We start from the raw sequence: 123,728 nt of genomic DNA on the forward strand, positions 1-123,728 counted from the left end.
GTTTTTTAGATCAAAAGTTGTTATAATTTAGAAATAAAAGGCATATTTCCTAGCCTGATTTTAGCCTCTGATTTGAATGCTTTGTTTGAAGGGGCGTGTCTGCTGTGAGACTTCAGTGTAAACGCCCACTGCTGTGATTGGCTGCTGTGAGACTTCAGTGTAAACGCCCACTGCTGTGATTGGCTGCTGTGAGACTTCAGTGTAAACGCCCACTGCTGTGATTGGAAGCTGTGAGACTTCAGTGTAAACGCCCACTGCTGTGATTGGCTGCTGTGAGACTTCAGTGTAAACGCCCACTGCTGTGATTGGCTGCTGTAAGACTTCAGTGTAAACGCCCACTGCTGTGATTGGCTGCTGTGAGACTTCAGTGTAAACGCCCACTGCTGTGATTGGCTGCTGTGAGACTTCAGTGTAAACGCCCACTCGTGAGCTTAGAATTATAAGGTTCTATCTCCACTTTTGGTCGAAATTGAGTTTTTGACATAATCTGATCCATTAGGTGTTTATTAATGCCTGTGTGGTGTTATTTTTGTAGAAAAATATTTTGTTAGTAGTTATTAATAAAATAAAAAGGTTCCATCTCTCCATTGCCAGCTGGGATGTAAAAACTTTGATGCTCAATATCTCAGAACTACCCTAAACGGAGATAGAACCTTATAATTCTAAGCTCACGCACTGCTGTGATTGGCTGACATGCTTGCATATGAAATAGCTAGCATTACACGTGGAATTCTCTCGAATAATTTTACTATAACAGCTATTATACGTTTTTACTATTACAGCTATCGGGATTAACGAATCGTGAGAAGTTTTTTAAGTATGTAGATCTATTCCCATCACATAAAAGGTTGCAGTGATGAGCATTGAGCAGATGACAGCCTGTTGATCGCGTGAATGAAGATCTTATCATTGCAACGCAGTTTCTGCACTCTCACTAATGATTTCACCAATGCAAACATAAGGTAAGTACAGTAAGAGCTTCGTTGTGCAGCGTAACAGCATCAATGATTTCATAACGAGTTTTGGCAAGTGTCCAGATAAACTCGTGCTGTGTGATTGACAGATTGTTCTTTGATTGCTTTCTGTATTAATCACAGTTTAAGTAAGATTATAGAGAAACGACGTGAAGTTGATCGTTTAGTCACTGGCTTGATTTACTGATGCATAAACAGTATTGAACGACTTTGAGAGAAAGATTATCTGTCTGAACTTGAACAATTACACATCAGAAATTCAAATAACCCACTGGTTCTTCAGAGGCTCGGATGAAGGAACTAAAAAAATACTTTTGTGTTCATTTGTACATCCAAACACTGAGCAACTGCCATGCTTCGCTCGTTTGCAAGCCATGATGTCTCTCCAGGGAAAAAACAATATCCTTTGAAACTGAACCCAGCTCATATTCTCATTGGCGGGCCAAATTCTCTTTGCGGGCAAAGAAGAGAAAGGGGAGGTGACCTTTCCCCTTATGATGACATAAGGGGAAGATTTCTAGATTCGCCCGTCTGAGCTTTCATTTTCTCAAAAATATCCAGGGCTTGGTTTACACCATAGACTGTAAAAAAATATGGACGTAGTGTCCGTGACGTCACCCGTAGGTTTCTGAAGAGCATTTTTGAAGCCTAAAGTAGGCGGAGCCGGCCGTCGCCATCTTGGCCTTGCGTCACTCCCGGATAACAGAAAATAGGCAAACAGGCGAGTGGAGCTGAGGAGCCTGGCCATAGATATTAGCCTGGCTATCTGAAATCACCTAGCTCGACGTGATCGAGTTAGCTGATGATGTAAAGCCAATTAAAAGTTCCTATTTTTGCCCTTCGAAATATTATAATAGTTAAAAGACATGGCTACAAGTGAGACTGTGTATTGTGATTCTCTACTATTCTGCTAGTTGAAAATGTATTATGCAGTAACTATTATTATTCTTTAGTGTGAGATATTACTCTGAGAGTGTGTGTGTGACAGTGATTTATGTGCATACATGTCAGTCACTCTTTCTTATGGTCCGTCAGTGCGGCATCGCTCGTCAAGTTCGTAGAGAGCTTTTTAAGTCCATTTTAAATTCTGATTTTGGTCGCCTCTCAAATGGGTTAAACCATAGATATATTGCCTATGAAGTTCAAGTAAATGCGCTAGAAAATCCGCGCTCATTCATGGATGTGCATTTATTGCATGGACGGAGGAAGCGCCGACGCCTGCAGGATTTCATCTGACGGCAACTTACATAAGCATATAATCTATCTGTTCCGTGAGAGCAGAACGAACGAGCCTTTATTGACGTTTTTAAATCTGAAAACTCCAAAAAGCAACGAAATTGTCAGACATCCATTAGTGCATGTTCACAGAGGAAAACAACTGAAATACAGCGCTGGTTGTTCTCTCGAACGATACTCGACGACAACGACGGAATCCTAAGACATGGGCGAAGTAATGGGTGTATTAAATTGTATGAAATAATCCCGGAAAAAAGCACAAAACACTGCAGAGGTGGCAAGTTCAGCAGCAACATTTGCTGAGGTGAAGTGACGGCTAACACCAGACAAACGGCTAGCATTGACATCAGCGACAACCCACCTGTCACTCAAGTGGCCACACCCTTAATTTTGCAGAACTTTAAATATTAATCAACTAAGTTATAAAAAAACTTTTGAGTTATAAAAAAATTCACCCCCCTCACAGTTGTTATGAAGGGCAAAATTAGCTGTATAGACCAAAGCCACAGAGAGAACCAGGCTGTAAACATGTTTTTTTCTGCTGTAAAGTTGGTAATTTTAACATGGGGGAGATACAGATTTGACTCACTTCTGCAGCCAGCCCAAGCGGCCAGTCAATGAATTGCAGTTTAACTCACTTCCGTGTTAGTTTCAAGAGAGAGACGAGGAGGTTGCCGCTTGGTTTACACCATAGCCAGTATAAGAAGTGGACAGAGCCATCTCATTGGATCTCAATTGAGACAAGTGAAGCCCATTTTTAGCGATTTCTTAGCACTTCCTTTCCTGACGCGCAGACTCAAACCGAGCAAAGCGTTACACGGACCACGTGAGCAACCCGTCTGTCTTCTAGTAGCTGGGCCAAGAGAAATCTGAATCATTCCCTTCCGAATCTTGCAGAGACGGAGAGTGTGAGTAGGAGGTGTCCATGAGCTAGGAGCAGGAGCAACTTTTGCTAGGTATTCTGATTAATTATTTTGTCATTTTGCCTCCACGTCTCCCCGATTGCGCGCAAGCTTCTCCTCCCGTCCATACGGTAATCTCTCTACTGTGCGACAGAGAGTCGCGTGGTTATGACGCAATCGTTAGCCTACTTTTACAAAAACTGCTTCTACTGGGCCATAACATAAGCTACAAGGTAATGGAGCATTTTATACATTGTCGTGTTTCTTTAGAAATAAATAATGGACAAATGGAGTCTTCAAACGCCTCAGATGTAAAGTAATTCGCTGTCAAAGTGACGCCAAAATGAATGGGAGTCAATGGGATGCTAACAGCATGTGAAGTTCTGCTACAAGATGGTGGCACGCGGCCGGCTTCAACTTCCGGTCGACTTCCTTCCCGCTTGGTTTACACCCATCAAATCGTCTAGCCACTGGGGGACCATAGGCAGGCTAGGGAAACTCATATTAAGGTTAAAAAACCTCATAAAGTGAAATTTTCATGCAATGGGACCTTTAACATTGTACTTCATTAGAATTAGTATAATCGAACATGAATAGCAGTTCTCCTCTGTCTATACCATGTGAACATAGTGTCACTGTCACTAGTTAGCTGAGTTTATTTGGTAAGCATTGAATAAAACTGATGATTATTAATCAAACTGTATTATTCATTTAATGTTTATAAGGTCCGCCACACATTTTCTGAGGTGCAAGTAGAGAATGAGGAAGGACTATTGTGTTTTCCAGGGACCCACAAAGTTATAAGTTACTGTCCTTATATTGTCCTTATTAATTTATACTACTATACTACAACTGTGTATTTTGTACAGTTTGTACAGTCTGTGTAGTTGGAGCAAACTCAAGTTTTGAACGTTTAGATTGAACCAAATGAATCTGTAATGACTAGAGTGGTTATTTGTCAGTTGAAAAACGTTCAGTTATAAACGTAACATAAATACAACTGACTTCTTTCAACTGCTTTGTCAGAGAACGCTTTTATTCTTTCAGTCATCCACCAAAATGCATACAAAAGATTATGAGATATCATCTACACATCTACTCTGCCTTCAGGAATCAACCAGATGGAGGAATCTTTGTAGACAGGTTAATGTGAATATTGTATTGAGGCACATCTTTATCTTTCTACTCTACAAAATAAAAGGTTTTACTGCCTGATGTCATGGAAGAACCTTTTTAGGAGAATATTTTTAACGTTTAAGAATCAGACTATGGTTCTTTAGAAAAGATTAATGCAGTGATGCTTTAAACAAAAAAGGAATATGTGGCTTTTTCTCAGTCTGACAAAAGATCTGAAGGACTGCTCGACCAAATGGTTGAGCACATTTTGAGTCAGTATATTTTATTGAGAGGAGTACCTAACTTAACTCAAGCTGATTGAGCCATCTCTACCATCTGGTTGAGGTATGTTACGCCAAAAAAAATCCACTAGATGTCACAGTGTCAATCAACAGCACTTGTCACAACACTTCCTCAAACATGGATTTCAGAAACAAAAAAAATCACTCCTGCCATGTGAGCTGGTTTTGGTGAAATTTTGAGAATGAAAATTTTCCCTTTTTGAGAATGGACATTAAAATGCACTAATTAAACTTGGTTCTAATTCAAGAATGCTTTGGAATATAGACCTGAGTTTGGTCTTTTTTTAAAGAAAACACTCAGCAGATTATTTATATAAGTTTAAATTTACAGTAAATCAAATATACTGTACTTAATTTTTTTCTTTTATATAAAATATATATTTTACAAAATATTTTTTACTATAAAATTACTATAAAATCAAAGCCATATATCTAACCAAGTTGAGTTCCAAATGTGAAGTTGATATCACAAAAAATGAAGTTCCCATGAGATTTTGTTTAGGCGTATTACCAAAAATAGCCACCGGGTGACATACATTCCATTGAATTGAATTGTATGCATTCTGCCATATCAAATTAATAAATTTCTGTCCAAATATCACTTCTGTCACAAAATATGGAACCTTGAGACTCAGACCTTTCTGACAATATGTGTTTTGTCAAGATTAGATCATAAATTATGATGGGCAAAGAAAAATAAAATCCTACCACACTTGACGGCGTGTTTCTTGAAACATAAAAGCCTAAAATGCCATTATATTACTATCTTTTATTTATTTTTATTTTTTTGAATGCAGAAAGAATGTAATGTCTTTGGTTTTGTTACTTTTAGTTATTTGTGTTATTTATTTTAAGATGTTAAGAAAACATATCATTTCCTGTGTTAATATTTAATGGCATACTTCAATAAATAAAGAAGATTCAATATACAAAAATATTTTATTTTGATTATGTTTTTAAATAAATTTGTATTATATTTCATATTTTCAAAGTTCATATGAAAATGTGTATACAATTTATTTTACCTTTAAGTGCCATCTCAACCATTTGGTAGAGGCCGATATTTTTTAAATTATGGGATGTGTTGAAAAAAAAGACAATGATTGTGGTTACTAGCGACATAAGTAGATAAGAAATGCAATTTTTTAAATGCCTTTTTCTTGGTGGGCAGTTAAAAGGTTAATATCATGTACCTTTTTAATTCCCAAACATCTCATGCAACTCAAGAACGCTGTGCCATGAAAAAAATAATACTTGATAATAAGAGGGTTCATTCCTGAATAAGCGGGTCTGTCTTTTCCTGGTCCTAAAAAGTGCAAGAATATGTGATTCGGAGCAACACCATCTCTTTGTCCAAGTCGAGGAAAGTGTTTTGGAAAATGGTCATTAGTTTGCTTATTGGTGATCAATATATTTAAAGATAACATCCTAGAGGAAGATATTACCTTTGTTCTTCATGGCGAATCCTCAAGTCAACTGTTTCCTTTTTTATTATTTATCACATCACTCATTGATGCATCAGCTGATTAATGTATGCTATCCTGTGAATAAGCTTATTTAAAAAATGAAGACATTGCATGGCTCAGTTTAATGTTCAATAAACGCTCAAACTGGCCTATCTCATCTTTAGCAAATGAATCACTCAAACAGGCAGTTAGATCTGTGAGTGTGAATCTTTCATCCAGTTTTAGGCAATTAACCCAGTTTCTTCAGTCTTGTGTAAAAGCCTCAAATCATTATTCACTCAAAATCTTGCCTTCTGCCTAGCTCTCAACACTTGTTAATGCTTCCATATAGCTATTCAAACATTAACATAACCTGCCTCCTCCTATATGGTCAGTTCTCTTTCAGGTCAACTACACATGACAGACGAGTTAAAAGTCGAAATGCTTATGGTTAGACAGTAAAAAAAATCTGTTAAATTTACCGTAAAAAATACGGTAGCAACATTTTAGATTTTACAGACTTTACTTAAATTTACAGTAATAAACTGTATTTAATTATCTGATAATGTTAATTTACTGACCTATTGAAGTATCGATATCTGTTTTGTACCATAGTTATACACTGACAACATCACAGTGGTGATGAAAAATCACATGATGAATTAAAGCTCATCACAAGCAGCTCTTTCACAAGAAAGTTAATATATAGAAGCTGCACAGTGTCATTCACACAAACACTAAACACCATCATGGTAACACACATGAAATAAAAAAAATGCAATAAACATTAATTTAACAACATTAAATGTAACATAAAACACTCATGTCATAACTGATTAGAAAAAACTAAGAAAACTATGAAGAAACATAGTTATTTCAACAAAAATACATTAAGGGCCCTATTTTAACGATCTGAAACGCAAGTATCAAACGCGGAATGCAAGTAACTTTGTGGGCGGATCTCGGGCGCTGTTGCTGATTCTGATTCTTAAACGCCCGACGCAAATCTAAAATGGGTTGGTCTGAAGTCGCTTCATTACTCATTGGTGTGGTTTGGGCGTAACGTGAAATAAACCAATCAGAGCATCATCTCACATTCCCTTTAAGAGCAGGCGCGCTTGTTCCATGGCGGATTGCTATTATAACGGCGGATTTGCCAGACGCACGCCAGGAGCGGTTCACAGCCGAGGAGACCGACGTTCTCCTCAGGGAACAGAGAAGTGACACAGAGAAGTGACAGAGAGAAGTGACATTGGGGATGGAGAAACCCACCCAAATTAGCTTCGGTTAAACAGGCGTATAATAATTTGGGTAAATGTGTAAGCTAGATTTATGCCTATTTTTTCACATCTTCATGGACACTACAATGATTTCCCTCGTGTGTTAATATGTTTCCTTGTAATAATGTAGCCTATGATTTGCAAAAATGAAAACTGCTGCGTCTGTGTAGATGAGAGAAGCAAAGTGTATGTGCGTTGTGCACACGCTACATTATGGCAAAGCATGCGCCCTTAAAATAGCATCTGAATAACACGCCACTGACTTTAGACGAGGTTTCTCCTGGTCTGTGGCTGAATTGTTTTCTGAAACTGCAAAATAGCACCAGGGAACGTTTCCGCCGGAACACGCCTCCTCTTTTCGCTGAACCGCCCCCACAGTTCAAGTTCATTCCCTAATTTACCAACGTGCGTCTGTGGAGGGAAAAGTCCGCTGTGCGCGGGTGCAAAATAGGAATGATACATGCGTCGGTGTACAAAGTCAATTGCGCTGGGTGCAAGATAGGGCCCTTTATGTGAAGTGTCACACAGGGAATTGTGGGAACCTTACGTTTACGTTTTTTCACTGTAAATTATACAATGACTTGTTCTTTTTCACTTCCAAAAACTGTACATTTAACGGTATTTTACAGTAAAATTACATTAAATGTACCGTTAGATTACCGTATAGTAAGGAAACTTTCTGTTAACCAATTAACAGTTTTTCACTGTAGCATTTTTACAGTCTTTGACCGTTAAAATCACAATCATTTTTTACAGTGTGTCCAAAAACATTACATTCAGTTTGCACTTTAGTACATCTTAGGTATCTTTTTTTAAAGTATATAAATTCCATAAGTACTGCTAAAGTGTACTTGATTTTTAGCAAGGTCTTTTAGTGTTCAACATGAACCACAAGCTTGCAATGCTTTAGTCAAGCATTCACTTTTGTGTTTATTTTGCATATATTTCCGACCTAACTCTTCTTTACAGGGTAAAATCAAATGTAAAATCAAAACTGAAATGCCCGTCTCGTTTAAAAAATCTCACTCACAGTTTTACTAGCATGAAATAAATAAGCCTTGTGATGGCTGAAATTTTGGCTGTTTGTGCCAAATTAGCTGTGGATAAATGAGATTGCCCGTCACCATCACAAACAGCACTTGTTCAACAATCTCCGTCATTACCGACAACAAAATCTGTTAATAGGTCACAGTCTTAAACTCTCCAAAAATCTTTCACTCTTTTCTCCCCTTACTCTTCTAAATACGAGTCAGGGTCAGACATTTGAAGAGATCAAATTAAACTAAATGTTTGGTAGTGCTGAATAAAAAGTTCTGCTGTAAAGGTTTGTTTATTCAGTGGGGGGGAAATGATGGTTCTGCTCAAGGACTTTAACACACACCTGCTGTACTTGTAAAGTATAATTTATTATTTTTTTAACAGGTTGTTTGAAGGTCAGCCATCCAAGTACACCTTTCATCAGCATCTGGTTCTGTCTGAAACTGTCTAAAGAATGTGGCCTAATTAATCAGCTCAGAAATGACTATGTGCTGATCCCAAACCAATCGTTCAAAGGAAAGTTCACTCAGACATAAATTCTGTCATTACTGACTCACTTTTGTGTCGTTCCTAAGCGGTTAACTGATATTCCCCTGAGATGAAGACTCATATCGGTAGTCTACTAAAAAAGCGGTTTTATTTTACCTGGAGTACGCCTCATAGGACGAGATCATATGACCCGTCGAATACTAGGCTACTCCCTTTATCCCTGTAACGCCCTGTTACCAGACACTTAAATAGTCAAGTCTAACTGCAATGACTGAATTGTATAATCTCTTTAGTGGAATCAGTAAAGGACAATGTTGGTATATCGGCCAGCACAACATAAACAAAAAATATGTTATTCAACAAATGATATTGTTAAAAAATAATAATAATACACTTAAATAATACACAAATTCAAACTCAAATTCATATTCAAACTTCAAATTCCAATTCAGACACATGTCGGTCTGGCAGGTTTTACATCAAACGCAAGTCCATACACAACATGCCAAGATTGAATATGTGGTAGTGTGAATGGATTTTGAGAGCTGTGGCAGAGAGAAAGATTATGGGGAATTCATTTGGGTCTGTTCCTCACACAAAGCTAACATAAGACTTCAGAGGAATTGTGTCACTGTACGCTTTAGTTGCATGGGCCAGAACATTCTTCATGACTTTTATTTTTGTATTCCATGGAAAAAAGTCACATGGGTTTAAAACAGAATGTAATTGATGACAGATTTTTGGGTGAACTAATATTGTATGCACTGTGGATCTTCTTTTGATAAGTAAAAATACATTTATAAAACGGATAGTTCCGGTCCTTGATTCTGATTGGTTGAGCCGCGTTCGAAGCCATTGTAAATTACTCAACAAACACACACCTGTGACCGCATTACATTAGTATTACTGTTGCTAGGCAACCTCTTTGGAACTACATTGCTTGGCGGAGGAATAAATGTGTTATAACGTTATATTTTTTTGTTGCTGGTGTTATTTTATGAATAAAATAAATAGTAAAATAAATATTTTTATGGAGTAACCATTTTAAAAAAGCAATAAGCCCCTTGAAGCCGTGTTTTAGGCTAACAACGTCCCTTAGTTGTTCTAAAATCACTGTAAAACACGGCTTCGCTCGCGAGGCTTATTGCTTTAACAGACAACCATGTCTGGCAGAGATGCCAAATACTCTTCATCTTAACGCTGCATTCACACGGGGCGTTGGCGTCGACGCTTGACGGAGGGAGTGTCTGAAGTTTGATAACAGTGACAACAGCCAATCACGTTACTTTTCCGGTGTTGCATGAACGCAAATACGCAATTGACTGGCGTCTGCGCTAGGGTATTTGCATAGGCGATCTAATTTTTCAACTTCTGCCGCAAGCAACGCTAGTGACACGATGCAACGAAACCCACAATTCAGTTCAGCAACGCATGACGTCACCCATTCAAAGTAAATGAGAAGTGTTGACCCCGATGCACCATGTGAATGCAGCGTAACGCTGTAAAGCATGCATCATTTTTGTTGAAAAACACAATCTACAACATTCTTTCTGTGGTCTAATTAATGGTTTAGACCTTTTTTAGCAAGTTAAAGGCCTTAAGTATAATTCATGCCTCTTTTTGCTCTGAAATCTATTGATTTTTATAAAGTAAATGTAAGAATAACTTTTATATTGTTATCAAATATTTCAAAATGAACACTGACTGCACTTTAGCAACTTTACTTGATTATCTGTAGGCCTACATAATTGTTTAGAAAAATCATGTGAGACACAAATATGATCAGTCAGGCTTTTGAGGAAGGTTTATTTGTTCATCTCTCAGTGATCATTGTATTGCACTGAATAATATGTTTTAAAACTACAGAGCTTTGATCTTAAAACTAAGCATTCAGATATCATCCCACTAAGAAATATTATTGGAAGATATGAAAAGACAACTGATATTGTGCAATTTTAGTAGTAATCTCATTGATTTTACAAGCTATCAGAATTTCATCTTACTTTTGGGCCATATAAATATCAGCAACTGCATCAAATTGCTCAATTTGAGCCTCTGAATAAAATTGAGGTGTTTTTTCCCTCCTCAATATCCTTTATATTGTCACTATTATAAGACTATATGAGCCATAAAAGCCTGATATGATACTTAATAAAAAAGCAAATTAAATTATTCATACTTTGTCTTAAGTGTCAATAAATTGTTCCATTTCAAAGATTTTTCTGACTATTATTTCATATGTCAGGCGTTATGCCTGCAACAGATCCAATAAGATCATTTCAAATCACATTGTACGACATGGATCTAATAAACTTGGGTACGACATGTATGTAGACTGTACGATGACACCTATTGAATCGTATGGCACCAATCACATCGGGTTATCTGATATAGGCGGGCCAGAGGCGAGCTAAACAGAAGACGACAGCGCTGTGACGTCGAAGTCATTAGTAAACATTGCAAGATGGCTATGGATGAACACCAGCTGTTTGAAACGGCTTTGGAGTTAGACTTGGCTTTTTATCTAAAAGAGGAACAGAAGACGCCGCTCGAATCGTTCCTTTGCAAGAAGGGTGTTTTTGCTGTTTTGCCGACCGGACACGGCAAGAGTCTAATCTTCCAGTTAGCTCCGCTGGTAGCTAAGCGTATGGGGCTTGTTGTGATTGGTCGTAGTGTTATCCAATTGCGTGCAGTGAGATTTTCAAATGCATGCTTGGTGCTGCCCCTCGAGCTGGCCGATTTTCATTAGTCGATGCCAGACCATTAATCTTTCAGATTTAGGTCTGGATTTCCAGGTTAGCAAGTTAGTATAGATTAATAAAGAGGAGGAAATGAAAGAGGAGAATATGGACGAAGGGAAGAGACCAACTTGGCATGCCAATTTTGCAAATGGCACCTGAGGTAATTAGATTTAAGTTTTAGCGCCATGTCGCGTTGATCAATATACCATTTCATGTTGCATTTATATTGGCTAGTCAGTACGTACTGTAGGTCGTAGCAGCAAACACACACTGAGATGATCATCATACATTTCTGACACTTTCAAAAAATTATCGCAGGCTATCTTTGGTTGCAAGAGCGTGACAACAGCCGTCTTTGAACCTCTCTCACTGTATGACGTAGAACCACCGTTTCGGAGCCGCGACCAGAGAAATCGCCACGATGGGTCATCTTTCGTCTGGGACAGCCCAAAATCAAACAATATGTACCAGGTATTAAAGGGTTAAAGAGTGAACTGCTTCAGGACTGCTTTCTTGGGCTCAATGCAAGGTGTAAACGTCAAAATGGATGAACCACAGATTTCGGCTTGGCACTTGGTTTTTTGAGCTCCAACTTGAACTTGAGCCACAACTAGAACCATCTCACAGCGTGATCAAGACATTTATGCCCAGGCAAAGTGTAAGTTACGAACCTGCAGCACAGATGCTTGCAACAAAGACAGCAAGTTCCTGTCAGTGGTACAGCACGACGCTCACAACGCCAAGGTCACAAGTTTGATGCTTAGGAAATTAATATACTGTCTTGAATGCACTGTAAGTTGCATTTACAGTAAAAATGGATAAATGTAAATATTGTGTTGCAACAAAAAAGGTTCATTTAAATACAGCGAGAGACATTTATTGGTCAATGTGAGGTAGATTCTGTGGAGCCAGATTTGGCTCAATCTCAGTCACCACAGGGAGAGATCCAGTTTCAGTCTGACTGAAGAGGCTTTCAAAGGGTAAACCTCCACTTCTGTACACACACACACACACACACACACACACAAATGGCCCGTCTTCAGACACACTAACAAAATAAAGCATTGGAAGAGATTGCACACTGACACACACAGCTTATCAGCTTTCACACACACACCTCTACAGATACACAGAAACCTTCTCTCTATCGTTCTCTTCGCTCATCTTTCCTACCCACTTCATATTGTCTGCTTCTGTCAACTGACGAACAGGCGCCTGCTTCCGTTGCCAAGGGAACAGGCTTAAATCAAATGAAGCCAACAGGAACTGAGTGACATTCACATGCATCTGTGGCCACAGATGAGCCAACACACACTCACACATTTATACACAAACAAAAAAACTGTAAAAGAGCACACATGCTGAAGAAACATAGCATACACACAGATGTACGCTGGCACAATACATATCTCACCCACAATGCAACTCAATGAAACAGGAACATAATGTACAACAAACTTTACCAGAAAACGGGGAATAACACAAAGTTATAAAATTGCTGAATAAGGATGGGACTCACTGAGTGACACGAGGACACTGACAAGATTCAGGAACAAAAAAAGCACAGTGACAATAACTGTGTGAACTGAACGTATTGTTTTCGGACACTTAATTCCATGTTATTTACAACTAAATGAAAATGTATAATAGTTTAAATTTATATTAAATACAATCAGTTAAACTTAAGAGTGCTTTTTGACCAGGACTTAATTATATCTTTATATGTATGTCATCTCATCTCTAATGAAACTTGTGTCATGTATTTAAATAACAGGCATTATTTAATTACATGACACAAGTTTCATTAGAAATGGCATATACTGTATATAATGGCACCTTTCAAACATTTTACATTTGTAATGATGTTGCACATTTAAAATATGTAACTTTAAATGTTATATCAAATAACACGTATTTAAAGCATGAAACAAAATGATTTAAAAATTATTACTTTAAAGGAAAACTTTTTATTTGACATTATTGCAATGTGCACTTTTTAAAAGTGTGTAAAGAAACAGTCGTGAAAGTTTACTCTCTTTGAGTACACTTAAATGGCGTTTATTTCATTAATATTATATTATCAACAAGTACAGTTTTTTTTTAAACGTAGGCTATTTTTAAGATTTGAAGTACAGTAGCTATACCACTGTATATGTCAATTGTTTATTGTTTATTGTAGACATGCATGGAAGTTTTATGGAACTAAAAGTGCACTGTGACCATCCCTTAAAGGGACAGTTCACCCAAAAATCATAATTTATTCATCCTCAAGACAAGTTGTTCCAAACATTTATGAATTTTTTTCTTCTGCTGAACACAAAAGAAGATATGTTGAAGAATGTCGGTATATGACATATGACATCCATAGTATTTTTTTTCTATACTACGGAAGTCAGTGAGGCCCATCATCTGTTTGGTGACCCATATTATTAAAAAAAATCTTCTTTTGTGCTCAGCAGAAGAAAAAAATTCATACATGCTTGGAACAACGTGTCTTGAGGATGAATAAATTATGATTTTTGGGTCAAAAACGAAATTCATACAGGTTTGGAACAACTTGAGGGTGAGTAAATGATGACAGAATTTTCAGAACTATACGTTTAATTAAGAAAATCAAAGAAATAGTGATTAAAAAAAACACTGGGTTAAGTTGTTCATTTAAGTAAGAGAATGTTAGTAATTAAGACACCTTCAAGAGGGAATAATCAGCATATGCAGTTAGTACACTTGCTAGGTGCTAAGTGCTTTGAATTAGCCGTTTTGCTACAGTGTAAATGATTTAATTGTAAGCATAATAAACAAAGCTAATTGTATTCTGTGCTTCATACAGACTTAATGCTCATTAAAATGTATACTGGTTATGAATATGAACCATTCAATTAAATATTAATACTAGATGTGTGAAAGGCTACGGTTGAGGCAAGAACATCATTTTGGTGTCCAGAATCTATTTTGAGACTAATGTGAATCCGGAGTAAACTTTCTGGACATCCTAAAATCTAATGCAGTCGTTTGTTATAATCATGGCCCAGAAATCAGTAAAGTCTCATTTAGAGTTGTAGAAAATATCTCAACAATGTCTCAAACTGTCCTCAGATTTGCAACGAAGATTTATGAACTCTTCCCAGACCAAATTATCTAAGCTCTACATTTGTTTTATAGCTGCATGTGTACAGCTGTATATCTTTACTTGATGTCAAATGACTCTTTTGGCGATAACTATAAAGACAACAATAACTATATTAGCGTCTGGCGTTCTGTTTATTATAAGTTTTGTCGTCTTGCTCAAGTTCTTTAAAGCAGGATGGATTCTGATTGGCTTTCAATGTTTTAATTGTTCATAAGCTGGAAAAATGGTTCTGAAAAAGATTCCAACGATATTGTTTCTCTGTGTCGTTATGATAATAAGCCGTGGTGTGAACGATGCTATTCTTTTACTTCAGAGCGATTTCTAGAACTATATATTTATTGTTATCGTTATAAGTTATAGTTATTATCATCCTATGTGTGAACGGGCCTTAAATTGACCCCCCCCCCCCACACACACACACACACACTTTATTTCTCCATATAATACAAAGTTTCCCGACATTTCAAAATAAAGTACTACATTTTACCTTATTTTAGTTGACTATGTAGAAAGAAAGGGAAAAATAGAAAGCTAAAATTAAACAAGAAAAAGCATTTATGCCCTATAAGGCACTAGTTTGACATAAAACGAAACATACCATAAGCCTCACAGAATTGGAGTCCTTACTGAAATCACTATACGGTGTTTAATAGCGGCACATCCAAAGACCAGTGCACCATTTCCATCTCAACCCACACAAAAGCAGGCACTGCGCTAATTTCTCTCTTCAACTCTCTCTCTCTCTCCATACCTTTCTGACTCACTCATACAGTAGGTCTGTTGGGACTGAGGTCATATAGTGTTTAGGAGGAGCATGCAAGGTGGGAGTCCATCTGAAGACAATGAGAGAGAGAGAGAAAAGTGATAGAACAGACTCCAGCTCGGGAGAGAAAAGCACCAGCCAACGTTACATAAAGCATTGGAAGTGTTCTGCCAGGAACACGACATGGGCAAACAGGCACATGCCGTCAGGAGCAGTGGGATGTGTCTCAACTCATACACTGACTGCAGTTAGATGACAAATCACATGTGAGCATTTATTAATGAAAGCTTTCCTTCTCGTTCTCCGGCTCCCACACATTTATATGTCCTTCCCTCTCTATAATTTAACGGATCGCTCTCACTTTATTCTCTCGTTTCCTTTTCTTGTCCTCCTCCTCCTCCTCCTCCTCGTCCTCACGGACAGCATCACACGTCTGAAGCACCACAGCAGGGTCAGAAATTAACCAGGGCTCCAGGCCAAAATGACAGTGAAATTGACAAAAATGCCCCAGATATTTAATGTGTGTGTGTGTGTGTGTGTGTGTGTGTGTGTGTGTGTGTGTGTGTGTGTGCGTGTGTGTGTGTGTGTGTGTGTCTGCGTGTGTGTGTGTGTGTGTGTGCTTGAGTCTGAACTGTTCTTTTTATTATATATCAAACATCTGAAATATTTCATAATATTCCATCAAGTTATTGAGTGCGTGATAATGCAGACACTGAAGTGCCTTGTTGCTGTCAAATGTTTCTGAAGTAAGTGCAATACTCCCAATTACTCCAAAACTTAAAGGGTTAGTTCACCCAAAAAATTTAATTCTGTCATTATTTACTCACCCTCATGTCGTTCCAAACTAAGACTTTCGTTCATATTCTGAACACAAATGAAGATCTTTTTGATGAAATCTGAGAGATTTCTGTCCCTCCATTGACAGCTACGCAACTACCACTTTGACGCTACAAAGAGTTCATAAAGAGATCGTAAAACTAATCCATATGAATTGAGCGGTTTAGTCCAAATTTTCTGAAGAGACTCGATCGCATTATATGATGAACAGATTGAATTTAGGCTTTTATTCACATATAAACATTCATCAACTCACACACCAGTGGTAAACAGAAGCTCAAGCATGTTAGCTTGACGTGCAAGAACCAATGAGGTTCATTCTCGTGCTTAAAGCAGGTTCAGTTGAGCTTCTGTTTATGTTCGCTGATCAATGTTTATTTGTGAATACAATCTAAATTAATTCTGTTCGCCATATAAAGCGATCGAGTCTCTTCAGAAATTTTTTGACTAAACCGCTCAATTCAAATGGATTAGTTTTACAATCTCTTTATGAACGTTTTGAAGCGTCAAAGTGGTAGTTGCGTAGCTGTCAATGGAGGGACAGAAAGCTCTCAGATTTCATCAAAAAGATCTTCATTTGTGTTCAGAAAATTAACGAAAGTCTTGCGGGTTTGGGAATACATGAGGTTGAGTAGGCCTAATTAATGACAGAATTTTCATTTTTGGGTGAACTATCTCTTTAAAACAGCGAGCCATTAAAATCTACAGTGCAAGTAGGCAGTACACAGCACTTTTGCTGCTACTTTATTATTTGATGTTCATTTGAACCATCAGAAGTGTTCAGACTGAGAATTTATTTCATTTGTTTGATACTAAATTAAGTGTTTGTATATGGTTAGACTAAGAATCAATGTCCTGATAAAAATTAAAGGGGGGAAAAAAAGAAAAAATAAAGTTAATTTCTGACACTGCACCACATTGAGCGCGAGCTGCAGTTTCAAACTCCGTTCACACGAGACGCGTTCTTGCGTTCTGCTGCGCTATTGTTTAATTGCTGTACACATGTAGCCTACACACACGCTTAGATTGACCTCTTTGACAGTTTAGTAGTGTCTTGCTGGTTTTTTTGTTTTGTTTGTTTTTTCAGTGAGTCAGGTAAAAAGAAGTTTTAAAAAACGCGTCTCCGTTGCGTTGCGTCCAGTTTTTTTGAACGCGTCCATGCGCGCGCAAAAAAACGCGTAGTGAGGCAAGAGAGGGAATGCAAATACACGATGCTCCTATTAGAAACAGGCAGGAATTTGATTTCAAAATACGAGCTCGGATGAGAGAGAAAGTGAGAGCGGAAGATTAGACAAAAGAACAAAGAAGTGCTGAATCCATGAATATCGCTGGGAACGGAACACTCCCATAGGAGAACCAGCGAATAACGCTATAAACTTCGCGCGCGCACACCACAGATCCCAGCTTCTGGTCTCGTTCTGGTTGAGACGGAATGAATCGGCTTACCTTTGTGGTCACTATGCAGAGGCAGTCCATGGCAGAGAGAAGAAGACAGGTGGAGATGTATCCAAACCCCCGTTCCCCCCTCTCCCCTCTCTCCCTCCAGCTTCTCTCCTTCTCTCGTTCTCTCTCTCAGCGCCCGCCGTTCGCCCCGCTTTTCTTCAGCGTATCTCTTTTGACTGACTTCAGCATTGAGGAAAATAGAGTATGGAGGGAGGGGGGGAGAACGTAAAGAGGAAGGGGGTGGGACGGAGATAGAGAAAGAGAGAGAGAGAGAGGGAGGCTTCAGGATTTAGCAAACTAGGAAAGGATGAGGGGTGAGACAAAAAAAGACTAGATGGAAGAGAGGATACGAGCTGATGAAAGGAGGTGGGCAGGGGAGGATGAGTACAGATACGTGAGGTGACGAAGAGGGGGAGAAAAGAAAGAGGGAACGGAGTCGGACTGAAGCGGCAGAAGATGAAGATGTAGAGAGAGAGAGAGGGAGCGCGCGCGCACGGAGGGAGGGGACGTAAAAAGATGGAAGGGGAGGCGAATATGTGTGTGTGTAGAGAGAAAATAAGAGAGTTAAAAAACGAGAAAAGCAGCAAATGTAATTTAGTTCACGAAAACGGAAGTTCAGGCTAAAAGATAACGAGGGTACTACTCTGGTTGTCATGGCGTTGCCTTGGCAACGCTGCAGAGTTGTTGCTGTGTAAATAGCCGGGTTGTTGTCACGTGGCCATTGCTTTTTAAGCGCAGTGAAATCAGTGAGCGTTCCAATGGAATACAAGCGTACTGCGTTCTTAAAAAGGTAGTATGCGAAACAGTATGCAACGGTAAACGTATACTGTGCACGCATGGAATCCGCATACACTGCAGATCTATGCAACTTGATGTACTAAAATAATTAAATCTAAAACTGAAATAAAAAATATATTACATGCATATTTATGTATGCATAAATATATATTTATATATTTTATATTTTATGTATACATAAATATATATGCATATTTAAAAAAATAGACTACTTAATTAAAATGGAAACGGTAATATATAAAAAGAAATACATGCATAATAAAAATTGTGAAAAAATCTAAATATTAGCATAAAAACTAGTATCTCAAAGGTACTAAAATAACATTGCCTACAATTCATTGACTGGAACTTCCATTTCTAGTGTGATGACAATCGAAACTATTTAAACATTGTTTAACATTATTAGACATTTGTTATGCAGAATAATAATAATAAAAAAACATTATTTTCATGTTTACAACAAATTTGCCTATTTTTTTTATAAAAAAAAGTAAATGCATATTTTAAAAACACAACATAGGCTAATTACTAAATGTAACTTTTTAATTAAAATTAATAGAATAAATATAAACTATAATAGTATCACAATAATATTTGTTTTATGAGGAATTGGAATAAATGTTAAGCAGGTATTTTCGTGTTCACACAACAAATTGGCCTATTTTCTTTTTAAATAAAAACGATATGCATATTTTAAAAACAACAAAATTACAAAATTAACTTTTTAACTAAGGAAAACAGAAAATATAAAAATAAAACTACTGTAAATCAAAATAAAAACTATAATAGTATCAAAATGATATTAGAACAAAAAGTTATTAAGCACGTATATGTTCACACAACAAATTGGCCTATTTTATTTATTTTTTTACTATAACATCAGTATGAATTTTCCCGTCATGCATTAGCTAGGATTCTTTTTCTTTTGTTAAATACAGGTTGGGGTTGATTGTGTGTATTTTGAATAAATGAACTGTTTCAAGCTTGCTGGTTTACATCTTTTTCTCAGCTACAGTAAGCTTTCTGTCAATGAGCAGCATTATTTATTGTCACTGGGCAGTTAATAGTTAAAAAGAACAGTGAAACTATCATATGATAACGCATTCTATATTATAGAACATATCTAAAGAAAGAAAAGGAATTAAAGAAGAATGAAAAGTTCAGTGTTTTGCAGCTCATCAGTGCCCCCTGCTGATGAGGGTCAATGGGCAAAAGAATCACATACTTCCCTACTGTATAGTAGGTGAAAAACAGTATGTGACAAGAGTAGTATGTCCAAATTCACATTACTCAAAGAGGCTAAAAGTACCTGGATGACCTACTACTTCCTGCATATGATGGACACTTTACTATCCCATGATGCCACGGGAGAGGATTTGTGAATGACAGTGGACTTCGGTATAGGTCACACATGATTATGACAACTTGGCAAGTGTAGTAGCCTATACGTCCAGATTACATTCATACTTTATAGAACATACTTTTTTTGGCGGTCTTGAAGTAATTAGCTACTTATTCAAAGGAGTAGGCTATGCGATTTCGGACACAGACATTTGCTTAATTAACCGTGTATGTGACTGTTCGTGTGACAAAAAGTCCATTGATTTATACATACTTTTTTTAAAAAAAAAAAAAACACTATGTAGGCTGCATGCCGTTATGTGCAATACAGTTTTCCCTCAGTGTGCTTTGGTTATATACTGCACATTTTAGCAAAGGAGTTTGGCAGTTTTGGCACTGCAGAAATGGATTAATATGACAGTAGCCTGTGCTTTTCCTGACCCAATGTGAATGGGAGACAGCGTGGAAGAGACTATGCATTTTTTTTTTTTTCTCAGAAATAAAAGACACGAGAAAACAGAGAGAGGAGAGAATATGCGGCTATTTTTAGTGACACTGTCATCTTATTTGCTTGTTTTTATGCCTCTGTGTTAACACTTCAGTCTTTTCTATATCAATTCCAGTGCTGAACAGCAAATGGGAAGATGAGACCGACTAATGTCCATTTTATCAAAAAGCACAGTGAGTGTGTTTTATGTTGTGCACAATTTAAAATAAAATAAAAAGAAGAAGAAGAAGAAGAAAATTTAATGTATCACTTTACCTTTAAGACCATGGACTGTACCATTAAAGTCAGAGAACGGGCATGTCAGAGCCTCAAAGCCTTTCAATGAGAATCTCCACCCAGCCAAGGGTTAATGCTGTCGCAATGAAGCTGTTGTCGATGATGCACACATTTACAACCACAGATAAAACATTTGACAAAGAGAATCATTGTGTGAAGTGTCTGGACTGTGTGTAAACCAAACCATCTGTCTCTGCCATGCAGCAGCACATGCCACTTGAGTTCCAGAAGTGGAATAGTGTGTGTATGACATGACTTTCATGCATGTTGCAGGAGCGCACAATGTAAAATGTGTGTATGGAAGAGAATACTGTAGAAAACTGGCACTGTGCAAGGAGAGAGAGTGTGCATGCTTTCATTGGGTGTTGTTAAAACGGAAATAAGACAACGAATACAGAGGAATGCTTTTATTGGTTGAGTCAAATTTGGCCTTTGAATGGATTGACATCTTCACACCTACATCACTGTTGCATAAGTGCATGTATGTGTCTGTTGAAATGCGTGGACGATGTGCACATACTCTTTTGCTTTATTGTGCATGTATGTGTGGTTGTAACTGCATGCATTGGTGTGTGTAAGAGAGAGAGAGAGAGAGAGAGAGAGAGAGAGAGAGAGAGAGAGAGAGAGAGAGAATTGGAGTGGAACAGTGTAATTCTAAAATGAGTTTTAATAAATGAGGTTTTCCATAAAAGGAGAGTTGCACATAGCAAGCTTGTCATCACAAAATTACATTCACATACATACAAGCTCAAACACGTGTTGGGGGCATTAATATTTAGCACATACATATCTGCAGTCAGAAATGTGTGTTCACACATCACTGTGCCGTAGACAGAAGCTAATCAACAGATTCACACAAAAGCATTTTATTATAGTATAAATGCATGCATCTTAAGCAACATGTTCAAATTGGTTACATTTGCTATTTAAATTTTAGACATTAATGTTACAATCATGAATGTGATACAATATTTGATATGTAAAATAGCCAGATAAAGGCATTTCCTCATCTTCTTACACAAACACCTCGTTGTTTTGTCAAATTGCTCCATCTTGTGGTCGTTTCAGTGGAACAGATTTGTAATTTGACTATTTTCAGCAATATTACGTACAGCAGTCGCAGCGCAAAAATATTGTGAAATGTCACTGCTCAGTCTGCAATGATTGAGTCATCGGGCAGCAAATTAAACCTTTACCTATGACACATATTCAATAAAGTTCAAGATATTCTCCATCGAGCCTCATTCAGGACATTTTTGTCATTGCAGTACATATTTGTAAATTTTTTATTAATCCTTTATTTTTTTTAATCTTAACGACTCGGACCTGATATACAAATGGTATCCTCCAAGGAATCTTTACAAAATTAATTGATGAAGAAAAAAAAAAACACATCTCGTAGGCTAAAAATAAACGACTGTTGGTTCTGGTTGCTCAGCGCTGAGAAAAGTAGCAGGAACCACGTGACAAATCCATCGCTGCAGCAGTGCTTCAACTGCCGTCTGGACGATCATTTAATTATACCTAAATAATGACATTGAAATGCTTTAATGAACATTGAATAAAAAAAATAATACACAATAAACACTTAAAATTATTATTGAGATAATAGTTGACCCATTAGAGACAGCATCAGGACCACTAGTCGAAGTAGAGTCGTGTTCCACAAGTATATTATAGTTTGGCATTGGCATAATGCGCCATTTTATCTCATAAAATTTTTAACTTTTGAATTTTAAAAGCGAATTTCCAGAATAATCAACTAGGAAAACATGTTTAGGTCTTGAATACATTTTTTAAATAAAAATAAAAAACACAGCCCGGTATTACAAATACATGTTATTTTGTAGTTTATTTTTCAATTTCGTCGAGTCCTTTGAATCAAAAGGACCCTTTTCAGAGATACACCAACTTTACATTTGCACGTCAAAATACAAATGTGGGAGACAAATTTGTTCTCTCGTTTTAGTGCAAACTTTTAAATATGAATAAAACCAACAACAACAAGGTTACCTCAGTGGCGACAAGAACTCTGGACAAACAATTTACAAAATGTACATCAGTTTGTTAAACTTTTTAACAGTTGGAGAATCAGAACAGAACTTTTTATTAGAGACATTGGATCAGTAAACACTTTGTCATAGCAAATCAGCTAACCTGCAGCTTCAAAACTTTCAAGGACGAAATATGATCCTGTTAGAAAATTGAGATATTGGCTTTTGTTACTAGAAGTGGCAGCCATGTCTGTCTGTAAAACTGCTGATGAGAGACAGATGTCAAAAGCTTCCTATGATAATAACCATGTTTTGCGCAAAACTAAAAGGAAATATTAAGTACATGACAGCAACAACAAAAGAGCAAAAATCGGAAAACTGAAAATTTGTAACATGCTCTTTCCTTTTGAGGAAAAATAAAATGCAAACTTAACCACCAAACATTTTAATTCTTAGATGGTCTTTTGCCAGTTGTGCGTAGACGGAGTTGCTCAAGAATTTACATTTTTGGGAATTTCATTTCAAATGAAAAACAAATGGTGTTTAACAGGATTTACTTGGGATTTGATTTAATTGAATTTAACTTTGTGCTTCTTCGCATGAACGTCATCCTTTATGAGAGATCATCTTGCTTGAATCGGGAAAAACTGATATGTGGCTAAAATTCTACAGTTGAGTCCTTGGAGGGAATTTTTTTGTTGAGATTTTCCTTTGTTTTTGGAAGGAGAAAATAAAATCTTATTCAGCACCAATGAGATTCCATTTAAGAGTTCAAAATATTGAATGTCTCATCTCAATTTCAAAGAAAATGCTTAAAGTTCCCTTGACTCGTTTTCAAAATGCTGGTTGTTTTCAAATTCTTCAAATTTGTGGATTTCAAAGTCAAAGTTGGCGGTCAAACTGGTGGTGTCACTTTTGAGGCGAGGGTCCTTTGTGAAAAATGTAGATTGGTCTCTGAAAGCCTAAGGGGAAGAAAATAAAATAAATAAGTATTAACATGTACAGCACAATATCATAGGTAGGAATTGCAAAGCATTTCAAAGCTCTGACCTCTAGAGTAATTCTGTGGAGTTCCGATGAGCTCATAGCTGGAGAACCCCACATCAGCAGTCAGGTAGGAGGAGAAGTGGTCCGGTTTTAACCGAATGCCATGGTAATTCTTACAGATGTCCTCCTGAGAAAAATCAAACAAAAATTTCACTAAACAACATGTGCTCAACTTTAAGATGTCCTAAAATTACACTTCTAAAACTGACCATTTCAGCTTTAAATTCCACAAGTCATGTTCAAAACGTGTCAGTTGAATTCTGTATTATGTTGCAACGTTTCTTACAAACCATTAACCCACAATCAACAACACTGAACACTGGTGTCTTATATTGTTGTTGCATTTGTTTCATAAAAACAACGTTTTGAGGTAAATTTACTTCGCAACCATAATAATTTCTAGCTCAAGTTTGTCTTGGTGTGATATACTTGACTCAGCTGTAAGATTTGAGAAATTCTCTGGACATGGTTTTAGTTTAGCTGTGGCCCTGACCTGGAAAAACTATGTTTGTCATTTAAAGATATGGAGAATTTCCCAAATTGATTATTGCAACTCAAAGTTATTTGGAGATCATGGTCTACATTTAGTTAATGTTGCTACAGGGCTTTTAAAGGAATAGTTCACACAAAAATTTACATTTTGTCATTATTTACACGTTGTTCCAAACCTGTATGAGTTTCTTTCTTCTGTTGAACACAAAAGGATATATTTTAAAGAATGTTGGTAACCAGACAGTTGATGGACCCCATTGACTTCCATAGTATTTTTTTTTCCTACTATGGAAGTCAATGGGTGCAGTCAACTGTCTGGTTGCCAACATTCTTTAAAATATATCCTTTTGTGTTCAATAGAAGAAAGAAACTCATACAGGTTTGGAACAACGCCCAAAAGATTTTTGGTGAACTATCCCTTTAAGAGTTTAGATGATTTGGCACCACATTCCATATCCGATCTTCTCTCTGCCTCTCATGTCATCAAATACCATTTTTGTCTGTTCCAAAGTCAAGTTTAAAATGTTTTGATCCATAAAAATGCATAAAAACACCCAAAATTCGAGATAAAACGGCAAAAAAGTGCCTTAGTACAAATGAAGTAACTATAAAACATTATAGTTAAGCAATATCATAAAAGCAAGAGAGGCATTTCTCCTGAATATCAGCACAATTGCAAATGTGATACTGATTTCATACATCAGATCAACAAACAAGTTAATACTATACGGAGTATATTGCCAGTTTTTGCCTCAATTCACAATGAAATCAGTTCAAAACAAACCCACAGGAGAGCCGTTGCATGTCTCTCAGTGAGCAAACACAGTGGGGTGTTGATGCTGAATAAAGGGGCATTTTTACACCAACTGGAAAGTTTTATTTTGAAAAGTACCATTATGTTTTATATTTCTATATTCAAAACATATTTTAAAGGAACACTCCACTGTTTTTTGAAATAGGGCTTATTCACCGTCTTTCCTACATTTAGATAGGTGGGCAAACGCATTTTTGTCTCCGTGCATGCATTGTTTTAGTTTGGCAGCGCCGCTGCTAGCTTAACTTAGCATAATGAATGGAATCCTTTGTTGCCAGCTAGCATGTTGTGAGTAAAAGTGATAAAAAATAAAAAAACGAATTACTTCTTGTGGCCTGCGTATTCACAAAGAGTACAAATAGCGATGCAGATTAACACTAGGCGATTTCCTAGGCAGATATTGACTTGGGACTATATTGGGGTGAAGCACAGGCGAAGCACTGCTACTTGGGCGCAGAGATATCACACAACACCTGAAATCCCCCAACTTCCGTCAACATACCGGCGTGAATAGTAGCCGGCTATTTTTCCTACAGTAGACATAGTGAATGGTGATGAACATGGCGGATTTTGTGAGAGACGAAGAGGGTGACTTCACAGACAGTCAAGAGCCAGAACCATACATCTATGAACCAGAGTTTTCAGAAGATGAGCTGCGTGCTTTGGAAATAGAACGACAGGAGGAGGAGGTTGCGATCGCTCAACGGCCTGAGGACTTGAGGATGAGAGTCAACACAAACTGGTGGTGAGTGTGATATCTCTGCGCCCAAGTAGCAGTGCTTCGCCTGTGCTTCACCCCAATATAGTCCCAAGTCAATATCTGCCTAGGAAATCGCCTAGTGTTAATCTGCATCGCTATTTGTACTCGTTGTGAATACGCAGGCCACAAGAAGTAATTCGTTTTTTTTATTTTTTATTTTTTATCACTTTTACTCACAACATGCTAGCTGGCAACAAAGGATTCCATTCATTATGCTAAGCTAGCGGCGGCGCTGCCAAACTAAAACAATGCATGCACTGAGACAAAAATGCGTTTGCCCACCTATCTAAACGTAGGAAAGACGGTGAATAAGCCCCATTTCAAAAAACAGTGGAGTGTTCCTTTAAAATGTTAATCTCATAACATTATGCAACTGTAATTGCAGTTTAAATGCATCACAGATCATTCCACTAAACAAAATCTGATCACAAGTGGTCATGGGACACACATTTGAGAACGCCAAGTTTGAAAAACTGATGTTTTGACAAAAAAAGGGGTCTTACAGTGAGCTTCTTTCTCTTGCTGTAGGAGCTCCAGGGTTGAGGCTCCAAAATGAAGAGTCCTCCTGGCCGCAAGTGATTGTATATCCTGTGGAAGAGCCGCTTGAGTCCAGCATCACCCCAGTTCAAGTGGACCCATTTTGTCACACTCAAACATAGAATCACGTCATACTCTTCCTTTTGTATCTTCACCAACATATCACTTTCCAGCACATAGTTCCCCTGTGTAGGTTAGACAGAGTATTATGAAACAGGATAGAAAAATAGTATTTTAATACAAACATACACATTTTAAAAGTTACTGTACACCTATTTCCTTCCCTTGAAAATTATTTTGTAAGTCGTTCTAAGGGATTTTCACCTCCAAATCTCTATGATACTCTCTCATCTCTAGATGTGGCTCGGGTTACTCCATCATTGTAAGTCTATACGTTTTTTTTTTTTAACAAGGTAAGGGCTTCATGTACTTGGGATGAGTATGCAATAGCAAATACACACAGCCAAGCAGAACCTGGCGACAGACCAAAGACCTAGATCATCAGATGCCAGTTTATCTTTAGCTATGCTACAACAACTAGTTCACGTGTGTGTGTCTAACAGCACTTGAGCTTGAATGATTAAAATAAATTCTTGACACAATTGTGTGATTTAAAGAGGAGGCTTTATAAAATTCAGGTAAACAGCTAAAACTACTATGAATGACAGGATTGCATGCATCTGTCATTCACTGCATTGCATTCACTACTCAACTGGTACCATTTACTGCTGCCAAGTTCAGTCTATGCCATTGTGTTTAAATGCGTTCTAGGTGAAGAGTGCATGTTTAATGTATCAACATGTCGTATTTTGTACATTTCAAGTAATCACATTTATTTATATGGAACTTTACTGTACAGATTGTTTCAAAGCAGCTTGATAGTGATAAACTGAGAAATAACAGCGTTAATATTGCAAAATTTCATTATTCAGCTCAATTTTGATTCAATTTTACACTGTGTATATTAAACACACTTGATACAGCATTTAAAAATAGAGCTTTAGAGCTAAACTTACCAGTCAAGTAAACATGAATTCTAACACAAATGAAAATCAGCAAAAACAGAAATTAAGTTTTTCAGTCTTACCTTGACAAAGGTCACATTAGCAGGGAAATCTCCAGGAGGGAGAATGTTTGTGTCTGTCTCAGGCAAAGGGGGGCCAGCTATGGGTCCTCTTGAGATCCGGAGCGAGACAGGGAATGAATGCTTCCCATCAGGGAGACTTACCAATGCTCCATCTTCCATTTTCCCACTCCTTCCTCGCTGATCAGCCTCTGTGGATCCGCCTTTCTCTTCTTGACCAACTTCCATTCCTTCCCCGACCATGCATTTGTTCACTTTATCCGCATGCTTTGTTTTTTTCCCATCCCCATCCTCTTTCACAACAAAACTCTCTTTGTCTGTCTCCTTCCCCTGACTCTTTTCTTCCACCAAACCCTCTTCCATCCTCTCCCTCCCTTCCCCTCGATCCCTCTCCCCATTTTCCCCGGAACGTCGGGCCTGCTGCGTGTGGACCTCAGAGAGATAGTGCCGTATATTCTGCCGAGCGGCGTGTATCAATGCTCCGTCAATATCCAGGCCCACGATCCGTGCCGGACGCCAATTTTTGGCGATGGACAGCGTCAAGTGACCGGTGTTGCAGCCCAGATCCAACACAGCCTTCCCTCGGAACCACTCGGGATTAAACACGCGCATGCGAGGATCCTCGCTCAGACCTGGGTTCCGATAACCATAGTATTTATTATAGTTGCCGAACTGAAACTTCTTTTTCGGCTGGTTGTTGTTGTACTGTGGCCTCCACTGGCTCGGATTTTGCTGCGGTCTTTCTGCTGCACCGGTACGAGAGCCCGTTCCTGGGGTGTGAAAAGCCTGAGAAGGCCTTCCAGATCTCTGAGTCTGACCCCAACTTTTCACCTCATTTGCACTGTCTGCGTTCTCCAATCTGCTGCCGGCACGCCTGCGTTTGCGCTGCCTGTTTGATGGAGCATTGGTGGGGTTTGTAGATGGAGGTGCAGTTGAGGAGTCAATGGATTTCTCCTTCACCTCACCGCCATTTGTGGTTAAACTGGGCTTATCCGAACACTGAGCCTCAAGAGCTGAGTCCGATAACGTCTGGTCCTCAGGAACAAGGGCATTCACCACACTTGAACACCTTTGTTGAACCCCAGAGTGCAACTGTGTCAAGGGAAGCGTTGTTTTTCCATCATCTTGTACGGTTGCACAGCCGTTAGACTCGAGTAAATCGATCTGTGTGACTCCTTCACCAAAACCTTTCCCACATCCTCCAGTGCTTGCTCCATGGTGCTTGTTTCGATGTCTTCGCCGGCCTCCGCTACTTTTTAAGGGAGACATCAACTGACTTCTATCTCCTGCACTAAGGCAATTGAGATTGAGGGGGTCTGTGATATCTCTGGGTATCAGGATCTCTACAGGGTCTCTGTTTTTGGCGGGCAATGGCGAGGACTTGGGTGTCTCTGCATTAAGAGCCCGGTTCACCTCTTCATCCAGAAGGCTGTTAAGGTTGAGTGGGTCAAAAATGTTCCCGCCCAGCAGGAAATTGGTTGGCAGGACTGACTCGCTCTCTGAGTTGGCACGCCGTCGTCGTTTACCATAACCAGGGTGTTTGAATCCAGAACTCATAGTGTTGCGTCGCTTATTGACTTTCTGCTGTTGAGGTTTGGGCTGCTGGGTGCCATTTTGGGTTTGTGTAGACGATTCGACCCCAACATCCCCACTGTCACTCACAGCATTGTTGTCTGTGGCATTGGTTTTCTCTCGGTGCTCCACTAATGCATCACTTCTTGCCTTTTCACCACCCTCTTTGCTGAGGTTTATAACTGTGGTCTTGTCGGATGGATGGAGATCGTCAATGCTGGTAGCATTTCTAGTAAGTTCTGAGTGCTGTTGGGAAGTGGGGTCTGTTTGGCCCTCACAGGATAAAACAGTTCCTTTGTCAAATGACATCTCTATCATTTTTCAGGCTGAAGCTGGAGGAGACATGGATCTGAAATGAAAGCACAAAGCAATCATCCACAAATCCATATGCACATGCAATAATTAAAAAAATAATTACCATACATATTCAAAAGAATTGCTATTTGGCTATCCAATCCTAAAGGATTCTTTAGTGACAGTCTAATAATTCAGTCAGACGATGTATAGTCCTGTATTTGGCTATTTTGTGCAATTGGCAGATTTACTGAAATGATTCTGTCTAGTTCAGGTCCAATTTATTTAAAGGGTTAGTTCACCCAAAAAAGACAATTCTGTCATTAATTACTCGCCCTCATGTCGTTCCAAACCCGTAAGACTTTCGTTCATCTCCAGAACACAAATGAAGATCTTTTTGATGAAATCTTAGAGCTTTCTCTTCCTCAATTGACAGCTACGCAACTACCAAACAAGTTCATAAAGAGATCATAAATCTAATCAATGTGAATTGAGCAGATTAGTCCAAATTTTCTGAAGAGACTCGCAAATAAATATTGATCAGCGAACATAAACAGAAGCTCAAATGTGCTGTGTAATCAAGCGAACTCATTTGAGCTTCAGTTTACAACTGATGTGTGAGTTGATAAATGTTTATATCAGAATAAAAGCCTAAATTCAATCTGTTCATCATATAAAGCGATTGAGTCTCTTCAGAAAATTTGGATTAAACAGCTCAATTCATATGGATTAGTTTTACGATCCCTTTATGAACGTTTTGAACCATCAAAGTGGTAGTTGCGTAGCTGTCAATGGAGGGACAGAAAGCCCTCAGATTTAATCAAAAATATCATCATTTGTTTTCCAAAAATGAACAAAAGTCTTAAGGGTTTGGAACGACATGAGGGTGAGTAATTAATGATGGAATTTTCGTTTTTGGGTGAACTTTCCCTTTAATGATTTTGGTTGTTGATGTTGGCCAAATTAAGCAGTTATCCAAATTTAACATTTTTGTTTATATCTATTTGCTATCATGTAATTTTACTTGCATATCAAAAAGCAAATATAGAAAACACAATAGGTCAACCACTAATCCTAATAAAAATTATCTTTCAGGATTCCAAAAGAACTCAAAAAAATTATATATTTTAAGAGTTTCAGATTATGATTCCCAATAAGATAAATAATATTAAAAAATATATATTTTTGAAACTATTCAGTAGCAACGTTATTTCAACACAAGTAAAGTTCTGATAAGGATGACAACAAAACCTTAAGAACGGGCTTGATGGGTTATTATAACAGAAGTTAAATAGAAGTTAAACAACTTAAAATTATAAAACCTAAAGACTAATTTTTTTTTGTTGCATAAAATACGCATAAAGCTTAACGTTACCTGACGAAACACCTGTTAAACAGTTGTCAGCTCCTGACAACATCTGTCAAGTGTGCATAAAGAAAGTAAATGTTCAAGTTAGGTCAACGTTGGCAAAACGTCCACCCACCTTCAGTGTCAGCGAGTTCGCCTCCTCTCGTCTCGACACTGCTGTTATTACTGATTCTGTGTCTAAACTCCGCCTCCAAGCGTCATTTATGAATAATACATAGCACAGTAAAATCAACACGAAAAAACAGAAGAGAAAAAAAGGAAAAGATACCTAAACAGGATCAGTACTGTGTTCAGCACACAGCCCCGGGGCTCTAACTCTCTCCGCCCTCTCTTAAAGGTACACAGCCCAATGCCTGCCTCCCTCTCCAGCGGACGAAAGAAAAACCCACAACAGCTTGGTCAGTGTAAGCGACAGCTGTCCTTGCACATCCCGCACTGAAAACACCAGTGCATTAATACACACAGCTGTCCGCTGGCGTCAGATTCAGATTCAAAACAATACGGTCAGAGGACACACCCCTTAAAAATAAAGCTTATTTACGAACGAACCCCATTTTAGAATATCAGAAAAGCTGTGTGGAGTTACTGATCACAATGGTAGTTTTCTAAACCCTAACTGTTCGGCTAAATCACTCGGCTGAACTTACTAATGAGCTGCAGAATCACACTGAGAGAAACGGGGCTTTCGGTGCTTTATATATTTCGAACGCCTGATGACGTCGCGAATTGGCAGGTAAAGCAGCCAATAGCACACCGATTTTCCGGAAACCTTCGTTTCACTGTCCAATCATTGACTGTAGAGGGGCGGGATTAGCCTAGATGATTCTTTATAGGTGCCCTAGGTATGTGCCTGCGCATAAAAGTCAACTTTATTCATCGGACATCGTGAATTGTGCCGCGACCTCGTTAAACTTACCGTATATGACGCATGTTTCACTTTATTCCATTACAATAAGACGGTAGTTTTGTTCGTAAGTGTTTTTGGCTGTTGTTTACACGTTTACACTCTGCACACTTCCTCACAGGCAAGCAACAAGACGCCCCGTAGCTTTTCTATCAAGCACCCAAGAAAACGACATTTTGACAGACAGTATCCTAAACTGCACATTCTACAACTGATGACTGATTATTTATATAGTATTTACTTCCGTGGTTGCTTGCTATTTTAAGATACAAACAGAAGAATTTGGTTCCCGCCCCCGCGTGTGGTTGCTGTGCAAGGCGTACCGATCGAGCCACTGGGATTTGTAGTCCTCAGGGTTTGTAGTCCCAGCACACCCCTACTCGTGCACATTTGCGTATTATTCAAAGGCACAGATATAAGTGCAATACATATAGATTAAAAATACACTCCTATAGCTGTTTTAACAACTCACGTCATAGTTCACAGACAGTTTACCCTGTTAAAGTAAAAGCTGTGAGGGGGAGTATGAATGAACTTGGACATATGACAGTCAAGTATGTCTTTAAGATTTCCAGAAATGCCATAAGGTCAGGGTCAAAGGCAGGGTTTTATAATCACAGAGGTCCCAAATTTGAAGGGGGATCAGGGGCTCCCAGAGAAAATTTGTATCTCTCTGATATACATAGGCCTATGTGCATTTAAAGACGTTTGAAGGCCAAACAATTGGTTAACAAAGCTTTAAAACATTACAGTGGGCAGTAGATTATTTGTCAATCCCTGCTGTCTCCATAGTCTCTTCTTTCTTTTTCGCTCAGTCTCCTTATCTTGCCCCGTCTCTTCCCCTCCTAAAGCTGTGCTTTGATTGATTAGTCTTTTCATTTTTATTTTTAGTAAACATTAGGGTCAACTGATAGGCTATAGCTATGTTTTATCAATCATTTTCTTAGATATAAGTTAATTTAAGGCTATAGGTATCTAAGTTTATAAAATTCATTCACAATATGCACATTCTGAAAATCATACAATGAAAACTGCTTTGTTAATGTTGCTTGTCCCCTGACATTGACAGTTAGCCCGAATTATTACATTACATGAATGCTACGTAAATTATAGGCCTATATTTCAATTCAAAATGGCGAAATTAGACAAAAGTTTATGTTTGCCTGATTTTTTGTTGTTGGTCTTTTCACATTTCAACAGCTATAACACTGTTTAATTTAGCTGCTTACATCTTGCACTTTATGACCGTTAAAAACTGAAGGGTCGCGCTACAACTCGCGCTCGGTCATCTCAAATATTTTGACATTGACGAGTGATGACAGGCCGCAGACTCGTTTACACGACAACAATATGCTTAAAACTGTGAAGTTTTTCCTTTTGAGTTGTCCACGTAGGAATGACACCGTTGTCAAAACAATCACCGTGAAAAGGACTACAAACGCTGTATTCGGCTGCCAGGCCATTAGATGGCGATGAAAGACTTTAGATTACATGAATATAGATTCATGTTTTTGTTGTTTACACAGAGAATGTTTTCAAAAACGAAATTTTGAAATGCTGTTGTCGTGTAAATGACACGTAAAAAGTTTTAATTTTTTAGTTGAAAACGGTGTCGTGTAAACAGCCCCTCAGAGGCAGCTCATACACCACACCATTTTCAACTAAAAACGTAAAACTTTTTATGCATTTTGGCCGTTCGTTTAAACGACAACGTTTTGGGTGGCTGAAAACGCAAAAAATTTAAAACGGTTTTCAAAGTGCAAGTCTCAGATTATTAATTTGGTGTTTTCTATATACAGTGCTGAACTAATTTAAATCCATTAAACTACAACACTGTTTGGCCTAAAGGTATCAACAACCTGGCTTACAGGTTGTTTGATACCTCTAGGCCAAACAGTGTTGTAGTTTAATGGATTTACACTTACAGTATTGCATACATTTAAATTTCAGAAATGATTATAAAATATGTGTAAAGCTAATTCCAAAAACAGAGCCTTGAGGAATAAAAGGGATATTTTTTCTGAACATTTCACTATTGGTTTGATATTATAATGTCATATAGTTAAATTGTTTAATTGAGTTATAGGGCTAATTAATATATATTTTATTTGTTGAAATTAAGCCTTGTGCAATAAAGGACATTTGTTTATGCATATCTGAGTTGGTTTGGGCTGCAAACATGAAATGCGCAGAGTTTGATGGGTATAAAATCGAATGTCTAATGAATGTCAAACATTAAAGGTGCAAATTAGTGATGGGAAACCGATTATTAATTAATTAAGATTAATTTGTGCCAATGAGACCACAACTCGTGTCATGTGTAGCCTGGTCACCGGATTCACATACTGATCAATAATATAAAATATAGCCTACAAGTAGGGTATGTGATCATAATTATAGGAATTGTAATTGAAAAAATATTTTTGGGTGTTCTGTTTTAAAAATATATAAATTATGTTATAGGGAAGTGTAGTGTTAAATCATTTAAATAATTCCTCCTCCATAATCATTTCCCTTTTTATGCATCAGATGATGTCGTGATTCTCGTGAAGCGGCAATTTTTTTCAAACCAACTATCCCGATCTTCCGATACTGCATGACGTTTGAAGCTTCAAAGCGAAAAGATGTCGTCGTCTGAGACAGCAGAGAGAAGTAGTTAAAGGGGTGGTATAATGCTCCTTTTTACAATATGTAAAATAAGTCTCTGATGTCCCCAGAGTGTGTATGTGAAGTTTTAGCTCAAAATACCCCACAAATAATTTTTTTTATAGCATGTTAAAATTGTCCCTTTTTGAGGGTCAGTAAAAGCGCGTTGTTTCGTGTGTGTCCCTTTAAATGCAAATGAGCTGCTGCTCCCAGCACAGAGGGAGCTGTTGTAAGATGCCTACAGAGTGACATGATATTGCATTTGTGTTACGTACTGTATTGCATGTGGAAAGACGGATGCGACAGCTTGAGCAGACTCACAAATGTGCTCTACTACAACAACTCTTCCTCTTCTCAACATGGACTCGGGGGCGGGGTTATGTAAATTTTAGGGTTGTTGATGTCACTAACCCGGGAGGAATGTTGTGTAGTCCCTACCAGCCTACCAACTTTAAAGGTGCATTGTGTCATATTTAGGAGGATCTGTTGACAGAAATGCAATATCATATACATAACTATGTTTTCAGTGGTGAATAAAGACCTTACTTAATGAACCGTTATGTTTTTTACCTTAGAATGAGCCATTTCTATTTGCGGGTCCCCTTACATTGAAATGTTTCTACGGTGGCCCTAAATGGACAAACGCGTTTCGTCACTATGTTGTTCTTTGTGCAAAGAAGCTAGCTAAAGTCAGCGAATAAAACACTGACACGATGATGAACAAGTAACAATAATATTCGCAATGACATATCGTTTTACTGAATAATTAAGTAAACCTAATTTCTTAATTTATCTTTGTAAAGAAACCTCATTTATTAACTGGCTACTCTCTGCTGTCTCAGACAATGACATCTTTTCCTGTCAGCCACCGTAACTTCTGTTGGTTGCAATTCGCAACCTCACCACTAGATGCCGCTAAAAATTACACAGTGCACCTTTAAGCAATGAGGTTTCATAAAGATTCATTAAGAAATTGTGTTTACTTAATTATTCAGTAAAACGATATGTTATTGTGAATATTATTGTTACTTATTCATCATTGTGTCAGTGTTTTAATCGCTGACTTTAGCTAGCTTCTTTGCACGAAGAACAACATAGTGACAAAACGCGTTTATCCGTTTAGGGCCACTGTAGAAACATGTGGTGCATTTCAATGTAGGGGACCCGCCATGTGTATAGATAGCAATGGCTAATTCTAAGGTAATACAAACATAACGGTTCATTAAGTAAGATCTTTATACACCACTGAAAACATAGTTATGTTTATGGTATAGAATTTCTGTCAACAGATCCTCCTAAATATTACACAATGCACCTTTAAACTACAGTGCCATGCTCACTCCAAAGTCCACACTACAGGGCTCTGCCCTTACAAGGGAGTAGGGAATAGGGATGCTCACTTCCGTTTGGAATTTGCCATTTATCTGGCTACGAACATAAGTAGGCTAATATATCACGTGAGGCGTAAAACGAATCTAGTATAATGTTACAATTGTTGCAGCATTTTTCGTTTTCGGAGTTAGATGTTAGACCAGAGGTCAGAGTCCCGGTTTTTTGGAGTCCTGTCCCAGGAAATGTCCTCATTTTACAGCACGGTCAAACCAAAATGCAAAATACAGAGCAAAGAGCCCGACTTACATCAGACTGCTGTGTCAGAATAGTCGTGTAGTAGTGATCATTTTTCACCAACAGAGGGGGCTGTGCGAGCTACAATGATTACTTGGTTGAGCTACTCTAACATGAAGACTATGTAGACATTCAACTCTTTAGCAAATAATTGTATCTCTACATCTTTTTATATCAATAGCCTACAATGGAGAGACTCAATATACAAATGAAAATCAGCCATAAACACCTTCAGACAAGGTTTAGAATGATTTTTTTTTTTTTAATATGAAATTTACCAAATAAAATCATAAGAGTCATCATAAAATTAACAGATGCATTTTTTATTCAAAATAGGCTATATAATAACATCTTTTGTAAAATCATCAAAGCAATAATAATCTTCCCAGAATTTTTTGGAATGGAAACACTAAAAAAAATATGTATTTTTATTTTATTTTCTGGCTGATCTGAACAAAATGAGCTATTTTAATCAATATCCATACATTTTGATAAAGTATAGCTAATTGCTAACATAAATATTATGAAGAACTTTGAACTTTTTACTAATGTCCACCCCATTTAGACTAAATGAAGTATGGGTTCAATTGTAGTCAGTAATTTTATCCCTTAAACTCATCTTTGATCAACAAAATTACATATTTAAACGTTTTATTCATGCCTTAAAGCTTGAATGTAACTCAATCCTTGCTTCATTTAGTTTACACAGAGCCATGAATATGCAAATCAGCCCCGCCTCCACTCACTCATCGTCTACTAGTCGATGTATCAGAATGTATAATGCATTTTATGTATCTCCCTAACGTCGGACACATAACGGTAATTAATATGATTAGCCTTTTGCTTGACTATGTTATCAAACAGCTAATAATGTGTTATTAATATTACACAAACCATCGTAGCCTTCTTAAAATCAGCATCCTTACAAACGCTTTGAACAACTCAAGGCATATAGTTCATCATAACATCTACATAATTCCCCCGCTATGCTGCTAAATCTTCCTGATTTTTCATATCAACAGAAAAAATACACCGGGATAACCTGGCTTTCTCTTGACTCCACTGCTTCAGAGCGGTAATAGTTAATGATATGCTAAAGCCTGCCTGAACGTTGATCTGATTGGTTACAAGGTAGTTTGCGATGTAAGAAACACCAGCGATTTCAAACTGCGTTTTCGCTACAGTTTTAAGGAGAAAATATTCAGCAATGGTGTTATCTTATCAATTTGCATATGGTTTGTCTTTATTAAATTAAAGCATATTAAAAACACCACATAGACATATAAACATTAAAAACTTTAAGGGGCAACATATGGCTTCTCATTAACATCAATAGATCTGTGGGGATTGCTTTTATCACAGAATAATATTCTCTATATTTAATTGGAAATGTCCATTTATTCATTAACATTTTCATAAGAAAGCAATTGAGCTGACTGATCTAAAAGCTCAGATAAAAAGTAAATTCCTCTATCCATCCAACTCGGTTTCGAGGTAGCTAGTCAGTCACATACTAACTCATGTGGAATTAAAGTAATACTGTTTGTATGCACTATATAACAGGGCCTGGACAGTATGTGGGGTTGTTTTGCACACACTCACACACACAAAAAAAAAAAAAAAATCAACCAATTACGTGCACTTGCAACAATTACATTTGCAGAAAGCACATGCTTAGTGCTCAAAATGAGCCTAAAATGCAAAAGAAGCCTATTAGGGATGGTGGAGGTCCATATAAGTACAAACATAAAATAACATTTGAAAAAAAAAAAAAAGTGTAATTATAGGCCATAGAGTATATTCACAGTTTGTGAAAATATTAAATACAATCAGAAAATGTTAAATGCAGTATTATGTTCTCATATTTATTTTTGCAATGTGTTTTTGCTTATAATAGAATACTGTTTCAATCTGTTTTCATGGTGATTTTTGGTGAAACCAGTTAGGGTCAGTCTGACCAGCAAACATAATCGTATAATAACAGTAGCCTATATGGAACCCATAACATACAAATGAAAAATCCCTGTTTTTAATTCATAGATAATAAATGAGATTTCACTTGCATTTTGATCACTGAAAATGAACCCCAGAAATCTGGTCACCTCATAAATCAGTGTTTTTGACCAGCAGATTGCAATTTGTCTTTGTTCATAAATGTATTGCTGACATTATGACCCAAGAAAAAAAAAAAAGAAGATGACGTTTTTGTAAATAGATAGAGTGTGTGTATAAAGAGGAGTCATACAAATTAACAAAATTATATAGATTTAATAAGTGAAAAAAGCACGATTAATTTATACAATGTACAATAGGGACAAAATAAATATATTTACACAATTTGTACAAAATAAAGAATTTTAGGTAGGAAAATAGTATGCAGAACAAAGGAATGTGACAGTGGGAATGGGAAAGCACATCCGTGAACAGTCGTCACACAGAGATCGTCACAGAGCTCCTAATGTTTCTCTCACCTTCACCTTTACATGTGAGACCAAGAAGTCTTTTCCATGTGAAGCCCGGGGAACTCTGATGGGAAGATGTCGCTCGTGTTGAACTGCTGAGCTTTAAGTCTCTAAGTGTTTGAGTTCTGCTCACCAGGGTCTCCACAGAGCTTGTGTCTGGTTGTGGAACAGAGCTCGCCTCAGAGTCCGGGGTTGGCTGGAGGGAACGGAGCCAGTGGGACGCACTGGAGTTGGGGATCCCACAGAGACCTGAAGATGAGGACCTGGGACTACAGGGGTTGGGAGACTCCAAGAGGATGATGATGATGATGATGAAGAGTCGCTGGAGAGTGGTGAGATGGTGGGAGGGAAAGAGAAATGGCAGGGTATCGAGACGTATGTGGGAGAGCTGGAGAAAGGAGGAGAGCTGCTCGAGTAACAAGGAGAAGGTGGAGGAGAGATGGAGTACGGAGGGGAAAGGTAGGGATGTGTTAAGGGCTGTCCTGTGGGATGAGCGTGGTGGAGCATAAAAGATGTGGGATACAAACTATTGGTGTAGGAAAAGGGCTCGGTGTTGGCTCTCATTGGGACGTCTGATCTGCACGTCAGCTCTGCACTGGGGATCCATGGATGATGATGATGGGACGCTTGGCTGCTGGAAACCCTGCTTTGGGGGAGAGTGTTGCTGTAGGAGTCGAGGTGGTGGCACAGGCCTTGAACGAAGCCGTCCCGCTGGGAAGGATCCACACAGTCGATGAAGCTGGCCAGGCGGGAGACGCACTCCTTAAAGCCGGCTTTGTAGATTGGATTGGAAGGCATCTGTGTCTGGGCGTTGATGGGCTCGGGGACTGAGGCGAAACGCACACGGGGTCTCGACGAGAGCAGAGGCGGAGCGCTAGCATCGTGTGGGTCTGGGTCTTTGCTAGAGTCGCCTGAGGTGGGACGTGGAGTTAAAGGTGTACAAAAGAGGAAAAGAAAGGGGGGGGGAAGTGCAAAAGCAAGAAGAGGAAGGGGTTAATAGAGTGTTTAGGTGAGATAGAATAACATTGGGGTTTTTTTATGGTTGTTATTGAAGGTTCATTCAAAGGAACGTTTGAGAAATCGAGAATTTAAAGCAAAGTTAAAGGAACATTTAGGAGGAAGAAGAAAATGGTTTTGGTTTATTGATTGCCAGAATGGAAAGTCAGAGTGTGAGGTAAGTTATTTTGGGGTTAGATGATTGAGAAAGAGAAGATAAATAGGGAGGGGGGGGGGGAGGAGACAGAGACATCAAATCAATTAGAAACATCACACTCAGAGGAAACTCAAATATCAAATCAGCACTTAAAGGGATAGTTCACCCAAAAATGAAAATTCTGCCATCATTTACTCACCCTAAAGTTGTTGAATTTCTTTCTTCTGCTGAACACAGAAGATATTCTGAATAATGTTGGTATAGCAGTTGACTAACCATTGACTTCCATAGTTTTTTTTGTTGAGTCAATGGGTGCAGTCAACTGTTTGATTACCAACATTCTTCAAAATATCTTCTTTTGTGTTCAATACAAGAAAGAAACTCATACTGTTTGGAACAACTTGACAGAATTTTCATTTTTGGACGAACTATCCCTTTAATCTAGAGATGTAGCCTACACAAAAATAAGGTCAATAGCATCATTTTAAGATATAAAATATGGGTATACGTTTACTCTTCAATTAATAATGTATAGACAGAAATCTTACCTTGACTAATTCTCGCAGCTTTTGTCCTAATGTATTCAACGGTTAACTCCAGAATTTCAGCCTTCTCCAGTTTGGGGTTTTGAAGTCGCTGTAAAAGTGAATGTAAACGCATTATGTTGTTGAAACATTCTAGTGCTCATGTTAATATTAAAAGCCGGATTTCCTTTCTTACCGTGTCTAGAGTGTTATCCAGGAGAAGCGTTCGCAGTTCATCTAAACGCTGGTTAATCCGGTCTCTCCGTTTCTTCTCGATAACCGGTTTGAGGATCTAGACGGAGCACAAAATAGATATTTAATTTAGTCATATATTCAAAACGTAAAACCATTTTTTTATTATTACTTTAATTTAAAAAAAGAAAAAACTCCTCACTATATTATTATGACATAAGAAAGAAATACTCACTCTTTTGGTTGGTCGTCGACTTGCCATTTTTGGAGTAACCATGCTCTGTCGAAGATTATGAAATAAACCAGCAATCGTATATTCCCGTTTTTCTGTGTTGCTTGAGAAAATTCTTCTACTGTGAAAAAAGTCCTCGCGAACCTTGGCCTTTATTGGGGATGCTGGCTTGTCATTGGTGGTGACGAGGTGTCAATGACGCGTGACCGTATGGTCGTGCCCCCCTTATGGCTTTCTGCCGTTATCAATTACCCTTTTAATATATTCCAAGATAAGAAACTATAAATCGATTAGGTTAAATCAAAGAACAATTGTGACAGCAGATATTAAGCGAGAAAACCTGAAGTTTCCCATCACTTGCCAAGCTAGTTTTACGAATAGCCTGTGCTTGTCTGAATATAATAATATAATGTGAATATAAACGCATGGTAATGAAAACTGCACATATATTAAATGCCATTAGAAGTTTGCTTAGAATAACCAATCATAATAGAACGCTTATGCTTTTATGGGCTAGTTTGTTCATTTTATTGCGCCAATAAGTCAATAGCCTACAGAGCCCAATTGCAGTGCATTTTGAACACAATCTTCTTGACACTCAATTTACCAACACGCTCCTCCCGTTAAAGTTCACGACCTCTGACCAACCAAAACCAAACGTATTTTTTCTCTAACAATTTAATGTTTAGCCTAATGTTCAAAAACAAAATTGTCTTTTATTATGAAAACTCGCGTACGCCATATAATTCATGATAGGCGGTCTACTATTTTCTAGCTTCAAATGATACACATATTTTGTTCAGTATTGATAATGTTGGTCGTTGATTAATTTATCACTAAAATGTTTTGTTTTCAAGCAGATTTTCGTAAAACCAAAGCCGTGCAAGTGCGATGGGAGACTTCAGTTTTTCTCGTGGGAACAGAATATTATGGCACTACACATGTGTAAAAACGAACACACTCACACTAACAGCGCCAGACTAGAATACTCAACCTTTCAGAGGCGTTTAGAATTTCATTATGCTCAACATCTTCGTGCATTAATGGCCTTCGCACCTGAAGCGGGTCAACTTTCGGCGCTCATGTCGCACGACCTGCAGAAACGAGTAAACACCAAATATAGGAAACATAGTTGAGCTGACCTTGTAATGTGCGATTTGATATGCGTAAAATATTAAAGAAGAAATATGTTCAAGCACAACTTTTAAATGCCATCTTTAGCTCATGCCAATAGCACTAGGCCTATTTGAGTTTCTGCTTTTTTTTTTCTTTTCTTTTTTGACTTTAGAATTATTATTTTCGAATTATTAACGATTATTATGAATTATCGTTTCTTTGTTTTAAATGACACGCAGAGTGCGTGTCATTTAAAACAAAGAAACAATAATTCATAATTAGAAAGTTTACACTATAAATGCTGGCAAACAGGAGATTAGATGTTGCAAAACGCCACTTGGTTTCATTCACATGCACACCAATGAAAAGTATATAGGCTAACGTCAAAGGGATATGTTGCTCTTCCTAAATTGACAATATAGGTCACTAAAATTATTTCTGGCCATGTGTTGCTTAACTTTTTGACCCCATGTCTAAGTCTAACCTTATGGAAAATCCCGTGGGAAAGTTTACTGTTTGGTCAAGTAAAGTGGTGGCATCATACACACCTCGCTCATAATTCCATTAGCATTATGATTCTTTTAACACGTCTCTTTAACAGTGAATATGGCGTGAGGTCTATGGACAAACGGTCGCGCGCTTTTCGTTGCAATCTAATCATAAACTAAAACCAATCGATAATTTAAGAGTGACAAAACTCAACATTGACCAAAAAAAAAAAAATGTCTAAGCTACTGGATTTCCAAAAGTTATTGTGAAAATGTGTTGGCTTTACATTATGAATGCCAAGGGTCCAAGATGAGGAAATCCTATGAGAAGCTTTCTCAGGTCGCCTCGATTGTTCTTTTTACGGAAATCGGACGTTGAAGTTGCTTTGTATGGAAGATGCAAAGTGTTTGAGTAATTTAGTAGAGTCATCTTGTTCAGTGCAAAAGCACTGGGATTCAGCTGTTGGTTACTGATATGCATCCCTGCTGTCTGATGACCGACCGTCGAGCAATTAGTCAAATGTAAAAGTTAGCACTGCTGGAGAGAGCAGATGGGCACGTGGAAGCGGTCGGCACTTGAGCGCCTGTTGCACTGAGGTGTGATTCACACACGCTTTCCAGCATGTGTGAGCACGCGCCCGCTGAACACACAGTAAACACGACTGAAAGGCCTGGAGAAAAAAAAAATTGAAAATGTGGGATGCATTTTAACCGCCAGATTTGCATGTGTTGAACTTGGTCGAAATTTCGCCAGCATCCAGGAGTTGAGAAATTGGTTTAAAACATGAAAATGAAATATTTCTGGATTTTATTAAATAAATTATTATGGCAATTGTTTATTGCAATTGCCCAATCTCAGGGATTAATCAGTGATAAAAGATATGTAGGGGGAGAGTGGGGTAAGATGAGCAATGTGTCCTCAAGATTGGCTAAGGGAAATTGTGGCAAAAGTACATTAAAGTAAAGTAGCCTTTTCAGGATGTTTCCTATCATTATAAATGTTCAGAATGCATCTATGACAAATTATTCTAAGTTGTTGAGTCAGTGGGTAAGTTGCACCATCTAGTAAATGAATCTGATTCAAACTCATGTGAAATTTTAAAGATAATTTACCTCTTTTGAAAACTTATTTAATAATCAAAGTTCCTTTTACATATATGCATTTCTTTTCTTAAAGCTATAACAAATATAAAATCAGCTAAATGTTAAAATATCTTTAAATTATGCATTTCTGAAACAATATGTTGACCACCAAAGTTGCAACCTTTCCAAAAACAGACAAAGAGTTTGTTCAAATGAAATAAAAACTGAGTTAGAATGAATAAATAAATGTCACTGAAACTAATAAACATTTTAGTCAAAAGATTCTTGGCATAGCTTTTTGGCAATGGCGAACATGTTAGGCCATTAGGGACTACAGGTGGAAAGGTGTATATGATAATGGTGAAAAGCATCTTCTGGTTCTCATCAGAGAATGATTTGGTGCACTTGTACACTGTCCCTATCAAATAAACTAAAACAACAACAACATATGTTGAAGTAAACCAGTTGCATAATATTGCATAGAAATTACACCAGCTTATACTTCAGAGATTTAATTTAACTTCAGTTCGCACTATGAACTTGACCCATTGTTGCGCTCATTAGGCTTCGGCTGGACACTGAGCAGATGCACACACACAGCATCAGAGGGACCTTTTAGTAGAAGAGATATTACATGCATTCCTGGATCATCTGGCTTGAGGTCTAAGCACTATAACATCTTAAAGCCTATGTGTTAACACGGCCCACTAGGGGGCTTCAGTAAACTTAGTGTACTTGCAAGATGGCTTGATTGGTTTGGCGCAGGTGAGACCAGACGGCCTCTCTGGGGATATTAGCATACAATTGGTCTATACGTATAGAGGCCTGCCTACATTATTTTGATAGATATTAAGCAAAAATAATACAACAGTGCAAAATTATTGATTTTCATGCTGTAGCTAATAAAGGCAGGAAAGCCTATTTAAAAAAGCGAAAAAGATTATGTTTCACTACAGATGCTTTCAGTTAAAAAAGCTCAAACATGCATTTTAGTCTGAGACTGCTCAAATCTTGTCTGTGAAACCGGGAAATATTAATATTTTAATGCCTGGGAATTGATCCTGCACTTTTCTTATTATGTTGAATGCAGTAATGTTTCCACTAGAGCGTGAGCCTGCTTAAAACTTATTTCAAATAGTCAATACAATTTTTTTTAATTAAATGGTTCATAAAAATCTTTGACTGCATGTGATCGAAGAAAGTAAATACTCAAAAGCATGGCTATTAGCTTTACACACCACACTAAAATTCTATTAGTCCATTTTTTTTTACAGTATCTATCTATCTCTTTTAATAAAAATGGTTTGAAACAGTTCCAGATTATTGTAAGCACAGCAGAAACCTTTTTGGTGCAGAAGAACCATGAATTGAAAGTTTTAATAGTGCTTTAAAGAATATTATTATTCGTATAATAAGTAATAGCTGAATATTGATCTGATTAAATACGACCCCATTTCCAGAAAAGTTAAAACATATTGTAAAATGCAATTAAATCAAGAATCTGTCATTTGTTAATTCTCTTTACACTTTATTTAACTGACAAAAGTACAAAGAAAAGATTTCCAATGTTTTGTACTGACCAACTTAATTGCATTTTGTAAATAATAAGCACATTTTGATTTGATAGCTACAACACACTCTAAAAGAGTTTGGACAGAGGCATGTTTCTGTGTCATATCACCCTTTCTTTTAATTACACTGTTTAATCGTTTGGGAATTGAGGATATAATTGTTGCAGTTTTGCAAAGAGGATTTTTTGTCCAATCTCACCTGATAGAAGACCTCTACTCAACATCTGTGTTCGTCACTGCACACACTGTCAGTTTATGTCTCTGTTCAATCCCGATATACTCCTCCACATCAGTGTTACCCTCACACACATGCGAGTCACTCGTGCCGTTTCCACTGATGCTCCTCCACTCATGACAGATGTTTGCTTCCCTGTCGCTGATGAAGTCTGGATGATCCCTTTCGTTTTTGGGACTGAGACCTCGATGTCCATTTCCCCAAAAACTGGCTGAAACATGGACTCATCAGACCACAGCACACATTTACAGTGTTTCTCAGAGAACTCTCCAGCATCTCTGCATTGAACTGATGAATAGTTTCTTCTTGTGTAACAGAGATTCGAGAGGCATTTCTTGATGCAGCGTTCAGTGTTTTCCAAAGTTCTCCTGAGCACATGCGTCTGTATTTAATACAGTAACATGATGGTGTATCATGCAGTGCCGTCTGAGGGGTCAAAGGTCACACACATTCAACCTCTGCCTTGTAGGACTGAGATTTCTCTGGATTCCCTGAATCTTTTCACATTATCATGTATGATAGATGGTGAAAGACTTAAATACTTTGCAATCTTGCATTGAGAAATGTGATTTTAGAATTATTTGACCTCTCATGATATTTGGCACAGTAGTGAGCCGTGATGACCTTTCCTTACTCTCACCTATTACAGTTCACCTGCTCATTGAACAGTTAAAAACATGTTAACTTGGATATTCTATAATCTTTTCACTTTTATTTTTCCTCTGTCCCAACTCTTTTGGAGTGTGTTCCAGACATCAAAATCAAAATGTGTTTATATTTACAAAATACAATGAAATGGGTCAGTGAAAATATTGGAAATATTTTCTTTATGCATTTGTCAGTTAAATAAAGGTTCAAGAGAATTAACAAATGACAGATTCTTGTAATTCTTGCAATTTTATTGCATTTTACAAAATATCCCAACTTTTCTGGCGATGGGATTATACTATGATATCTTCATATAGTCTATTATAATGGTTGCATTTTGATGTAGTTGATTGGTGGTTTCTCTCTGCAGGTGTACTTATCACAAAAGATGCCATTATAAATGGACAGTATATGAGCCCTTCACAATGTTAAAAGGACAATGTGATATGAAGTCATGGGATATTGTTTGTGACTGGGCATGTGTTTGCTTAAACCAAAGTAATATTTGAAAACTATGGACCAAATTGAATATCTCTTCTTGCTTAGTGGAGAAGAGGAGAGAAATATCCTCAACTGGTCTCACTTATACCTTCTGTTAAAAAAAATGAAAAGAAAATGAGTATAATAAGGGACCAGTTACCAGTTTAAAGGTTTATATTTAGCATATTAAGAACTTGCTGAGAGTGTGAATTTGAGTGGTTGAGCCCCAGAAAATCAGTAATTATTTTGACAATTACAGATTTAACAACAACAAAAAAGCAATAAAGAACTCCAACACACATACACAAAAAAAGCTGTGACTGAGTATGTTTATTAACATTTCAAAGTAATATTTGAAAACCCCACTTTATCTGAATAGTCTTGATGGAAAGTCAATTAAGCTTTCTTTATAATTTGTGGTTACATGTGTGTAGGCTATGTGTAAAGAAACTTTTAAAAATATCAGAAAATTGATTAATGATGAATAGCCTATTTTAGTTATTTACTTTTCTCCCTTCTATGTTATATTTTCAGGCCCGGTTTTACTGAGTGCTATGCAGCAGTTCCCGTGGGAAACTGCATTAAAACAGGGCACATGTCCTTCTCTGCGTGCTTCTATTCTTATGGGTCCATTGACACATTTTGTTAACACCAAACGTGTGTCGATGAACCTGTTTTGGACAAACGACCCGTTGCCTTCGCCCCCTGCTGGTATACAATTATACATATTTATAGATTTATATATTGCTCCACCGGTCTGTTTAGTATGAAGCCCATTTAATAAGAAAAAAAGAATGCTTTGGAAAGTCATAATTATGTGATGAAAAGTCGAAAATTGAAATTATGTCTTTTTATGGAGTTTTATTATCGAATTTTAATCTCACAAGAATTACTTTTTTATATCTCATATGACATTATCATAATTTCACATTTTATGCTCATAATTATGACTTAGTATGACATAATTATGACTTACCAGAGCATGTTTTTTTTCTTCCATAACTCTTGTGCAGTGCAAACTTGCCATGCTCGTGCACGGGCGAACCCATGCTCGGGTGTGTTGTCAAACTTGTTGGTTTGATTTATTCTGGTTTGGTTTAATGAGTTTCATAAAATTATAAATTTGAACATTGAACTTTATTTATTTATTATTTTTTGGAACAACAACATAGGTTAACGTTAAAAATTTTGTTGTAAAAGACAACATTGAGCTTTTCTGTCGATACACAACAATATTTTAAAAAGTTTTATTTTGCGCGCTTGTGTAAACATTTAAATCTCGACAATACCCTACAGAGAATAGGAAGAGTGTTATGGTGGGAACCAGCTATTAAGCACTCTCTCCGAGTAACACGCACTGCTCACACACCTCAGCTCTTTTTTATTACCTGTCAGAATTTGTACATTATTAGCCGAGCGCAGAGATGGTTCCCACGCTTCTCTCCAATAAACACTAGAACACAGAGCAGTCTGCGTTCACACACACTCTTCACTTTCTTCACCTTGGCAGTGTTTGTGATTAGCCGTTTATAGATTGCCTTCCATCAGACCATGAAGTTGATGTGATCTTGTGTATAGCCTACAGAAGTTATTGGGATGATATGATTTTTTTAAAGACTGTCTATAGGCTAGAGTTTCTAAATATTGTTCTGCCTGTCTTTGTTCTTATTTTACTTAGCGACACCCATTAGACATTTGCACTCAAAAGGCCGAGATTAAAGCAACTGGCACGCGCAGGGCCATTAAAGCGCGTGAGGGTTGGTGTGTTTGCGCGCATGAGAAAGGCGCAGGTGAGACCAGACGGCCTCTCTGGGGATATTAGCATATTGGTCTATACCTATATTATTTTAATAGATATTGAGCAAAAAATAATAGAACGGTAAACAGCAGTGAGAAATTATTAATTTTCACGCTGTTTAGACAGAAAAGCCTAAATATATATATATAATATATATATGACGTTTCACTATAGATACAGATTTCGTTTGAGTCATTTCGGGTCGGGTTGCTTGCGTGGCCACTCTTGAACCCCAAGAACTTGTACAGAGAGATTTTTTCCCCCAAACGGGCTGTACCAAAAACAGAAACTCACAATATGCACGGCAGTGTATGTATGGGCTGTGTCTAAATTGAGAATACTAAACTTGCACAAAGGGCACGAAATTGTGTAAATATTTAAAATTCGCCAACAGGCAATAATTTGAAGAGTGTTATGATGGGAACGCGTTTTAGCCACGCTCTCGCAGTAACACGAACAACTTACACCTCACCTAGGAACATGGACTCACACCTCAGTCCTGTTTTATTACCTGTCGGGATTTTAGCTATCACTGAACAGAGACGTTCCCACGCTACTCTTCGATAAACATTATAACACAGCCTGCGTTCACATATAGTCTCCATTTTTATCATTTCCATGCGTGTTTTGACATTCACAATATGAGCGGTGCATCAGGTCAGGAACTTTCTGCTACCTCGATAGAAGGCGTGGAGATAAAGCACTCAAAATAGTGTAGATGTGATCACATTTGTCAAATTCCTCTCCATCTTTCCTTTACCTTTAGGCATATTTTAGCGAAGCGTATCCAGTGAACAAATAGGAACTAGACACGTGCTGTCTTCGTGATCTAACATTATAGCTCGATCTTTAAAGCTTTGATTACTTTTTGCGCTAAGAAAGGATGTACGCTATCTTCAGAACATTAATGAACAAGAGTCTATTAACATAGTGATTTCAGTGCAATGAATAATGCTCACGCACGCTTTCATATGCACACGTGGATGCTGCAGTCCACGCGCGCGCATTGTCCACAGGCGTGAAGTTGGCACGCGGCACGCGCCCTACAGAATTATAAAGAGGTGTGAACACACGTCACCTTGCTCCCCCCCCTGAATATTTTACACATTTTATTGTACCCAGATGTTAAGGCTACTGCGACTTTGTGCCTTTTTTGAGCAAAACAAATCCACAAAACGTGGTTTGGCACGCGCTCATATATTATTACGCACAGCAGTCCCCTGTTTCTTTATAGCCTAAAGCTATTCTTGCAAAATGTGATTTATTTATCTTTAATAAAATGGATAATTGCGACTTTAAATTCAGTTTAAACAAGGCGCGTTTGATGCCTGACTTACATTACCAATAAATCAATAAGGAACTAACATGGACTGGACTCAGCCTCGGCAGCCTTATACTATTCAAAGAATTATTTGAACATTCTGATAATGCATTTCATATTTAAGAATTGTTTATAATGTAGTTGTTTCAGCTGTTTTATGCAACTTTGGGGTCGCTTGTTGATAACATCACTGCAACGCATGCAGGCTTAAAGAGTGCTGTAGCCTATTTTTTGTGGTACAATTATGCGAAAACGTTCAAAATATGCAAAATTCGAAACCAAGCCGAAGCACAGCGGCACGTTTCCAACAGTGGAACTAAGACTCTTGACATTACAAGAGACCTCTTTTCTTTTTATTATTATAATGGCGTGTGTGTCACCAGCGGCGCGTGCAGGGCGATTGATATGCATATTTACTGAGGGTGTTTCCTCATGCGCGCACGTGCCCACGGAAGTCTAGGTGTCAGTGAGCGTGTGCCATCAGTGCTTTTCATCTAAAATCGGCCTGAATGTCTTCAACCAATTCAGTGAAGATTATATGTTAGCTAACTACAGTAATAGGTAAAATATAAGTAGCTATTTGTAATAAATCTGTAAGAGCGCGATATTAGCCTACTCGAATGCTATCGACTTCAGCCATGGCTACGGCTTCATGCAACGGCTACAGCTTATAGGTATGATCTTCAACATTACAATAACTTTTAATAATATAGCCTATATCTTTTTGAGAGTTTTGTTTTTAGCTAGGAACAAACTGCACGAGAGCAGTGCGCGTTCACGTTCAGTCTGTGACAGATAGTGGGCGTGGTTTGTGGCCACGCGCGCCTGGAAGCCTATAAATACCTGAGCTCAGTTTCAGACCTGCAACTCACTGTCTGCGCGCTCGAGGAGAGATCTTTACCCAGCAGACCTCACTGAAGAGACCTCGGATCTTTACTGGACCATCACTGATATAAACCATTGTTTGGAGCACTCGTGTAATGAAAATCCTTGGAGAGACTGAGACCATTAAAATGGACAGAAAGGTAAATATTTATTTCTGTGCATGAATCTCAAAACTCTAACATTGCAGCCTGGCATAAGCTTGTAAACCCCGACCTGTCCACTGACACTAGTCTTAATGTTTTCTGCAGCTGTTGAAGCCTCAGGTAGAAAGACGGAGAAGAGAAAGAATGAATCGGAGTCTGGAGAACCTGAGAACTCTTCTTCTGCAAGGCCCTGAGCACAATGTAAGAACAGCATGCTTTTTCATCTCTCAACATAATAAGCTTATACACTCTTAATAATAAAGCTTCCAAAAAGGAGTGCCATATAGAAGAACCATTTTCAGTAAACAGTTCTTAAAATAACCATTTTCCACTATAAAGAACCTTTTGTGCAATGGAAAGATTCCATGAATGTTAAAGGTTCTTTATGGAACCATCAATGTCAATATAGAACCTTTATTTGCCTATGATAAGAGTTCTCTGTCATGTCTGTGTTTGCTTGGTCTAAATTCTCCTCTTTCATTTTCAGAGTCCTTCTCAAAGAAGACTAGAGAAAGCAGAGATCCTGGAATACACCGTCCTGTTTCTGCAAAACTCTGTCGCTCAGGCCAAGAAAGCCAAGGATGTGGAAGGAGGAGAGAAACATCAGTTCGTGGACGGCTTTTCTTCATGTCTTCAGAAAGCGGCCCGTTTCCTGTCGGATGAAGGTGATTCCCGTGGACTGGAAGCTTCTGTCTCAGAGACGATGTGTCACCGTCTGTCTCGACCCTGCATGTCAACCAGCGTCAGAGTCCAGAACTCCTCCAGAACACAGGCTCCAGATTCACACACACAGCAGCAGAACTCTGTTTGCAAACAAAGACTTCCATCCACTTGCAGGAACATTGTGCCAGACTCTAACAGGTTTCCATCCAGAAGCACACACTCAAACACACAGCATGTGACGGGCCGGCCCGACTCTCAACAACAAGCAGCGGTCAGTCAGATGGTCTGGAGACCCTGGCCTTGAGAGAGATCGAGGCTGAGACATGGACTCAAAAATAGCGGGCTTGTGTAATAATCAGACATGGTTCATCTCTTCTAAAATAGGCTGCAGAGAGACATGTTTATTTCCAAAAAATAAAATGTTGTGTATTGATTTTATCATCTGACATCTCATTGGAAATGTAAAATGTGTAAATAGTGTATGATAAACATGGCAATATATTTTTTACACAGATTTTTTTTTTCTTTGCATGATCTGTACTGGGTGTATGATCATTTGTAATACATAACTGATGTATGTATTTATCTATTTTGCACATTTATTTATTCATGATGACATTCCATTTTATGCTCAGATTTATAGGTGTATATTTTGGAGATTGAAGCAAATACATTCCATCATTAAATTGTTTTAAATGAATCGGTTGTTTTTTCTTCTAAATAATATTAATTGTTGATGTCATGAGCCGCTTTAATGATCGCTGTCTGCACGCGCCGGACATAAAGTCCGCTTTGATCATCAAAGCCTTTGAAATGCGCGCGACCACATGTGTCGCGCGAGTGTGAATGTTTGAGGCGAATATCTGGCACACTTCCACAAGACTTCTGTTCACACACACCTCTGCTTCCTCTGCTCGTTTGTCTGCTCAGATAATGAAGAACAGTGCGAAAGGGCGCCACGTGCCTTGGCACCTTGACGGAGACATCCGCATAAACAAAGATTTGCTAGCCTATTGACTTGCCGTATAAAGAGTGTGTGTGTGTGTGTGTGTGTGTGTGTGCACAGTCTGGCCCACGACTTTGGATCATTTTTTACACTAGTTATGGGCTACAGTTTGTCTCAAATCACAGATTTATCAAATGGACTTGTTGTGCGTTTTAAAAATTATGCACGAACATAGTCTATAATGAGAAGAACACTTCTTATGAGCAGCACGCGAAGAGAAATTGAGGATTAAAACGCTTCTTTACCGTTCTTGTGCTAGTTTATTCTACTAAACTGGTGTTTAAAAGCTGGGAAAGACTCCTAGACATCTGAGAGATGCTAATGACTGGACAAAAGGCTGAAGTGAACCTGGTTTAACACGTCTTGGGCTCAGGATTTTGTCTCGCAAGTGTGAAGCCCACACGACTCAACGACTGGCACGCGCATTTCCATCCGTTTGAACCACAGAAGCGTGATTTTTTTTACACAATAAACCTTATTGTGGCCAGGGAATGAAGGTCAGATGTCTTTCCCACGCTTCACGCTTTTAGGTTGTTAGGTTTTTATATTTTCCTCCAGTCATTAAACAGTTCAAACGGCTGTTTCGCAATAAATAAATAAATAACGGCTTGTTTCCCAAAAATAAATATATAAAAACCCCTGCTGTTTTAATGTGCCCTTAATCTGCGATTCATTTAGAAAATGTTACAGTAACGGTTAAAAGTTTGGAGTAATATATTTTTTTTGTTGCTGCATAATAAAAAATACAGTAAAACAGTAATGTTGTGATTACAAATTAAAGAAGTAGGCTATTTGAATGTATAATTAAATGTAATCTAATTTTCAGCCTCATTAGTGTCTTCAGTGTCACATGATCATTATTCAGAAATCATTCTAATATGATGATTTGAAACATTTATTATTATTATCAATGTTGAAACAGTTTGATGAATAGAAAGTTCAAAAGAACAGCATTTATTTGTAATATACATTTTTTGAAACATTTTAAATGTCTTTAATGTCAATTTAATACATCCTCATTGCTGAATAAAAGCTTTTTTTTATCTTACTACCCAAAACTTTTGAATGGTATTCTGGTTTCCACAAAAACATGAAGCAGCACAACTGTTTTCAACATTGATAATAATCAGAAATGTTTTGTGAGCAGCAAATCAGCTTATTAGAATTATTCAGCTTTACATCACAGGAAGAAATTAGTTATTTTTTTAAATTTAATTTATTTGATCAAAAATAGAGTAAAAACTGAAAAAATGAGATATATTCTTATAATTTAAAATCAGTTTCCATTTGAATATTTTTTAAATAAATTTTTTTTTAAATTTTTTTTATTTAAAATCAGTTTCCATTTGTTTCCATATATACACACACACACACACACACACACACACACACACACACACACATATATAAAGCTGTTTATATACTGTATATATATATATACACATACACAGGTGCTGGTCATAAAATTAGAATATCATCAAAAATATTTCCTGCTGGAATATATTCTATGGCCTCCAGTTCAGTAATATTCTTGGTTTTGCGTAATGCAACCGCCTTCTTCAAATCCCACCAGAGATTTTCTATGGGGTTCAAGTCAGGTGACTGTGATGGTCACTGTAGAATCTTCCAGGACTTCTTCTGAAACCAAGCCTTGGTGGGATTTGAGGCATGCTTGGGATCATTGTTCAGTTGGAAGGTCCAATGACCCCCAGCTTCAGCTAGGCAGAGTGTTTTTTTCAGCATTTGCTTCATTCTTCTTTCTCCAGACATAACTCTGATCCATAGGGCAGAAAAGTTCCAGTTTTGTTTCATCGCTCCACAGAACAGAATCCCAAAACATCTGTGGCTTATTTATGATTTTGAGCAAATTGGAGCCAACTTTTCTTGTACTTTTTGGTCAGTAGTGATGTACGTCATGGAGTTCTAACATGGAAACCACATGCATTTAGTACGAGCCTTACTGTGCAAGCTGAAACCTCAGTGCCTGTTGCCAAATCTTGCTGCAGGTTTTTTGCAGTCACTCCAGTGTTTTTTTTAACTTGCCTTCTCAGAAATCTGGTTGCAGCCGCTGATAGCGTCCATTTTCTGCCCCGTCCAGGTAGTGTAACCACTGTTCCTTTAACTGTGAACTTGCGAACTATGTATCTTATGTATCCTGTTCCTTATTTATGAAGGGCGATGAAATCTTCTCTTAAATTTTTGGACCATTCTTTTGACTTAGTGTTACGTCCCTTTTTTTTATGTTTGGCTCGGGGTTAAAGGGAGTATTAACATTTAAAAAGAGGTGTGTGTAACTCAATATGAAGGTCAGGGCAATAAAAGAAAAAGGATCAAATCAAAACTCCACTCAAAAGTGTTTATTGTACAGTGCCAAATGTGAAAAGATGAAGAGAAAATAATACTTACAATATTTTCACAGACAATGAGAGAAAAAACAAAACACAAATAACAATAGCAAAAACAAGGTAGGAAGGCGAGCTCGAGAGATGCCAAATAAAATAAATTAATTAAACAAAACAAAGCTAACTGAGTTAATTCAGCTATAACTCTAAAAAAGACGGTTCTTTAAAGGTTCTTTACACGTAGTAACAGTTCTATTTAGAACCGTATCGTCCTGAAGAACCCTTTATATGCTGAAATGGTTCTTTGTGTTCGAGTTTAGGGTTCTTTATTCCCGCCTTTTTGTTTTTCAAATCTGTTACAAGCCTCTTCATTACTGATGTTCTGGAGCTCAGCTGTACAACTACACATACTGTCAACATACTCTCAACAGGTAGCCTAAATGGTTTCTTTCTTAAAATGTCTATAAATTATTAATTAATTATATAATTAAATTGTAACAATCTTTTTCTTTTTTTAGTTTAACAGAACATGTAAGTGTAGGCAGCTCTCTTCAGTTGAGGATACTCATCTTCTCTTCTCCACAGAGTCACAGAGATATGGAATTTATGATCCATATTGTTTGATTTTTTTTTTAAATTATGACTTTATGCCTAAACATACCCAGTCAAAAAAAAAACATTAAAGCTATACCATAACTTTATATCACTTTTTCCTTTTAACATGGTAAAGGGCTCATTCTGTCTATTTTTGCTAATATTGTGAACATAATTGTTTTTACATAATCAAATGTAACTCTCAACTCAATTGTGTATTTCAGATGCTGTCACATATCATAACCTAATCGTCTGCAGAGAGAAACTGCACTCAGAATACACACAAAATGAAGGACGTAAAGACATCATATGAAGATATTTCACTGGAACTTGGTCTTCATTACATCTATATCGTGTTCAATGTCAATTGTTATTTATTAATGTATTCAGCTATCAACTGTTGTTAGAGCACTGTAATTTTTGCTTCAATCTGCCATGTCAATAAAAAAAATATAAGTACCTAATTGACACAACATTCTGTTAAAAAAAAAAAAATTTAAATAAAAAATATAAATAAAACCAAAATAGAGGCAACCAGATAAAAGACCAGGCAGATAGAGGGCTAAAAAACAATATATTAACAAATAATTTATAATAAAAAAATAATAGTAATATTAATAATATGAAGATACTAATATTAATGAAAATATAGTTGAAAATGTTATTTATAACAACATTCTTTGTTCTATAGCACTTTCAAAGCATGGTTCTTTATGGAACCTCATAAAAACGGTTCTATTTAGCACCAAAATTGGTTCTGCTATTGTTACAAGCCGAAGAACACTAATTTGGTACTGTTTAGGACCATTTTTCTGTGTACCAAAAGAAAAATGTAGAAAAGAAAAGTCTTCAGCGTTAAGACGCCCAAACTAAACTGACTTACCAGATAACAAAACTACAGGGTGTGACACTCTCTCCTAAACCTAGTGTGTCTAATACAACCAAGATGTGGTGCACAATGTATGTCGCGCGACTTACACTGCTCCCTCTTCCCAGCCTCACACACACCGTGATGACTGAATAAGGATGAACAGTATGAAAAACAATACACTTCACAACCACAATACGACAAACGGTTCAATCACAGGATAAACACACAAAATATTGGACTCTAACTGTAACAGTAACAACAAGCAAAAACCAGCAAAGTGAGAAAGAAAGCTGGGGACGTGGAAGAGATACGGGTATTTGAGGAAGGAGGCGTAATGTGATTTGCTGGGTGAACCGGGACATCATCATCCTTCATGAAGACTGACAGGCTGTGGTCAACACCTGAAAACACACACACACACACCCAACAAAAGACTACCCACCAGAGGTGGACAGTAACAAAGTACATTTACTTGAGTACTGTACTTAAGTACACTTTTTGAGTATCTGTACTTTACTTGAGTATTATCTTTTCTGGAAACTTTTTACTTTAACTTCACTACATTTGAAAGACAAATATCGTACTTTTTACTCCACTACGTTTCTGTCAAGGTCCTTGAGTAGAAAGTAGTAACGTCAGTCAGGGGATGATTTTGGTTTGGAAATGAAAGTCGGGTTGACGTCAAAACCCGACGTCAGATTTACGTCAGAACCCGACGTCGGACAGACGTTGGATTTTGGTTGGAAATGAAAGTTGGGTTGACGTCAAAGCCAAAAAACTAAGCCAAGGGCACTATTTGAGGGAACAGCCATTTGGGTGTCCGAAACCATTGAAGACGTTATTGAGTGCACTTATTCAATCTCATATTCAATCCCACTACTGGAACTGTGTTCTAATCTAGAAATAAATGTGATATTGATATGAGGGCAGGCATAGATTCAGAGGCATAAGGTACTGTAAGTATTACATTCAACAATGCAACAATAATAAAACAATGCATTGACATTTACTTTTTACTTTTGATACTTAAGTACTTTTAAAAACGAGTACTTCTGTAATTTTACTTAAGTGAGAATCGGTCTTTACAACTGTTACTTGTAACGGAGTAATATTACATACAGCAGACATAACACTTTGCCATATTTATTTCTAACTTGCAGTCAAACGTGACACTCAACAAACCTAGCCAGTTCAGATATTTCATGTGTTCTAGCTCAAGCACACCTGGTGCAACTAATGAAGCCCTTGATTAGTGAGACAACACCTGATTTGCAGATTTGTGCTGTTGTGAGGGATTCTGTTCAGGGGATTTAATAATTTTGAGACTGCAGAAGTCATTAAAAGTTGTATTTTCAGTTAAATCTGGGGAAACTATTTGACACATTTGTTGTGTTCAACTATTTAAATGACTTTTGTTTGATTTGTTCATTGCAAACAGCTGAAAGTCTGTAAATTTTGCCAATAAACCTAATTTGCAATGGAGGTTAAATAATTTCAGTTACAACTATATTAAAAAAAATATATATTTTTTTTTATAAAAAAAATCCACATGGAAACAGTGATTTTAAATTGTAATAATATTTCACATTATTTCTGTTTTTACTCTATTTTTGATCAAATAAATTTATACTTTAAAAAACGTATGACACACATATTTATGTTTTTCCTGGTCAGTTAGATCATTTAGATGTGATACAGTTAATGGCTAATAAGAAACAACAGAAACAACACCACAGGAGAAAACTGTGCCTCCTAGTGGAATTACAAGAAAAACGACAATGCCTAGATATTCACAAATCTCACCATCCTATCACCTTTTTTTCTTTTGCATGGTCTGCACTGGGTGTATGGTCGTTTGTAATAACTGATGTGCATATATATCCTTTTTGCACATTTATGACATTCACTTGTGCTTATGCTCAGATTTAGTTGTATATTTTGGAGTTTGAAATACATTCCATCATTAAAATTTCCAAATGAATTAGTATTGTATTTTTCTCTTCATTCTATCACAACAGAAATGCACCCACTGCATGTCTTTATTAAATTGAACCCATGAGAAATATAGGCCTGGCCTTCATTTATGCTTTTTGGCTAAGCACTCTTGGCATGTTGAACCTTTTGGTCTCAGAGTAATAGCATAAATCAGTTTAAATATATGGGACGTCCTCATAGCTTTTGTAAATCTGGGACATTTTCCAAGTAGACGATAAAAGTTGTAATATTGTAAACGGTTAAGGAGTTAGGTTTAACTTAAGGCTTGAATATGAGTCGACAAAGTTTACAGTAGCCTTTAAAGTCTTTATTAAAGATACACAATGACTGAAATACCATTCATGCAGCAAAATGCACAACACTGAGTTTGTGTACACTAACAGACACGATAGAGGTGTTGTGAAAAAAAATTGCAACAATTTATTTTTTACTCTTCGTTCACAGTTATGGGGGCACAAATGTGCAATAAACATTGCTTTTACAAGACTAATATCTACAATAACAATTAAATAAAAAGCCAGATTGAGTGGTTTCTGCTGCTTGTCTAAAAGATTAATTCCAAAGCATCAAAATGTTTGACCAAAATAACTAACAATGACAAACCATTGTAAACTTACTAAAGGTCCAGCACTTTACATTCATAATCGAATCACAATATCACAGCTCTTAAGAAAATGTGGCATGTTGAGCATTTTAAAGCATTTATGATAGAACTTTGAGTTTAAAGAATTAACTTAAATTGCAACTACATTTTTGTTCAAAGTATGGCAGGGACATTAAGACCCCTATACATGAAGTTACCCTCAAACTCAAGTTACACCCCACAGAATACAAATACTGGCATTTAACAGACTAAAGGGATGTTCACCCAAGAATGGTCATTCACGCACATGTTCTAGACCTGTATGAGTTTCACCTGTTGAACACATTCCTACTATGGAAGTCAAAGGCTACAGTCAACTGTTTGATTACCAACATTCTTCAAAATATCTTGTGTACAACAGATGAAACTCATACAGGTTTGGAACAATTTCAGAGCAAGTAAAAATTCTCATTTTAGGTGAAACATCCCTTTAACTGCAAATAAATGGACAGTCACTGAAAATGAATGAATCCCAATACACATAATGCAGTTTAAAAAAATAATTGTTTATTGAAAATCTTAGTTATCAAATACAGAAAACATAAGGCGGTTTTTTGGTCTCACTTACAGCAGATATAAACATGGCAGAAATGAGGTTTGTGTGCGAAGAAACTTCTAAACTACTAACGTTAATTCAAAAGTATTATAAATACAATTTTCAGCGTCTATATACTGCAGATGCCATTTATAAAACCGTAGATATATTAAAGAGCAACTAATCTAATCAAACAAACCAAAGACTCCTGGAACTTTAGTAGAGCCCAAACACTGGCGCCACGAGGAGAAGCACAAGCCTGTGAAGAACAAGAGCTTACAATCAGAAATTACAAGACAATGTATGTCCTAAAGTTTAACATCTTGAAGAAAGCTAGCATTAAAGCGAAAGCGTGTTCCAGTGATTGAGGATAGAACCAGCCGATGGGAAACATGCTGGTACCGAAGACATTGCACTGGGTCTAGTCTCCCTCCATACATACACACTAGAGTATTACAGACCGCGAGCATGCCAAGAATGGAGGTTTGTCATACAGAATAACCGTCATAAAAATTTAATCTACGCGTCATGAAAACATTCAAAATAATCAATACGATATAAGAACTCGTATATTGATCTCACATACCATCGCACACGTTTCCCAAGCGCTGCTGCAGACAGAGAGAGAGAAATATGGCCGCTCGTGCTCTTTTATACCCGCTGTGTGTGTGTCGTCATCTCAGCGTTGAAAGGAAACATCCAATCATCTGACGCCTCGAGTGGAAAACGTCACAAGCTAATAACGCCGTCGTCCTATAGGGGGCGCGTGACGTTTGCACTCAAATTTGTATGTCTCAAACTCTATACGGTCTATGCTGGTCTCAAATTTAGGGAAGCCTATTGCATTCACTTGAGGGAAAATAATCTACTCTGTTTTTCTGAATTAACAAATTAATTATCTCAGAATTACGAGATAATTTTTCATGAATAAAAAGTTTTTGCTCTGTTTTTCTGAATTAATGACTTAATTATCTCAGAATTACGAGATAATTAAGTCATTAATTCAGAAAAACAGAGCAAATATTTTGTATGAAAAATTATCTCATAATTTTGAGATAATTAAGTCATTAATTCAGAAAAACAGAGCAAAAACTTTTTATTCATGAAAAATTATCTCATAATTCTGAGATAATTAACTCGTTAATTCAGAAAAACTGAGCAAAAACTTTTTTTCATGAAAAATTATCTCGTAATTCTGAGATAATTAACTCGTTAATTCAGAAAAACAGATTTTTTTCCTCAAGTGAATGCAATACGCTTCCGTACAAATTAAGTAAAAAATGTTTTAATAATATTTCAGTTATTCTCGACACACATTTTTTTTTCTTTGGAATAACTGTAATATTCTTCATAAGAGAAAATCCTTGTTTCTTGAAAACTGGTTCAGTAATGGAGTAATGTTATAGTGAATCAGATGTTTGACAATGATGGTAATTTATTTAACTATTATTTTATTTAAAGATAACAATTTCCAGTATCTAGGAAATAATTTAATCTAGTTTTAAAGGCCATCTCTTTTATTACATCTCTATTATTACTAACAATAATAGCAGCTCAATGATTTCTGTTTGTCCCAGACCAGAATCCACTGTGATTGGTTCTATTTGTTTCTCTGTATAGTCCAATTACAAAATTAGGTCTTTATTTTTTAACCTTATTACCTCTTTTCCATCCATCATATCTTATTGGAACAACATTTTTGATGATATTAAGTTGTCGTTTATCTGGTCACTCCCTCGGAAATTTTTCTTAACAAATAAAATTAAAGAAATATCTTATACAATTATTTACAGATTTTAACCTGTCAAGCTTTTTTTGCAGAAATTTAGACACTGATACATCCTGCTCTTTCTGTGAAGTGAAACTGTAGGCCGTTTGTTTTGGGAGTGTCCTTTTTCTGGAATAATGTTAATGCCTTGATTGTCCAAAATGTGTTCTGTGATTTTTTTTTTTCCTTATCTTAAAGACACATTCTTTTGGGGTTTTATATTAATGACAAGAATCTAAACAAAGTAGGTTTTTGTATTAACCTCCTTTTATTTATTGGAAAGTTTTATATCCATAAATGTAAATAAGAGTAAACCCCCCTTGACATCTTCAAACAAGAATTGAAGTTGTACTTAAATACAATTTCAACGTCTTTTTCTTTTTTCTTTTTTTTTTTGCCCCTGCTTTTTTCTTTTTCTTTTCTTAATTGAAATAATTTTCAATAGATAAATCAGGCTTCTTTATATTATTTTTCTTGTTCACTATTGAACTATAACTTGTATATTGTCTGAAAGTTTGTCTGTTTTTTGTATATTTCGTTTGTTAAAATTTGCAATAAAAAAATCAGTTAGCCTACAAAAACAAATTAAATATGTTTGAATTTCCACATTTTTAAATATATTTCAAATTGTTTAAGTGTTAAATGTCCTAATTTTTAATGCTATTCGTTTATATTATTATTTCTACTACTACTACTACTGTTATTATTTCATTATGTCCTGTTTTTTTTTTATTATGCACTATTATTATGAAATGATATAGGCTACAGATTTCGTTTGTGAGGGAGACCCGATTTCACGACACCGTATCCTTGTTGTACTGCAAACATACAAGGGTATTTCATATACAAAGGTATAATGTTTAAACGTACTATTAGAATAAAACAAATATTAGTGATATACAAATGGAAATTGACGTCTTCAACCATCTAATACGATTAAATAAAATTTAATTATGCAGTAAACACAAACGACTGTCCACCCTGAGCAGCGTAGAAAAAAAGCAGAAAAATGTAACGGGTATCACGTGACAACGCATGCGCAGTGGGTCTAAATAACCTTTTCGATTTCGGGCTGCATGATCAAATAAAGTTTCTCAATGTTTTTTTTATTTTATTTTATTTTTTTAAGTTTTAATATTATTCAGACAGCGGATGAAATATTGAAGCCAATGAAGCCATAGAGCCATACCAATCTATTCCGCCAAAATAATTCTGATAAAGTCCACGTGCACGACACATTCGAACTGACTGGACGGACGCGCGCGGAGGGCAAAGTTCACACGGAGGCAAGATGGCGGCTTCCTGTGACAGGTATTGTATTGCTCTGGCAGGGTAATAGGATTATGTGTAAATAAAATCAAAGACGCAGCTATTTGAAATGCTCCTTTTACTTTTCGAGTGATTTGAATACTTAAATCGCTTTTCAGTCTTTGTGAGTTATTCCTCACTATGTCTAAAATCTTTCCTTACAAAAGACTAACGTTACTGTTGTGGTACCATGGTACAGTGATGAATCGTCGTTTTATCTACAGTAAAGGGTTTGTCTGATTTTGATATAATTTTAAAGCGTTAGCACCAGTGTCCGCACAGGTTACTGTTTTTTATCCTTTGTGAACTCATGGTATTGTCTTTCAGTTTGTTGCTGATTCTGCTGTTGTGTCTGAGCGCTCAGGCTGTGGATCGCAGCAACTTTAAAACATGCGACCAGAGCTCCTTCTGCAAGTGAGTATGATGAGTCCACTGAATATAAGCTGAATATGCGGGATGAATTAGCATGAAACAGAGGATTTCTGAAAAGATTTGTGCGGTGTGCTCATGTGATGCGTGTTACTTTTCTAAGCGCTGCTCAGGATGGACCAATCACAGTGGTTTGTCTGTGACGAAAAAATCATCTAGGACCTTTTCATTTGCTGTTATATTTGTTATCAATCTTTGAAATTAATACACGTGGATTGTCGAACTTTTTAGTTTGCACATCTCAATTTTAATAGAAAAACAATGTCACACAATAGAAGATTTCACTCACTGAGCCAGCATGCGCCCCCTGCAGGAAGACTTATTAATGAAACTGAACATCATTGCTTCCACACAATTATGAATTTTGATGCAAAGGAGTGTAATATCTGGTGTAAGCTATCCTTTATTCATTAGCAGTTCAAAAGTATGGAAGCTTGTTTCCGCCACAGAATAAAACATTTTAAAAGGTAATTGTGACTTTTTGTCTCACAATTGCGAGTTTACAATCTCGTAATTCTGACTACTTTTTTTTTTTTTTTTTGAATTACGTGATATAAAGTTGCAATTGCGTGTTATAAACACTTTTTTCCCTTGCAATTCTGACTTTTTTTTTCTCGCAATTCTGACTTTTTCTCGCAATTGTGAGTTTATATCTCGCAATTCTGACATCTTTTCTCAGAATTGTGAGATATAAACTCACACTTGCGAGTTATAAAGTCCAATTCTAAGGAAAAAAAGACTGACTCTAACATGTTTTTGAAAAACCACAAACTAAACCAGTGCAGAAAGATTCTCTGGAGTCTGAATGTCAATAGTTATAGGAAATGGTCTCAATTACCAAAAGGTTTGAAGTGGCCAGGGCGGCTACTTTTTACTTAAACAGCTATTACTCTTGAACGTAATGAGATATTTTCACCCAGCTTGGTACACCTATGTTGGGCTCTATCTGTGGTCGCATGGAAAAGGACGCTGCGACTGGCCTCTTGGTGGCGCTATAAAAAACACAAATATGGCTATAGCTACGCTACAGTCGGACCAATCGACTTTAAAAATGGCATACAGTGTCTTTGCCAGAGGTTGGCTCTGAGGATATTCGCCTATCTCGAAAAACACGGCAGCCGTCGGCCAATGAAGTGAGCTATGGAAATGGCTTTCTTTAGTTTTGCATAGAAATTTGATTTACGAAGAACTTCACAAAATTAGGTGAGCACATGCGACATGATTCTAAAGAAGCACGCAAACTTTTATGAAAATCAGGACATATAAGTGTTAAAAAGCTTTAAAAATCATACATTTCTTTGGTAAATTTCCTGTATTGGCTGTAAATTATCTTTTCCATCTCTGATCTAGATGGTTACAGGCATGCTTAGCTAAATATAACCTAATACGCATGTGCTTGAAGGCCTTAAAGCGCTTGAACCCCGTTAATTGCTGCCTGCAGCTTTATTTTCAATGGTAGTTGCTTGGCGCATGACTCCCATGAAAGAGCATAATATACAGCAGTCGATGCGGAGTCAGTCCCCTGAGGAAACAATGACGTCTCTAATTGATTCTTGCACGAAAATATTACTGCCAAAGCCTTTTCATCAGATACAATGTTTTGCCTTATCCACATTGTGTCCACATTCAGAATGAGGCGGAGATGTCACATGTCTGATGTTTTCTCTGTGTGTATGTTTGTAGGCGTCAGAGGGAGCTGAAGCCTGGCCAGTCTCCGTACAGAGCTCTGCTGGACACGCTGGAGCTGAGCGACTCCAGAATCACCCTGCAGCTCATCAATGACAACAACAAGGTCACGAAATATACCAAAGCAGAGTTGTTAACCGATAACTTCATCTCAAAGTTGGTTGTTTGGGTTAAAGGGTAACTCTCGCCAAAATGCAACCTAGGATCTTTTTGTTAATCTACCCGAGGCAAACTTTCATTTAAAAGCATAATTAGAATGGAAACGCCACTTTTAAGATTGACCGTATTTTCGTTTTCGGTCAAATTGCCTTTTGAATGGGGCACGACTATGATAGCATCAAAAATCACTATTTTTAAAACACTAAGAAGGCTCGAGACAACATGAAACTTTGCTCTCAGTATCACCAGGGGCTCTACACATGAACTCCAGCACTGAGAACATTGTTTGTGTACACAGAGTTTACTAAAAAGAAAGATTTTGAACAACTCACTGTCTCTGTGTCCGCCGGCATTTTGACAGTCAAAAGTAGTCGATCTCTGAATGCAAAGTAACAGGGAGGAGAGTAAAGATGGAAAGCTCCTAAAGCTTAGCTCCATATAAATTCATGGATAATTTGTTGTTTTGTCGTTAGTGAAAATCAATATTGACCTTGTATTTGAAAAAGGATCCTCATATAAGAAGCAATACTAAAATTCAGAGTCAGTTCATTCACATTCGGAGATCGACTATTTTTGACTGTCAAAATGCTGGCGGACGGAAACACAGTGAGTTGTTCAAAATCTTTCTTTTTAGTAAACTCTGTGTACACAAGCCAACTCTATGTATCTTTCGTTCGCCTTGGATAGATTAACAAAAAGACCCTAGGTTGCATTTCGGCAAGAGTTACCCTTTAAAGTCTCTATTGACCATTCTTATTTTTTTATTTCATTCTTAAATTTAGTCATGCATATCATTTCTTCCGTTGGAGAAGCCATTTCACAGATAGACGTTACGATGTGGAAGAAAAGATCCAAAAAATGTCATGCCATTTGTAAGATGTAGAACTTGGGGTGGGAAATTTTAGGCACTTCACGATCCGATTCGATTTAATCTTTTAAGGATTCCCCTAAATTAAAAGCTACTCTGTGGAGTTTAATTGTGAACAAACAAATGTACATGTTTACATTCATTCTCAAAATCTTAAAAATATGTGGAAAGCATTTCCTTGCCAACAATGGTTAATTAATACCGTGATAAAAATCGATATCGTATGATATGGAAAAAAATATTGTGATAATATTTTTGGCCATATGGCCCGGCCCTGTGTTGTGCTCCATACTAAGTGTGAGAGAATTGAGACTGTTGTGTTTGTTTGTAGGTTCGCTTGTTGCTTGAGCTGTACAGACTGCAGGGGAACATGACTCGGGTGAAGATTAATGAACTCAAACCACTTAAGCCCCGTTACGAGGTTCCAGATGTGCTCATCTCTGATCCCCTTACTGAACCGTAAGTCTACTCACGCCATCAGAGCGGCTTTTACTGTGTGCACTTTAGTGTTTCTCAGTGAGGGCGCTCAGAGGACATCGGGTGTTTAAGTAGTTTACATCGACACAAATTGACAAATTTTTACATGCATTTTGAAAGCCTGATTACAAAAGCTAAAGTCTCACCATTAAAAGCTACATCCCAAGCACACAATTATAATGCTGCCCTTAAAGGGATAGTTCACTTTAAAATGAAAATTCTGTCATCATATACTCACCCTCATGTTGTTTCAAACCTGTATGAATTTCTTTCTTCTGCTGAACAGAAAGGAAGATATTTAGAAGAATGTCAGTAACCAGACAGTTTCTGGGTCCCATTGACTTCCATAGTAGGAAAAATATATACTATGTTCTGTCTATGTACTGTTCAGCAGAAGAAAGAAATTCATACAGGTTTGAAACAACATGAGGGTGAGTATATGATGACAGAATTTTCATTTTAAAGTGAACTATCACTTTAAGGGCTTGTTTAGTAAGATTTTAAGGGCTTTAGTAAGATTTTACTAGAAAAGGTTTTAGATTTTTATTTTATTTTTTTACATTTTAATTTTAAAAATTTTGTATAATATTAACTGCTGTATTGTGTATTGTATTTTTAATACAATTTAATAGTAATAATAATAGGCCTATACACCAAAATATAAATTATAAATAAAAATAAATAATAGTATAGTACCATTTAAAAGTTTGGTGTTGGTAACATTTTTAAAAATGTTTTTGAAAGAAGTCTCTGCTCACCAAAGCTGCATTTATTTGATTAAAAAAATCCAATAAAAGCAGTAATATTGTCAAATATTATTACAATTTAAAAGAACTATTTTCTATTTGAATATATTTTAAAATTAATAAATGTATTCCTGAGATCAAAGCTGAATTTTTAGCATCATTACTCCAGTCTTCAGTGTCACATGATCCTTCAGAAATCATTCAAATATGCTGATTTGATGCACAAGAAACATTTATGATTATTATCAATATTTTTGTGGAGACTGTGATGCATTTGATGAATATAAAGTTCAAAAGAACAGCATTTAAAATTTAAATATTTTATAAATGTGTTTACAGTCACTTGAATCAATTTAATGCATCTTTGTTTGAATAGAAATATTAATTTCTATTTAAAAAAATTACCCCAAACTTTCGAATTGTTGTGTATCACTGTTCACACAAAAATATGAAATGTTTTTAATAAGAAATGTTTCTTGAACAGCAAATCAGCATATTAGAAGGATCTATTTTATGTTTTAAACTATATTCAGATAGAAAACGGTTGTTCTCGGCCACTAAAAGCTTCTTGTGTTTCCCAGTGTGTTTATTATCTGACTAGAAAAGGATCCATTTTGCATATTATAATTTGGGTCAGTTTTCCGCCATTATATGAATTCTCATCACTGAGCGGTGTTGTTCTAGTCCTGATTAACAGCTGAATGTCTTGTGTCTGTCTTCAGGCTGTCAGTGGTGTCTCAGGATGAGAACAGTCTGGTGTTGTGTCTGGGTGGGAACGAGCGGCGGCTCATCGTAAGCGCTCAGCCGTTTCGCCTGGACATCGTTGAGGGTCCTCAAGTGCTCGTGTCACTGAACTCCCGGGGCCTGCTGGCCTTCGAGCACCTACGAGCACGCAAGGACACGTGAGTACAGACACACAGATCGGGCAGAAAGGGCGTCTCACTCAGGAAGTTTATTACTGATATTGACGCTTGTTAAAATAGACAATGCTGAACCAATAATACTTCACACTAAAAATATTTCACACTGCTTTCTTGGGCTGTATTTCTGATTAATTATATAATTTTTTCTCTTTCTTTCTTCCCTTTGTATTGATAAGTCCTTACTCTCATAGGTGCACAGTTTTCACTTCAAGGCCCGTTCACACCAAGAAATATAACTGTAATGATAACTAAATTAGCATCCACACCAACGCACGATATTGTTTCACCTAAATCACCGTATGTATAAATATGTTTAAATTATCAAGATTTAAAACTTTCTCGAGTGGAGTTAACACTGGCCATCGGGCAGTCATGTTTATAGTTCTAGTTGTCTTCCTTGGTGTCAGCGGGCATTTAACTTTGACGGAACAATACGGCACAGCAGTAACAGTTTTTACATGAATTAAATATAAATATGACAAATTAGTATAAGAGCAATCTCAGAAAAACTTGTCAATAAATGTATTGGTCAAATTTCACCCCAAAATCAGGGACAAACTAAGATTTTTATTTACACAAAGGAAATTAAGATTTTTTTTTTTAATTAAGATTCTTGCCATAATTTTCATGACAATAAGAATTTTTAAAGCAAACCATATTGTCCAGACTGGTTTACAGTAATGTTTTATTTATTATGTTTTTTATTGAGAATATGGGGAGAATAATAAGCTTAATTTATCATCCAGTAATACTTATTGTAAAATTAAAAGCATTATTTTCCTGAGGTGCACCAGGGCCTGGTTGCAACGATTTCCTTAATTACCACTTAAGGCTGGAATACAAATGCTAAGATTTGCCTCAGTTTGCAGTCTGGACGAATCGCAGTGTATGATGGGAGTGGAAGCTCTTTTAGCTTCAAACTATGATTCCATTCCATTAAAGTGCCCCTATTATATTTTTTCAGATATTATCTTTCATGTAGTGTGTAATATCGCTGTTTGTGAAAGTAAAGGTCTGCAAAGTTTCAAAGATCAGAGTGCAGATAAATGGAGTTATTGTCTTCTAAAAGAAAGAAGTGATTTAACAAATTTACATAATGCCAACAATTTTGCATAATGCCAGTCTATGCTCTTCATTGGTTGCCCGCAAATTCGCTGTTCGTATCGCTGTGTATCAAGTGTTGAGGAAGATCTGGAGATGAATATTTAGATATGGAAATGGACATTCAGTTTCTGACACGTGCTGTAAGCAGTCGACCAATCACAATAGACTTGGCAGTCTGACCAATCAGAGCAGAGCAGGCTCTCAGAAAGGCGGGGTTTAGAGACCGAATCCTTAATCGAACCGTTTCAGACACTGTGAGAAAAGTGGTGATGCTATAATGTATATTATGAGAAAATGAAAGTGTTTTTTGACCTTTGACTCATATAAAGCTATTGTAGGAGACCTCCGAAACACAATTAGGAGCCTTTAAAATAGCATAATAAGGGCACTTTATATAGGTGTGTGTTTCTGTGTGAGTTTTTGTGTTCAGAATGACTCTGGTAGTGTGTGATCCTGAGTGATTTAGTGTGATGCCCAGTTTTTCTAAGTGCATGATGTTCATATTTTAAAAGTCATGGAGTGTATTCCAGCCTTTAGTTACAAGGATTTTCTGGATGGATGGGGAAAATTGTCATTTACTCACCCTCATATCCATACAGACTCTTATGGCTTATTTCTTAATAAAGAAATAATTTTTATTTTTTAAATTCTTTATTTAGAAAAATATCTTTTTTTTTTGTCCACACAATAAAAGTGTCTGACTTACTTTGTATGGACAAAAACTGTTGAAACATTGTGTTCTGCGGAAGAAAGAAATCCTTCGGGCCTGGAACGACACGAGGTTGAGTAAATGTTTTTGGGGTGAACTATCCTTGTAAGGGGTTTCCTGCTGCTGGCATGCAATGAAAAGAATATTTCTATAGCCTTTTCTTTGTTCACTGTTTCACTGTTTTTAAGATCTGAGGGTTAAGATCTCTCACGACTTCTCCACACGCTCTGCTTTGATTCTTGCTGTTGCTTCTCGTTTCATTTCTGCCTTTCTCTCGCTACACACTAACTCTTGTTGAGCAGGACTGCAGTTTAGACCAATAGAGCACAACAATGATCGTCCACTTTTTCAGTGACCTTACTTCTGGTTTTCCCATTCATTTTCTTCATGGGAATTTGCAAAAAAAACAGTAAAGAGTTCAATAAAGTATTGAGCCAAATCAAATTCTGTGATCAACAACCACTGATGTGAATTAAACAGCAATTACAATAAGGTGTGAATTTGCTAAATAGAAGCCATCATTGATGTATAATTACAAAGAATACAGTATCATGTATGTATGTGCATATGCACGGGAACATTTTGAAAATGGCTGCAAAAATATATTCCAACAACCTTGGATCCATGGTAGGTTTGTCTTGAAATATTTATACATTATTAACAAAACTCATTATGGAATTTTTTTAACTATACTGGTGCAGTCCATACAGTCACTATTTGGGTTGGTATTGTACTGTGGTGTTTTATGATCGTGATCTTATCTATTTTTTTTTTTTCACAGCAAAATTGACATCAGGTTAAAATGACACATTAATTTGAAAAATTGGGTTTTGTATCTTTTTAGATAAAAACTGATCATTTATATGTGTCAGATATTTCATTCAGAAATACGTTTGTAAATGTTTTTACTGAAATTCTCATCACATTCTATTTTCCTTCCCCTCTTTTTCTCAACTTTCCTCTCTTCTGTCACGCTCAGCAGTATCTCTCATAAAATAAGTAGCACAGTTGGTAGCATGTGGGACTCGCTCAAGAGCATTTTCTCTAGGTAACATCCATTTGTCCAGTTCTTGACTGTAAAAAATCGTAGATTTACTTCATAGTTTATTTTACTTCATTAAACATATTGTTTGATTAACATTATCAATGTTTTTTTTATATAGGAATGCACTGATATGAAAATTTTGGCCGATAATTCTTTATATTTGAAAGCCGATTACTGATATATTTTGAGAGCCTGATTACAAAAACAAAAATATCACCATTAAAAGCCATGTCCCAACCACACAATTATAATGTTCTAATTATATTTTTATATAGCCTATATGACAGACATGTGCTGCACTGAACTGTATTTTCCTTTTTGAAGCAATTCAAAGCCATCATGGTGAACGGTGCGCATCTGAAGTGTTTCAGCTGAAGGAAATAATCCATTATTTATCGGCTTTGATATATCAGCCAAATTTTCTTATCGGTCCGATAACAATAACATTATATATTATCATATATCGGCCGATACCGATATGGTGGCCGATATATCACGCATCCCTATATATTTTTTTTTTTTGTCAACAGTAGTGTAAATTAAATCCAAATTAATCATGCTTGTAGTTGTACACTTTAATCAAATAGTACGCTATTTGCTTTTGATTTAGTATTAAAAAAGATGTGTGTTCTAGATGAAATCGTAATTTTGCTACCTAAAATAGTGCTATCTTTAGTGTACCAGTTATCAATGATTCCATTGATTTTAGTATAATGGCCATTCATTTTGTAGACTTCATCTACAAGCATAAACTGCTGGGTTCAAAATGTACTTTTTGTCACACCTGTCAGTTGTTGGTGGATCATAAAATTTTTACTTTAAACATTTACTGACCATGGAAATGTATTTGGTTAAACCAAAAAAGTTTCAATTTAACATGTATTTTGCATTTTAAATGTTTTATTTATTTAAGTAAATTTTTATTTGCTTCTGACAAATGTTAATCTCAAATCTCATCTTATATATAACATAATTTTTATCATGTTATTTATGTTTCTCACTTAAACCCCACTACATGCATCTCAACAAAAACATTTCCTCCTTTGTTATAAAGGATGAAAAAAATGTTTTGTGAAGAAATTAGTTATCAATTTTTCTTTATTTCTTTATTAAGATTTAAAGATGCACTATATAATGCCAAAATATAATTTTTAATTAGGCAGTTTCTGTTTACATTGTGCAAATTAGCCAACCCACTGTTTCACTAGCCTCTTTCACACAGTATTCCCAGTAAATTACTGTAAAATAACCAGAATGACTTTACCGGTAAATACACAAATATGCTGTTCACACAAGCAACGGTGTTTCTGGCTTTTTACAATCTTATGCACACATCAGCACCAAAATACAGCTAAATCAGAAATTAACTTTTCATACTGGTAACTTGCCAAAACCAATTTGGTCCTGTTCACACATGATCTCTTAACGGTAAAGGTACCGGTGATTTACCAGTAAAGACTGTATGTGTGAAAGGGGCTACTCACTCCTCATACCATTGCTCAGATAGTTTATTACAACCATTATTAAATAGTGTTGTCACCTACACTATTACATTTTTCAGGTTGAACCAGATTATTTGAAAAGTCAGGTTGACACATGCTCTGTTTAACATGCATTTAAAGGGGTAGTTCAACCAAAAATTAATATTCTGTCATTAATTACTCGCCCTCATGTCGTTCCAAACTCGTAAGACTTTTCTATGATTGTTTAATATGTAAGGGTGAGTAATTAATGACATAATTTCCATTTTTGGGTGAACTATCCCTTTAATAGCAATGGCCAGTCAAACAAAAATGGTAAAACATAAATCAACAAATGCTTGTTTTGTTGTAGAATCACCATATATTTGTGCTTAAACAAAATCAAATTGCAAAGTGATATCAAGAACAGGTACTGCACTGGTCTGATTATCATTGAGTCGGATTGATGCATCTCTTATTCAAGAACTTATTAAAGTTCACCCTCCTTTACAAGATTTACGTTTGTATAGTTGTAGTAAGTATTCCTATTAAGAGAATCTGTGTCTACTTTCCAGTAAAAGTGAGTCGGAGGAAATGACAGGACAGGAGAGTGTGGAGAAGCAATCCGACGAGGTGTGTGTGTGTTTCAATAACTGAACTGTTTAACATGCAGATTTATTAGACATAGACAATGTAAAGTGTGTTAATTTTTGAGTGTTAAGACCTGCATTAAAGGATTTGTTCACACCAGAATTAAAATTTCCTGATAATTTACTCACCCCCACGTCATCCAAGATGTTCATGTCTTTCTTCAGTCGAAAAGAAAATAAGGTTTTTGAGGAAAACATTCCAGGATTTTTCTCCATATAGTGACTTCAATGGGGTCCAGCGGGTCGAAGGTCCAAATGTGAGTTTCAGTGCAGCTTCAAAGTCTCGACACAATCCAGCCGAGGAATAAGAGTCTCATCTAGACAAACCATCGCTCATTTTCTAGTAGAAAAATAAAAATGTATTTAATGTCGTTTTCTTTTCGACTGAAGAAAGACATGAACATCTTGGATGATTTGGGGGAGAGTAAATTATCAGGAAATTTTTATTCTGGAGTGAACTGATTCTTAAAGAGACTCCTTATATTAGTGTTAAAATATAAACCTATCCGTTTTTTTTCATTTAGGATGGACCGATCAAAGAAGAAGAGGATAAACCGGGCATGTGGGAGGAAACATTTAAATCTCATAGTGATTCAAAGCCCAATGGTACACTGAAATCTTTCCCATTTTATTCTATAACATGATCAGTAGAATGTCGGTGAGATAAACTCAGTCAAGTTTGTTTGTTTAAACCTTTTTTTTAATATCTCCATTTGAATTCAGGTCCATCATCTATTAGTTTAGATTTTTCTCTGCCTGGTGTGGAACACGTCTATGGCATTCCCGAACACGCCGACACGCTCAAACTGAAAAACACAGAGTGAGTTATGATATGCAGGACACACAAGCAGCTCAACCAGCAAAGGAGGGGTTTTAATGTGGATTCAAACATAGGTTGAATTTTGTTGCTGATCCAGGGTGATTATTACTGGTTTTGCACATAGCCATGCTGTTCACCAGCCAAATCTAGCTGTTCAGGCTGACTGATAAATGAAGTTATGCTGGTTAAGCTTGTAAAGAAACCTGAGATGAACAATACGAGTCTGGTTGAACAAACTTTGATATTCAGAGTTGGTTTAAAACCAGACAAATCCATCCTGGTCGTTTAATTCACTTCTCATGAGAGAGTCGGCACAATTCCCTTTTCTGCTGAAATTAATGGTATCGTCATGAAAAATGTCATCGCTGCATCCAAAATTGTGTACTGTCCGTGTGAATACGTTTGAATTTGAAGTATGCGCTATATAGTATGAATATGGGTAGTATGAATGAAATTCGGAAGTACTACATCCGCCAACTGAATTTATTCATTTATATAATCAACTGAATTTATTCATTTATATAGATTCTCAAATAGTTTAAAAGCCATTTAAAAAAATGTTAAGTCCCCCTGTAGTCAATCATTTTATCCCTTAAAACTCACCTTTGATCGCCAAAATGACATATTTAAACGTCTTTTGGTTTGTCTGTTTGTCTAGGCATATTAAAAACACCACATAGACAAATAAACATCATTTAAAATTCATGATTTTCATCACAGGGGGACTTTAAAAGTTCGAAATACATTCATTTAAAAGTGGAATATTGTCACACTATAATTTCTTATGTGTAAAGCATTACCGATATAATGTATATAATTCACATAAAACTATATAATAAATAATAAGCAGCAAAATCTGGATAATCTATGCTTGCTTTCATTGTGAACTAATTTATTTTGGACCAAGAGAGATACAAGGTAAGTGACTTATGTCAGCTAATTGGTCCAGTTTTGGCTTGCCCAGAATAAAACCTGCTCTGGAGGCGGTTAGCGTTGTAGCGTAAGATACCACTGTGATTAACACCGCTAACAACCAATCCATGTTCTTGAACCCGACTTTGCTCAAACTAAACTCAAGCTAACATCCTTCAAGAAATGGGCCACAGCAAACCAGCATAACATATTCTGACCAACCATACTTATACTTCATTTAGGAACAAGACAAACTAGCCTGAATATTGAACATTGTTAAATGGAGAACCATTTGAAACATTATGTGACAACATTGATTTTCAGCACTAAACCAGTGACAATAGTGTTTCATTGGCCCATTGTTGTGGTGTTTTTCTTTTCTTAGTGGGTCAGACCCGTATCGGCTGTACAACTTGGATGTTTTTCAGTATGAGCTACACAACCCAATGGCCCTTTACGGGGCAGTTCCCGTCCTCATATCTCATAACACTGAGCGCACCATGGGCATCTTCTGGCTCAATGCAGCAGAGACATGGGTGGACATCAGCTCAAATACTGCAGGAAAGGTGAGTGTGAAAAACTGAACCTTGTCAACCAAAAGCGTTCGCAAATAGCAAATAAAGAACCGTAATGTTCAAATTAGGGAAGCACAATATATCGGAAAGCATTGCAGTATTTTCTGATTTTAACATTAGTTTGGTGTTAAAAGCAAATTTTCTGTGTCAGTGAATTTCGTAGTTCAAATGTTTTAACACCGTTCCCTTAAATGTGTGTCCATTTTTCAGACACTGTTTGGAAAAATGCTGGACTTCGTACAAGTTTCTAGTGAAGCTCCTCAGACGGATGTACGCTGGATATCTGAGAGCGGTATCATCGATGTCTTTATCATGTTTGGACCAAAACCTACCGACGTCTTCACTCAGTACGCCTCACTTACAGGTACAAAAACACACGGTGAAAGGAAGCACCACCGCACTTTTCACTTTATTCTGATTTCATGCTATTTTTGTCGTTGTTTACACGTCCTAATATTTTTCAAAACTATGAAATTTTGAAGAGATTTCTGCATAGTTTTGCCCACTGTCTTTAGCTCTGAAATCTCATTCATACTTTATTTATTTAGGAGAATAAAAAATAGGGATTCTCCCAAATGAAAATTCAGTTCACTAAAATTACATATTCAAACATCATGAGTATTGATAAATGTGTGTATATGTGGATATATATATATGTGTGTGTATGTATGTCTTGGATTGTGCTGTCATGTATAATTTAAAGTTTAAAAAAAAAAATCTGTGCAAATTTACTTAATGAGAAGTTATTAATCAAATACAATATGGTTTTAGATTAATAAATCTTTTTTTTTTTAAATTAAATTTCACAGGATTTGAACAGATCCAGGAATGCAAAAATCATATGCAGATTCTGAATGCATTATGAGTCGTATCATGTCCTTTATACTTTGTTTTTAAGGCATTTTGAATGCTTTTCATTCCTCCTAAACGTTTCTGTTCCTTAGGGACTCAGTCATTTCCTCCTCTCTCAACGCTGGCGTACCATCAGTGCCGCTGGAACTATAATGACCAGGAGGATGTAAAGGCTGTTGATCAGGGCTTTGATGAGCACGACATCCCGTATGACTTCATTTGGCTGGACATTGAGCATGCAGATGGAAAGCGCTACTTCACCTGGGACCCCAGCAAGTTCCCCCAACCTAAAGACATGCTGCAGGGCTTGATGGACAAAAAACGCAAGGTGTGACAAAAAATTATGCCCTGCGTAATATAGCCAAAATAAAAACCGGTCAAGAGTTTGGAATAAATCTTTCTTTTTTTTATGTTTTTGAAAGTCGTCTCTTCTGCTAACCAATGAAATATGAAAATGTGGTGGTGTTTTTTTTTCCCAGCCTTTTGATATATATTTGATTTATATCTCAATATAGTATTTTATTGAGAAGTCCTAAACCTCTGCAATGTTTTCACAATCCAATCAACAACCACATATAAAGATAAAAGCAAGACTTTCCCTAAAAATTTTTTTTTTGAAAAGTTGCAAGACACTGAAAAAAAAAAAAAATGCAAGTAATGCAAAAGCACTTTATTTGATAATTTACGTTTTCCAAAGTGTACTAAAATCATCCAGATATTTAGGAAAATCATCCTGATATTTAATGTTGCTTATTTTGAATTGTATCGATAGCAAAATCATTGTGTATATATTAGGGTTGCACAATATTGGAAATAACTGACTCTATATCTATATATCTATATCTATCTATCTATCTATATATATATATATATATATATATATATATATTAGTGCTATGAAAACAATTTCACCAGATGATTTGAATAGCTCTATTTGTAAAGAATGAATCATTTTAGATTGATTGGGGTGATTTTGCAGTGCATCTGCATTGACAATAATAAATAAAATAGAACAAAGGTACAAATGATATAAGTAGTGTTTTGTTTTTCAAGTAAATCTAACTGTATTCAGGTATAAATGGACACATCGTGATATCGATGCTAAAACGAGTATATCGTGCACCCCTAGTATATATACATATATTATTACCCAGCTCAAACTGCCGTTGTTGCCCTTGCTTTAACAAAAGTCATGTGACATTTTGTCTCCTCAGCTGGTGGCCATCGTGGATCCTCACATTAGGGTGGACAGTGGCTACAAGATTCACAATGAGATTCGATCGAAAAGCTTTTACGTCAAGAACAAAGATGGAGGAGACTATGAAGGCTGGTGCTGGCCAGGTGTGTAGCTACTTGTCCAGCTGTCTGTTAAAATCAAGCTCTTCTGAGTGCTGAAACACACTTTTTTTCTCTGCTGAAGGGAATTCTGGCTATCCTGACTTCACGAACCCTGAGATGAGAGCCTGGTGGGCCAGCATGTTTGCCTATGACCAGTATGAGGTAAGGGGTTTCTGAACAGCTGATACCCCTGACTGTAGATTCTCTCTTACTGTTAAAGTCCCCCTGTGGTGTGAAAACAAAGTTTTTAATGTTATTTATATGTCTATGTGGTGTTTTTAATTTGCTTTAAGACAAACCATGTGTAAATTCTTAAGTCGACACCATTGCTGAGTAGTAGGCGGGGTTCATTTGCATATTCATAGAACCACGTATACTAAATGAGGCAAGAATGTAGACTTACATTCAAGCTATTTTAAGGCATGAAGGATTTTTTTCCCAAGGAAAAAAAAACATTTAAATATGTAATTTTGGTGATCAAAGATGAGTTTAAAGGTATTAAATTGTCTACGGGGGACTTTAAAATGTAATTTTAGTATTGTGAGATTGTTAAATCCCAATTGCCTTTGTCCAGGGATCCATGGAGAACCAGTACATCTGGAATGACATGAACGAGCCGTCGGTGTTTAATGGGCCTGAGGTGACCATGCACAAAGATGCTCTTCATGGTGTCTGGGAGCACAGAGATGTTCACAACCTTTATGGCCTCTATGTGGTGAGAGACCAGTGTTTTTCATCCATTTTTCTATAGGCACATAAAGGCCCTGATATACTCACTGTAAAGTTCTATTTTATTCTTTGCTTGGGGGTAAAAAGTTATAAATACTTTTGCGGCGGTACACTGTTAGCAAACATCCCGACGCCTCCCACACTGTTGAGAGCATCAATTAGATGAATATGTAAATATGTGCTGCACGCGCTTTCCTCTCAATAACAAAATAAGCACACAGCAGATATACCAGTGGTGAGAAAACCACAGTTAAGAAAGCATCTGATCATCTGGATGTTTGCATCAGCTCTCCAGTCACGTCAAGTAGCATTTATTTATATTGCACAATAGATTTTCTTAAAGTCAAGCAGCTTTACAGTCTTAAACATGTAAACATGTCGGTATCGCTTTCAATTAAAATTACAACTTCAGTTTCTTCTATAAAGCAACTTTCCATTGTGTTCATGTTTTAACTTGCGTCTGACCTCGACTGACTGAACAGAAGAAATTAACCAATGAAGATTTACACATCAAAGAAGAAGGAGCCTCAGAGCCACACCCACCTATTATTTTGTCACGTGACATCTTGCCCTGCTATCAGTGTAACCGGTTGCTCTGACCTGATGTTTCTTGGAGAGAAGGCCCTCCCTGTGGTTTTTCACATGCAAAAAGCTGTTTCACTCAGAAGTCAAGTCAACCATAACTTCTGTTACATGGTGGTTTGCTTAGCAAGATACTAATAATGAAACATGAAATCAGAAAACAAGGTTAAAACAAGTGTAAGATATTAACTTAATGACATAAAGAAATATTTAGTTGGTCTCGGACTCGACTCAGACTCTGCCCCTTTTGGAATCAGACTTTACTCGGACTTGACAAAGGTGGAGTGAAATCCAATACTTATATAGAAATAATAATTGGTCTCCTGAGAAATCATATGAATAAAACGTTAAAAGGAGACATTCCCTGTATTAAAAGGCGCCATGGTGTAAGATGACAACCTGTGACATTCAACTCTGTCACGGTCAGATGGTACAAGTCGGAGCTTGTTGTAACAAGTTGTAAATAACAGTTCTAGGAGGACGTGAACGCACCCGAAAGGCATGTGTGATAGAGTGAAGGAAAATGAAGAGCCAAAAAAGACAGTTGTTGTGTTGAAAAGTGGTTCTTTTTTTCTCTTAACAATACATGTGTATTCCCAGCAAAAGGCGACTGCAGACGGCCTGATCCAGCGCTCGGGAGGAGTGGAGAGACCTTTCGTTCTGACCCGAGCATTTTTTGCAGGATCTCAGCGTTACGGTGAGAGACGCCTTCACTTCGGACGCGATCCTCACATGTTCGTAACGAAGTGTTTGGTGATGACTTCCTCTTCCTCTGTGTGTGGCTCAGGTGCGGTGTGGACAGGAGATAACGCAGCTGAATGGGGTCATCTGAAGATGTCCATCCCTATGTGCTTGAGTCTGGGCTTAGTGGGCATCTCTTTCTGTGGAGGTGAGCAGTTACTCTAGTGACCTTCTGTCTACACTGATGCAAATGAGAAGTGACGTACAGTGCTTGCAATGGGTAAACAAAACTGCACACATATTTAGATAACGGCCGCCAAAAGTTAACTTGTTAATATCTCTCGTTAATTATCCGTTTCTCTGCCAGTGACAGAATTTTCCGGCAATCCATGTTTTCACTGTTATATGGTTGCGGGTGCTATTACGCGTCTTCTGAAAGAGTACAGAGTTTCTGGATCCAAACAAACAAGTGAAGATGAAGATGAAGCAGAAATATTCATACAAAAAATATTCTGGGGGCTGTGAGAATTTTGTGAACATGATTAAAAATGCTGACAAATAAAAAAAGAACCGGCGGGGAAAGAGTTGAATAAACATAAAATTTCTTAAGTAAATTTTTAAAAAATTGTACTCATTGTTTTGCAGTACAAATGCAAATACATTTGTTTTAAATTAGACAATTTAAACAATGATTTTTGCCTGTTTTTTTTTTAAGGTTTCTTTGAATAGAACGGTTTTTGAACCACATTTATTTGAATTTGATATCTGTTTTATAAATCATTTTAATACATCATTGTTGATTTTAGTATTAATTTCTTTTTTTTCTTCTTATTAAGCCCAAACTATTGAGTGATTTTACATTGATTATAATCAGAAATGTTCTTTTAAGCAGCAAATCATCATATTAGAATGATTTCTGAAGGATCATGTGACACTGAAGACTGGAGTAATGATGCTGAAAATTCAGCTTTACATCACAGGTTTTAATATATTCAAATACAAACAAAAAAAAACCCCAGCTGTTTTGATCATTTCACAATATTTAAATTTTTACTGTATTTTTGATCAGATAAATGCAGCCTTAGTGAGCAGAAGAGACTCTTTTAAAGACATTAACATTTTTTTAACTATTCTAAACTTTTGACCGGTAGTGTACATTACATTTGCATTACATTTATAAAGCAGCACTTTAAGATTACCGCCAGGAAATCATTGCAAATCATTAAAGTAAAGTTCAAATAGTTTTTTTTTTTGGTCTCACATGCTTTACCTTTATCTTTCTGTTCCACAGCCGACGTTGGCGGTTTCTTCAAACATCCCAGCACTGAGCTTTTGGTGCGATGGTATCAGGCAGGAGCTTACCAGCCGTTTTTCCGTGCACATGCTCACATAGACACCCCCCGCAGGGAACCCTGGCTGTTCGGCCCAGAGAACACCGGCCTCATCCGGGAGGCGGTACGTCAGCGATACGCTCTCCTGCCCTACTGGTACCAGCTTTTCTACAACGCTCACCTCACCGGACAGCCTGTTATGAGGTGAGTCAGCACAGTGACACTCAGGGGTGAAAATTAATGGTGGGCCTGGGGTGAAAATGCCCTCCAATTTCCAGATAAGGTGGCAAAAATGCCCTGCACAATTAAACTAAACGCATTACGGCTCTTGCGTTTAAAGCAGTGGTTCTCAAAGTGTGGGTTGCTTGAGATCAGCAGAAACCCCCCAGAAAACAGCCGTTGTGTGAATAGCAGTTGGCGCTCTGCCTTTATAAAGCGGCACTGAACACCAATTCCACTGAATCGTTCTTCAGATCATTGACTTGTCACCGTCTGAACAAGCCTGACATAGAAGTTCCTCACCATAGAAAAGCACCTCTTCAGAGGATTGTATCACAAGCTGCCATTGTGAATGTGCCAGATTTTTTTCTTTAAGTTTTAAAGGGGGCCGTGACCATTAAAGTTTGAGAACCCCTGGGTTAAAGGAATTGTTCTCCCAAAAATGAAAATCATCCCATAATTCAGTGGTTCTCAATTCCAGTCCTCGTGACTCACTGCTCTGCACATTTTGTATGTCTCTCTTATCTGACACACTCAGTTCAGTTCATGGAGTCTCTCCTAATGAGCTGATGATCTGGTTCAGGTGTGTTAAATAAGGGAGACATACAAAATGTGCAGAGCAGTGGGTCACGAGGACTGGAACTGAGAACCACTGCCATAATTTACTCGCCCTCAAACCATCCTAGGTGAATATGACTTTCTTTCAGCCGAACACAATGGGAGTTATTAAAAGCACATCCATCCATCATAAAAGTAATCCATACGGCTCCAGGGGGTTAATGAAGGCCTTCTGAAGTGAAGTGAGAAAAATATCCACATTTAAAACTTAAATTAAAATCACTAGCTTCCGGCAACGGCCGTACATGCTTTGATCCGTACAGTCGAGTATGACTCGACGTATTACGTAGCTCCTCTTCTCTTGGATCGAAATCCTAGGACATTTTTCTTTAAAACTTATTTAGACTTCTAATTTGTGACATCTGCGTTTGTCAAATCTCACCTGACCTAAGCTTACGCCTGCATCATGCGTCGGGTCAGAGGTCACCCTTCCGCCGGAACTCGACTCTCTCGGTAACGCGTGTACGGCTTTTGTCGGCAGCCAGTAATTATACTTTATCAAGTTTTAAATTTTTTTTATTTATATTTTTCTTACAAAACTGCTTTTATTAAACCACTGGAGCTGTATGGATTACTTTTATGATGAATGGATGCGCTTTTTTTTCTGCGCCAAAAACTCAGGCACTATTTACTCCCATTGTGAACTATTTCTTTTAAGTGAAATACGAAAATGAATGAAACATTTTGATCTGCTCTTGTTGCATCAGATTTCTTTTGACACATTGTTTTGCAGAGTTGTGCTTTTATCACACACATTTCGGTTGAGCTCATGAATGCAATGGCCAATCAGAGGTGTTTAGATTAGTCAACACTGAAAACACCAAATGTAGTATAAGGTTTTAAAAACAAACTGCAATTTGCAAATGATGTTATATAAGGGATCATATCACTGATTGACTCAATCTTTTCATAGACCTTTATGGGTAGAGTATCCTGACGACGTAGCCACTTTCTCAATTGAGGATGAGTACTTGATTGGTGAGTTTTTAAACATGAATTATGATTATCCCAAATAACTGTTGTGGCAGAGAAGGCTAACACGGGTTTATTTCTTTTCATAGGGAAGGATTTACTGGTGCGCCCTGTTACCGATGAGGGCGCTAGTGGTGTTACTGCCTTTCTGCCCGGGAAAGGAGAGGTAATGTATTTCTCAACAACGAGTGGCACACCCTGAATGCATTTTGATTTCCTCTAAGGGTGTGTTCACACTTGGCATGTTTGGTTGGATTAAAACAACCCTGGTTTGATTGCTCTGTTAGTGTGAGTAAGTGTGTTTAGGTTCGATGTTAAATGGACCAGGACTAAATGGTTTGGGTTTTTTTTGTCCGGACCAAGCGAACTGAACAAGTGTGAACACACCCTAAGTCTCTCTAAAGTCTCAAACACTTCCTCTGGGTTGCTCTTGTAGGTCTGGTACGATGTTCACACTTTCCAGAAGCATGATGGGGATCAGAGCCTCTACATTCCTGTCACTATGAGCTCAGTAAGCCCTGACCTTTTCTGTTATTGTCCCTTTCATTTGTTTGTAAAGATTGCATAAATTAGGAGCCAAAACATAGTGTTCTTGTTTTGTTTTTTTACATTGCTCAATCAGGGTTGGTTCAGATCAGGGTTATTATAGTTAACTGAAACTATAAAAAACGTTGTTGCTTTAAATAAAATAGTTAGTTGCCAAGGCAACAATTTCATTTTCATTTAATTCAACTTAATGTACTAAAATAACAAACTAAAATAAAAATTAATAAAAACTATATTGACATTAAAAATAAAATAAAAATTATATATTTAAACTACATAAAAATGACAACAACAAAAATTAACTTATAACTACAGTAGTATCTGAATGATACTAAATACACACTGGTTCAGTTTATTTTTAGACATTTTCCATGACAGGTCAAATGGATTTTTATATTCCAAACAGTTTTCCTATAGACTTATTTCAGGGATAGTTTTCTATAATCGATTCCTGCAACTATACTTTGTGTTTCGGTCTTTATCAAACAACTAAGTCCTACCTTTCTATCTGTTGCTTCTGCACTTCCTCTGTCTCGTGTTCCAGATCCCAGTTTTCCAGCGAGGAGGGTCCATTATCTGCAGGAAAGACCGTGTTAGGAGGTCCTCCTCCTGTATGGAGAATGATCCATACAGTCTCTATGTTGCTCTCAGTTCTCAGGTAATTCCTCGTATCCTGGTTTGTATGTGAAGAAGCAGTGAAATCCAAACAGAATGTGACGGTACACATGGATATTGTTTTCATCTTTCAACCTGTTTACAGCTGGTATTAAGATGCGTGTTGGTCGATCGGATCACAAGTAGACGAGGAGACACATTTCCTTTTACACCTGGTGTCTCTTTTGTCCACTTTCAACCACTTCTGTCCTGATTTCTTCGAGGTGAGGGTCTATGGGAGGGTAAATGTAGATCTTTCAGTCTAATGGACAAAATAAAGTCTCACAATTTACATATGAACACAATCTGAGACGACAGAAGAACATACGGAGAGCATCAGCTTTAGTTTCTGCTCTGACAGCCACAAGATCACACCGAACACTGTGAGTGTGTGTTAGAAATCAGGAATGCTGAGAGAACATTGTGATTGGTACATTTTTCCTCTTCAAACCAAACTTGGGTCTCCAGCCGACAGAGATTAAATCCCGTCTGGCTAGAGCTCTTCCCATAATGTTCACGCATTAGTTCAGTAGACGGAGAGTAGACGGTCTTCTGTGTCTGTTTGAACACACTCGACCACATGAGCGTTTACACTACGAAAGCAATCCGGTCTAATGTGTTTTCCACGACCTCTAGAAGTGTTCGAAAGTGGACAAGCTCAAAACATTTTAGACCCCGTTTACACCAGTATTTAGTGTCGTCCACTTGTGATCCGATCGACCAAAACGCATCTTAACACCAGCTGTGATCGGTCCATCAGTGCTCCACGTTCACTGCGGTCTTCTGCTTCAGGGCTCTGCTGAAGGAGAGCTGTACATCGATGACTTCCACACCTTCGACTTTGAAACGTCAAAGCAGTTTGTCCACAGACATCTGTCTTTCTCTGCCAACATGTTGTCCTCCAGGTTAGTCTGCTGTCCTTTTCTTTAAGGCTGTGACACCAAACCAACATCAAAGAACTAGTGATGACAGCCCACTGTGGTGTTGGCTTGTGTTGTGTGCGTCCGGGCCAACACACAGCACAGACTACAGCCAATGGAAAACTAGTATGTATGTATGCAAATAACGGTCTATATCAGGAGGTTTCAATGGTCTATATTCGCCATGTGAAATAGGAAACCCGAACTAGGACTGTGGATGTACAAACAGAAGCAGTGATTGCTTACCATTTTGAATATGAATCATGTTGATCACTTTCTTCACTCCACACGGCCATCGTTATGAAAATATTCAGGTATTGAAATGCTCAGGTAAGATGACCGAACAGCCAGAGTTCTCTCACTCACCGACGGCAGAAAACAAACCGGTTAAACGTGCTTAATCGGTCAAAATATCCACTATTGGGTCTGACTTGTGCTGAAAAACTGGGCCGACTGTCGGCTTGGTGTGTCACAGCCTTCGCAGCGTTTCTTGGCGTTTAAGAAATGTATAAATGGAACTAAAAGTTCTCTGTGGACAGAAACGTGCAGTCACGCATCTCTGCCATGCTGTGTCTCATCTCTTGTGTTGTCAGGAATCTGTCCCCGGACTCCCAGTTTTCCACTGGCTCCTGGATAGAGAAGATTGTGATCATTGGAGGCAGTCAGCCGTCCTCTGTTACTCTGAGGAATGCAGGTCAGTGTCACTGTTGCTAGTCTAATATATGACACTGATATTGTTGCTTTTTGTATGATAAATTGCTCCTTTTGATCTGTAAGTTGCCTTTTGCCATATCCTTTTGTTTTTAATATCCAGTGCCTTGCAATCAATAAAATGAGATCTCAAACAATGAATTTAAATTGCATACGTCATTTTGTAGAAGTTAGCCAACTTCACAACAACTACAAAACATATGACTTTCTTTAAATACCGATTCACTACTGATAATGGTTCAGTCAACAATTATTAGCCGCTGACAGCATTTAGAAACCAAACATTTATACAGTCGTACTTCTGTTTATGCATTTACAAATGGACATGTTGTTGGGTTTATCCAGCTCATGTTGATACAAATAACTTTCAGTTTGATTCTTTTTTTAAGGACATTTTCGTTCACTTTTGGTGCTTTTGTCCAAAGTAAATTTGGGTCCAGAAGTAAAACCAGTTAAGATTTTGCACAACATATGGAATGATTGTTTTTTGTTGTCTTTTTCAGATGGTACTGAGTCGACGTTAGAGTTTGAGTTTGACTCTACACATGCAGTTTTGACTCTACGCAAGCCAGCGGTCAACGCGGCGGCAGATTGGACTGTGCTTCTGCGGTAACACGAGGATGACACGCAAACATCAGAAGAAAGTACGGCACTTAATGTCACATGACCAGACACACGCATCACAAAATGAGACCAAACAGAATGGGATCATGCAGAGGGAAATTAAGAAATCAAATGTTTTTAAGATGATATTTGTATGTGTTGATCAATATGAATGCAAACAAATTTAGTTTGTTTGAATGAACAGGACCAGGGAATTAAGAGACGTGTTTGATGACACTCTCTTAAACTTTATTGTGTGATTCAGGCTGAACTTTTTCAGTTAGATATGTCAATTAGCAATTTAATAATGGGTTGTATGTTTAAGGAATAACATAGAGGAGGTTGATTATTGTTTGTGCAAATTAGAATTTTCTTTTTTCATCTCAGGTCATGAAGTATTTTTGGCATCAAAAAATAAATTTTAACATCCAGAAATGCTGTTTGCACTAAGATATGGTATTGTGTTTTCATTTTAAGTGTTCACTGGGCAGGTTAAATCTGTTCATTAGAGAAAGCAATAGCTTAAAATTATGAATAGTAAAAAAAAAAAAATCATATTTTTGAGATGCAAGAACGGCACTTCTTTCTCTTACAATATTTTATTTTATTTTTTTTTAAGCCATAAGTCATGATCTTGTAGGACATTTTATCAGGCTTTGTGCTGATCGACAAGGACAAAGTGTATAAATTAGGGAGGAAAGAAATATGACGTGTTTTTCTGAAACCGACCCTATTAGTTGGACTATTAATAAATCATTTGAAAAAATGAAATGACCAATGAAAACCAAATGACCAAGTTTTTATTTGGTAATATTTCAAAATGTATTAATATATCTTTGTTTCCTAGAGCACAAAAGCCATAAATGAAGTATTTAGTAGCAAGGTTTTGTTTTTAATATAGTTAGAAGCGGGCCCCTTTTTTGCTGGTCTCTGAAATTGCCTGATTTGTTCAACATTGCGCAGGCTTAGGTTTTTATTTTGTTGTTGTTGAAAGATTGAGACTGGTGTGAGTTAATGAAAAACAGCTGAGAAAACAAAGGACAAGGAAATGTGAACAGAAACTAAATATCTTGTAATAAACGCTGAAATAAACATCTCTGGCTCAGGAAGCAAAGACCCGATGAAATGAGCGTAATCTTTGTTTCAGAGTAAGAAAGTGTTCTTGTATGTACAAACAGTCCATACAGGATTGTGACCAAATGTTATTTCCATCAAGAGGCGCATCAGTTTCTGGTGAAGATCTTGTGTTGATAATGCAAGAGTCCAGCACTCTGTAAAGTCTCCTCCAGCACATCACAAACACTTTCAGTGAATTTAAGATCTGGACTCAAGAGGAGCCGATTCATGTGTGTAAATGATTCTTCATGCTCCTCACAACCATTCTTCACAATCTGAGCCTGATGAATCTTGACATTATCATCCTGAAATATGGCCATGATGTGTTTCCTACATGGTTGTTTAAGAGATGAAAAGTGATTAGAAGAACTGTTGGCAAACATGCCAGAAAGACCATAATCACAGCAATAATGATCCAGTCAGACTCTTAAGCACTTGCCTATTTTAATCCAAACGGCAACCTTTTTTTTTTTTTTTTGCCGGGCAGTGAATACACACACACACACACAAATTGAGGTACAAGACAGATTTATTTTCTGTGCTAAATAAAAGCATTTTATTCAGTGAAACAGGTCAGAGAGTCACTTTATTCTTTTGTAAATTTGAGAACATCCTCCTATCCTAACATCGTGTTATTGAGCGATCAGCTTGTTGAAATTAAAGGTACATCTTCGTGTCTGTGAACAGTGTGTACAAGCTTGATGACTGCTGAAAATAAGTTGACAAAAAGAAAAGCTGAACATTTGTTTACAAATAATATGTATAGTTTAAATTGTTATTGCCTTTATTATTTTGGAGTGTAAAATGTGTGTAAACTTGATGAAATTTATTCTTGGTTTTAACAAATAGAACATTACACTGAGTAAAAATACAAAATAGAATTGTATGGTCTCTCTTTTTATGTTGTTCATTTAACCAAGAAAATGAAATGTAACCAGGACATAAATTTACATTTGTTATATATATATATAGTACTTTGTCTCCGCATTTTAAAACACCACTGATGAACAAACACCACTGATGAACTGATGAACAAACACCACTGATGGTTTTAAAACACCACTGATGAACAGTATCAAAATATTCAAGTCACTGGGAAGAATGAAAATCAGCACCACTGTGATGTCAACAGCTTATGTAAAGGCACTAAACGAGGGCTGAAGTGATGATGTATTTTTGTATCTGGTTCCCTCGACAAAAACCCAAAGGGATTTTTCCATTGGCTTTTGGATTATTGCAGAAAATAAGCTCTGTGACCAACAAAAGTTTATGATACTTACACATTTTGTCCATTATGATAATCTTCATAAATGACCATAACCTTTATTGATTTTGAAGCTTAAAAACAATCACCAGAACTAAAAGAAAATGAACCACGGTCACATGACTTCAACCTCGTCACCATTAAGATTCAGTCAGAAAGTGACAAGTGTGTAGATGAGTTTGATGGGATGATGCCTGTCTAGTGCCATTTAGACACTTGTTAGCAACACAAATAAGGGCTTTAAAAAATCACAAGAGGGTAATACTGATGTATGTTATGTTGTAGAATAATACCCTGAGCTTATGTTCACCACAGGCATATAACCAAAAACCCACTGACTTCAGGACTTCAGGAACCAGTGCTAAAATGCAAACAGGCTTCCAGGTGTTGGCCTGTAACTCCACCATCCCTGCAGCGCTCAGTGTGAGGAGGAGTCAGTCATGGCTCTCATTAGCATCTCAAAGCTGAGGAAGGTCACAGCATTCACCGGGAACGCTCTGACGCTGTTCAGGAGAAGGCCTTTGAAGAGCACTCGCACGCCCTCTTCACACACACTCACAGTGATGCAGTGCAGAACGCCAGCGTACACTCGACCGCCACCTCCACTCATCTGCAGGCGAGCCTTCACCACGTCCATGGGTGTAGCGCAGGCCCATGTGACCACACCAGCAACTCCGCCGGCCAATAGCACTGCATCCTTACCTAAAGCACACGTGATGGTAATATTACTCAGTTTATCATGTTTGGGCTTCCTGATCTGCCTTTTGTAAGGCGTTTTAATAATTTAGCCAGGTAGTCGTATCAACCAGTCTTCACAAATCACAGAGCAGAATAAACTTACAAATATAATATACTATATGTATATTAATATTCTATAAATAGAAATGAATATCTCATAAAATGTTATTTTTTTTATATATAAAATATTTTATAGTAATAGTTATATTTCAGTTGTATCTGTTAACATTAGTTAATGAACCTAAACTAACATGAACAGTTGTATTTTTGTTAATTGATTTGAACAAATATTAATATGTACTGTAATGTTAATTTAGTTAATATTAATGCATTAACTAACCTTATTGTGAAGTGTTACCCATAAATGAATATACCATAACTTACAAATATACTAATATAAATTATATTACATACATTCTATTAATATATTACATATTATACTATTATTATATTTTATTACATTTTATTAAACTTCCCAAAAGTTTAAAAGACTAAATCATTTTATTTTAATGTATATTATCTCTCTCTCTCTCTATATATATATATATATTATAATAGACATATACCATATAATATATATATAACACACAGCCATTAATAACAAAAATATGTATATAATATACTGTATGTATAATAATATACCAAACATATAAACTTATCCTAACATAAATTATATTTCATACAAAATATATGTATATGAATATACCATAAACATAAATTAATATTTAAACTTCTAATATAACTAATATTTACACACTGTAAATAAAGCCATACATACAAACTTATGAATATACTAATATATAATATATACATTAATATATAGCACACACAACCATTAATATATAAAATATATATAATATATAATATACTGTATGCATATTAATATACTATAAATATATTAGATTTGTTTATTTTTACAATACTTCATGAATATACCATAAATGTAAATTTAGAAATATAAAATACTAATGTATATTATAATATACATACAATATAATAATATATGTAATATACAGCCATAAAAATATAAACTTGACTTATATGTATGAATATTTATTTCTTCACTAATTTCTTCATTCCCAATCACCTGGCTGCTTCCCTTCCTCAGTCATCATCCTGCAGATGAGCTCGTATGGCAGAAAGTAAAGTCCATAACAAGGCACGTCACGTAGGGCCAGAGCCCACGCTCCTCTGAAAAGCCCTCTCACCCCGTCCTCTCTTAAGATCACAGCTACACAATGCGTGGGGCCTCTGTATTTATTCCCACCTGGCCTGCCCTCCATCTGGTTCTGCACACGCACTTTGACCAGGTCTATCGGAGCTGTAACAAACAACTGTCGGAGGAGAGGATCAAAACAGCACAAATTAGTGACATGCAATGTGCTCTTTTAGATTGGTTTGGTGTTTTGCAGGCTTGATCCCCAGACATGCCTGTGCTAGACCTGAGAAGCATCCAGCAAGGAACACCGCTGTGAGCGGCGAGCGCTTGTTTTGGTCAGAGCCACTGCGGTGGGACTGGGTCAGGTAATCCAGGGCATTACAGTAGGAACCAAAGGCCACAGCATTGCTAAAGGCAACAGAGAGGACAGGAAATGACATGCCCTTAAAAAATCCATGGAACTGGAGAATAAAGCAAAAAGAAGATCTGTCATTAAAGTGATTAACTTTTTATAAACACAAAGGTAACTTATTAATTATTGCTACCATACATGAGCCTGAGAGTTTATCCATACACAACCATTACCATTTTTTTAATATCTATTCTGCTCCCCAAGGCTGCATTTATTTGATCAAAAATACAGTAAACCGTAACATTATAACTGTCAGCAAACAGAAGAATACAGCACAAAGGTAATTTTTGTTGTAGATCTCAACAATGGACCTGAAGACCTCCAAAGCGGAGCCGGAGACCACCACATCGGAACAGACGAACTTAACCCCAGGCAGATCAGATTGGCTAGATTGGCTGTATTAGCTGGCTTAATGTCTGCCTTGGGATCGTCTGGAAGGGCAGCTGGCTTGAGACTCTTGACTGAACTCTGGAGCAGACTCTTGGTCTGGGGGTAACTCTTGTATAGACTCAGGGGCTGGAGCCGACACTGGAGCGGACTCAGTGACTGAAGCAGACACTGGTGGGTCTGGAGCCGACTCTTGAGGGGACTCAGGGGCTGGAGCCGACACTGGAGCGGACTCAGGGACTGGAGCCGACACTGGAGCGGACTCAGGGGCTGGAGCCGACACTGGAGCTGACTCAGGGGCTGGAGCCGACACTGGTGCTGACTCAGGGACTGGAGCCGACACTGGAGCGGACTCAGGGGCTGAAGCCGACACTTGAGCGGACTCAGGGGCTGGAGCCGACACTGGAGCGGACTCAGGGGCTGGAGCCGACACTGGAGCGGACTCAGGGAATGGAGCCGACACTGGAGCTGACTCAGGGACTGGAGCCGACACTAGAGCGGACTCAGGGGCTGGAGCTGACACTGGAGCGGACTCAGGGGCTGGAGCCGACACTGGAGCGGACTCAGGGACTGGAGCCGACACTGGAGCTGACTCAGGGACTGGAGCCGACACTGGAGCTGACTCAGGGGCTGGAGCCGACACTGGAGCAGGCTCAGGGGCTGGAGCCGACACTGGAGCGGACTCAGGGACTGGAGCCGACACTGGAGCGGACTCAGGGGCTGGAGCCGACACTGGAGCGGACTCAGGGGCTGGAGCCGACACTGGAGCGGGCTCAGGGGCTGGAGCCGACACTGGAGCTGACTCAGGGACTGGAGCCGACACTGGAGCTGACTCAGGGGCTGGAGCCGACACTGGAGCGGACTCAGGGGCTGGAGCCGACATTGGAGCTGACTCAGGGACTGGAGCCGACACTGGAGCTGACTCAGGGGCTGGAGCCGACACTGGAGCGGACTCAGGGACTGGAGCCGACACTGGAGCGGAGCCGACACTGGAGCGGACTCAGGGGCTGGAGCCGACACTGGAGCGGGCTCAGGGACTGGAGCCGACACTGGAGCTGACTCAGGGACTGGAGCTGACTCAGGGGCTGGAGCCGACACTGGAGCGGACTCAGGGGCTGGAGCCGACACTGGAGTGGACCATCTTGTCATAGTTAACCCTATCCTCCACATTCGGTTTAATTTTCCTAGTTCATGTTAGTTAATAAATTAACTAATGTTTACAAATTAAACCTTATTGTAGTGTTACCTAGAAATCTTAATAGAAAATCGTAATAGAAATCTATTACTTACTTATTACTTGCCTTTACTGTCACTTTTGATCAATGTTATGCTTCCTTGCATAAAAGCATTACATTATTTCAACAACAACAACACAACATAATACTAACCAAACTTTTGAACAATTGTGTATGTAGCATAAAGAAGCATTAAAGTTTGTGTCAAATTTCAAACTTAATGTTCATGTACAGAATTATTATAGTGCTGAGTAATAACAATGAACATGATTTTGAGTTAATGTTGCTGTTCTTGTACTTATTTAACATAATGTGAAACATGCAAACTAATGCAATACATGTGAGAGCATAAGTTTGCACCCCCCTTGCAGAATCTGCACAATGTTTATCTTTTTTATTTTTTATTACGAGATCATAAGGATCACAAAATTGCATTTTGTGGTATTTTGTACTGCCCTGGTTTCACATAACAGATATTTACATATATGCCACAGGATAAAATAATACATGAAAGTACACAAAATATTCTGTTCACAAATTTACATTCCCTTGGTTTTTACTATGGTGCATTGCTTCCTATATTAATGTTTGCATGGTTTGTGATAGTTATTCATGAGTTCCTTGTCTGTAGTGTTCTTCAGAAAAATCCTCCAGGCCCTGTACATTATTTGGTTTTCCAGCATCTTCTGACCATTTGAGCTTTTCCCAAATGCTCTTCCCAAATGCTGTTGAAATCCATGTTTTCACAATGAAGATAACTGAGGAATTCATACACAACTAAACATTTGCTGTGTCCGAAATCGCCCCCCAAACCCTCATTCACTCTTCCTTACATCACTCTAATAATATAGTTGACTTGAAGATGTGAATGAAAATGAGTGAATTCGGACACTGAGTGCACCGGAAGAGCTGCCGCTTTTGCATTGTTTGTGCTTGCTGTTTAATAATCATTTGACTGGCAAACTGGCAGCTCCTGTAGAAAGATGAAAAGATGAATAGCTCTGTCATGGAAACTATGTATAAACCTTAATTTAATAATCAATAAAAAAGGAATTTATACTGTATGATATTACGCTGTAGCCACATTGGACCAGCAGTCTGGAAAATGGATGGATGGATGATTCAGCTGTGGCGCCATCTTCTGGTCAGAAGCAGGATTTAATTTGACAGGGCATTATGGGTATTCTCTTGCCACTGAGCATACTTCGGTTATCCACTTGATATTGTGGTGCATTATGGGATTGAATGAGTGCACTCGATTACGTCCACTATGGTTTCGGAAACAACTACAAATGACTGTTCCCTTTTAAGGATACAGGGTGCGATTTTGGACACAGCCATTTATGCTCAAGAAAGTAACACTCACCCACATTCTGATTGCACACACCTTGTCATCAATTACCTGCTCATCATGGAGAACATATACACCCTAACAGTGTGTTGCGTGTAATGGTAAATACTTAAAAGTAATGAGAAATACTTCTCCGGGGGATTGCCACCTTGTCCTGTGATCCCAAGAGCAATGCCGTCTGAAGCTATGCTCCTGGTAGGGCCACCCATGGCAGGAAGGTCAAGGGTGAGGTCCCTGACAAAGAGCAATCCAACCAACCAAGACCTCAACGGTGGAACAGGCGAAGGATGATGGCTGGCCATAGGGGAGCATCACAACGGCTAGGAAGGCGGATGAAGGCTGTCGCAGAAAAGGGCCCCCAGTCGTCTTGGACTCCATGCCACTGGATTCTGACCCAGATCTGTCAAGGACCGTGGCTGTCTGTGCACCAGTCTCCCCACAATAAACAAAATCACACACAGGCGCCCTCTTTGGGAAATCACCCAAACACCCCGGTTTAAGTCCTATGGCGACCAGAAAGTGGCGACGGGGGCAGGATTGTGAGATCTGGAAAACCCTAGTCATAAACTGGCACATTAGGCGGTGAGTGCTAGACTCAGTCGCTGGGCTCTTGGAACGAGGCAGAAGGTGCCCTTCGGCAGCTCGGACTGAGCAGCCCTCTTTAGGATCCACTCTGCTCACCCCACATGGGGAAGGGGCTAGAAAAAGTGCCCTAAAAATAGCCTGCCTCAAACCTCCAGACTGGATTACCAGAGGGATCACCATTCGCGGTCAGAAACACAAAACTATGAACTTTGGAGCCTGGAATGTGCGCACACTGATGGATAGTGCAACCAGTGATAGACCGGAGAGGAGAACTGCAATCATCGCTAGAGAACTGAACAGATACCGGATTGACCTAGCTGCCCTCTCTGAAACCCGACTAGCAGACGAAGGAAAGAGGGGAAGGGTGGCTACACTTTCTTCTGGAAAGGAAAAGCTGCTGATGTGCCCAGGATCCATGGTGTTGGAATTGCCATTAGGAACCAGCTGATCAGTCACCTCTATGAACTTCCTGTGGGGATTAGTGAGCGTCTCATGACCATCCGTCTGGTGCTTGCCAACAACCAGATAGCAACAGCTATAAGCGGCTATGCCCCTACTTTAGACTCTGAAGAGGAAGCAAAAGAGACCTTCTATGCCTGCTTAGATAAGACTTTGTTGAGAATTCCCAGGGAAGATAAGATTATTCTCCTAGTAGACTCTCCTAGTCTAGAAGGGCACTATAGGAAAGGAAGGCATCGGGAACATCAACTCTAATGGAGTTATGCTTCTCAGCAAGTGTGCTCAGTATGACCTCACCATCACTAACACTCTCAGGGGCACGGCTAGAACTGGTTATTGCATCAGTCTGCTGGAAGTAGCAACTATGATATCAGTCTGTCAGAGGCCGCTGCCTGTTTTCCGTTCCGGGACGGACTTTCTGACACTCTCTTTCGCCAGAAAAACAAAATGAAGGCATCTTGGAGACACCCCCGCTCCAAACAGTGGCATCTCATTGACTATGTCATTGTACAAACCAGAGACCGCCGTGATGTGAACATCACGATGACTGATGGACAGATCATCACCTCATGTGCTCCACAATGTCAATCAAACTCAAGAGGAAAAGGAGAGCCTGGATGAAACTGCCATCCAGCAGCGACTTCAGGCCTCTCTTGGGGAAAGCCTGCGACAAGAATACCCTGATGACATCGAAGGACATTGGAGTCTGCTAATGTCTACCATTCTTGCTACCTGCAAAACCATTCTTGGGTACAAGTCCAGAAAACACCAGGACTGGTTTGATGAAAATGACACAGAGATAGAACAACTTATCTCAAAGAAAAGGAAAGCCTTTTGTGCCTGGCAAAACGATGTAACCTGCAAGGCCAAAAGGTTGGCTCATTTCAGAGCCAAGGCAGATGTCCAGAGACGGGTGAGGGAGTTAAAGAACTCTTGATGGAGAGGGAAGGCTCTGGAAATCCAGAGACTGGCAGACTAAGGCCGTCTATGGTCCAAGTTACTGCGGCCTAAACCCCTGCGCACAAAGGATGGGCAGGAGTTGCTGAAGGACAACGAGTCCATTAATGCCCAATGGAAGGAGCACTTTCAAGAACTCCTCAACAGTGACAGCACAAATAGACATTATCAAACACATCCCCCAAAGTCCAATCAGAGAAGACATGGGGGGACCTCCAACTATAACAAAGGTGCAAGACGCCATCAGGAGCCTTAAGAACAACAAGGCCCCCGGTCCAGATGGGATCCCAGCTGAGATCTTAAAGGAAGGTGGATCAGAGCTCCTATACCACATTCATGCCCTACTCCTCAAAGTCTGGGAAAAAGAAGTACTTCCATCAGAGCTCAGGGACGCTCTAATAGTGACCATATTCAAGAAGGGGGACAAGGCTGAATGTGAAAATTACAGGGGAATATCGCTCCTGTCGACAATAGGCAAAGTCCTCGTGTCCTTGCAAACCGACTGCTACCACTGTCTGAGGGAGTACTCCCAGAATCACAGTGTGGCTTTTGCCCATCCAGAGGTACAGCAGACATCATATTCACAGCACGGCAACTACAGGAAAAGTGCAGTGAACAAAGGCAGCCTCTGTACATGGCCTTTATAGACCTGACAAAGGCTTTTGACATGGTGGACCGCCAGGCCTTGTGAAGCATACTATCAAGGTACGGCTGTCACGACAAGTATATTAGAATACTGAGGCTTCTACATGATTGCATGTAGGTCACAGTGCTCAGCAATGGTGGCACAGAGTCTGAGCCTTTCACAGTGGAAACAGGGGTCAAACAGGGATGCATCATCGCACCCACCCTGTCTACAATCTTCATTGCAGCCATACTCCATACTCATTGGTGAAGAGCTGCCACGGGGGATTCCAATCATGTATAACCGATGGCAGACTCTTCAGCCTTAACAGGTTCAAGGCCAAGAGCAAAGTCAACTACACCACCATCACAGAGCTTCAGTACGCGGATGATAACATCATCGCAGCACACTCTGAAGAAGACCTCCAGGGCATCCTGAATGCCTTTGCCAAGGCATACAGAGCCCTGGGCCTAAAATTTAACATCAAGAAGACCCAGGTCCTATATCAATTTCCACCCAACCAGCCAGCTACCCAGCCCACCATAAAACACCATAAAACACCACTCTTGAAAACATGGACCACTTCCCCTACCTTGGCAGCCTTCTTTCCTCAAAAGCTGACATAGACTCTGAAGTTAACCATCGCCTGAGTTGTGCCAGTGGAGCCTACGCCAGACTTAGGAAAAGAGTCTTTGAAGTCTGAGACCTAATAGCCCAAACCAAATTCTTGGTCTAAAGAGCCATTGTCCTCCTGGAGTCATGGACCACCTACAGCAGGCACCAGAGAGCCCTGGAACAATACCATCAAAGATCCTCAACAAAATATCCTGAGGATCAGCTGGGAGGACAGACGCACCAACATCAGCGTCTTGGAGGAAGCCAACATGACCAGCATCACCACTACAATAATGCAGTACCAACTTCAATGGACAGGACATGTCATCCGCATGCCCAATACATGTCTCCCCAAACAGATCCTGTACTCCCAGCTGAAGGAAGGTACTCGAGCAAATGGTGAGCCAAAGATACGTTACAAGGGCAATATCAAGGCCATTCTGAAGAAATTCCATATCACATCAAGCAACTGGGAACACATTGCACTGGACAGGAGCTCCTGGAAAAAATCCATGCAGGAAGATGCAGCACGCCATGAAACAGAACTCTGCCATGCCGCAGAGACAAACCGGCAGCTTCGCAAGGAGAAAGACAAAAAGGCTCAGCTACCAACAACAATCATCACTTTCTCCTGCCCAGACTGCACCAAAGTATGTGGATCACGGATTGGCCTCTACAGCCATCTGAAGACCCACAAGTAGACGACTCAACAGAGAGGACAGTTGTCACAGGTCGGGGTGGAGCGCCAGCGGGCCGCCCACCCCTCCGCTTGCGTGCCACCCCTGAGGAGCTGACCGTGGACACAAAGGAAAAGGCAGACACAGACTTCAAAATAAATATGCTTTATTAAATAAATAAAAAGTCTCTTAAAAGTCTCTTCGGCATTCTCTTCAGGGCTCAGGCAGAGAAGAGGTTACGCATCTCACCAGCGTAGCTGCACACTCACAGGGCTCAGGCAGAGAAGAGGTTACGTATCTCACCAGCATAGCTGCACATTCACAGGGCTCAGGCAGAGAAGAGGTTACGTATCTCATCAGCGTAGCTGCACACTCACAGGGCTCAGGCAGAGCAAAGGTTACGTATCTCACCAGCGTAGCTGCACACTCACAGGGCTCAGGCAGCGAAGAGGTCACGTATCTCACCAGCGTAGCTGCACACTCACAGGGCTCAGGCAGAGCAAAGGTTACGTATCTCACCAACGTAGCTGCACACTCACAGGGCTCAGGCAGAGGAGAGGTTACGTATCTCACCAACATAGCAGCGTAGCTGCACACTCACAGGGCTCGGGCAGAGAAGAGGTTAATAGTATTTCACCAGCGTAGCTGTACACTCACAGGGCTCAGGCAGAGAAGAGGTTAATAGTATTTCACCAGCGTAGCTGTACACTCACAGGGCTCAGGCAGAGAAGAGGTTAATCGTATTTCACCAGCGTAGCTGTACACTCACAGGGCTCAGGCAGAGCAAAGGTTACGTATCTCACCAGCGTAGCTGCACACTCACAGGGCTCAGGCAGCGAAGAGGTCACGTATCTCACCAGCATAGCAGCGTAGCTGCACATTCACAGGGCTCAGGCAGAGAAGAGGTTACATATCTCATCAGCGCAGCTGCACACTCACAGGGCTCAGGCAGAACAAAGGTTACGTATCTCACCAGCGTAGCTGCACACTCACAGGGCTCAGGCAGCGAAGAGGTCACGTATCTCACCAGCATAGCAGCGTAGCTGCACATTCACAGGGCTCAGGCAGAGAAGAGGTTAATAGTATTTCACCAGCGTAGCTGTACACTCACAGGGCTCAGGCAGAGTGTCCTTTTATGAGCCACCTTCCTCCTCCATGTCCCAATCACCATCCTGTATCCTCTCCTCTCACACCTGCCGCGAGTTTCCCTCATCAAGCCTCGCCTGCCGCCATGACACTCACGTGAGAACCCGGAACCGTCCTGATGTTTCCGCAGAAGCGCTCCCCGGGGGAAACACTCAAAAAAAAAGGTTCCCGCCTTCGTCACCCCCGTGACACAGTCATACTCGCTTTGAGTGACCACCGATGAATGGTAAATAGCATTTGTGGGAAGCTTTGATGCTTTTAACTTAATGAGAGTGAAATAAAACTGTCCGAATCGAAGCCGTTGCTGTGTTGTCACTCTACCTTTTTCCCACTCCACTTCGTAGCTCACCATGCTCACTTTTGTAGCATTTTTTCAAAACTGTGGTGAGAAATGACTGCTTCTAAAACAGAGGGTTTCATGATTCTTTTAAGAAAAGCAATTGTACAAGGATGTGTTCAGCCCCCAACGAGCCTCCCAATGAATCCCTCCTCACTGACAATGGGACTGTCATCAACCTTCATCGTCTGTTCTCCATAGTCTGCTCTACTGTGTTTGCGACCTCCATCTGGTTTCCTCATATACTTGTCTCACTGCCAACTAAGGACCGTCTTTATAAATGCAAGTGTTGTCAGTGTTTTATCCATCATCAATATGTTGAGTTCATCTTCTGTCTGCCTCTGAGTCCTGTGACACACAATATTTAGAACCAAAGGGATGTAAACTTTCAATGGGGTAACTTGATATTTTGTCTTGTGGTAAATATGTAAATCTATTATGATAAATTAACTGACAAGTTCTTGCTACAATATATAAGCCTGAGAGTTTATCTCTATGTAGCATAAAGAAGTATTCAAATTTGTGTACAGAATTTACATAAATGCTGAGTAATAACAATATTAACAATACTAATCCGACCTACTCCTAATCCCAATACTAATCCTAACCCTACTGTCACAGATTTCAGTGGATCACAGAACTCAGCATTACAAACAAGACTTTCACACACACACACACACACACACACACTATATACTACATATGTATATGAATGTTCCTTCTTATTGCACAATGTAGTGAAGACTTACTCCTTCATGCGTGTATGTTTTGACCACACAATCAAATATCCCTTTATACACAGACTGGGTCTGCAAGCGCACCTATGACCAAAACAAAGGTATAAACTACTAATCAGTAATGTCAGTGATTGAAAATCACCAAATCATCTTTTTTTTTTTTTTTTTTTTTTTCTTTTTTTTTTTACTGTCAAAGAAACTCACCTTTACTGTGTCCAAAGGGTGTCCAACAACTAAACCAACAGCACCTAACACCACATATGATTAACCCTTTGTGAATCATTTACAAGTTTGCAATCTGGAACTGTGAATCATTTAAAATAGTGTATGGGGCATTTCATATATTTCTTTTTACCATGCAAAAAAGTATTGTGGCAGTATAACAATTAAGAGATAGTATTAGATATTAACACTATGGTATTCTTTCCGATACAGTAGGCTACTTGATAACATGGTATACATGTTACTTAAAGGTATGGAGTAAGAAACGATGTTAAGAATATGATAGGCTACTAACAGTTTTTTTTTTTTTTTTTTTTGCTTATAAATCGAGCAGATTCAAAGTTAAAGCAATTAATAAATATATATTTTTCACGTTAATGTAACCAGACAGTTGGTAAGTTTTGTTCTAAAGCTAAAGTTAAGAATTGGCATACCTGAAACCCATCCCGCGATGAACTCCTCAAACGGCATGGCACATTTACCTGTAGCCTACAATATATCAATTTGAATAAAATATTTAAAAAAATAACACTTTCACCATGTATATTAATTCCAGATGAAATATGTGTTCTATATGCGCGTGAAAAGCGTAAGGGAAACTAATGAAGGTCCTGCCAAAGTTCAGCCAGCGAGATGATATATGAACTTATATGATATATGATATATGAACAGCACAATACATTAAGAAATATCACTTCTATAGAATAATTCTCCAGCACAAACGCGTATATCTTCAAGCTTCTGCCTCCTTCACGACATAACATTGTGTCCATTTTATCCCACAGAGCCAAGCATTTTGTGCAGAACTCGTCTTGCTTCAGTAAACTAGCTACTGTAAACTGTATTTTAACGAGCGACTGTCTGCAAAGACACTGACTTTTCCTGAACTCAACGAGTCCACATTTGAAGAAACTTACCTTATTGATGTTGCTAAACCGAAACAGATATGAGTGTTTGTGTTTTTAAGAGTTTCTCTACTGCCGTCTGGTGGTGATAATGTACCTTAACTGTTAACATGTGTATATTGCTCAACTCGACTGTTAATCTATAAACACACACACACACACACACACACATATATATGTGTGTAATATCTTTATTTATATGTATCTATCTATATACTGTATGTATATATATATATATATGTGTGTGTGTGTGTGTGTGTGTGTGTGTGTCTAAAGGAAATTGTAATAAAGCCAAAACAACATAACTGAAAAACTGGAGTCAAAATAAGTCGATAGGGTTTTTTTCTTCCACCAATATTAATGTAAGAAGATGAAATGCTTGATCACAAACGCTTTTTTTGTTGACTTCACATTTTAATTTCCGGGGAATAAACTGGATCTTACATCAATTGGAACAACCTCATATTCACATTTGCACTGTAATTAGCATTTTGCATTCTAAATAAAATAAAAAATGATCACAACATTGACATGAATAAGTCATTATACATAGATGTTTAATACAGAAATGTACAAGCCTTGACTATTTCCATCAAAAAAATCTATGAACAGAATCAAATTCATTCTAATGCATAGATATATTACCCGATATAAACACTGTGGCTACTGCATGTTAACTGCATTTTACTGCATGAATCAGCATAAAATCTATTAATAGAACTCAGTTAGTATAGGTCCAGTTGTAATTCCTATTGTTCCTATCAACGTAATGACACACAGATCTGGAAGGGTTCAGGGGGCGTCTTGACCTTTTCCTGGGATTCGAGGCACGGTTCTGGTCCTTCAGGAGGTGAGAATGAGAACCTCTGGAGGAGTGAAGTGAAGAACAGGAACAGTGTATTCCGTGCCAGCTGCTCACCAAGACATGACCTTTTCCCTGGAGAAGTTTAAAGGCAGGATACACGTATGCACACGTCGTCTTACATTAAACATCATCTGTAAGTGTGAGCGAAATACAATAAAAGACTACCTGCAGAAAATGGATAAAATGCTTCCCGTTTCCTGAAATTCCTTTGGTCATCTAGGAAGTGCTCAGGGTAAAACTGATCTGGTTTTTCCCATTGTGATGAATCCTTCAGCACAGAGCCGAGATTACAAATCACCATTGTGCCCTTGTGTGAAAGGAAACAGAGAAGCATACTCATATAATTACAATTAATAACAGCAAAACTTTCATATCTGTAAATACAGTCCATTGTGAAAAAAAGTCAACTTTAGCGTACATTTAAAAAGTATTTATTACGGAAATAATATGCTTTAAAAGAATATACTTCTTATATTCATGTTATTTGCAATTAAAAAAAATATATATTATAATTTAAATTCATAATAAATAGTAACTGAACTTTAGAGTGTTTTTTTTTGGCTTACTTAAGTACATTTTTACATGTAATTTCATAATTATTTCTATTGTCTTTGAAATGGTTAAAGTCAATGTTCTGCCAAATGTACTGACCAGAAATTATGGTAAACTAAAACATACTTTAATGTAATTTCTATTGAAAATTGTGTGTATTTAAATAATTTGCACTTTACATTTAGCCTACTTTAGTATTTTAGTCACACAAGTGTACTTCTTTAAAACATGACAAAATATTACTAAAACATGATTTAAAACGTAAAACATGATTTAAAAAGTGTAAAATGTAAACGTAGACTTTTTAAAAGTGTACTTAAGTGTTTTAAGGAACAGTCATGATAAGTGTACTATCTTTACGTATCATATTATCTGCAAGTACAGTTATTTAAAATGTACTTTTAAGATTTGTAAAACACTACGAACATTCAATACAATTAAGCAAACTTCTTTTGGTTACACTTTATTTTAAGGTGAAGTAGTTACATTGTACTTACTCAAATAAGTGAGTAATTAACTACATGTACTTACTAGAGTTACAGTTAGGGTTTTGGGTTACACTTTATTTTAAGGTGTCATTGTTACAGTGTAATTATATATTTAAGTACTGAGTAATATTAATTAACTACATGTACTTACTATAGGGTTAGGGTAGGATTAGGATTTGGTTTGAAGGTTAGTTACATGTAATTATGCATAATTAACTGTTATTACTATGGTAAGTACATGTAACATATGAAACAAGTGTTACCGGGTTTTGTTTAGGGTTAGTTACTTGTAATTATGCATAATTTACTATTATTACTATAGTAAGTACATGTAGTAATGTGCAACTACGTCACCTTAAAATAAAGTGTTACCCTCCTTTTTTACAAAGAGCATTAACCTATATCAGGGGTTTTCAAACTACAGATTTTATTTTATTTAGGCTCTTTAAGAACATTTGAACACTTTTCCTTACAAACCGTGTTCAAATATGCAGTATGTTCCCAATGCAATTTACAGATTACCCAAAGCAAAAAATATAAGCAAAAGCAATTAATCCAAAGGACAAAACAATCCGAGAAGTGCAACCATACCAAATTTCATTACAGCAATAGTACAAAACTAGAGAAGAAGTACTTTAGGAATGAAGTATCCAGCCAGCACAGAGTCTCGACTTGTCAGACGGGGAGCAATCAGAGGTAAGATGTTGCTCACTCTCTGAGTTTCATGAATAACTGCGTTTGTGTAAGGCATACTGGCTCGGTCTATCAAACATGGCTGCCGAGACTTCCCAATTATGCAGTCGATCTCATCTTGAACTTTCTCTATGAAGAATTACAACAATCATACAGCTGCATACAGTGGCTATGTTAACAACCACAGACCTTATATTGTGATTACTTGAATTCACATCATGAAATATATTAAGTAAGTCTATTAATATAAATTTCAATAGCGACATCACAAAATAGATGTTTTCAAGTTCACTTACTTTGGACTTTGGGGTACTTGATCATTAGAAGTAAAGCCTGTCGTAGGGTGTCACTCATGGTCTGTGTCCCAGCCTTCAACAGGTCCACAGTGATACAGGAAAGATTTTCCACAGTGAAAGCAGCCTCTGTATCCTTCCTTCTCTAAAACAAAGCCATGATTTAGACAACACTGGACCAGATTTAATATTCAGTTCCAAGAATTCTATCAAAGCATAAAACAGTAGTAGTAGTCCTAAAAAAAAACTTTTTATGACCCTACAAGTTTGATTAAACCATCAAAATATGAGGAAAGTAATATAGATTTTTTAAACTGAACTTGGTTAAAGGAGAAGTTCACTTTCAAAAAAACTTTTGCTGATAATTTACTCACCCCCATGTCATCCAAGATGTCCATGTCTTTCTTTCTTCAGTCGCAAAGAAATTAAGGTTTTTGATGAAAACATTCCAGGATTTCCCCCCATGTAATGGATTCTATTGGGACCCAAACGGTAGAAGGTCCAAATGACAGTTTAAGTGCAGCTTCAAAGGGCTTTAAACGATACCAGACGATGAATAAGGGTCTTATCTAGCGAAACGATCGGTCATTTCCAAAATAAATAAAAAAGTTTAAGTTTTATAAGCACAAATGTTCGCCTTGCTCTGTTCTGTGATGCGCGTTCGTGACGTCACGTAATACGCAATTACGTTGAAAAGGTCACGCTTGAAAAATTTCTGTCCTGAAGAAAATGTTCTTTTTGGCTTTTTAATATTAAAACACCCAGGATACGCACACGAAATGGGCATTTTAAACGATAAACTGACACAAATACATTTGAAAATGTGTATATGGTCCTCCTTCCGCACATTTGTAAACACGTCAAGTGTGACCTTTTCAACGTAATTGCGTATTACGTGACGTCTTCAACGCGCATCACAGAACAGAACAAGGCGAGCGTTTGTGCTTATAAAACTTAAACTTTTTTATTTATTTTGGAAATGACCGATCGTTTCGCTAGATAAGACCCTTATTCATCGTCTGGTATCGTTTAAAGCCCTTTGAAGCTGCACTTAAACTGTCATTTGGACCTTCTACCGTTTGGGTCCCAATAGAATCCATTACATGGGGGGAAATCCTGGAATGTTTTCATCAAAAACCTTAATTTCTTTGCGACTGAAGAAAGAAAGACATGGACATCTTGGATGACATGGGGGTGAGTAAATTATCAGCAAAAGTTTTTTTGAAAGTGAACTTCTCCTTTAAGGTATTTCTCTGACAAAAGGGTTGGCAAAAAGAAAACCCTGGCAAAAAAACAGGCAAACTTGTCAGGTTTGGGTGAAGGGAAGAGGCGAGGACTCGGCCGCAGAGTAAATGATAATGGGCTTTATTTAGGTGCCAAAAACAAACAAAAAGAAGAACCAAAACTACCACGTGGGAACATCCACAATGGGAAACAACCATAATGAACTGGCACAGGACAGAGAACACAGAAAGATTAAATAGGGAAGGAAATGAGGAAGGTAACGAACGAGAGCAGGTGAGGCAAATTAACTAATAATAAGGTAACAAGGGGGCAGAGCCAAGATGAGAGACATGTGAAGGACACATGGCACAGAAACAAACAAAAATCCATGTATAAAAGGCACATAGCAAAGAAACATGACAGAAGCCATGTGCTCACACAAATACACAAGACAAGACAGAAGAGCACATGGCAAATAAACTTTCATTCGCCATGTGCTCAAACAGAAAACAAGACACAAGACAGACAAAAGTGCAGAGGAGAGACAGTTATCCCAGGGCAGACAACCTCACCAGGCTGTTCAGGCTCTGGCAGGTTGGGACAGAGGGTGAGGAAGTGTAATCCCATAAAGATGACTGCCCCAAGGGTGGCAGGGCCGATGTAGTAGGTATAGGGCAGGATGGTAAGGATGGACCCCTTGGCCGTGACTGGGAGAGCAGGCGGCTCTGGTACGGCTGGATGAGCAGGGACCACTGGACTTAAGACCACTGAAGACAGGTCCTCCAGATCCACTAGATTTCAGACCACCAGACTCAAGTCCTCTAGGATCACCGGGCTTGGGACCACCGGACTTAGGAGCTCTGGGACCACCAGAGTTGGCTCCTCCAGGACCATGGGACTTAGGAGCTCTGGGACCACTGGAGTTGGGAGTCCCAGGATTTGGGAAGCGAGAGAAACCCTCCTTCTCCTCCGCTTGCTGGGTTGAGGCAGATTCTGGCAGCTCAGGGGCTGGAGTGGACGGAGCAAGGAGGGAAGTGTGTGTGGCCTAAACACACAGGAGGGCAGTGGTATAGAGGGAAAGGATGGCCTCCTTGGCCGTGACTGGGAAAGCGGGCGGCTCTGGTATGGCTGGATGAGCAGGGACCACTGGACTTGGGACCACAGGAGACGGGTCCTCCGAGACTGCCGGACTTAGGATCTCTAGGACCACCGGAGTTGAGACCACCAGAGTCGGGTCCTCCAGGACCACAAGCTCTGGGACCACCGGACTTGGTTGGGAGCACCAGGATTTGGGAAGCGAGAGGAACCCTCCTTTTCCTCCGGTTGCTTAGTTGAGGCAGTTCAGGCAGTGTAAGGTTTTATTTTATTATACAAATAAAAAAATGAATAGAACTCACAGGAAAAAGCATACATTTACTTTAGTGTTATTAATATTTAGCTGGTTCTCTCTTGTTTTTTGATAATTTTTTAGCAAATTGTTAATAATATTTGAATAAAGGGTGAAGATGTCAATTTTCCTAGGCCGGACATCACCTTTTTAGCCACTACTGTAGTTGAGCTCATGATTGATATTCAAACTAATGAATATCAATCATGAAATCAATATTATTTTCTTAATGCATGTTCCTGTTTTTAGTGGACACAATTCATGCATGTCCATAACAAAAGAAAATGTTTGTCTGACTGTAATCTTTGATAAAAAATATAACCTTTTTGATATAACAACATATAACTTTGTTTTACATTTACAGTGACTTTCCTTTCCTTTCTCTATATTTTCAGCTCCTAACATGGGTTGTGAACGCCATTTCATGTTGACTTTGAATGAAAAAATATGAAGTTATGATGCTTGCTAGTGAAAGAGTGAAAAGTCTTCATTATCTTACCTTATCGATCTCTCCAATGTAGGAATCTATGAAATCACGATGATCAAAAGGATCCCAATCCTTCTTTTGTTTCTCAATTTGTTTCTTAATGAAGGCTGTTAGCTTTGTGTAGTTTGATTGAATAGTTTTATGTGATCCATAGAAACGTTCGGCAAGCCCAGGAAATGCATTATAAAACTAAAAATACATTAAAACAGAAAATTTGCATTAACATCAACTTATTTCACATAATCTGATTCAAACTAAAAGCTAGTAAGCACTGGTAAACAAAATACCGTCTAATAATTTATGAATAGCTCAAATAAGTGTATTTGGGGAAAAATTAAACCTCCATATTTCAGAGAAGGAACAGTGAAAATGTACCTGAATTTGTGGAATATTTTCTATGAACATGGAGTCTGAATTTTGAAGTAGGTTCTGGAAGTCAGTGAAGTTGTGGTCAAAACGCTTCCCAAACACAAAACATCCAATTACATTAGCAGCGGCATTGTTTAGAGTGTCATGAGGATTGAAAGGGCATCCTGTCAAGGATAATATTGTTATAAGCAAAGAATGGGTCATGTCTCAAATCTCTCAAAACTTAATTGCATTAATCATTGACACAAAAATGCCATTGGTTGTAGTTTGTGTCATAACCAACATAACATGCCTGTTCGAAAACAAAGCGGAGAATATGTATCATATACTAGTTCTTTTTGTAGCTTGAGAAACACTATGAATCACTATGCATGGAAAAGAACTGCATGAAAATGCTAAAAAAAATTAAAAAAAACCCTTTTGTGTTCGACAGAAAAAAGAGCAGCATACTGATGATTGGAACAATATAAGAGTGAGTAAAAAAGTAGCAAAAGTCAAGGCGCGAAATTTGAAATTGCAGTGACAGATTTGAGAAGTTGCAAGTGCATAATTGAGGTTGTACTGCGAATGTGAATGTAAGATTAAATGCAAATATATATTACAAGTTTGTGTCTGTCATTGTATTTTTGTGAATGGCATTTTACACATTTGTGACTACTTGTCTGCAGCTCCAAATTCAGAATACAGGTTTGTGACTATTGTCTGCATGTGCAAATTTCAACATTCAACTTCAGATTTCTATTTTACAGATTTTCACATTGGAGCTGTGAGTGTAAATGTTCGCGTACAAGTACGAATATTTATTGTACAAGTGCTCTCGAGTTTTGCTACTCTTTTACCTTTATTACCAGCAACTAACTAAGCAGTGGATTTGGCAAACAGTCCCAGAAACAGGGGCAAATATAGCATCACACCTTGTTCTTCCTCAAAGGTCTGACACAGAAAGATGCATTCTTGTTGAATGTGAAGCTCCAAAGCATTTTTGTCTTCAGCAAAGGCCTTCAGGTGAGAGGCGGTAAAATGCCGCTGCTTCCTCCAATTGTATCCACTGCTCATAGAAATACCTGGAAAGTTCATAAAAATCAATGTTATTTTAAACAATTTGCCAGCTTGATGGCTTGCAGCCTCATAATTCACTGGATTTGAAAAACCAAAACTTTTACAAGAGTATTTATCGTTGAGTGACTGGGTTTCGGTGTTTAGATTCAGGTAAATTGGTTGTGGCTCTAATCTATAATTCTGACACAAGAAACACTAGACTCACCATTTCCTTGAAATACTTCTTGAAGAAGAGGAGATATGGCCCGGTCCAGAAAGTAGTCTCCTTGTGTCACCAAAACCTCCTTTACCCATTCATACCCGGATACCAGCACAATCTTGTCATAACCCATTCTGAGGCTGAAAATGTTGCCAAATTTGGCAGCCACCTGCATGATAAACAAATTAAATTAAAATGTATATAGTTGGAATTTATTTAAATGCAATTAGCTGAACTTTAGAGTGCTTTTTTTGGTAGGATCTTATTTTGGACTCTTATTTTGACGTTATTTTGTCCCATACTGTCTCAATTCATTTCCTGTTTTTCCATGGTTTTGATTATCTTCAGTGCCTATCTAGTTTAGTTATTATTATCACTTTACATATATAGCCCTATGCTTCATATGTTTAGCATCTGGTTTTAAAGTTAACTTTTAAGACTGCTCTGTAGTTTTTCTCATGTTTTGATTTTGCGTATTTCTTCTAGTTTCAGTAAACTGCATGCAATGAGATCCACGATCCAATAATTGATTCCAACAAAACATTACACATTTCAAATTAAACTTGAATGTCATGTTTTTAAATATATTTGTAATTACACATTTGCAATGATAACATTGCAATTTAGCACTGTACATATAAAATAAGATTAAGACAATGATTTTACATGTACTCAAAGTAAAACTTGATAACACTATTTTACAGTGTCATTGTTACACGTTACATGTCGTTACTATAGTAATTACTATAAAATATGTATAATTACATGCAACTAATATTAACCATACCCTAACTCTATAAGTGCATGTTGTTAATTAGTATTACTCAGTACTTAAATGTATAATTACACTGTAACATAGACACCTTAAAATAAAATTTAACCTAAATCTTTTAATTGAAATAATTACAAAGTGCACTTAAGAAGTATTAAGCAATCATGAAACTGTAATCGTTTTAAGTGGCCTTTTATTTAATTCATGTATTTATGTAGATATTATGTTATCTGCAAGTACAGTTTTTACAGTACAAGTACAGTACTTCATGATTTGATGTGAACACAATTAAGGGTGCTTGTTTTTCACAAGGGTCACTTACCACAATGACACAATGCAAATTAATTTCAATAGCGTCCAGTTGCAAAGAGTTACATTAGGTTCAATTTGCGGTTCCTCTGTTATATGACAATTCGCTCTTTGTATGAGTTTTCAGATCGTGAAATTGTTTAGGCCTATACTGTCAGTGTCAAGGGAATCGTTTCGCTAATACTGCACAAAACAACGTGTGTAAACAAACAAGGGCGTGTGTGATGACTTTAGAAACACTTCAACCCCAACAAACTAATTCAAAGTTAAAACTTTAACGTTTTCATGGTTGTTTTCAGCGCAACTGCTCTGAAGTCTATCGTGTAACTGTCTGGCAAAAAGCGTTATTATTGTCTCTGTCAGATTGAGCCAGTCCGTGGCTGATATATTGACATTACGAGTATAACATCAGCACGGTTTCAGAAAACGTATTTATCAGCTATTATTTAACGTGTGTGAAAGAAATAAGATTGAAACTTAGCCCACCTCATCCATCGCACGATAGTTGAAATCGATTAAAACGTTGCCAAGAAACGGAAAAGCCCATGGTCCTGGTGGAAAGTTCGGCGCATTCTTACTCTTCCAAAAATCAAAAATGAGTAACGATACGAGAAGAAGAACCAAAAAACTCTTGACATCCAAAACATCCAGTAATGACATCAAAAGCATGGTGGTGCTTTTGGCCAGAGTTTGCTTCCAAAGTCCATTCAAGTTCACGCGTCAATCTTACCAGACTGCATCACTGCGAGACCAATGGAGACCACTGAAGCCCGTGAAGACAAACAACACGAATGAAGGAATGAATGAATGAAATGAAACAACACGACCATTAGATGAAAACTGTTGACTCACAGCAAAGCCAGTGACAATGGTAAAAAAAAATTAAGCTTACCAAGTTACCAAAACAGTAATATTAATATTTTTTGTATAGTATAATTATGATAGGCTATAATATATACTGTAAGGAGTTTTACAAATATATATTGATATGTATATTTGAAATTGTTAGATATAGGCCTATTGATATTCTGGTCTCCTTGAGGTCGATTGTTTGTTTTTAACCTGTTTTATCTGCCAGGGGTATTTAGTGTTTAGGCTTGTTGTAAATCTTGCTTGCCATGACATTTCAGTGGTCACTATCCAGTGTTGGGTAAGTTACTCTAAAAAAGTAATTAATTACTAGCTACTAATGACATCTTCAACTGTGTAATGACTGTACTCTCTCTAAAAGTATTGCATTTATTAATAATTAATTTCTAAACCCCATATCAATCTCAACCAGTTGAACAAAACAAGGATAGACACAAAACTGCACTTTTCATTCTTTCAAACAAACAATTGCATAAATTATTCTTGAACTGACCAAAGTGTGTAAAGGGAGAAGGTTATATTAAAAACATAAATTTTAACATAAATTGTGATGTTAAATCCACTATTGTTTTATAATTGTTGTCTATACAGCAAGCCTATTTAATGCAATTTCATCAGAAGTAGCCTAACTGTACAGAACATTTTAAAGTAATCCCTTACTTAACTTTTTCAAGGGGAAAGTAATTCAATTACAGTAATTAAATTACTTAGTAATTACACCCAACACTGTTTACAATTTAGATATCAATATATTTACAATGGTTAGATATATTGATATTCTGGTCTTCTTGGGGTCTATTGTTTTGTGTGTGTGTGTGTGTGTGTGTGTGTGTGTGTGTGTGTTTTGTTTTGCTTTTTTACCCGTTTTATCACAGGTGAATTTAATGTTTAGGTTTAGTTTCGTTTGGAGTCAGTAAGATTTTACAGAACTATAAAACAGACTAACAAAAAACAAACAAAAATAACGACTTTATTCCACTATTCATTTCCTTCTCTCTGGGCCTCTAGTTGGTTCACGTAGTGTTTTTGCGCTGCGCGTCTGTGTTACACGTCACCACGCAGGCTCACAATTGGCCGACGCTGGTCATGTGTGTGATGCGTGTTGACGTGCAACACAGACGCGCAGCGCAAAAACACTACGAGGCCCAGAGAGAAGGAATGAATAGTGGAATAAAGTCGTTATTTTTGTTTGTTTTTGCGCACAAAAAGTATTTTCGTCGCTTGATATACTTAAGATTAAGCCACTGTAGTCACTTGGACTATATTAACGATCTCTTTAATAACTTTTCTGGGCCAGCAAGTTTCGGTCACCTAGCAGCCTATGGAGGAGTGAGACAGCTCTCAGATTTCATCAAAAATATCTTTAATTTATGTTCCGAAGATGAACGAAGGTCTTACGCGGTTGGAACAACATGAGGGTGAGTAATTACTGACAGAATTTTCATTTTTGGGTGAACTAACCCTTTAATATAAGGTCATAAGAGTTTTGTGCATAATAATTATAAAAGAATGAGCAAACTGTTGTTTTTAAAATGTTTTAGAAGTTCAGCATGTCACATTATAGTGCATGCAAATGTATTTCATGTCAATTACCCATATTTATGTTCAATACTGTGCACGAGGAAAACAATCGAGGTGTAGATATGTAATGTACCTGATTTTGCCAAGACATGTTCCTGGATCAACAAACTTTGTTTCAAAAAAACATTCTGGACCGAAAATGTAGTCCTAACTCCTAAACCTAACCCTACCCATAAGTTATCCCTAAAATCAGAGGGAAATGATAGGTGAATAACACTGATGTAGAAGCACATAACCCTAAAATGGACAGAAACTGTGAACTTATCCCTCAAATCTGATTGGTTGATTGGAATGTTGTTTCAGAATCAACAAAGATGTCGATCCAGGAACACGTTGTATACTCGGTGAAATCACGGTCACCTCCTCTGGTGTGTCTAAATGAAATTTGATTTCGCATTTTCAAATTCCTTTATTTATGAGCTTTGAACATTTGGAAGGGGGTGTGTGTGTCATTAAAGCCTGTTTTTGCTTGCGTCCGCAAGATTGCAGTAGGATTGGAGAGAGATGTAGAGCTATTTTATGGGAGAGAGAGAGAGAGAGAAAAGAAAGAACAGGTGCACGCTTTCCAGGATACACACTGCAGATGCTGTCTGAAATCGAAAAACAAAAGAAGCTCCCTCCCCCCGCTCGACTATCCCAAAGGAAACCTTTCCACTAACAGCTCTGTGTCCCGGTCCTGCACGGTTTTGTTCCATTTCTGTACAAAATGTCCCTGTTTGCACACACATACACAAATCCTGTATCCATGTCCATGTCTCCACATGGTTCCTTCTCGCTGCATTATTGGATAAAGGGAGGGGGCTGAGGAATGAGGGAGCGTTCTTTTAAACGAGCGTTTTAAACATGCTTTATTTTAAGAGACTGTGGAGTGAAGAGCAGGACGGCTTCAATGCCTACAGTATTACTCATGTCAGGACCGTTTTACTATTCACATGCAATACTTATTGTTTCAGAACAACTTTACAGAAAATAGTGACACTAAAGAAACCGAAACCGTGGAGATTGACAAGAAAAGATATATAAGTAGATGAAGAAGAAACCTTGGAAGGAACCAGAATCAGCCGGAGAAGCCTATCCTCTGACCAGGCACATATTAAAATAAATCTCCATGTGTCACAATTTTATTTAATTACGTAATATGCACCAAACTGGTTCACTCTTAAAAACAAAGGTCCTTCATGAAGCATCCATGGAAACTTTCCCTTGCACAAAAGGTTCTTTATAGTGGAAAAGCTCCTTTAGATTAATAAATGTTCTTCACGTGTGTCTTTAAAGAACTGTTCACTGAAAGGTTCTTTGGGGAACCAAAAATGGTTCTTCTATCTTACTGCAAACCCCCCTTCAAACCTTAACTTGTGTATGAAACAAATTCTCAAATGATGTTAGACTGAAGTATTCAGTTCAATTGTAAAAGTCCATACCAAACCCACGGTGTCCCGTGTCGCTGGTAATGCCATATGGGTTTTCTGCTGTCAGAATTGATTTATAAAGGTCCCAAAAATGGATGCAGCCCAAAGCCCACCAAAATACTTCCATAACATGTTTGTCATAATATTTTTTTTGTTAATTGCTTCAGATAGGACACCAAGCAGAGAGAAGGTGCATGTATGAGGAGTGCAGGTTGTATCCACAAGAGGAGTGGCGAGAGAGTGAGAGATCGACATAGAAAAGACTCAAGAGAATACTGGCGATAGAGAGAGAGAGAGAGAGAGAGAAAGAGGGAGAGAGAGAGAGAGAGAGAGAGAGAGAGAGGTGCGCAGTGCTGCAGCAGTTTCCCTCTCAATGAAGCCTTCTCAGGTCTGTCTGCCTGACTAACTAGTGCTGCAGCGGAGGAGAGAGGGAGACGGGACACACACTCTCACACACACTCAGTCCAGTGCTGCAGGACTGCATGAGAGGAACACAGACCACATCCACACCAGCATCAGCATCAGCTTCATCCATCAGCGGAGCTACAGAGACATCCAGAGCCTGTCAACGCCACTATGGCACAAGCCGCCAAACATCTGCGCAAGAACAAGGATTTAGAGGCTCTCGCCGAACAAGAGAGGAAGGAGAAAGAGGAGGAGAAGGCGAAGAAAAGGAGCCGCTCGCGGGATAAAAAGCGCAAGGTAGGGAAGAGAGATAAGTTGACAGCAGAAGGAAGGGAGGGGGACAGCAGAACGGGTTTAATGCTGGGATAGAAGCATAACACACACGTCCACTGCTGTTAACACGTGCATGCACAGGTGAGGAGAAGCACGCCGAGATCGACTGACTAAGAGTCTGTCATGATGATAATCACATGGGAGAATGGTTGTTATTTTTTGTGTATTGTCACAGAAAAAAATATTGCAATGAATTTAAAATACATTTAGGCTATATTAAATAATTGACACTGTATTTATTCTATACACACTGTTGGAAGGTGCAGATATGTCATTTATCTCTACAACAACAGAACCTCACCGCTGAGTAAAGCATCACTTCAGTCTTGCAAGAGTTTGAATATAGCCTATATTACTGTAACACTGTTTCACTCAAACAAGAGAGAGAAATAACTCTAAAAGTCAGCTGTTATAATTGCATATAGGCTATAATATATTGTGCATGTAGTATGAACACAAACATTTTATTGAAATTAATATAATTATTTTAACTGCATTTAATTTGCATCGTTCAAATCTGTAATGGGCTGAAAAAAGCAAAAAAGGTGCAATAATGTGTCAGTTGTGTGCCATACCTACAAATTACTAAAATGATATCCACTGTAAGTATAACAGAAAAAGCAGAAAGGTGTTGATAAGTAAGTTTTAAGCTTTAGTACATACACATACAGTCTCGTTCACTTAAAGAAGAGCAAAACCAGTCTATTTTATCAGTCACATGCGTATCGAAACAAAGGATTGCAAGTTTTCTCTCCTAAAATTAAACAGAGATGCATTTTAGACTGGTGTGCTTGCTAAAGACGTTTATGTCAGAAGGGTTTGTTGCACTTTCTTTCTGCTGGTGTGCATGGAGCTCTAACACTTATAGACCATTTTCACTGCAGAGTTTCATATTACAGCACCTTGCTGAGAAGTGCAGTGGGTATCAGTGATCTCTCTTTCTCCTGTTTGTTTTCTCCATGCGTTCAATGTAGAAAGCACTTCTTTGGCTGTCGGCTTGATTGCCAGTTTCAAAATGAGCTGTTCTATAGGCCGAGTGATTTGTTCCTGATGAAGGAATGCTTCCTCCTTGTTCAATCTCTTAATAACTGATTGTTGTTTCATCTTTTTATGAATTTCAGCCACGTGTAACCACATAGCCATTCTTATGATTGTATAGAACGCAGTGTCGAGTGTTTGAAGACCTGCAGTGGATAGTTTTGTTTCTGCCACACTGCATCATTTCAATATTTATTAGGTGTATCTCGTATCAGCTCTGAGCCATAGGATGCTTTAAAAGTCATTTTGAATAGCAGAAATCAAATGCAAGCACTTCAAAACGGCTGTTAGTGGGTCATCTCACTTCGAAATGAAGTTTTAACTGCAACTCACGAGGATTGTACTGTGGGCAGTTTTTATGTTACGTACATAACTTTACAGCAAATTCTTCTTAAATATTGAAAACCTCTGCACTATTCTTTCTCACACTCACTGGATTGCTCACACTTCCATTGTGGATAAAGTCACAATTCTTGCTTAAAAGTTGCGATTGATTTGAGAATATGTATTTGTGGAGGCTTAACTCTGATGCAGCAACTGCGACGATACTGAGAGAAACGGCTTCAAAGGGTTTTCTAATGTCAATTTTCACGCTGTTATCTCTTAATCTGAGCATAGTTCAGCCAAACCCCTCAGTTACAGGAGATATATAGTTGTCGAAGTGCAATTTAAGTCAAAGTTACTGCTTTGTAAGGTATTGTGCAGTTCGCTATAAAATTGTGATTTGAAAACCAACAAACATTCTCTCAAATACTCTCTCTTTTTCTTACACAAATACACACATATATGCATTCACTTGTGTTTAAAGCTGGTCTTGTTCTTTAAAGCTGGCAGTCCATGCTCCTTAAGAAGGATTTATATGCTAAAGGAGAATTATTGCTTTGTGCTTCCCTTGGGCAAGACATTTTCACCATCTATTTGTCTTGTCTATCACTGTATACACTGTACCTCTTTAATTCTTCCAGCAATGGTGCATACTATGTACAATATACACAGAAATTTTGAAATGTAATGCTATTGTGAAAATTTCCAATAGATTATTATGTATTTTCACATCTAATGCAAACATGCATGTTTTTTTTGTTTTTTTTAACATTATATTCATGCTTTTCTTTGTGGTTTAGAGAGATAAACGTGTAAGAGTTGAATTCAAAATGCTGACAGTGCTATTTATTATTATTTCATTTGTTGATGCAACTTCTTTATGAACTACTGTGGTTAAGTCCAGCTTCTCATATTGTGGATCACATTTCATTTTTGACAGTTGCCAGCTAACAATTAACTTTATACTTTAGGATTGTAAGTGATGGATGAAGTCGGATGTTGCATCGGGCTGTGCATTGGTGCACATTGCTGTATATGCAATGTTCAGTGGGTTTTTGCAGGCTGTCGTTATCAATGTTACAAACATATGGTGTTTCTGTTTCACCAAACTCTTGTTGTAAACTTCTAGTGAACATTGGAGTAAATTTTCCAATAGAAACAAGCTTTTTGGTAAATCATTTGCAGCAGAGTTGCCACAGATGTAGCATATGTTTGCAATAATGCTGCAAAATCAATTAATCACTAACATAACAGTGTATTATTATATATGTCTGAGTGTATACAATATATAAATATATATACACACACACACACACACACTCACACATATATTATGTAAACTAAAACTTTTATGTAGATGTGATTAATTGCGATTAATCGATTTGACAGCACTTTAAAATTTAAAGCAGTTGCTTTTGGAACAGATCCAGCTTGAATAACCTGTTAAATAAACTGTTGTTTTCATGGTTACATTCTTGCACACATACAGTAGTTTGTACAGTATACAGTAATGCTTGCTGACACATGATGTGTGTCCATCTCTGTGCACCAAAAACAATGACTTTCAAAGAGATTTCTCAATCTGATTGTTTAAAAGGCAAGTCAAAATTATTTGTAGAGTGCCTTTCATAATACACACAATTTCAAGGCAGATTTATAGAAAGTCATACTGTTATGTCTATAATAGCTATTATGTAGAATTCAGAAACCCTCGTCATTGGCGACACCTGTGGCCGTTAAGTGAATTGCAGCCAGTCCAGGACTGCTCGTGCACACGTAACGTGAGAAGAGACTCAACGTGATTCAAGGCCCCGATGAATTCACAGGGAATTTCTTTTCTTTCTTCGATTATTAGAAGAAGTAAAAAGACGTTGTAAATAACTTTGCAGCGATATACTTTTAAAGGTGTGGATATGTTTGCACCAGCTCTGGGATTCACCGGCATTATGTCGACAGATGAGGTAATTCATTAAAATTACACTGATAGTTTGAGGCCTATTTCACAACCTATGAAGTAGGGAAATGTCTCGTTTTTTAAGTTTCGTTACAAGCTGTTGACACATTGGCAATAAAAAGCAGATTAATAGGCCCTACATAAAAAGTATTACAAAAATACTTTTCCCCTTTGAAAGTCCCCATGAGATCAAAATGTATTTATTTTATAAATACAATAAATATTATTTTTTGTTTTTTGGCTTTTATGAATATATTCACTACATATTCCATAAAATATGTTGGCCTTGCTGTTATCTATAAGCTAGTGTGCTCTAAAACAATGACAAAATTTGCATTTAGAAGATATAAGCATTGAAAACTTGCAGTCTCTCACTTTCACCAAGATGGATCAATGATTTTGATTGCATCACTCTGCACTTCAGCTTCTCATCAGATTTTCTGTCCAATCAAATGCTCTCTAGAATCTGAAGCCTCTTGTGCAGCTGAAATCAGTCATTGTTCCACATTTACTATTTTCAACATGGTGAATGGCACATAGTGCACTATGTAGGGGATAGGGAACGATTCAGACAATGTAAAAATGCTTTCCATTGGGGCGAATGACGTTTGGTTTTACGTTAGTGTCACGCAAACCGCTGCAGCTCTGGTCCAGAGACACGATATACAGAGCGGATTATATGTGCGAATCGGCGCAGATCCAGAAAACGTATCGGATTTATTTGAGTTCTGCACAGAATGCTGTATTTTAAAGCGATATGGAGGAGATTAGGAGGAGAAACGGTTAGAGATTAGGAGGAAACTGCGGCTTTATCGAGCTCAACGGCTCTGGCTGAGCCGTGATATAAACTAAACGCTATTTTAAAAAGGGGCGGAGCCTATCGATATGTCCCGCCCTGTCTTCCTGTTTCAGTAGAAATTACGTCAACATATGGAATAATGCTGTGGGTTTCAAAGCACTTCAGTGGGCCTTTAATAGGGTGACCATACGTCCTCTTTTTCCAGGACATGTCCGACCGGGATTTCGAGATCGCCCAAAATGTCCGGGATTCGGCTTTTGCTTTCTACAGTCGCCATTCATTAGGTTTACATTATTACATTATTTGACACTGACACGTACGCACCAGCTTTGCAGGTCATGCATTCTGCTTCACACGGATCCCGACCGGGACGAAAACACAGGAATTTTCTTAGCAATGCTAAAACGCACATTAACCGATCACTTGTTTAGCGTTCATGTAAACACTACATTCAGATTCACCAATCGGAATGAATTCAGTCCGATTGAAACAAAAGGTGTGCATGTAAACATAATGAATGGCGACTGCAGAAAGCAAAAGCTGAATCCAGGACATTTTGGGCGATCTCGAAATCCCGGCTGGACATGTCCGGGAAAAAGAGGACGTATGGTCACCCTACCTTTAACATGATGCAAATTTTAGCAAGTGGTGCTCACTGCAGAGTCAAATGACATCCAACTCCACCTCTCTGGACGTCTAATGGGTGGAGGGATAGAGTTATGTGTAAATTTCTGTGCACCTAAAACAATGACTTTCAAGAGATTTCTTAATTTGATCTGAAAATTATTTGTATAGTGCCTTTTATAATGTCTTGTGTAGCAGATATATCAGTGCCACAGTGCTTCGGCACACCTGAGCGTTTGAATGTAATTAGAAGATGTAAAATAGAGTTAAAATATACAAAAACACTGCAAACAGGTAACCCCACCCTAAACTTACACGACTGGTTGAGCTAAAAGGTGACATTTGGACAGTTTAAATAAACAGAGCAGAGCTTTGAAAGTGCCATAGGGTCACAGCATTCGCACTGTTTATGACCCCGTCAAGCTATGAATGGCATACTTATATTTCTCTTTGCACAATAAACTGGGATCATTAATTTATTTAGCTTTTAAATAAAATACACACTTTATCTAATCACACTTACAAATTAAAGGGATACTTCTCCGATTAGCATTAAGCTTTATATCAGTAGAAACCCGGTAGTATTTTGGAGTGACCGTGCTTCCCTCCCTCGTGTCCCCCTGAGACGAGAGATTTCTGTATTGTTTTTTTCTGGAATAAAACCTCCGATGACGCAAAAATCGTCATTAAGTGTCATCAGAGGCTTTTTAGTCCAGAGGCGAGAGACTCCAGCCAGTAGGAGGAGCTCGTCCCGCATGTCTTCAACCCGCCCATAGGGGGATCTCACGATAAAATGCCGTCTTTTCAGTTTCGAGTCAACTAGTAGCCTAGTTGTATCATTTCTCCCGATACGGCCCTCTGTAACCGGTGGGCGTGGCTTGGGAGTGGCCTCGTAGGTCAGCGAAGCAAGTGCATTCTGGGAGTTGTTGTCTTTCATCCACATGAGCCAAAAATACATTTTCTGGCTTTTCTCAGTCTAGAAGGCACCAACTTCTAAAATAATTTCACATTTCTACTACAAAAATGACCCAATTTAAATACACATTCATCTTTCCAGCGGTGAAATATCCCTTTAATGGGCGTAATGAAAATGTCCATGAAAATAATTGCAACTCAAGTCATCAGCTCAAGTTTAAGTGTAGTCCCTAGTGTTCTTATATTTGCCAGGCAAGTCACCTTTTACATCTTAAAAGATTTTGAACTTTTTTCTTTTCTTTTCTTTTTTACTGATTATTTACATTGCACTTAGCCTCGTTTCAGTTTTCTCAGCCCTTTATGGAGATTTGGTGTGCATTTGATCATGAGCTGAAACGTGTTTTATCAACACATAAATAAATGAACGAAACTTGATATTTCCTATAGCACTTCATAGTGTGCATTGCTCTCATGCCACTGAAAAAGACAATTCCAGGAGTCCTCGTTGCTGAGCTAAGCATCCCGATCATCAATTCTCAAGCAGATAATGCTTACTGCAGCTGATGGACTTGTCAATATCATGTAGCTTAAATCCTACATCATGTGCTGCTTATCATGGTATCTGGATAGATGGATGGATGCATGGACAGATGATAATTAATTAATTCACCCGACTTCTTCATTGGAATAGATCACATACACAGTGCTGACAGTATTGATGGGTGAAGGTGTGTGATTTAACTATATATTGCTTAATGTCATGCTAAGTATATGAAACCTCATATGGTGTGACACAACATCATAAGGTGTGACAGGGTTTTCTTGTCACACCATATGATTATTTTGTCACACAGTATGATATGAACTGCATTTAAATACATAAATAATGCTTTTAGATACATATTTTATAGCTAATAGGTAAGTTTATTGAATATTTCCTCCTTTTAACACATTTTGATACTGTATTATTCACACATTTAATATCTATACACCAACTCAATTTGGTGAATTCTACTTCCCTACTATCCCATTTTCAAGCTGAATCCATGTTAAACTACAGCATTTTGTCACTCAAATGTTTCCCTTTTTTATTTTTCAGTTTGAGGTAGATTTCAGTAGATGGCGAGATATGGCGAATACAGAAAGAACAAGGAAATAATACATCATTAGCTTGCTGTTCGGTCATTGTTTTACTCATCCTCATTTTGAAATGAATTTATGCATTAAATAAAAAATGTTCAATGATTTATTAAAGATTATTAGAATGCATTTAGTTAATATTCAGCAGATTAAAATAAAAAGTGCAACATCAAATGAATACAGTAAGTGGATAAATGAATGTGTTATAAACATGATTCTTTGCTACTTTGAGTAGATCTCAGTGTTTTAAACTATTTTGTGATTTTTGCTGTAACTGAAACAATGATTCACTTGTGAAATTAAGTTTGGTTGTTTGTTAAATGCAGCTAATACAGATTTTTGCAAACAGATTGTTGTGTGGTGTGACATCATATGGTGTGACACCATGTCATTTGGTGTGACATTCAGAATTTTTAAAGAAATTGAGGCTTTTTGGTTATTAATCATAAAATCATCAATGTGACAGATGGGGAATAGTGCCAGCAAAGGTTACAAGCATTTTGGTGCTTTTATAACAAGGTATTCCCAAATTAATATGAAGTATATTGAAAGATTACGAGTAAACGTCTTTCTATGAGTGTTGATAAAGTAAAATAATGCAAAATGTAACATATTTGCACATAAGAAATGCTATACTTTTATATAGTAATGATAAAGAATCAGGATAAATTGTCTTACATTATCACATTATACCCCTTTTTAATTTAATACACAATAACATTTATGTCACACCATATGACAATTTTAGCCACTAAGACAGTAAACTAGTGAATAAATGTAAATTTCAGGACAAAATCTACAAGACCACATATATATTTGGAAATATAAGAGTTGGTAGAATATAACCCAATGAGTTCCATGACTTACATTTGAGATTTTTTTTAAAAACTTTTTTTTAGCCAAATATGTCAACCACCCAAATACAGATTCAGAGAGTAGGCAAAAATTGACTGTGAAAAGTCAACAATGTAGTACACAAAAAGAAAATTATATTTGTATTTATAAAGTTCATTTATTTTTGTAGCAATGCGTTACATGTAAACTGAATATGCAGTTGCTTGTTCATTTTTACACACTCTATTATGTCTTTCTCTAACATAGAGTATATCGTTACATATCTTCCTATTGCTTTTCCATGACAAGAATTTTTAGTTTAGAAAAAAAGTACTGTAAAAATACAAGTGTATTCATACAGTACTGATGTAGCTGCTGCTGTTCAGAGATGTGATGTTCCTCCATGTTCAGAAATGGTGGTGATTGTGCTGTCAGCAAACCATTTACGCAGACAAAACTGACATTCTTGTACAGTAAAGAAAGCAGTTGGAGTCAACAAAAAATATGAAACTTGTATATAACAAATATTTCCATGGTGAAAAAGCATCTAAGCATTTTAACCAGTGTGGCTCACCTGATGACAAAAACACACTGTAAAAAATTTAACCGTGATTTTTACGGTAAAAAAACGGCAGCTGTGGTTGCCAGAACTTTACCGTCAAAAATACGGTAGCAACCCGTTATTGGTTTTACAGACTTAACTTAAAATTTACAGTAAACTGTATTTTATTATCTGATATAATGTGAATTTACCGTCCTATTGAAGTATTAATATCTGTTTTGTACCATAATACACTGATAACCACCAATCACAGCAGTGATGATAGTCACATGATCAATCAAAGCTCATCACAAGCAGCTCTTCCACAAGAAAGTTAATTCTATAGAAGCTGCACAGTGTCATTCACACAAACATTAAACACCATCACGGTAACACACATGTAATCTTAAAAATGCAATAAACATTAATTTAACAACATTAAATGTAACATAAAACCTCAATGTACATAACTGATTAGAAAAAAACGAAGAAAACTATGAAGAAACAGTTATTTCAACAAAAATACATCAAATGTGAAGTGTCACACAGGGAATTGTGGGAATGTCAATTTACGTTTTTTCACTGTAAATTATACAATGAGTTGTTCTTTTTCACTTTCAAAAATTTAACGGTATTTTACAGTAAAATTACATTAAATGTACCATTAGATCTATCACAGTTATTTACCGTATATAGTACGGAAACTTTCTGTTAACCAATTAACAGTTTTTCACTGTAGCATTTTTACCGTTAAAATTACGATCATTTTTTACAGTGCACTTTTTATTTTGGTGGCATCGGCCAATTAACTGACACAATAACTAGGTTTTGTAGCATGAATTAAATGTTTTGGGTGAGTCACTACGTTTTGCAGACATGCTGTAGAGTTCTGATGTTCCAGCAAACAGTTGTGAACTTGTGACACTTGAACTCACAGTTAGAGAATGTTAAGACTGTTTCGAAAAATGTGCCAAAGCGATTGAGGAAAACTGTAAAATATATTGACCATCTGAATCTATCCATTTCATGTCAACAAACAGCAAAATCAGCCAGCTATTTATTGTATCATGAATTATTGCCTTTACTTTTACATATTATTAAGCTATTGAAAAACTGTTTCTTTAATTACCTTGAAAAAAAAAAGATTAATAAGACCATTGTCATGTCATTTTATCTAAATATCAAAGATGTGCACAGTGAAACGCAGATGTTCAGGAAACTGTGGTGAGTTTTTTAGCCATCTAGTGGTATAGAGGAGATTAATCAAATGTGCCTTTTACCCTGGTGTGCCTTTAGCCCTGTTACACCCTTCTACAAATTCTGGCATACTACTCATTTCACATAGGCCTACTGTTCTTAACCTCATACATATTGTAGGAAATCCACATGTGGATGTGTTTGCATGTTTTAGTACATTATTATGTTGAAAGGCCCACTTAAAGGGATTGTTCACCCAAAAATTAAAATGCTGTCATTAATTACTAACCTTCATATCGTTCCAAACCCGTAAGACTTTCATTCTTCTTCAGGACGCAAATGAAGATTTTTTTTAACGAAATCTGAGTTTCATTAAAAGAGGGAATTTCTGTCCCTCCATTGACAGCTACGCAACTACCACTTTGATGCTTCAAAACGTTCATAAAGAGATCGTAAAACTAATCCATATGAATTGAGCGGTTTAGTCCAAAATTTCTGAAGAGACAAAATTTCTTTATATTATGACCAGTTTTAATTTAGGCTTTTATTCACATTTAAACATTGATCAGCGAACATAAACAGAAGCTCAACCGAACCTGGTTGATGTGCGTGAACAAACCTCTTGCTGAAGATCAAACGTGATGCGTAACACGAGAATGAACCTCTTTGGTTCTCACACGTCAAGCAAACACGTTTGAGCTTCTGTTTACCACAACTGATGTGTGAGTTAATGAATGCTTATATGTGAATAAAAGCCTAAACTCAATCTCTTCATCATATAAAGCGTTTGAGTCTCTTCAGAAAATTCGGACTAAACCGCTCAATTCATATGGATTAGTGTTACGATCTCTCCACCACCGTGAAGTTCTTTTCACCAAACATGCCATTTAAAATTATGGCCAAGCAACTCCACTTTTGACTCATCCGTCCAGAGCACATTGATCCATAAGATCCTTTTCATCTTGTATGTATTGCATGGCAAATTGTTTTGAAAGCAGAAGCATCTT

At 37.6% G+C, this 123,728-nt stretch overlaps 7 protein-coding genes and 1 long non-coding RNA gene across 18 annotated transcripts in view; 2 read left to right on the forward strand and 6 right to left on the reverse strand.

Annotated features, from left to right (window-relative positions):
• Window positions 1-17,843, reverse strand: part of dlg4a (discs, large homolog 4a) — a gene marked incomplete at its 5' end in the record, with an annotated part of 163,128 nt that extends 145,285 nt beyond the window's left edge. Inside the window, one exon of the mRNA XM_084115411.1 lies at window positions 17,700-17,843. Within this exon, the coding sequence (XP_083971537.1) occupies window positions 17,700-17,729 (30 nt within the window). The remainder of the gene's footprint in view (window positions 1-17,699) is intronic.
• Window positions 17,844-22,454: 4,611 nt separating this feature from the next.
• mepcea (methylphosphate capping enzyme a) lies at window positions 22,455-31,251 on the reverse strand. 3 transcript variants are annotated; one of them, XM_084115660.1, is made up of 5 exons: window positions 30,851-31,251; window positions 27,351-29,268; window positions 26,230-26,448; window positions 23,664-23,787; window positions 22,455-23,575 (listed from the first exon to the last, which is right to left on the reverse strand). In XM_084115660.1, the coding sequence occupies exons 2-5, from the start codon at window positions 29,235-29,237 to the stop codon at window positions 23,523-23,525; spliced, it is 2,283 nt and encodes a 760-aa protein (XP_083971786.1). In that variant the 5' UTR covers window positions 29,238-29,268; window positions 30,851-31,251; the 3' UTR covers window positions 22,455-23,522. The 3 variants fall into 3 exon arrangements, with proteins under 3 accessions (XP_083971786.1, XP_083971785.1, XP_083971787.1); XM_084115659.1 differs by having other exon boundaries at window positions 30,698-31,251; XM_084115661.1 differs by lacking the exon at window positions 30,851-31,251 and adding an exon at window positions 30,589-30,740.
• Window positions 31,252-38,349: 7,098 nt separating this feature from the next.
• On the reverse strand, window positions 38,350-40,366 carry her1 (hairy-related 1; the record flags this gene model as incomplete). Its single annotated transcript, XM_084115505.1, has 4 exons — window positions 38,350-39,131; window positions 39,922-40,009; window positions 40,094-40,189; window positions 40,325-40,366. The coding sequence occupies 4 exons, from the start codon at window positions 40,364-40,366 to the stop codon at window positions 38,350-38,352; spliced, it is 1,008 nt and encodes a 335-aa protein (XP_083971631.1).
• Window positions 40,367-49,505: 9,139 nt separating this feature from the next.
• her7 (hairy and enhancer of split related-7) lies at window positions 49,506-51,450 on the forward strand. Of its 3 annotated transcripts, none has more exons than XM_084115495.1 (4): window positions 49,517-49,735; window positions 49,805-50,086; window positions 50,195-50,290; window positions 50,577-51,416. In XM_084115495.1, the coding sequence occupies exons 2-4, from the start codon at window positions 50,042-50,044 to the stop codon at window positions 51,054-51,056; spliced, it is 621 nt and encodes a 206-aa protein (XP_083971621.1). In that variant the 5' UTR covers window positions 49,517-49,735; window positions 49,805-50,041; the 3' UTR covers window positions 51,057-51,416. The 3 variants fall into 3 exon arrangements, with proteins under 3 accessions (XP_083971620.1, XP_083971621.1, XP_083971622.1); XM_084115496.1 differs by having other exon boundaries at window positions 49,915-50,086; XM_084115494.1 differs by having other exon boundaries at window positions 49,506-50,086; window positions 50,577-51,450.
• Window positions 51,451-58,688: 7,238 nt separating this feature from the next.
• Window positions 58,689-59,388, reverse strand: LOC311083589. Its single transcript, XR_014606325.1, has 2 exons — window positions 59,325-59,388; window positions 58,689-58,997 (listed from the first exon to the last, which is right to left on the reverse strand). It is a non-coding gene; the product is annotated as an uncharacterized lncRNA (long non-coding RNA).
• A 2,359-nt stretch (window positions 59,389-61,747) lies between these two features.
• On the forward strand, window positions 61,748-86,259 carry ganaba (glucosidase II alpha subunit a). Of its 4 annotated transcripts, none has more exons than XM_084113498.1 (25): window positions 61,748-61,817; window positions 62,142-62,228; window positions 63,927-64,035; window positions 65,288-65,415; window positions 66,902-67,081; window positions 69,898-69,963; window positions 71,996-72,053; window positions 72,595-72,676; window positions 72,794-72,890; window positions 74,188-74,368; window positions 74,588-74,741; window positions 75,322-75,557; window positions 76,444-76,570; window positions 76,650-76,729; window positions 77,142-77,282; window positions 78,479-78,575; window positions 78,666-78,767; window positions 79,851-80,094; window positions 81,641-81,705; window positions 81,789-81,865; window positions 82,136-82,210; window positions 82,790-82,903; window positions 83,692-83,804; window positions 84,413-84,513; window positions 85,034-86,259. In XM_084113498.1, the coding sequence occupies exons 1-25, from the start codon at window positions 61,798-61,800 to the stop codon at window positions 85,141-85,143; spliced, it is 2,844 nt and encodes a 947-aa protein (XP_083969624.1). In that variant the 5' UTR covers window positions 61,748-61,797; the 3' UTR covers window positions 85,144-86,259. The 4 variants fall into 4 exon arrangements, with proteins under 4 accessions (XP_083969624.1, XP_083969625.1, XP_083969622.1 ...); XM_084113496.1 differs by having other exon boundaries at window positions 61,785-62,044; XM_084113499.1 differs by lacking the exon at window positions 69,898-69,963.
• Window positions 86,260-86,760: 501 nt separating this feature from the next.
• slc25a45 (solute carrier family 25 member 45) lies at window positions 86,761-100,140 on the reverse strand. Of its 4 annotated transcripts, XM_084113500.1 has the most exons (7): window positions 100,073-100,140; window positions 99,590-99,644; window positions 99,138-99,181; window positions 98,946-99,017; window positions 89,683-89,871; window positions 89,339-89,585; window positions 86,761-88,215 (listed from the first exon to the last, which is right to left on the reverse strand). In XM_084113500.1, the coding sequence occupies exons 2-7, from the start codon at window positions 99,624-99,626 to the stop codon at window positions 87,932-87,934; spliced, it is 873 nt and encodes a 290-aa protein (XP_083969626.1). In that variant the 5' UTR covers window positions 99,627-99,644; window positions 100,073-100,140; the 3' UTR covers window positions 86,761-87,931. The 4 variants fall into 4 exon arrangements, with proteins under 4 accessions (XP_083969626.1, XP_083969628.1, XP_083969627.1 ...); XM_084113502.1 differs by lacking the exon at window positions 98,946-99,017 and having other exon boundaries at window positions 100,073-100,128; XM_084113501.1 differs by lacking the exon at window positions 100,073-100,140 and having other exon boundaries at window positions 99,590-99,725.
• A 323-nt stretch (window positions 100,141-100,463) lies between these two features.
• On the reverse strand, window positions 100,464-109,504 carry LOC311084059 (cytochrome P450 2J2-like). Its single transcript, XM_084115903.1, has 9 exons — window positions 109,244-109,504; window positions 107,683-107,845; window positions 107,333-107,482; window positions 106,425-106,582; window positions 106,062-106,238; window positions 102,955-103,096; window positions 102,600-102,787; window positions 101,091-101,232; window positions 100,464-100,997 (listed from the first exon to the last, which is right to left on the reverse strand). The coding sequence occupies exons 1-9, from the start codon at window positions 109,424-109,426 to the stop codon at window positions 100,822-100,824; spliced, it is 1,479 nt and encodes a 492-aa protein (XP_083972029.1). The 5' UTR covers window positions 109,427-109,504; the 3' UTR covers window positions 100,464-100,821.
• Between the last annotated feature and the right edge of the window lie 14,224 nt (window positions 109,505-123,728).

Source organism: Abramis brama (assembly GCF_963993115.1).
Source record: "Abramis brama genome assembly, chromosome: 5".
NCBI classification, from domain to species: Eukaryota; Metazoa; Chordata; class Actinopteri; order Cypriniformes; family Leuciscidae; genus Abramis; species Abramis brama.

Coding starts and splice junctions, on each gene's coding strand:
- mepcea (XM_084115660.1), bottom strand. CDS start 29,237: ATGATAGAGATGTCATTTGACAAAGGAACTGTTTTATCCTGTGAGGGC. Junction 26,449..27,350: donor CTAATGTGACCTTTGTCAAG/GTAAGACTGAAA, acceptor TAACCTACACAG/GGGAACTATGTGCTGGAAAG. Junction 23,788..26,229: donor GCAAGAGAAAGAAGCTCACT/GTAAGACCCCTT, acceptor GATTTTTCTCAG/GAGGACATCTGTAAGAATTA.
- her7 (XM_084115494.1), top strand. CDS start 50,042: ATGAAAATCCTTGGAGAGACTGAGACCATTAAAATGGACAGAAAG. Junction 50,087..50,194: donor CCATTAAAATGGACAGAAAG/GTAAATATTTAT, acceptor TGTTTTCTGCAG/CTGTTGAAGCCTCAGGTAGA. Junction 50,291..50,576: donor TGCAAGGCCCTGAGCACAAT/GTAAGAACAGCA, acceptor TTTCATTTTCAG/AGTCCTTCTCAAAGAAGACT.
- ganaba (XM_084113496.1), top strand. CDS start 61,956: ATGTCTAAAATCTTTCCTTACAAAAGACTAACGTTACTGTTGTGGTAC. Junction 65,416..66,901: donor TCTGATCCCCTTACTGAACC/GTAAGTCTACTC, acceptor GTCTGTCTTCAG/GCTGTCAGTGGTGTCTCAGG. Junction 74,742..75,321: donor TCAGTACGCCTCACTTACAG/GTACAAAAACAC, acceptor TCTGTTCCTTAG/GGACTCAGTCATTTCCTCCT.
- slc25a45 (XM_084113500.1), bottom strand. CDS start 99,626: ATGCCGTTTGAGGAGTTCATCGCGGGATGGGTTTCAG. Junction 99,182..99,589: donor CATCGCGGGATGGGTTTCAG/GTATGCCAATTC, acceptor ATGTGGTGTTAG/GTGCTGTTGGTTTAGTTGTT. Junction 89,586..89,682: donor GCTTCTCAGGTCTAGCACAG/GCATGTCTGGGG, acceptor CTCCTCCGACAG/TTGTTTGTTACAGCTCCGAT.
- LOC311084059 (XM_084115903.1), bottom strand. CDS start 109,426: ATGCTTTTGATGTCATTACTGGATGTTTTGGATGTCAAGAGTTTTTTG. Junction 107,846..109,243: donor ACTATCGTGCGATGGATGAG/GTGGGCTAAGTT, acceptor TTTATCATGCAG/GTGGCTGCCAAATTTGGCAA. Junction 106,583..107,332: donor GACCTTTGAGGAAGAACAAG/GTGTGATGCTAT, acceptor TATCCTTGACAG/GATGCCCTTTCAATCCTCAT.